Source organism: Anolis carolinensis, chromosome 2 (genome assembly GCF_035594765.1).
Source record: "Anolis carolinensis isolate JA03-04 chromosome 2, rAnoCar3.1.pri, whole genome shotgun sequence".
Taxonomy (NCBI): Eukaryota; Metazoa; Chordata; class Lepidosauria; order Squamata; family Dactyloidae; genus Anolis; species Anolis carolinensis.
This window is the reverse complement of record NC_085842.1, coordinates 13345226-13489404: the sequence shown is the minus strand read 5'-3', so window position 1 is coordinate 13489404 and position 144179 is coordinate 13345226. Positions and strand designations below refer to the sequence as shown.

General features: G+C 42.3%; 5 protein-coding genes and 1 long non-coding RNA gene across 9 annotated transcripts; 5 read left to right on the top strand and 1 right to left on the bottom strand.

Moving 5' to 3' along the window:
* The first annotated feature begins 23662 nt into the window (after positions 1 to 23662).
* Positions 23663 to 61559, top strand: LOC100568206 (oocyte zinc finger protein XlCOF6-like). Of its 2 annotated transcripts, none has more exons than XM_062969476.1 (3): positions 23663 to 24313; positions 38490 to 38631; positions 56330 to 61559. In XM_062969476.1, exons 1-3 carry the CDS (start codon positions 24080 to 24082, stop codon positions 58582 to 58584), a joined length of 2631 nt encoding a protein of 876 aa, XP_062825546.1. In that variant the 5' UTR covers positions 23663 to 24079; the 3' UTR covers positions 58585 to 61559. The 2 variants fall into 2 exon arrangements, with proteins under 2 accessions (XP_062825546.1, XP_062825545.1); XM_062969475.1 differs by having other exon boundaries at positions 56327 to 61559.
* Positions 61560 to 64184: 2625 nt separating this feature from the next.
* LOC100551635 (gastrula zinc finger protein XlCGF57.1) lies at positions 64185 to 71215 on the top strand. 2 transcript variants are annotated; one of them, XM_008122248.2, is made up of 3 exons: positions 64185 to 64655; positions 67491 to 67615; positions 69066 to 71215. In XM_008122248.2, exons 2-3 carry the CDS (start codon positions 67587 to 67589, stop codon positions 70987 to 70989), a joined length of 1953 nt encoding a protein of 650 aa, XP_008120455.1. In that variant the 5' UTR covers positions 64185 to 64655; positions 67491 to 67586; the 3' UTR covers positions 70990 to 71215. The 2 variants fall into 2 exon arrangements, with proteins under 2 accessions (XP_008120455.1, XP_003228586.1); XM_003228538.4 differs by lacking the exon at positions 64185 to 64655 and adding an exon at positions 64677 to 64774.
* A 7634-nt stretch (positions 71216 to 78849) lies between these two features.
* Positions 78850 to 93349, top strand: LOC100551836 (zinc finger protein 883). 2 transcript variants are annotated; one of them, XM_062969477.1, is made up of 3 exons: positions 78850 to 80332; positions 89277 to 89401; positions 90967 to 93349. In XM_062969477.1, exons 2-3 carry the CDS (start codon positions 89373 to 89375, stop codon positions 93095 to 93097), a joined length of 2160 nt encoding a protein of 719 aa, XP_062825547.1. In that variant the 5' UTR covers positions 78850 to 80332; positions 89277 to 89372; the 3' UTR covers positions 93098 to 93349. The 2 variants fall into 2 exon arrangements, with proteins under 2 accessions (XP_062825547.1, XP_016853542.1); XM_016998053.2 differs by lacking the exon at positions 78850 to 80332 and having other exon boundaries at positions 89280 to 89401; positions 90967 to 92874; positions 92959 to 93349.
* A 5093-nt stretch (positions 93350 to 98442) lies between these two features.
* Positions 98443 to 102681, bottom strand: LOC134295942 (uncharacterized). Its single transcript, XR_010002466.1, has 2 exons — positions 102535 to 102681; positions 98443 to 98605 (listed from the first exon to the last, which is right to left on the bottom strand). It is a non-coding gene; the product is annotated as an uncharacterized LOC134295942 (long non-coding RNA).
* A 9838-nt stretch (positions 102682 to 112519) lies between these two features.
* On the top strand, positions 112520 to 121886 carry LOC100552032 (zinc finger protein 709). The gene has a single exon (XM_062969473.1). It carries the CDS (start codon positions 112530 to 112532, stop codon positions 114117 to 114119), a length of 1590 nt encoding a protein of 529 aa, XP_062825543.1. The 5' UTR covers positions 112520 to 112529; the 3' UTR covers positions 114120 to 121886.
* Positions 121887 to 126492: 4606 nt separating this feature from the next.
* Positions 126493 to 135624, top strand: LOC103281186 (zinc finger protein 883). Its single transcript, XM_062969472.1, is given in 4 exon segments — positions 126493 to 126700; positions 133384 to 133508; positions 133823 to 135440; positions 135443 to 135624. Coding segments are annotated over 4 exon segments (1938 nt in total). The 5' UTR covers positions 126493 to 126559; the 3' UTR covers positions 135497 to 135624.
* Positions 135625 to 144179: the final 8555 nt, after the last annotated feature.

Here is a 144179-nt window from a genome sequence, read left to right as displayed (position 1 = left end):
CCCTGATCTTGGGCCAAGGCAGCTGGGGCTTCTGGGTGTTGAAGTCCAAGAAATCCAGAGGAATAGGGTTTGGGAATCCCTGCTCCAGAGAGTGGAGGGAATAATAATAATAATACAGTAGAGTCTCACTTATCCAACACTCGCTTATCCAACGTTCTGGATTATCCAACGCATTTTTGTAGTCAGTGTTTTCAATATACAGTAGAGTCTCATCCAACATAAACGGGCCGGCAGAATGTTGGATAAGCGAAAAATAATAATAATAATAATAATAATAAAACTTTATTTATACCCCGCCACCATCTCCCCAAAGGGACTCGGGGCGGCTTACATGGGGCCGTGCCCAGGACAATACAATGTAAAACAACATAAAAACAACATATCATAATACAATTAACCAACACAATTGATAAAATATACAGTATAACACAAAATCAAGAAGCAATCTAACAGGGGCGAGCCGCATGAACACTAAGTTAAAAACTCGGGGTGAGAGAGGAATCAAAATAAAAACCTCAGGGGACAGGGACAGGGAATATGTTGGATAATAAGGAGAGATTAAGAAGAAGCCTATTAAACATCAAATTAGGTTATGATTTTACAAATTAAGCACCAGAACATCATGTTGTACAACAAATATGGCAGAAAAAGTAGTTCAATACACAGTAATGTTATGTTGTAATTACTGTATTTACAAAGTTAGCACCAAAATATCACGTTATATTGAAAACATTGACTACAAAAATGTGTTGGATAATCCAGAACGTTGGATAAGTGAGACTCTACTGTATCATGATATTTTGGTGCTAAATTCGTAAATACGGTAATTACTACATAGCATTACTGCATATTAAACTACTTTTTCTGTCAAATGTGTTGTATAACATGATGTCTTGGTGCTTAATTTGTAAAATTAAGTAAAATTTGTAAAATCAGAAAAAGGTGAAGACCTGGCTTTGCGAACAAGCGTTTAATGAATGAATTATTATGGCTTTAACTCGGTCCGGACTAAGGTTTACGTGCAAGGTTTATGTGGACGAATGGAGTAAGTATTTTATTATACTGTTTTAAATGTATTTATTGGATTGTTTTAAATTGATTGTTTTAATTGCTATGTATATTTTTGTACTGTATACCGGCATCGAATTTGCCAAATTCTGAGCCGCCCTGAGTCCCTTCGGGTGAGAAGGGCGGCATATAAATGATGGAAATAAATAAATAAATAAATAATAAAATCATGACCTAATTTGATGTTTAGTAGGCTTTTCCTTAATGCCTCCTTATTATCCAACATATTCGCTTCTCCAACATTCTGCCGGCCCGTTTATGTTGGATAAGTGAGACTCTACTGTAATTATTGTTATTATTATTTTATTACTAACCCACCCTCTCTCCCCAAAGGGAATGGCTCTCTTGGACTACAACTCCCATAAACCCCACAAAAAGTCCCAGCATAAGGGGGGGTGGAGGACCATGGGAGTTGTATTCCAAGACAAATATGTTTCCCAAGTCCTTGGAAAGGAGGAGGAGGTGGCCATGGCCTAGTACTGAGACATGAGGAATCCCCGAAACCAGAGAGTTGGGAGAGGCCCCAAGGGCCACCCAGTCACAGCCCCTTCTGTCAGGCAGGGAAACACAATCCAAGCCTTCCCAATAGATGGACATCCAGCTTCTGACTCCACCAGAGTCTGATGCAGAGAGTTCCCCTGCCAAACAGCTTTTCTTCTTACCTTCAGGAAGTCCTTCCTCGTGTTTAGGAGGAATCCCTTTTCCTGCCCTTTGACTTCCTGGCTCCATTGTCCCTTAATCTCCAGAGCAGCAGAAAGGAAGCCTTTCCCCCTCCTCTTTCTCCTCAATGGGACATCTTTTCGGATTTTGAAACATGCCTGCAGTAAAATCTGAATGGCTGACAGAGCTTGGAGGACTCTCCTCAAAAATAAAACTTGGCCTAATTATTTATTTATTTGCAGCATTTCTACCCCGCCTTTCTCACCCGAGGGGACTCAAGGCGGCTTACAATAATGGGCAAAAATTCAATGCCTGACACAATGCTTTAAAACAACAGTTCATATAAAAACAATAACATAACGTAATAAAACACATAATATAAAATTTAAAAACAGATCCAAGTTAAAATCCATTCATCCAAAATCCTCATACGTAAATCTTAGTCCAGACATAGTCACATAGTGTAAATGTACACAGAATAAAACACTTAAAACAACTCAGACTTTATAAAGTGGTAAGATGGTGTCTTACCGCTTAAGGTAAGATTAACAGGCTGAGATCAATTCCAGTATCTAGACAGGATTTAATATATCTAGACGATGATATATTTTGAGACGTATTAGTCTTCCTCCGCTTTGTACGCCAGAGTGCATAGATGTGTTTTTAGCAACTTTTTGAAAGCGAGGAGTGAGGGGGCAGTTTTTAGTTCTTTTGGGAGGGAGATCCAGAGGCGAGCAGCACCTCTGTTTACAAACCAGCTCAAGCACTGCAATCTTAAGCTCAACAAGCTCTATGAGATACGACAGGAGCCAGATGAAAGCCCAGCTGTGTTTTTTTTCTTACTGTGTCGGAAGCAAGTCGCTTCTGGTGTGAAAGAATTGGTTGTCTACAAAGATGTTGCCCGGGGGACGCCGAGCACTTGATGAACCATCCTGGACACAGCATTTTATTTGAGAACACAGAAATGTTGGATCACTCTGACAACCACCATGTCAACAGAAAGGAGGAATGTATGAAAATGAATAAATCTGGTACAATAGAGTCTCACTTATCCAAGCTAAACGGGCCGGCAGAAGCTTGGATAAGTGAATATCTTGGATAATAAGGAGGGATTAAGGAAAAGCCTATTAAACATCAAATTAGGTTATGATTTTACAAATTAAGCACCAAAACATCATGTTATACAACAAATTTGACAGAAAAAATAGTTCAATACGCAGTAATGTTATGTTGTAATTACTGTATTTACTAATTTAGCACCAAAATATCACAATATATTGAAAACATTGACTACAAAAATGGCTTGGATTATCCAGAGGCTTTTTCTGTCAATTTTTTTGTACAACATGATGTTTTGGTGGTTAATTTGTAAAATCATAACCTAATTTGATGTTTAATAGGCTTTTCCTTAATCCCTCCTTATTATCCAAGATATTCGCTTATCCAAGGTTCTTCTGGCCCGTTACAGTATATTGAAAACATTGACTAGAAAAATGGCTTGGATAATCCAGAACCTTGGATAAGCGAGTCTTGGATAAGTGAGACTCTACTGTATATATAAACCCCACTTACCTAGTTTCCAGCAGACCTCACAACCTGCTATATCTGTGGGCAAAATGTCAGGAGAGAATGCTTCTCGAACATGACCAGACAGCCCGGAAAACTCACAGCAACAAAGTTATCAGACGTCCATTATGAAAACTGGTACCTTATGGGAGATTGGAATGGAGTGATTTCGCCAAAGAAAGACACATTCTTGGGGGGAGGGGGATGCTGAAGAATATACTGTATATACTCGAGTACATGTCTAGTTTTTCAGCCTTTTTTTAGGCTGAAAAAGCCCCTCTCGGCTTATATTCGGGTGAGGGTCCTGCCAGCAAGGTATTGGGCTAAAACAAGGGGCTTCTTTGAGCCCCACACTTTCCTGCCAGGACCTTCACCTCTCCGCACAGCAACCCAGCTCTCCTGCTCTCACCCCGTCTTATACTCGAGTCAATAGTTTTTCCCAGTTTTTTGTGGTAAAATTCGGTGCGTCGGCTTTTACTCGAGTATATATGGTACACATTTTTCAGAAAGACAGAAGACTTTCTCTAGAATTGATATGATAATGGATATCTGCCAAACTCACAACCTAAGTTCAAAAGACAGAAATCCTACCCAAAACTATCTCAGCTCATAATCCTGTGACTCTAGTAATTACACTTAGATGGCAACTGAATGAATCACTACTGCAAAAGGAGGACGCAAGTGAGAATTGTAAAGAAAAACTGAAAGAATATTTGGAACTTAATTTAAATCAAGGTACAGATATTCAAACAGTATGGGATGCCAGTACAGCTTATATTAGAGGATACTTTATAAAATGCAAAATGAAATGAGAAAGAATAGACAGAAAAATTTTCAGATGAAATTAAAAGTAAAGAAGAGGAGTTAAAGAAAAATCCTTTAAATTCAAACATTCTAATTCAGATAAAACTCCTACAAAAGCAGGTATCAATGTTACTAGTTAATGAATTGAAAACTAAAATGAAGAATGCAAAACAAAAATACTTTGAATTAGCTAACAAACCAGGGAAATGGTTAGCATATACATTGAGGAAAGAAGGGCCAAAGAATGTAATGTAAATTAATATTATTGTGTATATTGACTTTTATGACTGTTTTTAATCATGTTGAAGTTTTACTGCTCGGTTTAATGTTTTATCTGACTTGTGCTGTCGTGTCTGGGCATGGCCCCATGTAAGCCGCCCCGAGTCCCTCCGGGGAGATGGGGCGGGATATAAGAATAAAATTATTATTATTGTTATTGTTATTTATTTATTTATTTACGCCATTTCTACCCTGCCTTTCTCTACCCCGAAGGGGACTCATTGTTAAGATACAACATGAGGATAAAATATTAATGGATGATATCAGTATTCAACAAGCTTTTAAACAGTATTACAGTAATTTATATAAGACTGACCACATATATCTAGAAGACATTGAGAATTATTTAATTCAGCGAAAGATGCCAAAAATAAATGAAACACGAAAACAAATGTTCACAGTTCACAGCCTATTATACCTGCAGCTTTGCTGCATTGTTGGGTTTTAATTGGTAGGGTTGAATTTTATTTTATGCAGATAATCTTTGGGCACCATCCCCTTTGTATCTGAGGAGGGGTTGTTTGTTGTTTGGCAAGTGTTAAAGTATTTGTTACAAGGCAGTGGGCACCTTCCCTTTTCCCTTTGGTTTGCCACAGCACAAGACGTGTTCTTCATGTTTCTTGAGATCTTTCTCTGCCCAACTCCTGAAGAGATTTCCCTCTCATTTGTCTGGCAGGTACGTTCTGAACAAGTTCTGCAAAGAATACCTTGTGAGAGCTTTGCACGAGGAGTACTGTAAGTCTAAAGTGACTTCAAGATACACAGCAATGATAAGAAGAAGTAAGTAGTAGAAAAGTATATTTCAAGCTACATGCTTGTACAATTAAGAGGAAGAAATAAGATTGTGCTGAAAAAAAGACAGGCTTGGGAAAGCGAGCAGAAGGCTACAGCAATACAAAGACTGTGCTGTTCAGGAGGTTATATCTGTGAACACCTGGCATAATATTTGAATTATAAATGTAAAAGAATGGCAAGTCCTCTACCTGCCTATCCTAGATCACACACAGGGGAGAAGTTACATCGGTGCATGGAATGTGGGAAACAATTTGATATGAAAAGTTCTCTTACTGTACATGAACGAACCCACACAGGAGAGAAGCCATATAAATGCATGGAATGTGGAGAAAGCTTCAGTCAGAGTGGACATCTACGTTCCCATCAAAAGATCCACACAGGGAAGAAGCCACATAAATGCATAGAATGTGGAGAAAGCTTTAGTCGGAGTGACAATCTACGTTCCCATCAAAGGATCCACACAGGGGAGAAGCCATATAAATGCATGGAATGTGGAGAAAGCTTCAGTTGGAATGACAGCCTACGTTCCCATCAAAGGAAGCACACAGGGGAGAAGCCCTATGAATGCATAGAATGTGGAAAGAGCTTCAGTCGCAATAAAACTCTGCATGCCCATCAAAAGATCCACACAGGGGAGAAGCCACATAAATGCATAGAATGTGGAAAGAGCTTCAGTCACAGTAAAACTCTGCATACCCATCAAAAGATCCACACAGGGGAGAAGCCACATAAATGCATAGAATGTGGAGAAAGCTTTAGTCGGAGTGACAATCTACGTTCCCATCAAAGGACCCACACAGGGGAGAAGCTATAAAAATTCATAGAATATGGAGAAATTTTCAGTCAGAGTAACAGTCTTTGTTCCTGTCAAAGGACCCACATAAGGAAGAAGACATAAAAATGTATGGAATGGGGAAAGAGCTTCAGTCAGAGTGGAAATCTGCATTCCCATCAAAGGACCCACACGGGAGGAGCCACATAAATGCACAGAATATGGAAAGAGTTTTAGAGAAAGTTCATCATACATTAGACATCACAGAACTCATGCGGTGTTAGAGGAGACGTGACTTTGAGTTTCCAAGCTCTCTTTGAAAAAACATTGGAAAGCCAGCACCTTGCTCTCTCTCTCTCTCTCTCTCTCTCTCTCTCTCTCTCTCTCTCTCTCTCTCTCTCTCTCTCTCTCTACCATGAACTACAGTTTGTGTGGCCTTGGTCAACGGCTACTGGGAGCAGGTCTCACTCAGAGGGGCTCTTCTCTCAGGATTGCAGCAAGCTTCAATCTCCTCCACAAGGAAACCCATCACAGGCTTCTAGGATGATCTGTGAAGGTTTGCTAAAATGAGCAGCAGCTGAGATCTCTGGATAATAGGGTTCTGAAAAAGGATATCTCTTTGATCGCAGATAACGTCAAATCTTGATACAGTAGAGTTCTGGTTATCCAACATAAACGGGCGGGCCGAATCTTGAATAACCGGAACTGTCAGTTAATGATGCTGCTCAATCGCATAGTCATTTCCAACTCTTCGTGACCCCATGGACCAGTCCACACCAGAGCTCCCTGTCGGCCGTCACCGCCCCCAGCTCCCTCAAGGTCAAGCCAGTCACTTCAAGGATACCATCCATCCATCTTGCCTTTGGTCTGCCTCTCTTCCTTTTTCCTTCCATTTTCCCCAGCATATCTCTCTTCTCCAAGCTTTCCTGTCTCCTCATGATGTAGCCAAAATACTCCAACTTTGCCTCTAATATCCTTCCCTCCAGTGAGCAGCCATTGGGCATTATTTCCTGGAGGATGGACTGGGTGGATCTTCTTGCGATCCGAGGCACTCTCAGGATTTTCCTCCAGCACCAAAGTTCAAAAGTATCTTCCTTCGTTCAGCCTTCCTTATGGTCCAGCTCTCACAACCAAAGGTTACTATGGGGAAGACCATTGCTTTTACTATGTGGACCTTCGTTGCCAGTGTGATGTCTCTGCTCTTCACTATTTTGGCCATTGCTCTCCTCCCAAGAAGTAGACGTCTTCTGACTTCCTGGCTACAGTCTGCATGTGCAGTGATCTTCACACCTAGAAATATGAAGTCTGTCATTGCCTCCATGTTTTCTCCCTCTATTTGCCAGTTGTCAATAGGTGTAGTTGCCATGATCTTGGTTTTCTTGATGTTTACCTGCACCCAGCTTTTGCACTTTCTTCTTTCACCTTGGTGATAAGGCTCCTCAGCTATTCCTCACTTTTGGCCATTAGAGCGCCCTATTATCCCTCTGGGTGCTTGGTGAAGGGAAGAGACTTGTTCCTCCAGCAAGCACCCGGTTTAGAGAAGCCCATTGCATGTTGCTGCCTAGCAACATACACCAGGCTTCTCCAAAGTGCTGGGTGCTTGCTGCAGGGACTAGACTTTTCCCTCAGGGCAAGCACCCGGCATTTGGAGAAGCCCGCTTCGTGTTGCTGCCTAGCAATGCACAGTGGGCCTCTCCCAAGCGCTGGGTGCTTGCTGGGAGAGGAAGTCTGCGCCAGCTACGTCTTGTCCCTCCAGCAAGCATCCTGGATCACATGATCAGATAGTCAGAAGTTGGATAACTGGAACTCTACTGTACTCTTGTCTCATGTCTTTGCTCTACTGCATTCAACGGTATTGAATGTTTGCTGTGTATATGTCCTGTTGTACTGTTATCCACCATGAGTCCACATGGGGAGATAGGGCGGAATATAAATAAAGTGTTATTATTACTGCCCCTCTGTTAAAATGTTGGGCTCCAGCCATGTACCTTTAACACTTTTTTGGACTTTGTTGTATCCTGAATCATTGACTCTAAATTCTGGACTGACGTCCTGGTTTCATTTATGGACTTGGGCTTTGTTGTATCCCTGCCTTTCTGGCTTGATTTTGGGACTCTGAATTTGGTCTGTACTCTTGATTTCTTAGTTATTTTATCAACTCTACTGAATGGCATGTGACTATTAGACTGTAAACTTGGCTTTTGTTTATTTTTGCTCCTGACGTGGATCTGTAGTACTAGACTTGCCTGCTTTAATTGGACTCTTGACCTGCACTTGTGTTCATTGTTCCTTTGACTGTGTTGTCACAATTGTATTATGTTATCCCAGTGGTTCCCAACCTTTTTTTGACCAGGGACCACTCTCCAAAATTAGTACCATTAGTACCTGTTTTTGCTCAACTTCAAATTCGGTTTGGTTATTTGGGGTGATGATTCAGAAAATTGCATTGGATAGACCCCCATCATCTCTAGTTCCCGATATAGAACATATGCCACCCAGGAGTCACCATCTGCTTGCCGACAGAAAACTATATTTGATAAGCCTTCGGACTATAAGGGTTTCGCGAGACCAGTTGCTCTCATTGCAATGGTGTAGTAACGATGAGGCTGTGGACCCTATTTTAGTTCTTGTGGACCACTGGTGGTCCACAGACCACAGGTTGGGAACCACTGTTTTAGCCGGACTGAAGACTTTAGTTTTCCTATAGGTTAATATGGTCTTGGCATATCTTGTGTTTGTTTAATAAACGTCAGACTTTATACCAGGAGAGCCCTGGAACTCAAGACCATCACTCTTGCTTTGTGTATACTTATCCCGGTGTAGACTGAAACCTTTTCTGGATATGAGACTATTTAATCACCTCCTTTGGCAAAGGGTCCATTAGGACACACAGCATATCTCCCCAACTACAGAAAATGGAAGACAAAGAACAATGACAACGACGGATGAAGATTCACAAATCAGTTAAGATGGACACATTAACTAAATTGATCAAGTATATAGAACAGCATTGAAAGGAAATACCGTGTTTCCCCGAAAATAAGACAGGGTCTTATATTAATTTTTGCTCCCAAAGATGCTCTAGGTCTTATTTTCAGGGGATGTCTTATTTTTCCATGAAGAAGAATTCACATTTATTGTTGAACAAAAAATGAACATTTATTATATACTGTACAGTAGTTGTCATCACAAACCAGCATAACCAGTCAAACTGTGAATCCTATCAAGAATTTCTTGTTACTACCATTATTTCCATGTACAACAATCTATGCTACGTACATTTACCGATCCTGCATGCTCTGGTGTTCTGGTCGGGGGGCATGCTTCCAAACAAAAACTTTGCTAGGTCTTACATTCAGGGGAGGCCTTATATTTAGCAATTCAGCAAAATCTCTACTAGATCTTATTTTCTGGGGATGTCTTATTTTAGGGGAAACAGGGTAGAGTAAATAGAGATACAAATCATATACCCTGTTTCCCCGAAAATAAGACATCCCTGAAAAATAAGACCTAGTAGAAGTTTTGCTGAATTGCTAAATATAAGGCCTCCCCCGAAAGTAAGACCTAGCAAAGTTTTTGTTTGGAAGCATGCCCAGCACCTGCCAAACAGAACACCAGAGCTTGCAGGATTGGTAAATGTACATACCAGTTATATATGGAAATATTGGTAGTAACAAGAAATTCTTGATAGGATTCACAGTTTGTCTGGTTATGTTGGTTTGTGATGACAACTACTGTACAGTATATAATAAATGTTCATTTTTTTGTTCAACAATAAATGTAAATTCTTCTTCATGGAAAAATAAGACATCCCCTGAAAATAAGACCTAGTGCATCTTTGGGAGCAAAAATTAATATAAGACACTGTCTTATTTTCGGGGAAACACGGTAGTGAGAGTTTTGTAGACTAGTGTTTGTTGTCAGTTAGTTTTGTTCTTATTGTGCAGATGTGTGTCCTTGTTCCCTTTATATTTGTTAAGTAGTCCTTTTTAAAGAAAAAATGTACCAAAATTATTACTTGTGTAAAAATATTGTTTTTAAATACCATAAATGTTATTTGTGTAAACGTGCTTGGGGTTTTTTCTTTTTATTTTCTTTGAATAAATATTGCTTTTAAAAAGCCAGTGTGATTCTAGGCTGTACCAACGAGAGCATGATGTCTACATCCGGGTACGTTTTAGTCGACTCTTCTTCGCTTTGATCAGACTTCCCCTGGAATAACTTTATCCTTTACAATTTTATCTTGTAAATCGCCTAGAGCATCTTGGATGGAGGGCGATTAATAAGTAATTAAATGATGATGATGATGATGATTTTGTGTCCAGTTCCAGGCAGCACAATTCAAGTAAGAGTTTGAGATGCTAGAAAGTCTCCAGAGAAGGGCTCTAGGGAATGGCCGAGGGATCTGGGTGTGGCTGGGAATGGCTCTCTTGGACTACAACTCCTATAAACGCTACAAAAAGCCCTGGAATGAGGATGGGAGGACCCTGGGAGTTGTAGTCCAAGACAAACATGTCTCCCAAGTCCTTGCAATTAAAGGCTTTCTTCCTCGTGGGGTCTCGTGTTTGTGTTCATCCATGTAGACAAGGATTTAGAAAGAAATCAGGAAATGTGCCTTGATTATCTGCCACTGCTTTAACGTTTACTTGGCAGCGGTTGATCAGGTATATATTAACCCAATGTCCAAAATGTAATAAAGTTTCCTGTGTTATTACATTAGTCCAGCTTATTTCTTAATGATATTGTGCTGTGCTAATGATATAATACATTGTATATACACATAATATTGATAATATTATAATGTAATACAATATAATTATATGTTATATATTGCATGTAATACTACTACTAATATTGTAGTCTAGTGATATAGTACAGTAATATATAATATGAATATTGTGTTGGGCTAATAATGTAATACATTGTAAATATATATATAATGTAAAACAATATAATACAATATGATAATATAACTATATATTACATGTAATATTACTAATAAATATTACTAATATTACTAGCGCTATAGTACAGTATAGTCATGTATACAGTATATACTTGAAAATAAGCTGAGTTTTTCAGCCCTTATTTATGAGCTGAAAAAGCCTCCCCGGCTTATAATTGGGTCAAGGCCAGCGACAGAGCCTGCAAGCTATTGCTTGCGATATCTGATCTACTTCTCTCTTCTCAGTGTGTTTTCTTATGCAAAGCCTCCCTCGCTCTTAATCAAGGGAATGTTTTGAAAAGAGAAAGACAGCCTTGCAAGTCAGGAAGAAGAAAATATATATTCATTAATCTTATGAAAGCATTTTCCCCTGATATATTTTTTAAACTCTCCTACAGATATATAGGCATTAACCCCTGGCAAGCTTCTGCCATCTCTATGTACCTTTATATGTGTATCTATATACATTAATTTTATATATGAATTTACCCTCATATGTTTGCAAGTCTCTGCAAATAGCTATATAAGAGAGATGTCTGGATAGATATGACTATATTCTTACCTACCTATATATATAGGGCTTGCAAATATTACAGGGGGGAAATGAACAAATATATATAGACACTAGCTGTGCCCGGCCACACGTTGCTGTGGCGTATGGGAATTCTTTGTTAGGTAGGTGGAATAACAATGAATAGCTTTGTAGCCTGAAAGCCTAGCCATTTTGTTATGTGAATCCTTGTTTGGTGAGGTTGAATAGAAAGGAATTGGCTTGCTGCTTGGAAGGTTAGGTAGTTGCCTTGTAGGGGAATGTTTTTTTTTGGGGTGGTAGAATTGTAATGAAAAGCCTGGGTGCTTGCGACCTAGGGGGAATCTTTGGTTGGTCAGCTTCAGAGTAGTATCACTGTTTCAAAGCCTGGTCGCCTTTTACGAAGGTTAATCTTTTATTGGTGTGGTTGAATTGCACTGAATATCCTTGCAGCTCCAATGTCTGGCTGTATTTATTATTTTGTATTTTATATATAGCTTACAATATATAGAAAGCATGGCAATAAGAATAAGAATAGTAGAAGTTCCCTTCCATGGTAGCCCCCTCCCGAAGAAAGCCCCTCCTGTAATTCCTTGTCCTGTTTTTCGTTGTTTCCCAACCTTGTGTTCTATTGTCGGGTCTTTCCTTGCCTTTGTTTATATTTTGTTTGGAGGGGGGGAGGGAGTGTGACCCCCCTTCCCTTCCCTCCTCCCGCTCAGGAAGCCCATTCCCCTTCCCTTTTCCTCCCCTTAGTCCTCCTTTTCCTCTTCTTCCTTCACCCCTATGGGGCGGCCGAAGGGGGAGCGGTAATTCTTCCAAAGGAAGAGAGAGCAGGAGGAGGAGGAGGGAGACCCTTGCTTACCTTTTTCTTTTCCTTTTCTGGCCCTGGAAGGGAAGGCCGGAAAGCCCATGGACGCCGGTATGGCCCTGGGAGTTGGAAAGCCATGGAGGGGGCAGGGCCAGGAGGTCCGGCGATGGAGGAACGATAGGGAGGCCCATGGGTACAGGAAGGTGTGGGCCCCGAGGTCCTGGAGGAGACCGGGTACAGCCTGAATGGCCAGAAGGAAGGGGCCGGGGCCTGCCGGGAAAAGGCCAGGAGGCATCTGGTAAGGGTTCGCAGAGAAGGAGGGGGGACCTTAGAGAGGGAGCGAGCTGATCCTGGACAGCCATGCTGTCCCGAAAAATACTTTGAGTTCCGCGCGCATGCGTACATTGCCTGTTGTGGGTTTTGGCCTTTTTTTGGTGTTGTGATTGTGTTTTTTGTGTGATTGTGTTGTATCTTACTGGAGGCAGGGATGATGGATTGTGTTGCCAATTTTAGAGTTTGGGGGGTGTTGGGTTTTGTTGTTTTGTGAGTCGCCGTGATGCCAAAAGCCTTTTATATATATAGATGTCTAGATAGATGTGTGTGTGTGTGTGTGTGTGTGTGTGTGTGTGTGTATATATATATATATATATATATATATATATATGGCTTGCAAATATTGTTGGGGAGATACACACACACACAGAGAGGGGGGATTTGCAAATGTTTCAGGGGGAAATGCATATGTGAAATTAGTATCTATAATTATAGATCTATATCTAGCTCTGCATTGTTTATATAAGCCTTTTGTTATGTTGGAAGCTGGCTTGAGTTCCCATTGGGAGATAGGGTGGGATCCAAATGAAGTTGTTGTTGTTGTTGTTGTTGTTATTATTAGGTTATTGTTGATACCATATTGTTTTTGTTTTCCACTTATAGAGCTAGTTTATTGTTTTTCTTTGAAATACGGCTTATATTCAGGTCGGCTTATACTGTATTGTGCTATGCTAATAATATAATGTATGTACATATAATATTGATAATATTATAATCTAATACAATCTAATAATAATACAATATGATAATACAATAATTATCTATTATATATTACATGTGATATTACTCATAATATTGCAGTCTAGTGGTATAGTACAGTATAGTCAAATATAATACTAATATTGTGCTATGCTAATAATATAATATATTGTATGTACATATAACTTGTAAGCTCCCATAATCTTTCCCCACAGGAAGGCCTAAGGCAGGGGTCCCCAAACTAAGGCCGGGGGGCCACATGCGGCCCTCCAAGGTCATTTCCCTGGCCCCTGTCCTAAACTTTAGATGTAGGGTTGACCTAAGTCTACCTGGTCTTTGGAGGTCTCTTTGCTTACCTATGGTCTTATGAGACCATCTAGATGGCTTTGGGATGTCACTTTCCTTACCTATGGTCCTATGAGACCGTCTAGATGGCCTTTGAGAGTCCCTTTCCTTATATATGGTTTTATGAGATTGTCTAGATGGCCTTTGGGGGCCCCTTTACTTACCTATGGTCTTATGAAAGCATCTAGACGGTCTTTGAGGATCCCTTTCCTTATCTATGGTCCTCTGATGGCCTGATGAGATCATCTAGATGGCCTTTGAGGGTCCGTTTCCTTACCGATGGTCTTATGATACCATCTAGATGGTCTTTGGAGGTCTCTTTGCTTACCTATGGTCTTATGAGATTGTCTAGATGGTCTTTGAAGGTCTCTTTCCTTAGCTACGGCCTTATGAGACCATCTAGATGGCTCATAAGGACCATAGGTAAGGAAAGCGGTCCCCTAAGACCATCTAGATGGTTTCATACGACCATAGGTAAGGGTCCCTTTCGTATGAAACCATCTAGATGGTCTTTGGGGACCGCTTTCCTTACCTATGGTCTTATGAGACCATCTAGATGGTCTTTGGAGGTCTCTTTGCTTACCTATGGCCTTAGGAGATGATCTAGATCAGGGGTCCCCAAACTAAGGCCCATGGGCTGGATGCATCCCTCCAAGGCCATTTCTCTGGCCTCTGTCCTAAACTTTAGACTTAGGTTGACTTGAAGGCACACAACAATGATCTTAATTTTGGACTATTTCATCATAGTCCGGCCCCCTAACAGTCTGAGGGACTGTGAATCGGCCCTCCACTTAAAAAGTTTGACGACCCCTGGCCTAATTAGTCTTGGAGGGAGGCCAGATAAAGAGAGACCCTGGTTGTTTATAGATTTGGGGGCTTTGGGTTGTTTTGGGTCTTTGGTCTCCTGAGGAGGGAGAGAGGGCCCCAGATGCCCTTCTCCTGGGATTCCCAGCCGCCTCCTTTTGTGGTGATTTTAGTTTGAAGTCCATTGCTTGTATCTTCTTACGTCTTCTCACCATGTCTCCTGGTCTTCATATTCTTTTCCAGTTCTTCAATGAAGAAGATTGTTTCACATTAATTATTTTAAAAAAATATTTATCATTAATATTTACCAAGAAAGTTCTACAATTTTCATTTAGATTGTTAGTAGGTAAGCATTTATATCATTTATTTATGACATTTATATTCCGCCCGTCTCACCCCGAAGGGGACTCAGAGCGGCTTACAAGTTATATGTACATACAATATATTATATTATTAGCAGCGCACAATATCAATATTATATATTACTATACCATACTATACCACTAGAATGCAATATTATTAGTAATATTACATGTAATATCTAATATATATTTATTCTATTATTATATTGTATTACATTACAATATTGTCAATATTATATGTATATACAATACATTATTAGAATCGCACAATATCAGTATTATATATTACTATACTATACCACTAGAATGCAATATTATTAGTAATTTTACATGTAATATCTAATATATAATTATTATATTATCATATTGTATCATATTGTATTATATTGTATTACATTACAATAGTGTCAATATTATATGTACAGTAGAGTCTCACTTATCCAACACTCGCTTATCCAACGTTCTGGATTATCCAACGCATTTCTGTAGTCAATGTTTTCAATATATCATGATATTTTGGTGCTAAATTCGTAAATACAGTAATTACTACATAGTATTATTGTGTATTGAACTACTTTTTCTGTCAACTTTGTTGTATAACATGATGTTTTGGTGCTTAATTTGTAAAATCATAACCTAATTTAATGTTTAATAGGCTTTTCCTTAATCTCTCCTTACTATCCAACATATTCGCTTATCCAACGTTCTGCTGGCCCGTTTACGTTGGATAAGCGAGACTCTACTGTATTATTATATTGTATTACATTACAATATTGTCAATATTATATGTATATACAATACATTATATTATTAGAATCGCGCAATATCAGTATTACATATTACTATACTATACCACTAGAATGCAATATTATTAGTAATATTACACGTAATATCTAACATATTATTATTATATTATCATAGTGTATTATTATATTGTATTACATTACAATAATGTCAATATTATATGCATAAACAATACATTATATTATTAGAATCGCACAATATCAGTATTATATATTACTATACTGTACTATACCACTAGAATGCAATATTATTAGTAATATTACATGTAATATCTAATATATAATTATTATATCATCATATTGTATTATTATATTGTATTACATTACAATATTGTCAATATTATATGTATATACAATATATTATATTATTAGCACAGCACAATATTAGTATTATATATTACTACTAGCTGTGCCCGGCCATGTGTTGCTGTGGCGAAGTCTGGTGGTATGGGAAATAAAGTATTGAGGAATTGTTGATAGTTAAGGTAAAGGGTAAAGGTTTTCCCCTGACGTTAAGTCCAGTCGTGTCTGACTCTGGGGGTTGGTGCTCATTTCCATTTCTAAGCCGAAGAGCTGGCGTTGTCCACAGACTCCTCCAAGGTCATGTAGCTTGACTGCATGGAGTGCCGTTACCTTCCCGCCGGAGCAGTACCTATTGATATACTCACATTTGCATGTTTTCGAACTTCTGGGTTTGCAGAAGGTGGGGCTAACAGTGGGGGTTCACTCTGCTCCCCCAATTCAAACCTGCGGCCTTTCGGTCCAGAAGTTCAGCAGCTCAGCGCTTTAACATGCTGCGCCATCAGGGGATATTATTTCCTAAAGGTTGTGAATATACAATATTTCTGATTGTTCTTTTTTTTTTTTTGTCTGTTGGAGGGAAGTATGAATGCTGCAATTAGGAAAAATGATTAGCATGTAATGGCCTTGCAGCTTTAAAGCCTGGACACTTCCTCCCTGAGGGATTTTTTTGTTGGGAGGTGTTAGCTGGCCCTGATTGTTTCCTGTCTGGAATTCCCTTGTTTTCAGAGTGGTGTTCTTTGCGATATTTTATGTGCTTCTACTGTCTGTGAAGATGAAGAAGTACCCATATGCAGTGCTTGGGCGCACACAGTCCCCCCAAAAAAGTATGTGGCCCTCAGAAAACAGACTTGCCAGACTTTGGTGATGGGAATACTTTGTTGGGAGGTGTTAGCTGGCCCTGATTATTTCCTGTGTGGAATTCTCCTGTTTTCAGAGTGCTGTTCTTTATTTAGTGTTCTGATTTTAGAGACTATTGTTCTGTTTTATTATAGCACAGTAATTTTAATATATTCTGATTTTAATGTTTTTGAATACTTGGAGCCAGATTGTGTTCATTTTCACGGTTTACAGCAACACAATAATAATAATGATAGCAATAATAATGACCTTGGTAATACACACTGCTTCACTCCCTTCTCAGCTTCCTTTCTGGAAGAATCCTTTCTTGGGAGGTGTTAGCTGGCCCTGATTGTTTCCTTTGTGGAATTCCCACTTTCCCAGCTTTCAGAGTGTTGCTCTTTATTTATTGTCCTGGTTTTAGAGATTATATTGTTCTGTATTATTCTGCCACAGTAATTATTTCATATTACAGTAGAATCTCGCTTATCCAACATTCGCTTATCCAATGTTCTGGATTATCCAACAGAGTCTGCCTTTTAGTAGTCAGTGTTTTTGTAGTCAATGTTTTAAATTCATTTCCCTGAATCCCTTCTTATTATCCAACATATTCACTTATCCATCGTTCTGCCGGCCTGTTTATGTTGGATAAGTGAGACTCTACTGTATATTTATAATCTTATATTATCTGCTTAGAACTGGATTATATGAGGCCCCTTCTACACAGCTGTATAAAATGCACACTGAAGTGGATTATATGGCAGTGTGGACTCAAGATAATCCAGTTCAAAACAGATAATATAAGATTATAAATGGGTTATATAGTTGTGTGGAAGGGGCGTGAGTCTACACTGCCATATAATCCAGTTCAAATCAGAAAATCTGTATTTTATAGGCAGTGGGGAAGAAGCCGGGTTGAAGAGGGCCTGGGCTGAGTGAGTTGCTAGTAGACCAAGTGGGCGGAGCTTAGCCTTCTAACTGGCAGAAATTGGATAAAAACAGTTATTCCTCTCCTTCTAATTAGGACTTTATTTTTCTTTTCTTTTTGTTGTCGGGACCTAGGGGCAAGGCCGTTGAGTTCTGTTGCCAAGTTTCGTGGTTCTGGGGCGTTTAGTTTTGTTGTTTAGTCCTAGGCCGTGATTCCATTACCTTTTTATATATATGTATAGATATTGTATATTGTACTAGACTGCAATAAGATGTGCTAGGACTTATTTTCAGGGGAGGTCATATTTTTCCATGAAGAAGAATTCACATTTATTGTTGAACAACAAAAAAGAACATTTATTATATACTCTACAGTAGTTGTCATCACAAACCAACATAACCAGACAAGCTGTGAATCCTATCAAGAATTTCTTGTTACTACCATTATTTTCATGTACAACTGGTATGTACATTTACCAATCCTGTATGCTCTGGTGTTCTGTTTGGCAAGTGCCGGGCATGCTTCCACACAAAAACTTTGCTAGGTCTTATATTTAGCAATTCAGCAAAACCTCTACTAGGTCTTATTTTCAGGGGATGTCTTATTTTCAGGGAAACAGGGGATATTATGTATTGACTATTTATTTATTTATTTAGGTAAAGGTTTCCCCTGACGTTAAGTCCAGTCGTGAACGACTCTGGGGGTTGGTGCTCATCTCCATTTCTAAGCCGAAGAGCCGGCGTTGTCCATAGACACCTCCAAGGTCATGTGGCCACTGGCATGACTGCATGGAGTGCCGTTACTTTCCCGCTGGAGCCATACCGATTGATCTACTTACATTTGCATGTTTTCGAGCTGCTAGGTTGGCAGAAGCTGTGGCTGACAGTGGGAGCTTACTCTGCTCCCCGGTTTTGAACTGCCGGCCTTTCAGTCAGCAAGTTCAGCAGCTCAGCAGTTTAACACGGTCATGTGGCCAGCATGACTGCATGGAGCGCCATTACCTTCCTGCCAGAAAGGTACCTATTGATCTACTCACAATTGCATGTTTTTGAACTGCTAGGTTGGCAGGAGCTGGGGCTAAGAGTGGGTGCTCATTCCGCTCCCGGGATTTGAACGTGGGACCTTTTGGTCCGCAAGTTCAGCAGCTCAGCGCTTTGGCACACTGTGCCACCACAGTGTCCTAGTCATATGCAAATAAACAGTTGGGCCACACAGTTGACAGAAAACCTACACACACTGATAGATACCTGCATAAAAACCCCAACTATCAACCAAGTCAAAAAAGAAGCACAATCAAAGCCCTGGCAGACCATGCAAAAAAGAATCTGCAGATCCGACCTCAAAGGTGAACTAAACCCCCTCAACTGGGCTCTCCAGGCCAAAGGAGACTCCACCACAGACATCAGAAGAGCTGCAAGACCAAGAACAAGCCATGAGAGGAAAGACAAAGATCCACCCAGAGGAAAAGGGTTCTTACCAGACATCAAGGGAACCAGTGACCGCACAGGGAAGCAAAGGAAGAAACACAACCTACACACTATCTACAGACCCACAAAGAAAATCCAACAAATTCAGCAAAGGAGAAGTGGGATCCTTTAATCTCTGCAGGAGTCTACCATAAACTGTGCAGCTGTGGACAAGTCTACATAGGGACCACCAAACACAGCATTGACCAAGGAACATGAAAGGCACTGCAGACTAATCCAACCAGAGATGTCACTCACAGCAGAGCACTGGATGAACCAACCTGGACACAGAATATTCTTGGAGAACACAAAAATGCTGCACCAGTCTCACAACTATCATGTCAGACTACCGGTATGTAGAGAAGCCATTGAAATCCACAAGCATGTAGACAACTTCAACAGAAAGGAGGAAACCATGAAAAAGAACAAAATCTGGCTGCCAGAATTATGAAAAAAAAAAACCTCTAAAATCAGTACAGTAAGAAAAGAATAACACTCTGAAAACAGGGGAATTCCAGACAGGAAACTATCAGGGCCAGCTAACACCTCCCAACAAAGGATTCCCCCAGGCTACCAGCAAGGCTTTTAACCTGATGGCTATTCAACACTAATCAAGCCGGCCAATTGCAATATCCACACCTGCCTCAAACAGACAAGAGTTCTTTCTTCCCACTTGGACCTTCCACAGATATATAAACTTCCCTTCCTTAGTTTTCCAACAGACCTCACAACCTCTGAGGATGCCTGCCATAGATGGGGGCGAACGTCAGGAGAGAATGCTTCTGGAACATGACCAGGCAGCCCCCCCCCCCCCGAAAAAAAAAAACTCACAGCAACCCAATAAATTATATAATATATAATATAATACATAATAATATTAATAATACATAATAAATACAATATGATATAATATGATACAATGTGTTTTGCTATTTAGAGGAGGCTTACCTCTTCTCCTGGCTTGTTTTGATTTTCTCTTCCGGCTTCCTGCCTCCCCTGCCCGTCTAGGAAGAACGGCTCTCTGTTGCCCCGGAAGACAGGGAAAACCCGGAAAAAGGAATTCCGCTCCTTCCCTCCCTCTCGCTGCCCCTGAAGCTTCCACCAATGTAAGGAGAGCGGAACAGGAACCAGAGAGCAGCACTTCCCAGAGAGGAAGCGCCAGGGGAAACGAGAGGGAGGGAAGGAGCGCCCCTTCTTGGCTCGCCAAGGGAACCGACTTCCTCCTCTCCAGTCCTCCAGGCTTCTTAGGACTTCAGCTCCCAGAATCCTCAGCTGCCTGCGCCAATGGCCAGTGATTCTGGGAGTTGAAGTCCAAAACACCAAGACGCTTTGAGACAGAAGAAAGAATTCTAGGGGTGGAAGGGGAACCTTAAGGCCATCCAGTCCAACCCCATATTGCCAAGAAGCAGGAAAATCACATGCAAAGCACCCCCGACAGATGGCCATCCAGCCTCTGCTTCAAAGCCTCCAAAGAAGGAGCCTCCATCACACTGCGGCAGAGAGTTCCACTACTGAACAGCTCTCTCTCATAGTCAGGAAGTTCTTCCTGATGTTCAGGTGGAATCTCCTTTCCTGTAATTTGAAGCCATTGTTCCATTGCATCCTAGTCTCCAGGGCAGCAGAAAACGAGCTCCCTCCCTCCTCCCTATGACTTCTTTTTTATTAATTTATTAATCAAAATGTATACATTAACATTGTTTCCTCATTTTACAATATCTTAAACATATCATATTGTATACAATCCGACAGTAAAGAAAAATCATCTTTAAGCATATTTCTTACCAGTTTTTAACTTTTCAATTACAACTTTACTACATATCTCTACGACCACCTGTAATCTACTTATACATATTGTTGTTATTATTATTATTAATAATTTGTCAATCAAAATGTATAAGTATACATTCTTTCCCTGGACTTCCCACAGATATATATAAACTTGCTGTTGACCTATACAGCCCCGAAAGACAGTTGCATCTGTCAAGTAGGGAAAATTTAGGTACGCTTTATGCGGGAGGCTAATTTAACTAATTTACAACACCATAAAACTGCTCACGAGGAAAAGAATGAGGAAGAACAGCCACCAGTGGACGGTGAAGCAACAGCTCCCCCTGTGGCCGGAATCGTGAAGCTGGAAAGATGTTAAAATGCCTCTGTGTCTGTCTAAAACTGAATGTTGTTTGTCTGTTGGCATTGAATGTTTGCGATATATGTGTTCATTGTGATCCGCCCTGAGTCCCCTTCGGGGTGAGAAAGAAGGGCGGAATATAAATGCTGTAAATAAATAAATAAATACCTCACAGCCTCTGAGGATGCCTGCCACAGATGTGGGTGAAACGTCAGGAGAGAATGCTTCTGGAACATGGCCACACAGCCCGAAAGACATACAACAACCCATGAAAGCCTTCGACAACACATTCTTTCTTCGTTTTACAGTATCTTAGACATATTATATACAATCTCCCTTCTCTGGACACCTTCCAGCTTAGAGTCAACTTCTCCCTTCAATTGTGGTTCCCTGAATGGGACACAGGTAAAGTGATTCCAGGTAACGTGGTCTGAGCAAGGGTGAATAGAAGAGAGCATGGGGAGCAGGACTTCCCTGGATCTACCCTGTTTCCCCCAAAATAAGACGTAATCTGAAAATAAGACCTATCGTGATTTTCCAGCGCTTCTGAGGATGCTCGAAATACAAGCCCTATTTGAAAAATAAGCCCTAGATATAGTTCATTTGAAAGGTCAATTTGCCCCTGAAAACAAGCTCTAATGCATCTTTTGGAGCAAAAAAATTAACATAAGACCCTGTCTTGTTTTTGGGGAAACAGGGTACACACTAGACTCCTCTTGATGCAGGCCAAAAGCATATTGGCTTTTTATGCTGCTGCATGACATTCCTGGCTCCTGTTTACTTATTTATTTATTTTATTTACAGTATTTATATTCCACCCTTCTCACCCCGAAGGGGACTCAGGGCGGATCACATTACACATATAAGGCAAACATTCAGTGCCTTTTAACATAGGACAAAGACAAGACAAACCCGGGGCTCCGAGCTGGCCTCGAACTCATGAGTGATTTGTTGCAGCTGGCTGCTCACCTGCCTGTGCCACAGCCCGGGCCTGTTCACCTTGTTGTCCACGAGGACTACCAAGATCTTTTTCCCACGGCCTGCTGCTGTCGAGCCAGGCATCGTCCCCCATTCTGTCTCTTTGCATTTCATCAGCAGTTGGTCAATTTTAGATAAGCCAAGATATTTATTCTTTGTTAAACTGCTACATGCTTTGCAGCAGCCATTTGCATGGTACAGACCTTTGCGTGTGTGTGTTTTGCCTTCTCATCGCTGTGATGAAAATAAACTTTGCTTTTTGCACTCTGGGTTTTCTGCCTGATTTTCTCCTGAGACAGGAACCTTTGAAGGTTACACCATCCTGGGCCCGGTTCTGTAAACCACTGACTCAGTGGTTAATGTGTTGTCGAAGGCTTTCATGGCTGGAATCACTGGGTAGCTGTGAGTCTTTCAGGCTGTCTGGCCATGTTCCAGAAGCATTCTCTCCTGACGTTTCACAGTGGTTCTCAACCTTTGGGTCCCCAGATGTTTTGGCCTACACCTTCCAGAAATCCAGATATTAAAATTTCTGGGAGTTGAAGGTCAAAACACCTGGAGACCCAAAGGTTGAGAACCACTGGTCTAAGTCATTAATGAAGATCGTGAGCAGAACGGGGGCTGATGGCGCTCCACTCATCACTTCTTTCCAGCATGAAGAGGAAGCATTGGAGAGAATCATCAGTTGGGTTTGTTCACCTGGTCAATTAGGAGCCCCCAGTGGCACAGCGTGTTAAACTGCTGAACTTGCTGACCGAAAGGTTGGCAGTTCAAAACAGGGGAGCAGAGTAAGCTCCCACTGTCAGCCCCAGCTTCTGCCAACCTAGCAGCTCAAAAACATGCAAATGTAAGTAGATCAATAGGTATGGCTCCAGCGGGAAAGTAATGGTGCTCCATGCAGTCATGCCAGTGGCCACATGACTTTGGAGGTGTCTACGGACAATGCCGGCTGTTCGGCTTAGAAATGGAGATGAGCACCAACCCCCAGAGTGTGAGTAGATCAATAGGTACTGCTCTGGTGGGAAGGTAACGGCGCTCCATGCAGTCATGCCAGTGGCCACATGACTTTGGGGGTGTCTACGGACAATGCCGGCTGTTCGGCTTAGAAATGGAGATGAGCACCAACCCCCAGAGTGTGAGTAGATCAATAGGTACTGCTCTGGTGGGAAGGTAACGGCGCTCCATGCAGTCATGCCAGTGGCCACATGACTTTGGAGGTGTCTACGGACAATGCCGGCTGTTCGGCTTAGAAATGGAGATGAGCACCAACCCCCAGAGTGTGAGTAGATCAATAGGTACTGCTCTGGTGGGAAGGTAACGGCGCTCCATGCAGTCATGCCAGTGGCCACATGACTTTGGAGGTGTCTACGGACAATGCCGGCTCATTCCATTTCCGAGCACAGATGGGAAATATGTGGCCTGCAGGCCAGATGTAAGGCAAGGGCTGAACTACTTTTTCTGTCAAATTTGTTGTATAACATGACGTTTTGGTGCTTAATTTGTAAAATCAGAACCTAATTTGATGTTTAATAGGCTTTTCCTTAATCCCTCCTTATTATCCAAGATATTCGCTTATCCAAGCTTCTGCCGGCCTGTTTAGCTTGGATAAGTGAGACTCTACTGTATTTCCAAACTTGCAATCCACTAGCAGAAATATGAGCCAAAACAGCGGCTCCCTGATACACTACATTTATTACAACATGCTACATTAAATGCTAATTATAAGGTGGCCAATTGCTATATTAACACTTGCCTCCAACAGACAAAGAGTTCTTTCTTTTTCCCACCCTGGACATCATTCCACAGATATATAAACCCCACTTGCCTAGTTTCCAACAGACCTCACAACCTCTGAGGGTGCCTGCCATAGATGCGGGCGAAACGTCAGGAGAGAATGCTTCTGGGACATTGGCCACACAGCCTGGACAACTCACAGCAGCTCAATTCTCCCTCCCTCCTCCTCTCCCTTTCTCTCCACCCTTTTCTCCACCCTCTTCTTCTTCTTCCCACCCACTTTCCCACGCTTCCCTTTCCGGAAACGGGAAAGCAAGCCAGCCACTTTGTATTTATCTCCTTTCCACGGTCGGGATATTGCACGAATAAGGTAAGGTAATTATTCTAGAATCCTAGATTAATACTAATGCTAATAATAATAATAATACTAATAATCCAACCCCCCTGACATGCAGGGAAAGCGTGATCGATCAATCAATCAATCAATCAATCACTGGGCTGTTGTGCCCTTTCCGGGCTGGCATGGCCATATCCCAGGAGCATTCTCTCCTAACGTTTCTCCCACATCTATGGCAGGTATCCTCAGAGGTTGTGTAAAAAGCAGCCAGGCTTTTAAGCTGCAAGGCTATTCGGTGCAATTCAAGCTGGCCAAACAAAGGAAGTAGCCAGGCTTCAAAACAGCTCTTTGATTGAGGTTTCTACTCCAGCTCGCCAAGCAAGGGATCCCCTAGGTATAACACAGCCAGGCACTGAAGCTGCAAGGCTATTCAGTGCAATTCAAGCTGGCCAAACAAGGATTCTCCTACAAAGGAAGTAGCCTCTTTGATTGAGGTTGCTACTCCAGCTCGCCAAGCAAGGATTCCCCTTGGTATAACACAGCCAGGCACTGAAGCTGCAAGGCTATTCAGTGCAATTCAAGCTGGCCAAACAAAGGAAGTAGCCAGACTTCAAAGCAGCTCTTTGATTGAGGTTGCTACTCCAGCTCGCCAAGCAAGGAATCCCCTAGGTATAACACAGCCAGGCACTGAAGCTGCAAGGCTATTCAGTGCAATTCAAGCTGGCCAAACAAAGGAAGCAGCCAGGCTTCAAAGCAGCTCTTTGATTGAGGTTGCTACTCCAGCTCGCCAAGCAAGGATTCCCCTAGCTATAACACAGCCAGGCACTGAAGCTGCAAGGCTATTCAGTGCAATTCAAGCTGGCCAAACAAAGGAAGCAGCCAGACTTCAAAACAGCTCTTTGATTGAGGTTGCTACTCCAGCTCGCCAAGCAAGGATTCCCCTTGGTATAACACAGCCAGGCACTGAAGCTGCAAGGCTATTCAGTGCAATTCAAGCTGGCCAAACAAAGGAAGTAGCCAGACTTCAAAGCAGCTCTTTGATTGAGGTTGCTACTCCAGCTCGCCAAGCAAGGATTCCCCTTGGTATAACACAGCCAGGCACTGAAGCTGCAAGGCTATTCAGTGCAATTCAAGCTGGCCAAACAAAGGAAGTAGCCAGACTTCAAAACAGCTCTTTGATTGAGGTTGCTACTCCCAGCTCGCCAAGCAAGGATTCCCCTTGGTATAACACAGCCAGGCACTGAAGCTGCAAGGCTATTCAGTGCAATTCAAGCTGGCCAAACAAAGGAAGTAGCCAGACTTCAAAACAGCTCTTTGATTGAGGTTGCTACTCCCAGCTCGCCAAGCAAGGATTCCCCTTGGTATAACACAGCCAGGCACTGAAGCTGCAAGGCTATTCAGTGCAATTCAAGCTGGCCAAACAAGGATTCTCCTACAAAGGAAGTAGCCTCTTTGATTGAGGTTGCTACTCCAGCTCGCCAAGCAAGGATTCCCCTAGCTATAACACAGCCAGGCACTGAAGCTGCAAGGCTATTCAGTGCAATTCAAGCTGGCCAAACAAAGGAAGTAGCCAGACTTCAAAACAGCTCTTTGATTGAGGTTGCTACTCCAGCTCGCCAAGCAAGGATTCCCCTTGGTATAACACAGCCAGGCACTGAAGCTGCAAGGCTATTCAGTGCAATTCAAGCTGGCCAAACAAAGGAAGTAGCCAGACTTCAAAACAGCTCTTTGATTGAGGTTGCTACCCCAGCTCGCCAAGCAAGGATTCCCCTTGGTATAACACAGCCAGGCACTGAAGCTGCAAGGCTATTCAGTGCAATTCAAGCTGGCCAAACAAAGGAAGTAGCCAGACTTCAAAACAGCTCTTTGATTGAGGTTGCTACTCCCAGCTCGCCAAGCAAGGATTCCCCTTGGTATAACACAGCCAGGCACTGAAGCTGCAAGGCTATTCAGTGCAATTCAAGCTGGCCAAACAAAGGAAGTAGCCAGACTTCAAAACAGCTCTTTGATTGAGGTTGCTACTCCCAGCTCGCCAAGCAAGGATTCCCCTTGGTATAACACAGCCAGGCACTGAAGCTGCAAGGCTATTCAGTGCAATTCAAGCTGGCCAAACAAAGGAAGTAGCCAGACTTCAAAACAGCTCTTTGATTGAGGTTGCTACTCCAGCTCGCCAAGCAAGGATTCCCCTTGGTATAACACAGCCAGGCACTGAAGCTGCAAGGCTATTCAGTGCAATTCAAGCTGGCCAAACAAAGGAAGTAGCCAGACTTCAAAACAGCTCTTTGATTGAGGTTGCTACCCCAGCTCGCCAAGCAAGGATTCCCCTTGGTATAACACAGCCAGGCACTGAAGCTGCAAGGCTATTCAGTGCAATTCAAGCTGGCCAAACAAAGGAAGTAGCCAGACTTCAAAACAGCTCTTTGATTGAGGTTGCTACTCCCAGCTCGCCAAGCAAGGATTCCCCTTGGTATAACACAGCCAGGCACTGAAGCTGCAAGGCTATTCAGTGCAATTCAAGCTGGCCAAACAAAGGAAGTAGCCAGACTTCAAAACAGCTCTTTGATTGAGGTTGCTACTCCAGCTCGCCAAGCAAGGATTCCCCTTGGTATAACACAGCCAGGCACTGAAGCTGCAAGGCTATTCAGTGCAATTCAAGCTGGCCAAACAAAGGAAGTAGCCAGACTTCAAAACAGCTCTTTGATTGAGGTTGCTACTCCAGCTCGCCAAGCAAGGATTCCCCTTGGTATAACACAGCCAGGCACTGAAGCTGCAAGGCTATTCAGTGCAATTCAAGCTGGCCAAACAAAGGAAGTAGCCAGACTTCAAAACAGCTCTTTGATTGAGGTTGCTACCCCAGCTCGCCAAGCAAGGATTCCCCTTGGTATAACACAGCCAGGCACTGAAGCTGCAAGGCTATTCAGTGCAATTCAAGCTGGCCAAACAAAGGAAGTAGCCAGACTTCAAAACAGCTCTTTGATTGAGGTTGCTACCCCAGCTCGCCAAGCAAGGATTCCCCTTGGTATAACACAGCCAGGCACTGAAGCTGCAAGGCTATTCAGTGCAATTCAAGCTGGCCAAACAAAGGAAGTAGCCAGACTTCAAAACAGCTCTTTGATTGAGGTTGCTACTCCAGCTCGCCAAGCAAGGATTCCCCTTGGTATAACACAGCCAGGCACTGAAGCTGCAAGGCTATTCAGTGCAATTCAAGCTGGCCAAACAAAGGAAGTAGCCAGACTTCAAAACAGCTCTTTGATTGAGGTTGCTACCCCAGCTCGCCAAGCAAGGATTCCCCTTGGTATAACACAGCCAGGCACTGAAGCTGCAAGGCTATTCAGTGCAATTCAAGCTGGCCAAACAAAGGAAGTAGCCAGACTTCAAAACAGCTCTTTGATTGAGGTTGCTACTCCCAGCTCGCCAAGCAAGGATTCCCCTTGGTATAACACAGCCAGGCACTGAAGCTGCAAGGCTATTCAGTGCAATTCAAGCTGGCCAAACAAAGGAAGTAGCCAGACTTCAAAACAGCTCTTTGATTGAGGTTGCTACTCCAGCTCGCCAAGCAAGGATTCCCCTTGGTATAACACAGCCAGGCACTGAAGCTGCAAGGCTATTCAGTGCAATTCAAGCTGGCCAAACAAAGGAAGTAGCCAGACTTCAAAACAGCTCTTTGATTGAGGTTGCTACTCCAGCTCGCCAAGCAAGGATTCCCCTTGGTATAACACAGCCAGGCACTGAAGCTGCAAGGCTATTCAGTGCAATTCAAGCTGGCCAAACAAAGGAAGTAGCCAGACTTCAAAACAGCTCTTTGATTGAGGTTGCTACTCCCAGCTCGCCAAGCAAGGATTCCCCTTGGTATAACACAGCCAGGCACTGAAGCTGCAAGGCTATTCAGTGCAATTCAAGCTGGCCAAACAAAGGAAGTAGCCAGACTTCAAAACAGCTCTTTGATTGAGGTTGCTACCCCAGCTCGCCAAGCAAGGATTCCCCTTGGTATAACACAGCCAGGCACTGAAGCTGCAAGGCTATTCAGTGCAATTCAAGCTGGCCAAACAAAGGAAGTAGCCAGACTTCAAAACAGCTCTTTGATTGAGGTTGCTACTCCAGCTCGCCAAGCAAGGATTCCCCTTGGTATAACACAGCCAGGCACTGAAGCTGCAAGGCTATTCAGTGCAATTCAAGCTGGCCAAACAAAGGAAGTAGCCAGACTTCAAAACAGCTCTTTGATTGAGGTTGCTACTCCCAGCTCGCCAAGCAAGGATTCCCCTTGGTATAACACAGCCAGGCACTGAAGCTGCAAGGCTATTCAGTGCAATTCAAGCTGGCCAAACAAAGGAAGTAGCCAGACTTCAAAACAGCTCTTTGATTGAGGTTGCTACCCCAGCTCGCCAAGCAAGGATTCCCCTTGGTATAACACAGCCAGGCACTGAAGCTGCAAGGCTATTCAGTGCAATTCAAGCTGGCCAAACAAAGGAAGTAGCCAGACTTCAAAACAGCTCTTTGATTGAGGTTGCTACCCCAGCTCGCCAAGCAAGGATTCCCCTTGGTATAACACAGCCAGGCACTGAAGCTGCAAGGCTATTCAGTGCAATTCAAGCTGGCCAAACAAAGGAAGTAGCCAGACTTCAAAACAGCTCTTTGATTGAGGTTGCTACTCCCAGCTCGCCAAGCAAGGATTCCCCTTGGTATAACACAGCCAGGCACTGAAGCTGCAAGGCTATTCAGTGCAATTCAAGCTGGCCAAACAAAGGAAGTAGCCAGACTTCAAAACAGCTCTTTGATTGAGGTTGCTACTCCCAGCTCGCCAAGCAAGGATTCCCCTTGGTATAACACAGCCAGGCACTGAAGCTGCAAGGCTATTCAGTGCAATTCAAGCTGGCCAAACAAAGGAAGTAGCCAGACTTCAAAACAGCTCTTTGATTGAGGTTGCTACTCCCAGCTCGCCAAGCAAGGATTCCCCTTGGTATAACACAGCCAGGCACTGAAGCTGCAAGGCTATTCAGTGCAATTCAAGCTGGCCAAACAAAGGAAGTAGCCAGACTTCAAAACAGCTCTTTGATTGAGGTTGCTACTCCAGCTCGCCAAGCAAGGATTCCCCTTGGTATAACACAGCCAGGCACTGAAGCTGCAAGGCTATTCAGTGCAATTCAAGCTGGCCAAACAAAGGAAGTAGCCAGACTTCAAAACAGCTCTTTGATTGAGGTTGCTACCCCAGCTCGCCAAGCAAGGATTCCCCTTGGTATAACACAGCCAGGCACTGAAGCTGCAAGGCTATTCAGTGCAATTCAAGCTGGCCAAACAAAGGAAGTAGCCAGACTTCAAAACAGCTCTTTGATTGAGGTTGCTACTCCCAGCTCGCCAAGCAAGGATTCCCCTTGGTATAACACAGCCAGGCACTGAAGCTGCAAGGCTATTCAGTGCAATTCAAGCTGGCCAAACAAAGGAAGTAGCCAGACTTCAAAACAGCTCTTTGATTGAGGTTGCTACTCCCAGCTCGCCAAGCAAGGATTCCCCTTGGTATAACACAGCCAGGCACTGAAGCTGCAAGGCTATTCAGTGCAATTCAAGCTGGCCAAACAAAGGAAGTAGCCAGACTTCAAAACAGCTCTTTGATTGAGGTTGCTACTCCCAGCTCGCCAAGCAAGGATTCCCCTTGGTATAACACAGCCAGGCACTGAAGCTGCAAGGCTATTCAGTGCAATTCAAGCTGGCCAAACAAAGGAAGTAGCCAGACTTCAAAACAGCTCTTTGATTGAGGTTGCTACTCCCAGCTCGCCAAGCAAGGATTCCCCTTGGTATAACACAGCCAGGCACTGAAGCTGCAAGGCTATTCAGTGCAATTCAAGCTGGCCAAACAAAGGAAGTAGCCAGACTTCAAAACAGCTCTTTGATTGAGGTTGCTACTCCCAGCTCGCCAAGCAAGGATTCCCCTTGGTATAACACAGCCAGGCACTGAAGCTGCAAGGCTATTCAGTGCAATTCAAGCTGGCCAAACAAAGGAAGTAGCCAGACTTCAAAACAGCTCTTTGATTGAGGTTGCTACTCCCAGCTCGCCAAGCAAGGATTCCCCTTGGTATAACACAGCCAGGCACTGAAGCTGCAAGGCTATTCAGTGCAATTCAAGCTGGCCAAACAAAGGAAGTAGCCAGACTTCAAAACAGCTCTTTGATTGAGGTTGCTACTCCCAGCTCGCCAAGCAAGGATTCCCCTTGGTATAACACAGCCAGGCACTGAAGCTGCAAGGCTATTCAGTGCAATTCAAGCTGGCCAAACAAAGGAAGTAGCCAGACTTCAAAACAGCTCTTTGATTGAGGTTGCTACTCCAGCTCGCCAAGCAAGGATTCCCCTTGGTATAACACAGCCAGGCACTGAAGCTGCAAGGCTATTCAGTGCAATTCAAGCTGGCCAAACAAAGGAAGTAGCCAGACTTCAAAACAGCTCTTTGATTGAGGTTGCTACTCCAGCTCGCCAAGCAAGGATTCCCCTTGGTATAACACAGCCAGGCACTGAAGCTGCAAGGCTATTCAGTGCAATTCAAGCTGGCCAAACAAAGGAAGTAGCCAGACTTCAAAACAGCTCTTTGATTGAGGTTGCTACCCCAGCTCGCCAAGCAAGGATTCCCCTTGGTATAACACAGCCAGGCACTGAAGCTGCAAGGCTATTCAGTGCAATTCAAGCTGGCCAAACAAAGGAAGTAGCCAGACTTCAAAACAGCTCTTTGATTGAGGTTGCTACTCCCAGCTCGCCAAGCAAGGATTCCCCTTGGTATAACACAGCCAGGCACTGAAGCTGCAAGGCTATTCAGTGCAATTCAAGCTGGCCAAACAAAGGAAGTAGCCAGACTTCAAAACAGCTCTTTGATTGAGGTTGCTACTCCAGCTCGCCAAGCAAGGATTCCCCTTGGTATAACACAGCCAGGCACTGAAGCTGCAAGGCTATTCAGTGCAATTCAAGCTGGCCAAACAAAGGAAGTAGCCAGACTTCAAAACAGCTCTTTGATTGAGGTTGCTACTCCCAGCTCGCCAAGCAAGGATTCCCCTTGGTATAACACAGCCAGGCACTGAAGCTGCAAGGCTATTCAGTGCAATTCAAGCTGGCCAAACAAAGGAAGTAGCCAGACTTCAAAACAGCTCTTTGATTGAGGTTGCTACTCCAGCTCGCCAAGCAAGGATTCCCCTTGGTATAACACAGCCAGGCACTGAAGCTGCAAGGCTATTCAGTGCAATTCAAGCTGGCCAAACAAAGGAAGTAGCCAGACTTCAAAACAGCTCTTTGATTGAGGTTGCTACTCCAGCTCGCCAAGCAAGGATTCCCCTTGGTATAACACAGCCAGGCACTGAAGCTGCAAGGCTATTCAGTGCAATTCAAGCTGGCCAAACAAAGGAAGTAGCCAGACTTCAAAACAGCTCTTTGATTGAGGTTGCTACTCCCAGCTCGCCAAGCAAGGATTCCCCTTGGTATAACACAGCCAGGCACTGAAGCTGCAAGGCTATTCAGTGCAATTCAAGCTGGCCAAACAAAGGAAGTAGCCAGACTTCAAAACAGCTCTTTGATTGAGGTTGCTACTCCCAGCTCGCCAAGCAAGGATTCCCCTTGGTATAACACAGCCAGGCACTGAAGCTGCAAGGCTATTCAGTGCAATTCAAGCTGGCCAAACAAAGGAAGTAGCCAGACTTCAAAACAGCTCTTTGATTGAGGTTGCTACTCCCAGCTCGCCAAGCAAGGATTCCCCTTGGTATAACACAGCCAGGCACTGAAGCTGCAAGGCTATTCAGTGCAATTCAAGCTGGCCAAACAAAGGAAGTAGCCAGACTTCAAAACAGCTCTTTGATTGAGGTTGCTACTCCAGCTCGCCAAGCAAGGATTCCCCTTGGTATAACACAGCCAGGCACTGAAGCTGCAAGGCTATTCAGTGCAATTCAAGCTGGCCAAACAAAGGAAGTAGCCAGACTTCAAAACAGCTCTTTGATTGAGGTTGCTACTCCCAGCTCGCCAAGCAAGGATTCCCCTTGGTATAACACAGCCAGGCACTGAAGCTGCAAGGCTATTCAGTGCAATTCAAGCTGGCCAAACAAAGGAAGTAGCCAGACTTCAAAACAGCTCTTTGATTGAGGTTGCTACTCCCAGCTCGCCAAGCAAGGATTCCCCTTGGTATAACACAGCCAGGCACTGAAGCTGCAAGGCTATTCAGTGCAATTCAAGCTGGCCAAACAAAGGAAGTAGCCAGACTTCAAAACAGCTCTTTGATTGAGGTTGCTACTCCAGCTCGCCAAGCAAGGCTTCCCCTTGGTATAACACAGCCAGGCACTGAAGCTGCAAGGCTATTCAGTGCAATTCAAGCTGGCCAAACAAAGGAAGTAGCCAGACTTCAAAACAGCTCTTTGATTGAGGTTGCTACTCCAGCTCGCCAAGCAAGGATTCCCCTTGGTATAACACAGCCAGGCACTGAAGCTGCAAGGCTATTCAGTGCAATTCAAGCTGGCCAAACAAAGGAAGTAGCCAGACTTCAAAACAGCTCTTTGATTGAGGTTGCTACTCCAGCTCGCCAAGCAAGGATTCCCCTAGCTATAACACAGCCAGGCACTGAAGCTGCAAGGCTATTCAGTGCAATTCAAGCTGGCCAAACAAAGGAAGTAGCCAGACTTCAAAACAGCTCTTTGATTGAGGTTGCTACTCCCAGCTCGCCAAGCAAGGATTCCCCTTGGTATAACACAGCCAGGCACTGAAGCTGCAAGGCTATTCAGTGCAATTCAAGCTGGCCAAACAAGGATTCTCCTACAAAGGAAGTAGCCTCTTTGATTGAGGTTGCTACTCCAGCTCGCCAAGCAAGGATTCCCCTAGCTATAACACAGCCAGGCACTGAAGCTGCAAGGCTATTCAGTGCAATTCAAGCTGGCCAAACAAAGGAAGTAGCCAGACTTCAAAACAGCTCTTTGATTGAGGTTGCTACTCCAGCTCGCCAAGCAAGGATTCCCCTTGGTATAACACAGCCAGGCACTGAAGCTGCAAGGCTATTCAGTGCAATTCAAGCTGGCCAAACAAAGGAAGTAGCCAGACTTCAAAACAGCTCTTTGATTGAGGTTGCTACCCCAGCTCGCCAAGCAAGGATTCCCCTTGGTATAACACAGCCAGGCACTGAAGCTGCAAGGCTATTCAGTGCAATTCAAGCTGGCCAAACAAGGATTCTCCTACAAAGGAAGTAGCCTCTTTGATTGAGGTTGCTACTCCAGCTCGCCAAGCAAGGATTCCCCTAGCTATAACACAGCCAGGCACTGAAGCTGCAAGGCTATTCAGTGCAATTCAAGCTGGCCAAACAAAGGAAGTAGCCAGACTTCAAAACAGCTCTTTGATTGAGGTTGCTACTCCAGCTCGCCAAGCAAGGATTCCCCTTGGTATAACACAGCCAGGCACTGAAGCTGCAAGGCTATTCAGTGCAATTCAAGCTGGCCAAACAAAGGAAGTAGCCAGACTTCAAAACAGCTCTTTGATTGAGGTTGCTACTCCAGCTCGCCAAGCAAGGATTCCCCTTGGTATAACACAGCCAGGCACTGAAGCTGCAAGGCTATTCAGTGCAATTCAAGCTGGCCAAACAAAGGAAGTAGCCAGACTTCAAAACAGCTCTTTGATTGAGGTTGCTACCCCAGCTCGCCAAGCAAGGATTCCCCTTGGTATAACACAGCCAGGCACTGAAGCTGCAAGGCTATTCAGTGCAATTCAAGCTGGCCAAACAAAGGAAGTAGCCAGACTTCAAAACAGCTCTTTGATTGAGGTTGCTACTCCAGCTCGCCAAGCAAGGATTCCCCTTGGTATAACACAGCCAGGCACTGAAGCTGCAAGGCTATTCAGTGCAATTCAAGCTGGCCAAACAAAGGAAGTAGCCAGACTTCAAAACAGCTCTTTGATTGAGGTTGCTACTCCAGCTCGCCAAGCAAGGATTCCCCTTGGTATAACACAGCCAGGCACTGAAGCTGCAAGGCTATTCAGTGCAATTCAAGCTGGCCAAACAAAGGAAGTAGCCAGACTTCAAAACAGCTCTTTGATTGAGGTTGCTACTCCAGCTCGCCAAGCAAGGATTCCCCTTGGTATAACACAGCCAGGCACTGAAGCTGCAAGGCTATTCAGTGCAATTCAAGCTGGCCAAACAAAGGAAGTAGCCAGACTTCAAAACAGCTCTTTGATTGAGGTTGCTACTCCAGCTCGCCAAGCAAGGATTCCCCTTGGTATAACACAGCCAGGCACTGAAGCTGCAAGGCTATTCAGTGCAATTCAAGCTGGCCAAACAAAGGAAGTAGCCAGACTTCAAAACAGCTCTTTGATTGAGGTTGCTACCCCAGCTCGCCAAGCAAGGATTCCCCTTGGTATAACACAGCCAGGCACTGAAGCTGCAAGGCTATTCAGTGCAATTCAAGCTGGCCAAACAAAGGAAGTAGCCAGACTTCAAAACAGCTCTTTGATTGAGGTTGCTACTCCAGCTCGCCAAGCAAGGATTCCCCTTGGTATAACACAGCCAGGCACTGAAGCTGCAAGGCTATTCAGTGCAATTCAAGCTGGCCAAACAAAGGAAGTAGCCAGACTTCAAAACAGCTCTTTGATTGAGGTTGCTACTCCAGCTCGCCAAGCAAGGATTCCCCTTGGTATAACACAGCCAGGCACTGAAGCTGCAAGGCTATTCAGTGCAATTCAAGCTGGCCAAACAAAGGAAGTAGCCAGACTTCAAAACAGCTCTTTGATTGAGGTTGCTACCCCAGCTCGCCAAGCAAGGATTCCCCTTGGTATAACACAGCCAGGCACTGAAGCTGCAAGGCTATTCAGTGCAATTCAAGCTGGCCAAACAAAGGAAGTAGCCAGACTTCAAAACAGCTCTTTGATTGAGGTTGCTACCCCAGCTCGCCAAGCAAGGATTCCCCTTGGTATAACACAGCCAGGCACTGAAGCTGCAAGGCTATTCAGTGCAATTCAAGCTGGCCAAACAAAGGAAGTAGCCAGACTTCAAAACAGCTCTTTGATTGAGGTTGCTACCCCAGCTCGCCAAGCAAGGATTCCCCTTGGTATAACACAGCCAGGCACTGAAGCTGCAAGGCTATTCAGTGCAATTCAAGCTGGCCAAACAAAGGAAGTAGCCAGACTTCAAAACAGCTCTTTGATTGAGGTTGCTACCCCAGCTCGCCAAGCAAGGATTCCCCTTGGTATAACACAGCCAGGCACTGAAGCTGCAAGGCTATTCAGTGCAATTCAAGCTGGCCAAACAAAGGAAGTAGCCAGACTTCAAAACAGCTCTTTGATTGAGGTTGCTACCCCAGCTCGCCAAGCAAGGATTCCCCTTGGTATAACACAGCCAGGCACTGAAGCTGCAAGGCTATTCAGTGCAATTCAAGCTGGCCAAACAAAGGAAGTAGCCAGACTTCAAAACAGCTCTTTGATTGAGGTTGCTACTCCAGCTCGCCAAGCAAGGATTCCCCTTGGTATAACACAGCCAGGCACTGAAGCTGCAAGGCTATTCAGTGCAATTCAAGCTGGCCAAACAAAGGAAGTAGCCAGACTTCAAAACAGCTCTTTGATTGAGGTTGCTACTCCAGCTCGCCAAGCAAGGATTCCCCTTGGTATAACACAGCCAGGCACTGAAGCTGCAAGGCTATTCAGTGCAATTCAAGCTGGCCAAACAAAGGAAGTAGCCAGACTTCAAAACAGCTCTTTGATTGAGGTTGCTACTCCAGCTCGCCAAGCAAGGATTCCCCTTGGTATAACACAGCCAGGCACTGAAGCTGCAAGGCTATTCAGTGCAATTCAAGCTGGCCAAACAAAGGAAGTAGCCAGACTTCAAAACAGCTCTTTGATTGAGGTTGCTACTCCCAGCTCGCCAAGCAAGGATTCCCCTAGGTATAACACAGCCAGGCACTGAAGCTGCAAGGCTATTCAGTGCAATTCAAGCTGGCCAAACAAGGATTCTCCTACAAAGGAAGTAGCCTCTTTGATTGAGGTTGCTACTCCAGCTCGCCAAGCAAGGATTCCCCTTGGTATAACACAGCCAGGCACTGAAGCTGCAAGGCTATTCAGTGCAATTCAAGCTGGCCAAACAAAGGAAGTAGCCAGACTTCAAAACAGCTCTTTGATTGAGGTTGCTACTCCAGCTCGCCAAGCAAGGATTCCCCTAGCTATAACACAGCCAGGCACTGAAGCTGCAAGGCTATTCAGTGCAATTCAAGCTGGCCAAACAAAGGAAGTAGCCAGACTTCAAAACAGCTCTTTGATTGAGGTTGCTACTCCCAGCTCGCCAAGCAAGGATTCCCCTTGGTATAACACAGCCAGGCACTGAAGCTGCAAGGCTATTCAGTGCAATTCAAGCTGGCCAAACAAGGATTCTCCTACAAAGGAAGTAGCCTCTTTGATTGAGGTTGCTACTCCAGCTCGCCAAGCAAGGATTCCCCTAGCTATAACACAGCCAGGCACTGAAGCTGCAAGGCTATTCAGTGCAATTCAAGCTGGCCAAACAAAGGAAGTAGCCAGACTTCAAAACAGCTCTTTGATTGAGGTTGCTACTCCAACTCGCCAAGCAAGGATTCCCCTTGGTATAACACAGCCAGGCACTGAAGCTGCAAGGCTATTCAGTGCAATTCAAGCTGGCCAAACAAGGATTCTCCTACAAAGGAAGTAGCCTCTTTGATTGAGGTTGCTACTCCAGCTCGCCAAGCAAGGATTCCCCTAGCTATAACACAGCCAGGCACTGAAGCTGCAAGGCTATTCAGTGCAATTCAACCAGACCAACAAAGGATTAACCTTGGTAGAAGGCGGCCAGGCTTTGAAGCAGTGAAACTACTCTGTACTATTGAAGCTGGCCAACCCAAGATTCCCCTAAGGCAATGATGGGCAACCTTTTGCACTTGGTGTGTCAAAATTCACCAGAAAACCTAGCATGACTTGGGTGGTGGGTCACCATAATTTCACAATATGTATAGTTTAAATAACAAACGTATATAATTGTAACATATAACTGTATTTAACAAATCAAAAACTATTTACTACCATTATTTCCATGTACAACAATCTATGATACCTCTTGCAGTTTCCACGCTGATTTCTCTCTATTGTAGTTTCAATGTAGTCATGAATAATGAATAATATAATAATAATATACAGTAGAGTCTCACTTATCCAACACTAACTTATCCAACGTTCTGGATTATCCAACGCATTTTTGTAGTCAATGTTTTCAATGCATTGTGATATTTTGGTGCTAAATTCGTAAATACAGTAATTACCACATAGCATTAATGTGTAATGAAGTACTTTTTCTGTTAAATTTGTTGTCTAACATGATGTTTTGGTGCTTCATTTGTAAAATCATAACCTATTTTGATGTTTAATAGGCTTTTTCTTAATCTCTCCTTATTATCCAAGATATTTGCTTATCCAACATTCTGCTGGCCCGTTTAGCTTGGATAAGTGAGACCCTACTGTATATAATTGTAATATATAATCAAAAACTATTTACTACCATTATTTCCATGTACAACAATCTATGGAACCTCTTGCAGTTTTCACGCTGATTTCTCTCTATTGTAGTTTCAATGTAGTCATGAATAATGGATAATATAATAATAATATAATAGTAATAATATAATAATATACTACAATAATAATAGAATAATAACAGAATGATATATATGTGTGTGTGTGTGTGTGTGTGTGTGTGTGTGTGTGTGTGTGTGTATAAATGCAATGTGCATAATTCCCATGGAGTAAACAACAAAACCACTGGACCAAATCACACCAAATTTGGCCACAAAAGACATCAGTCATCCAATCAATCTGCATCCGGCAGCGTGTCAGCAAAAATGGCTAGGCATGTCAGTGCTGACACGCGTGTCATAGGTTAGCCATCACTGCCCTAGGTAGCAAGCAGCCAGGCTTTGAAGTAGTGAGGCTATTCAGTGCAATTCTAGCAGCCCAAAGAACCATTCCCCTAGAACGCAAGTACCCAGCCTTCCAAGCAGCAAGCCTATTCCATTTTATTCCAGCTCACCAAACAAGGATTCCCATAAGAGGAAAACAGCCAGGCTTTGAGGCTGCAAGGCTATTCACTGCTATTCCACCTGGCCAACAAAGGATTCCCATAAGCCACAGCAACACGTGGCCGGGCACATCTAGTTATATATAAAGATGTTATTTCTGTATTGTCGTTATGTTATTTGTGTGTTATTTCTTCCCTTTCTTTCAGCCCCTGGTCTTCTTGGTGGAGAGGAATTACATCTCGGAGAGGAATTTCATCCCTCCAGAGAGAAGGAGGAGGCGGATTCTTGGATCCAGACCAGAGAACTTCGACAAAGAAGTCGAGATGGAGGGCGATGGGGACTCTCTGGGTAAGGCCTCCCTTTTGCCATCTTTTCTTCTCCTTCTCTTGTGGTGGAATGTTATTTCCTGCCATTCGAATCCGTGGCTCTGTTGTGTCTCATTCTCCAGAGCAGCAGGAAACAAGCTTCCTTTCTCCCCAAACGTGACCTCCTTTCCTATAGGGAAGCAGCGCTCTCGTGTCTCCTTCTCCCAGCCTTCAAAAACATGCCAATGTGAGTAGATCAATAGGTACTGTTCTGGCAGGAAGGTAACGGTGCTCCATGCAGTCATGCCAGTGGCCACATGACCTTGGAGGTGTCTATGGACAACGCTGGCTCTTCGGCTTAGAAATGGAGATGAGCACCAACCCCCAGAGTCGGACACGACTGGATTTAACATCAGGGGAAAACCTTTACCTTCACCTTTACAGTCCAGAAGCTTAATGAGGAATCCAAGGTTGGGTTGTTGTGAGTTTTCTCGTTTTATTGACCTCTTTCCTGTTGAAAACGAGCAGATCGCCTGAGTCTTTCACAGACTTCCCTATCTTTCTTGTAAAGCTGCCTTCCATTCAAGGTTAAGTTCTCGCTAACACCTAAATCAACAGTATCTGCGTTGGTTGTTGTGTGTTTTCCGGGCTGTCTGGCCATGTTCCAGAAGCATTCTCTCCTGACGTTTCGCCCACATCTATGGCAGACATCCTCAGAGGTTGTGAGGTCTGCTGGAAACTAGGCAAGTGGGGTTTATATATCTGCGGAATGATGTCCAGGTTGGGAGAAAGTGTGAATGTTGCAATTTATCACCTTGATTACCATTCAGTGGCCTTGCAGCTTCAAAGCCTGGCTGCTTCCTGCTGGTGGGAATCCTTTGTTGGGAAGTTTCTTGTCTGGAATTTCTTTGTTTTCAGAGTGTTGTTCTTTATTTACTGATTTAAAAAAAAAATACTAGCAGCCAGATTGTGTTCATTTTCATGGTTTCCTCCTTTCCGTTGAAATTGTCCACATGCTTCTTGTGGGTTTCTGTCTGTTCTGTTTGAGGCAAGTGTGTTAATGTAGCAATTGGCCACCTTGATTAGCATTGACTAACCCCGACTGGGACCGCCTTCCACCTGGAAACCGATGTCCTCACTGCGGGAGAATATGCGGGTCAAGAATCGGTCTCTTCAGCCACCTAAGAACCCACCCCCAAGACACCAGGGATGGAAGACAATCGTCCTCGAGCTACGAGGGATCGCCTAAGTAATTAGCATTGAATGGCTTCACAGATTCAAGGACTGGCTGCTTCCTGCCTGGGGGAATCCTTTGTTAGGAGGTGTTAGCTGGACCTGGTTATTTTCTGTCTGGAATTCTCTTGTTTTCTGAGTGGTCCAGCATTTCTGTGTTCTCAAATAATATTCTGAGCCCAAGTTGATTTATCAAGTGCTCTGCTCTGGCTGACTTCTCTGGTTGAATCAGTCTGTATTGCCTTTCATGTTCCTTGATTCATGCCTGGGCAATGCTGCTACATTTGGTGGTCCCAATGTAGACTTATCCACAGCTGCATGGTCTACGGCAGACTCTTACAGAGGGGAGAGGATCCTCAATATTTGCTGAACATAGCATTTGTTGCATTTTCTGAGTGGGTCTAAAGATAGTTTGCAGGTTGTGTTTCTTCGTCAGCTTCCCTCTGCGGTCAGTGCTTCTCTTGATGTTTGGCAAGAACAGGAGTCTACAGTATGCTGTGCAACTTCTGGAACATGGCCATACAGCCTGGAAAACTCACAGCAACCCAGTGATTCTGGCCATGAAAGCCTTCGACATTATATTGAACCCAAAGTTCTTTGCAAAGGTTGAGCATCAGTTTCATACAGGACAGAGGCACACCAAGATGCTACAGTGCTCTTATTGCAATGCTATTACGACAACATACCGTGGAATCCCGGGCTATTTGGAAAGCCCAGCCTTCTGCCGTAGTGTCTTTCCACACTGCAAGTCCTAGGATTCCCTTGGGTTGCTGTGAGTTTTCCGGGCTGTCTAGCCATGTTCCAGAAGCATTCTCTCCTGACATTTCTCCCACATCTGTGGCAGGCATCCTCGGAGGTTGTGAGGTCTGCTGGAAACTAGGCAAGTCGCCCTTTTGTTGGGAGGTGTCAGGGCCAGCAGTCACCTCCCAACAAAGAATTCCACCCAGGCAGGAAGCAGCCAGGCTTTTGAAGCTGCAAGGCCATTCCTTGCTAATCGGGGTGGCCAACTGGATGCAACTGAAACAGTTGTAGAAGTTTGAGAGCCCCTTCACCCCATCCCATGGTAACACTGTAATAATAATAATAATAATAATAATAATAATAATAATAATAATAGACTCAGAGCAGGTTACAGTATATATATAAACAGACACAGGCAAACATTCAATGCCTTGTTACAATACATACACAGACAAAGGCAAAGGCTTCTCCTTTCATTTCCGGTTCCGGAGGCGGTGCTCATCTCTGGCTCCAGGGGAAGTGCTCTTCTCCATTTCCAAGCCAAGGAGCCTGCGTTGTCCGTAGACACCTCCTGGTCGTGTGGCTGGCATGATTGCTTAGAGCGCCTTATGCCTTTCCTGCCAAAGCAGTACCTATTTATCTACTCACATTTGCATGTTTTCGAACTGCTAGTTTGACAGGAGCTAGGACTAACAGTGGGAGCTCACCCCGTCCCACGGATTCGAACTGTCAACCTTCAGGAACACAAGTGTTTAGCCCATTGACTGCTTTCCCTGCATGGCAGAAGGGAGTTGGACTGGATGGCTCCCGTGGTTGCCCCTGTTGTTGTTGTTGTTGTTGTTGTTGTTACTACTATTTCGAAGGCTGGGTGGCCATTTGTTGCGGGTGCTTTGACTGTGCTTTTCCTGCATGGCAGAAGGGAGTTGGACTGGATGGCCCCTGGAATTGCTGTTGTTGTTGTTGTTGTTATTGACACAATGACAGAGTATGACATAGCGAACAAGATATATATGCTGGATGATGATGATGATGATGATGATGATGATGATGATTATTATTATTATTATTATTATTATTATTATTATTATTATTATTATTATTAGATACACAACAAGATGAGTCCACAGCAAACAAGATCACTCTGCTGGCTGTTGTATTGGATCACATGTCGGATATTTCCTAAGTGCCTAGGGTGGCCTTTTGCAGCTGACAGGTGGTAATTTTGTCAGTGCCAATTGTTTTCAAGTGCTGGCCAAGTTCTTTAGGCAATGTACCCAGTCTGCCGATCACCACTGGGACCGCCTTGACTGGCTTGTGGCAGAGTCTTTGTCAGTTTTCCCATTATTATTATTATTATTATTATTATTATTATTTTATTGTATGACACAGCAAACAAGATAGACATGTTGGATTTCATATCACAAAATCATAAGTCGAACACTTCCCAAGTGTTTAGGACTGTGTGTTGTATTTTTGGATTATTATTACTACTACTACTACTACTACTACTACGGCTGGGTGGTCATCTGTTGGGGGATGCTTTGATTGAGCTTGTCCTGCATGGCATAATAAAGGGGGTTGGACTGAATGGCCCTGGGGGGTCTTCCACTGAAATGCTGTTAGGTTTATGTTGGTTAAAATTGTTCTTCATTTGAATTATTGTATTGTTCTTTCTTTTCTTTTTCTTTTTGCACTGTGTGAATTAATTCACACAAACATTCTCCACCCATTTACCACTGGTCTGGCCCATGCCTAGTATATATACATCTAATATAATATAATATAATATAATATAATATAATATAATATAATATAATATATGTTGCTGTGAATTTTTCCAGTTGTATAGCCACGTTCCAGAAGCATTCTCTCCTGACGTTTCACCCCACATCTATGGCAGGCATCCTGTGAGTGAAACACCATAGATGCAGGTGAAACATCAGGAGAAAATGCTTCTGGAACATGGCCATACAGTCCAGAAAACTCGCAGCAACCCAGTGATTCCAGCCATAAAAGCATTCCACGACATGTATAATATAATCTATATATAAAAAAACGTAATGTATGTTTTTCCCATGGAGTAAACAACAAAACCACTGAACCAAATCACACCAAATTTGGCCACAAGAGACATAGTCTAAAAGCCTTCCACGACATGTATAATATAATCTATCTATCTATATAAAAGGGTAATGAAATTTCGTCCTAGGACAAAACAACAAAACAACACATCCCAGAAACACTAAATTTGGCAGCTCATCCATGCCTCTACATTCATACAACAAAAAGAAAAGAAAAATTAAGTCCTAATTAGAGGGAGAGGAATAATTGTTTTATCCAATTGCTGCCAGTTAGAAGGCTAAGCTCCTCCCACTTGGTCTCCTAGCAACCCACTCAGCCCAGGGCACAGGCAGAGTTAGGCCTCACTTAGGCCTCTTCCACACTGCCTATAAAATACAAATTATCTGATTTTAACTGGATTATATGGCAGTGCAGATTCAAGGCCCTTCCACACAGCTATATAACCCATTTATAATCTTATATTATCTGCTTTGCACTGGATTATCTTGAGTCCACACTGCCATATAATCCACTTCAGTGTGCATCTTATACAGCTGTGTAGAAGTGGCCTCATATAATCCAGTTCTAAGCAGAGAATGTAAGATACTTTATTTCCCATACGACTATACTTTGCCACAGCAATGCGTGGCCGGGCACAGCTAGTCTATATATATAAAAGAGTGATGGCATCAGGGCAGCGGACAAAACAACAAAACTACAGGCCCCCCAACCTCGAAATTTGACAACACAACCCATCATCCACGCCTCTAGGTTGATACAACAAAAAGAAAAGAAAAATAAAGTCCTAATTAGAGGGAGAGCAATAATTGTTTTTATCCAATTGCTGCCAGTTTAGAGGGCTAATCTCTGCCCACTTGGTTGCCTAGCAACCAAGGGACAGCCAGGTTTCAGTTAGGGGACAGGCAGATTTAGGCCTCACTTAGGCTTCTTCCACAGATTATCTAATTTGCACTGGATTATATGGCAGTGTAGACTCAAGGCCCTTCCACACAGCTATATAACCCATTTATAATCTTATATTATCTGCTTTGCACTGGATTATCTTGACTCCACACTGCCATATAATCCACTTCAGTGTGCATTTTATACAGCTGTGAAGAAGGGGCCTCATATAATCCAGTTCTAAGCAGATAATATAAGATTAGAAATATACAGTAGACTCTCACTTATCCAACATAAACAGGCCGGCAGGATAAGTAAATATATTGGATAATAAGAAGGGATTCAGGAAAAGCTGATTAAACATCAAATTAGGTAATCGTTATACAAATTAAGCATCAAAACATCATATTATACAACAAATTTGACAGAAAAGGTAGTTCCATGCGCAGTAATGCTATGTAGTAATTACAGTAGAGTCTCACTTATCCAACACTCGCTTATCCAACGTTCTGGATTATCCAACGCATTTTTGTAGTCAATGTTTTCAATATATCATGATATATTGCTAAATTCGTAAATACAGTAATTATAGCATTACTGCGTATTGAACTACTTTTTCTGCCAAATTTGTTGTCTAACATGATGTTTTGGTGTTTCATTTGTAAAATCATAACCTAATTTGATATTTAATAGGCTTTTCCTTAATGCCTCCTTATTATCCAACATATTCGGTTATCCAACATTTTGCCAGCCCACTTATGTTGGATAAGTGAGACTCTACTGTACTGTATTTACAAATTTACCAGTAAAATATCACAATGAATTTGAAACACTGACTACAAAAACATTGATTATGAAAAGGCAGACTGCGTTGGATAATCCAGAACATTGTATAAGCGAATGTTGGATAAGTGAGATTCTACTTTGATATGAAATAATTTCTAGGATAGAATAATGCAGAAGAATATAATCTCTAAAACCAGGACAGTAATAAAGAAATAAAGAAATAAAGAAAGTAAATAAAGCAAGGAAATTGGAAATTCCACAAAGGAAACAATCAGGGCCAGCTAACACCTCCCAAGAAAGGATTCTTCCAGAAAGGAAGCTGAGAAGGCAGTGAAGCACTATGTATTACCAAAGTCATTATTATTACTATCATTACTATCCTTACTATTCTTATTATTATTATTATTATTATTATTGTGTTGCGGTCAACCGTGAAAATGAATACAATCTGGCTCCAAGTATTCAAAAACACTAAAATCAGAATATATAAAAATTAATGTGGTATAATAAAACAGAACAATACAATCTCTAAAATCAGAACACTAAATAAAGAACAACACTCTGAAAATAGGGGAATTCCACACAGAAAACAATCAGGGCCAGCTAACACCTCCCAACAAAGGATTCCCATCATCAAAGTCTGGCCAATCCTCTGTTTTCTCAGGGCCACAGACAGTAGAAGCATATAAAATATCGCAAACAACACCACTCTGAAAACAAGGTAATTCCAGACAGGAAACAATCAGGGCCAGCTAACACCTCCCAACAAACAAATCACTCAGGGAGGAAACAGCTAGGCTTTAAATCTGCAAGGCCATTACATCCTAATCATTTTTCCTAATTGCAGCATTCATACTTGCCTCCAACAGACGAAAAAAAACAACAATCAGAAATATTGTATATTCACAACCTTTAGGAAATAATGTCCCCTGATGGCACAGAATGTTAAAGCGCTGAGCTGCTGAACTTCTGGACCGAAAGGCCGCAGGTTTGAATTGGGGGAACTGACAGAGCCCCTACTGTTAGCCCCAGCTTCTGCCAACCCAGAAGTTCAAAAACATGTAAATGTGAGTGCATCAATAGGTACTGCTTCGGTGGGAAAGTAACGCTGCTCCATGCAGTCATCCCACATGACCTTGGAGGAGTCTACAGACAACGCCGGCTCTTCGGCTTAGAAATGGAGATGAGCACCAACCCCCAGAATCAGACATGACTGGACTTAACGTCAGGGGAAAACGTTTACCCTTTACCTTAACTACCACCAATTCCTCAATACTTTATTTCCCATACTTTGCCACAGCAACGCATGGCCCGGCACAGCTAGTACTATATATAAATGTAGTGTACGTTTTTCCCATGGAGTAAACAACAAAACCACTGAACCAAATCACACCAAAATTGGCCACAAGAGACATAGTCATCCAATCTATGTCTTTCAATAAAAAAACCCGTAGAAAAAAAAAAACTCCAAATTACAGAGGACAAGGAAGACCCGTTCTCCCCCTGGCTGCCAGTCAGAAGGGTAGCCCCCTCTTTACCCCCCCCCCTTATTTTATTTGAACTGGATTATATGGTAGTGTAGACGCAAGGAGCTTCCACACAGCTATATAACCTAGAACGCCAATGTATATTCACAAGCTTTAGGAAATAACATATACTAATTACCACCAATTCCTCAATACTTTATTTCCCATACCACCACACTTCCCCACAGCAACGTGTGGCCGGGCACAGCTAGTAACATATAAAGATTTCTTGGGGCTCCACGAGAAACTTTTGCTTCATAAAGGTCTCCGCAAAGCCAAAATTCCCATTTGCGATGGCATCTCTGCAGACACTTTCCCCCTCTTTGTTTGTCGGGCACAAAAGTCTGGCCTCCTTCCACCCGCACCCCATCCTGGAATGTCAGCTCCCCTTTGTGTTCTTGCAGCCAGGCGTCAGATTCATTTTTCCGCTCCCTGCGCTTCGCCTCGGGCTCCCCCACATCAACATAATCCCCTTTTTGTTTGGCTTTGCTCCTCGAAACTAGTCCCAGTCCCCATTGTTATGGGATTAATACTGTGTCGATTTGTTCTATTTTCTGTACACTGTGTTGAGGCAGTCTCTATAAACTTTCTGCTAGGAATTTGTTTCCTGCCTGGGAGATAGTTTAACTCAAAATTGAATTTAGAGTAAACGTTGCACAACTCAGCTGTTTTGGACTCATTCAAATTGCAATGGTCAGTGTATTATGTTAATGTGGGATTTGTGTATTGGTAGTGTTTAAATGCAATTTGTGTCTTGCATGTATTGCATACTGATTGCATTATCCAGAGTGTACTATAGTCTGTAAAGAGTTAATTGCTGAGAAGTTGTGTTGAACTTGATGTGTGGCTGGAACTGGGGAGTGTCCAGACACAAGTGTGTATGCATTACTGATTGCATCAGTTCAGTTCAGTTCAGTTCTGAGTGAGTGTCAAGTCCTGCGTCTATTGTCTGCAAGTCTGTTTGTCTTGATTATTACTGAAGTCAGTAAAATTTTGTATATAGTTTTACCATCGTCTCCACTGACTCCATCCAACTACTGCTGCACTGCGTAAATTACTCTGACTTATTAGAGATGTGCATTCGTATAGAATTGCTGTTCGTTTTGTGCAATTTCATTCGTGTCGTCTCATTTTCGTATTCGTGTCTGACTAACAAAAATGGGCCCCTATATGACGCAAATTTTTGTTTGGCTTACAATAAAAACAATTTTTTTGGACCATTGGCTACGATAGGAGGGCTTCCAAGGCTCTCTCCCAGACCCAGACTCAACTTAGGGTGCCAGAATAACTGCTGTTCTTAATATTAATATAAATAGGATCATCAAGACCCACTGATCCACATCAGATATACAGTAGAGTCTCACTTATCCAACACTCGCTTATCCAACGTTCTGGATTATCCAACACATTTTTGTAGTCAATGTTCTCAATACATTGTGATATTTTGCTGCTAAATTCGTAGATACAGTAATTACTACATAGCATTGCTGCGTATTGAACTACTTTTTCTGTCCAATTTGTTGTATAACATGATGTTTTGGTGCTTAATTTGTAAAATCATAACCTAATTTGATGTTTAATCGGCTTTTCCTTAATGCCTCCTTATTATCCAACATATTCGCTTATCCAACGTTCTGCCGGCCCATTTATGTTGGATAAGTGAGACTCTACTGTAATTGGGAGGCACTGCTCTCCCTGACCCAAACTCAGTTTAAGGTGGCGGAATAACTTTTATATACATTAATCTATGTATATAAAAATGTAATGTGAATAATTCCCATGGAGTAAACAACAAAACCACTGGATCAAATCACACCAAATTTGGCCACAAAAGACATAGTCATCCAATATATGTCTTTCCATCCAAAAACCCTATAAAATTAGGTCCAAATTAGAGAAAACCTCCCAAAACCAAAAATTACTAACCATGCATGTGCAGAGGCCCCCAGCAAACTTGGCAACGTTAGCCAAGTGGGCGGGGTTTCAATTGCCACCACGTGCCTACAGCAAGTCATTATTATTACTATTATTATTTTATTATGACACAGCAAACAAGATAGATATGCTGGATTTCGTATCACAAAATCACAAGTCGAACACTTCCCAAGTGTCTAGGACTGTGTGATGTATTTTCGGATGAGGCGCGCAGATCTCAGTAGGGTGGCCTTTTGCAATTGGCAGATCGTAATTTTGTCAATGTCTATTATTATTATTATTATTATTATTATTATTATTATTATTATTATTATTCACTCTGAAAATAAGAGTATTCCAGACAGGAAACAACCAGAGCCAGCTAATACCACTCAACAAAGGATTCCCCCAGGGAGGAAACAACCACGCTTTGAAGCTGCAAGCCCATTCAGTGTTAATCAAGGTGACTAATTACAACATTCATACTTGCCTCCACAGACAAAACCCCACTTAGGACGATACCACAGCAACGTGTGGCCGGGTACAGCTAGTATTATTATAAATATGATCATCAAAGCCTATTTTTCCACATCGATAGCACGAAGGAAACAAAGGAATTTTTTTCGTACACACCTCTACAGTGTATACGGTTGTAACGAAGTGTGATTTTTTATTTACAGATGCCATGTTTAACTGTGTTTTAAAAAGGGTTAATATTTCAGTTACTCAGCACTCAGAGCTGGTTGCCATGGAAAAGGAGGCGGAGCCAACTGGGTTAGCTGAAGAGAGAGCAGAATTTGGAGGGAAACTCAGGCAGTCAGTCAGAGTCTGTGGTCAGAGAACTACAGGGAAGGTTGATTTTAGTGTGGGCTCTGTTGAAGATCAGGGAAGGCTGATCCTAAGTTAGGGGATCAGGGATAAAATAAGTTTGGTGACTTATTTTAAGGTAGTCTGTAATTGGAGGAATTGCAGTTGGAGGATCAGGGTGGCTCAAAGGTTGGATTTTGAGTCAAGTCTAAAATAAGTTTGGTGACTTATTTTAAGGTAGTCTGTCTCCTGACTAGGAACAGATATTCTGTGATTGAAGTGGAATTTTAAAGTTTGAAACACCTCAATATAACTTTGCAACTGTTAAGCAACGTGCCTCAAACAAGAAGAAAAGTTATTGTAACCATCAAGCTTGTGCCTAAATAAATGTGTTATTATTCCTTCAAACATCTCAGTCTCTGTCATACATACACACATCAAGAATAAACAAGAAGAAAGAAGAAAAATAAAAGTCTCCTCTCTAAGTAGCTAGTGGCTACGTATTCCTACAGTGGTGGCAAGAATTGATTATCCCCTTTGTAGTTTGGTGGCAGCATTATAAAACCTCTATAATTTGGTGGCAGCTTTTAAATAAAAACATCTTTAATAACTGGTGGCAGCGGATATAGTTATATATATACTATAATTAATTAATAAAAACAACCTCCACCTCCACATCTCCACAAATTGGTGTCAGCGGTCATTTGTAAATCGGATGTACAGAGACTGCCTGTACTTCGAATTTGTGGGGTGTGCATTATAATAAAGGCCAGCAAGCTTCTAAAGCAAACTAAGGCTGGCTCTACGCTGCCCTATATCCCAGGACCTGATCCCAGATTATCTGCTTATCCCAATTATCTTGCAGTGTATGCTCATGCAATCCAGTTCAAAGCAGATAATTTCGGATTAGTCTTGGAATATAGGACCATGCAGATCCAGCCTAACAGCAGCTGGCTATTTTTTTATGAATCAGTCAATTTGCTTCTGCCTCATTGAATCTCTTGGACAGGAAAGCAGAGGGACACAAGATTCCCTCGGTCGTGATTCCTGCAAACTTTATGTTTTCTGCTTCAAGTTAATCCTAGAGTTTTGATATTTAAACCATTCTAACTCCAATGCAAATGGACAGCAGGAGGCAGGATCCATTATAAACTGGATTATTATTGTGTTGTCGAAGACTTTCATGGCCGGAATCACTGGGTTACTGTGAGTTTTCTGGGCTGTCTGTCCGTGTTCCCCAAGCATTCTCACCTGAAGTTTCACCCACATCTATGACAGGCATCCTCAGAGGTTGTGAGGTCTGCTGGAAACAAGGCAAGTGGGGTTTATCAATCTGGGGAATAATGTCCAGGGTGGGAGAAAGAACTCTTGTCTGCTTGAGGCAAATGTGTTGTAATTAATCACTTTGATTAGCATCAATAGCCTTGTAGTTTCAAGGCCTGGCTGGTGGCTGCCTGGAGGAATCCTTTGTTGGGCGGTGTTAGCTGACCCTGATTGATTCGTGTCTGGAATTCCTCTGTTTTCAGAGTGTTGTTCTGTATTTACTGTTCTAATTTTAGAGTTTTTTAAAGACGGGTAGCCAGATTTTGTTCATTTTCGTGGTTTCCTCCTTTCTGTTGAAATTGTCCACATGCCTGTGAATTTCAATGGCTACCAGTATCAAAAATCTATACAGTGATTGTTCCTAACTATATCATTGCGTCCTCCCACCCAACCCATAGTAGTGGCTTCCTGTCCTTTGGGGTGAAGGCAGTCATGTATAGTTATGTCTTTCTGTGATGTCTCAGGCACCTTTGGCCCCTGACCCTGCAGCCATTGCTGACCAAATTGAAGAGGACTTGGGTTTATTCCCAAGTGAGCAAGATTCAATTCCTTTCCAGATGCCTCTTGTTGACATTTCCGTGCCAGAGCCAATTAGGGACGCCCTTGAGAAGGTGCCGGCTTTTCCTGGCTCTCCAGAGGGGTTACTGTTTGATAGAAGGGCTTTCTTGAAAACAGACCGCTCTCAAAGGCAAAGTTTATGAAGAAGTGTCAGATTAGCAGAGCGAGGCGATTGTGGCTGAACCCAGTTCTCTTGGGAAGAATTAGGGAGGCAGGCACCTGGCATGATGTTTGGGAGGCTCAGTTCTCTTGGGAAGTTTTGGGGAGTTTAACACCTGTTTTGGGGGAGCTATGAACTTCATTAAAAGTTGTGCGCTGAGAATCTTCTGTGGGGTGTCAACTTAACTTTTGACGAAGAAGCATCGTGGTCTCTTGTTACTGATTTTCCAAGCGGCCTGACGATGCACTTACTCTGTAGTAGACCGGGTTTACCTTCTTGCCATGTTGGGACTGTGTTTCAGCTCCTGAACTTCCAGTTTGCCTTGCCTTGAATCCCTGTTTGGAACATTTCTCTAAAGGACTCTTCTTGCTCCTTGCTCTTTTCCCCACTCAAAATTCAGACGGAGTTTGAGTGTGTTTCAGATTTGGATTTTTGAACTCTAATACCGGACATAAGACTTTATATTATTGGACTAAAATTGATCTTTCCTGGAAGGTCAATTGCTACTTCTACCTTACTGCTTATTTTCATTTGGAACTTTAATTGCTTTAATAATTTAATAATTTTAATAATTTAATTGTTATTGGCTTTTGTGTTGGTTCCCAGTGTTTGCGCCGCTTAGGAGTGTTACACTTTCCTTCCTAGTAAAATATTTTACCATTCTTCCTTCCTTGTAGCATTATTTAAAAATACATTGTGAAGCCGTATATAGAAATGTTTCCCGCTTTGTTACTTTTTCACAAAATGTAGAAATGGTAAAGGTTGTTGTGTGTTTTTTCTTTGTCCGCCATCCCCAATTGATCCATTTACACTGTCCTAAAAACTTCTGCAATCCATTCTTCTATTGTCAGAAGTTGTATATATAGGACCCACACTGCAACTCTCATGTAGAGTAGTACTTTGAAGTTTAGTCATTTTGTTTGTTTGTTTGTTTGGCATTCCCAATAAAAATAATTCAGCTTCTCATTTTATGTTTGCTTTAAACATCTCTTGCCATGTGGGCTCTGGTGTGGTTCCCGGGCTGTGTGGCCAATGTGTTCTGGCAACATTTTCTCCCAATGTTTTGTCTGCATCTGTGGCTGGCATTTTCAGAGGATCTAATGGTGGTAAAGCAAGTAGAATATATATGGCTTGTTGTGCGTTTTCCAGGCTGTCTGGCCATGTTCCGGAAGCATTCTCTCCTGACCTTTTGACCACATCTATGGCAGGGATCCTCAGAGGTTGTGGGGGTTACTGGAAAAACTAAGCAAGGGAGGTTTATATATCCGTGGAATAAGGTCCTTGGTGCGGGAAAGAACTCTTGTCTGTTGGAGGCCAGTGTGAATGTTGTAATTAATCACCTTGATTAGTATTAAATAGCCTTCCCAGCCTCACATCCTGGCCTGGGGGAATCCTTTGTTCAGAGTCGTTAGCTGCCCCTGATTGATTCCTGTCTGGAATTCTTCTGTGTTCAGACTGCTGCTCCTTATTTACTGTTCTGATTTTGGAGTTTTTTAATACTGGTAGCCAGATTGTGTTTATTTTCTTGGTTTCCTCCTTTCTGTTGAAATTCCCCACATGCTTGTGGATTTCGATAGCTTCTCTGTGTTGTCTGACATGGTGGTTGTAAGAGTGGTCCAGCATTTCTGTGTTCTCCAATAATCTGCTGCGTCCAGGTTGGTTCATTAAGTGGTCTGTGTTGGGGATTGTGGATGATGGATGGAAGCTCTTACGTGTGCCTGTGAGCCCAAAGACACTCTGCAGAATGATGCACCACTCAGCTTTGCAGACCAAATAAGACAGGAAATTTTACCGAAGCCAAAAGATCAACAGAACAATGGTATTTACAATAGTCCTTCTGTTTGCTTACAGAAACAGCAGTTAATAGGCAATCCTTTTTTAGTCTATGAATCTGCTTCGGTGAAGGCCTCAGAAATAGTCAGGCCTCTCTGAATACAGAGCCATCTTCTTTCCAGCCAGTACTCAGAAGACTCACACACTGTTAGGGATTCCTCTTCTGAAGAAGAGGAAGGGGAGCAGGAAAGTGTTCATGAATCTGAGGGTGAGTTGGAATCTGAGGAGGAGATTTTGCAAGTACCCACAATGCAGGAGAGGCGAAAGGGATCAGACCAGAGACGTTGTTCAGCTAGAATAGCTGCCAGAAATGCAGCTGAGGAATTAGGAATCACCCTAGCAGCTGTGAGGGGACTCAGGGCTATAAAGCAGAAACAGGTGCAGCCAGCTCTTGCTGGTTAACAAACTGATTCTTATGCCTAAGCCTTCACTCCCTGTCATAGACAGAACGCCACCAAATAGAGTACAACACAGTTTATTAAAGTAACAGAACACAAAAATGCCTGTAGAAAACAAAGGACTAGGCAAACACTTGTCTTCAGTGTGAAAAGTAACAGAAACAGCTCCGTTTGAACTAAAACGGTTCGAAGGAATAAACCGGATTAAACAGGAGTTTAATCCGGATTAACTCAAAAGTGCTTACTTCAGCCTGGCAGTTTAAACAAACAAAAGTTGGTAAACAAAGGTCAAAATGAACATCAAAAGCTGGCAGCAGATTCCTCTCTGCTACCAAAAAGCTACAGATGAGTAACTCAGGCTGTTACTCCTCCGTGCAACGAGCGAAATCCGGGTCCAGGCACATCAATCAGGATCACGGCGGTCAGCAGGGTCCCAGTCCGGTCCGAGGTCGAAAGCCAAGTGCGGGCGTCTAAAGTTCCACGAGTTCCACCGATAGCCACAGAAGGGATAGTCCAAGGTCGTAGTCAGTCAGTCAGTCCAGCGTCAATCCAGAGTAGGTAATTAATGTCCGTCAAAAAGACGACGGAGGTCCAAGCTATCAAGATTAAACACAAGTTGCACAGAAAAACCCCACACAGTTCCTCCCGCCGTCTATGCCCAGTGTCCTTGGTAACTTACGTATCCAGCAACGAATCACACCCGTCTTCAGGAAGTTCCCCAACAAGAGCCCAAGCGTTCGTCCAGATTACCTTGCCCAACGCAATTAGCCATTGATCCTAAACCCCATTTTATCCCAGTTCATAACTCCTCATCGCTGTCAGCTGCTATCCTAATTCCAGGTGCCTCATCATCATCATCCTCATCAGAGCTAAAACACCTTTGACTACGCCCCACAGCATCCCCAGCTGCGGATCCCGCTCCATCCCTCCAGCCCGTCCATGGGTCTGATCCTGCAACCCGCCAATCGCCTCCCATGCTATCAGTGCCGGTGACACCCAAATCCTCCCTCACACGAGTCCACTCCATGTCATCCTCCTCTGAGCTAACCATCTCTTCCTCCATGCCCTCGGTAAAACCCTCAAATGAGTCTTCATCTGTTGGTTCTGCAAATAAGTCCCGGAGCCATTTCCTTTCACGCTCCTCAAAAGAGTCTGACTCTCGAGGAGTCTTACGACCCCGTCTCCCAGTACCGGAGCCAGAAGGCTCAACCATAACACTCCCCTTGTGCCTGCTTTGAGTCTGCCTCTGGGAAACTGCTCCTAAGGGTTTATTGCTGTTTCTTTGTCTGAAGTAAGACTGCTATTTGATTTGGGAATTTATCAGAGACTAAGAACTGTGCTTGCCCTAAGATTTCCTTGCTTCCTTTGGCATGGAGTGTGCTGTGCTTTATGTTTTGCTGAAGTAAAGCAGTTTTCATTTACTTACCACTGTGTTTTAAGGCTGTACTTGAAAGACAAAACAGGTTGCACACACAGAGAGAAAAACCTGTTCAAACTGGTTCTCCAGCAGCAGGATAGCAACAGTTACAAAACCAATTCCCAGGTCCTTGGAAACTCAGCCAATCAGCTCCATGCATTTGATTTTCCAGTTAACACACATATAGTATCCTTGCAAACCATGCTATGGCTGACTTTTCTGGTTGAGTTAGTCTGCAGTGCCTTTCATGTTCCTTGATTCGTGTTTGAATATATATAGCCGTGGAATGTCCAGGGTGGGAGAAAGAACCAAGTGTGAAAGGTGCAATTAGCAAGCCAGATTTGCAAGTGTTTGAGTGGGATCCATTAGATGTGAGTCACTGGGACTTGATTTTTTTAAATTTATTTCCAATATTTCTATCCCGCCCTTCTCACCCGAAGGGACTCAGGGCGGCGTACAATTGGCAACAATTCGATGCCGACACATCATTAAAAACAACAACATATAAAAATGTATTACAACCAATTAAATACAGTATAAAATATAAAACATTATACATATGTTTAAAATCCGTTCGTCCAATATCCTCCTACTTTATTCACCTGATGACATTGTCTCTCGGCTTTTCTCTTTCTGATCATACACCGGGCTCTGTTTCCTTGATGTCAATTGTAGACAAGACAGAGCAAGACTCTACCTAGAGACGGGTGACCAAAATGATCAAAGTTTTGGAAACCAAGCCCAAGAGTTAGAGCTATTAACAGTTGACTATACTGCCTCGGCGAGGCCACTGTAAGGGTCGTGGTGCCACAACGTGTTAAACTGTTGAGCTGCTGAACTTGCTGACTGGAAGGCTGCAGTCCTTATATCAGGGTTTCTCAAACTGGGGGTCAGGACCCCTGGGTAGGGGTTGTGAGGGGCTGTCAGAGCAGTCAGACCAGTATTTTCTGTTGACCATGGGGGTTCTGTGTGGGAAGTTTGGCTCAGTTCTGACGTTTTTGGGGTTCAAGGGGCTTTATTTTCCCCAAACTCCACCAGTGTTCAAATTTGGGCATATTGAATATTCATGTCAAGTTTGGTCCAGATCCATCATTGCTTGGAGTCCACAATGTTCTCTTGATGTACGTGAGCTACAACTCCAAAACTCAAGGTCAATGCCCACCAAACCTTTCCAGTATTTTCTGTTGGTCATGGGAGTTCTGTGTGCCAAGTTTGGTTCAATTCCATCGTTGGTGGAGTCCAGAATGCCCTTTGATTGTAGGTGAACTATAAATCCCAGCAACTACAACTCCCAAATGACAAAATCAATCCTCCCCCCATTCCCAACAATATTCAGATTTGGGCGTATCGGGTATTATTGCGCCAAATTGCTATGTGTGTGTGTGTGTGTGTAAAGAAATCCTTGCAAAGTTGCTTGCAAAAGATCTCTGCAAAAAGGGAGCTGAGCTTCTGCAGAGGCAAGCCACGCCTCAAACAATGTATCGGTTTGCTGTCAGATGGCTGGGTTTGTCAGTTGGGAATCTGAGCTTGCAGGGAGAGCACTGAAATGGAGAAGCTCTCTAACTACGGTCAAGTAGCAGTTTAAATATGATATGCTGGGTATATTGAATGCTGATCGATTAGTTATTGATCCTATGCAACTACAAGGACATTGTACGATTGCTGAACTGTTTATTTGACTTCAACTCAACAAGTAAAGTTCCTTTGTTCTTTCAATTCCTCTGCCTGGTCTGAGTCTTTTGCACATGGTGTTAACTGGATGCTGCTGGTTCCGCTATACACACTCGCTAACAGGTATTTGTGCCAAATTTGGTCCAGTGAATGAAAATACATCCTGCATATCATATATTTACACTATGATTCATAACAGGAGCAAAATGACAGTGATGAAGTAGCAACAAAAATAATGTTATGGTTGGGGGTCACCACAACATCAGGAACTGTACTGAGGGGTCACTGCATTAGGAAGGTTGAGAACCACTGCCTTATATCAACTAAACTTCCAATTTCTGAATGCCGTGCCATGAAACTTCCCTTTTATAATTCCTAACAGGATTTTCTTTTCCTTTTACCCTAAGCAGGTAACGAGCAAAACAGACCGGATGATTTGGAGGCAGCTCTGCCGTCAACAGAACTGAGCAAACAAAAAGCGGGAAAAGAGACTTTGGGGTGTCAAAAGAGAGGGACAAGTAACAAAAGAGACCAAACAAAGAAAAGAACGAAGAAATCTTTTTCTTCTGAGGAGTCCAACACCCGTGAACTCCTGAATGTCCAGGAACTTCTGAAAGATGAAGGAGTAGAAAAGTGTCATATCTCTGGGGAAAGTTTCCAAGATAAATGTAAAGTAAATACACGTTACGAAATCCACACAAGGGGAAAACAACACAAATGCATGGAATGTGGAAGGAGCTTCACTCGGCATGCCTTACTCCATTTGCATCAAAGAGCTCACACAGCAGAGAAATTATATAAATGCACAGAAGGTGGAAAAAACGATAGTGGACATTTGGATTTACATCAAAGAACCCTTATAAGACAAAAAACATATTCCTGTGTTGAATGTGGAAAGGGTTTCACTGCCAGCGGAAGCCTAAAATCACACCAACGGATCCACACAGGGGAGAAACCATATTCATGCATTGAATGTGGAAAGGGTTTCAACACCAGCGGAAGTCTGAAATCACATCAGAGGACTCACACAGGGGAGAAACCATATTCATGCCCGGAATGTGGAAAGAGCTTCACTCAGAAGGCGGTTCTGAATTCGCACCAAAGAATCCACACCGGGGAGAAACCCTATCAATGCCCCGAATGTGAGAAGAACTTCACTTATAAGACAAGTCTGATTTTACACCAAAGGACCCACACAGGAGAAAAGCCACACACGTGCACGGAATGTGGAAAGAGCTTCAGCCAGAAATCTGGACTGAATTCACATCAAAGGACACACACAAGAGAAAAGCCACACACGTGCATGGAATGTGGAAAGAGCTTCAATCGGAGAGAACAATTGCAATTGCACCACAGAATCCACACCGGGGAGAAGCCACATGTATGTATCGAATGTGGGAAAAGCTTCAGACAGAGAGGACATTTACAGTTACATCAAAGAATCCACACCGGAGAGAAGCCATATGCGTGCAGGGAGTGTGGAAAATGCTTCACTGACAACGGACGCCGTCGCTTGCACGAAAGAACCCACACAGGAGAGAAACCATATACATGCGTGGAATGTGGAAGGAACTTCATCAATAGTGGGCATTTGGATTTGCATCAAAGAACTCACACAGGAGAAAAGCCATACACGTGCACCGAATGTGGGAAGGGCTTCGGCACCAGCGCGAGCCTCAAATCACACCAAAGGATCCACACAGGGGAGAAACCCCATCAATGCCTGGAATGCGGGAAGGGCTTCACTCACAAGGCCGGTCTCAATTCACATCAGAGAACCCACGCCAGAGAAAACGCATACACATGCATGGAATGCGGAAAGACCTTTAACCACAAGACGAGCCTCTATTCGCACCTAAGGACCCACACAAAAGAAAAGCCATACACGTGCATGGAATGTGGAAAGAGTTTCAGCCGCGGCGATAATTTACAAATACATCATAGGATCCACACGGGAGAGAAGCCATACAAATGCATGGAGTGTGGGAAGAGCTTCAGACAGAAGGTGCAGCTACAGATACATCAAAGAATCCACACAGGGGAAAAGCCATACGCGTGCAGGGAATGCGGGAAACGTTTCCGGCAGAGTGGGTATCTTCGTTTACATGAAAGGATCCACACAGGAGAGAAACCATACACATGCATGGAGTGTGGGAAGAGTTTCAGTAACAGTGGGCATTGCCGTTTGCACGAAAGAGCACACACGGGAGAGAAACCGTATAAGTGCATGGAGTGTGGGAAGAGCTTCGGTCTGAGCAGAACTCTTAAGTCACATCAAAGAACTCACACAAAGGAGAAACCGTATCAATGTATGGAATGTGGAAAGAGCTTCGGTAGCAATGCCAATCTGTATTCACATAAAAGAACCCACACAGGGAAGAAACCCCATAAATGCATGGAGTGTGGAAAGAGCTTCTCTTTTAGTGTGAATTTACGTGTGCACCAAAGAACGCATACAGGGGAAAAACCATATAAATGTATGGAATGTGGAAAGAGCTTCCATCGCTGTGGAGTTCTGCAAGCGCATCAAAGAATTCACACAGGAGAAAAACCATACATGTGCATGGAATGTGGAAAGAGTTTCAGTCGGAATGAACACCTGCGATTGCATCAGAGATCCCACACGGGAGAGAAACAATCGTCATCATCATTGACAAAATTATGATCTGTCATCTGCAAAAGGCCACCTTACTGGGATCTGCGCGCATCATCCGAAAATACATCGCACAGTCCTAAACACTTGGAAAATGTTTGACTTGTGATTTTGTGATACAAAATCCAGCTTATATATCTTGTTTGCTGTGCCATACTATGTCTTTGTGTCAATAATAATAATAATAATAATAATAATAATAATAATAATAATAACAATAATACTTTATTTATATTCCACCCTATCTCCCCCAAGGGAACTCAGGGCAAATCACAGTACACATACATGGTAAACATTCAATGCCATTTGGACAGACAGGACAGAACAGAACAGACAGGAGATACGTGTTGTTGAAGGCTTTCATGGCCGGGATCACAGGGTTGTATGTTTTCCGGGCTGTACGGCCATGTTCCAGAAATATTCTCTCCTGACGTTTTGCCCACATCTATGGCATACCTCACAACTCTGAGAATGCCTGCCATAGATGTAGGCGAAATGTCAGGAGAGAATACTTCTGGAACATGGCCGTACAGCCCGGAAAACATACAACCACCCAGTCAGGAGATATTCTGTCTCAAAGTTCAGTTTTGATGCCTTGGAGGTTGAGTTCAGATTCAGTCACAGTATGGTGCTGTTGCTCCATTTTCTATGACGAAGAGTAATCAGGACTTCCTCCTTCCACCTTCCTTTTGGTCACCACATTTCTGGTCTTGTTCTTTATGGTATTGTAATATACTTCCCCCACTAATTAGTGGTACCTAATTTCTCTACTTACAGCTCTAAGCTGTTTTTGAACTGCTTAGGTAAACGGTGAGTTGGGCTTGATGGTCGAGTGCTCACCCTGACCGGGCTTCGAACTGGCCACCTTTTGGTTGGAAGATCTTATTACTGCTGGTGATTTATCAGCTGTGCTAAAGTCCACATAGGGGAGCAGTCATCTGCATGCATGGAATGCAGAAAGAGCCTCAATCGTAATTATCACCTGTGTTTACATCAAAGAACCCACACAGAAGCCTTATAAATACATGGAATGTGTTAGCGAGTATAGTGGAATCCAGCAGCATCCAGTTAACACCATGTGCAAAAGACTCACACCAGGCGGAGGAATTGAAAGAACAAAAGAACTTTACTCTTGCTTGTTGAGTTGAAATATAAAACAGTTCTGCAATCGTACAATGTCCATGTAGTTGCATAAGATCAATAGCATCAGCATTCTATTTACAGCATAGCATATTCAAACTGCTACTTGACCGTAGCTAGAGAGCTTCTCCATTTCTGTGCTCTCCCTGCAAGCTCAGATTACCAACTGACAAACCCAGCCAACTGCCATCAAACCGATACATTGTTTTAGGCGTGGCTTGTCTCTCTGCAAAAAGTCAGCTCCCTTTTTGCAGAGATCTTTTGCAAGCAACTTTGCAAGGATTTCTTTACACACACACACACATAGCAATTTGGCACAATAGAATGTAGAAATATCATGGCAGAAAGAGAGAACAGAACATAGTAAGACACAGGGAGGTGTTAAAAATTACTAAAGTACAATTTATACATTTGATAACACTGAGAACATCTACAACAAATACATTAAAAAGGAAATTCTTAGTTGTTTGACTGATGTAATCTAGCAAAACAATTTATTCTATTTTCAGTTTAAAAGAAGGGACCGTGGTAGCGCAGTGGGTTAAACTGCTAGCTGAAGGAAATCTGCTGACCAGAGAGTCGGCAGTTTGAAACCGCGAGTCAGGGTGAGCTCCCGCTTTTAGCCCTAGTAGCTTCGGCCAACCTAGCAGTTCGAAAGCATGTAATGCAAATAAATCAATAGGTACAGCCTCGGCAAGATGGTAAAAGGGCACCCCATGCAGACATGCCAGCAACACGATCAGAGATATCTATGGACAACAGGCTCCTTGGCATAGAAAAATCTGTTGCAGCCTTCTTGCGCCTTCACAGTTGTTGTAACATGTACCATGTTATCTTCTGCCTGATCGTCTGTTGACATCTTCGGATTGTGCTCATTCTGGAACCTCCTGCGGAGTGCATGACTCTGGTGGCTACACTCGCAGGTCCATTGGAACACACAAGCCCCCTCACCACGACAAGGTGACGGACAATCCATTGAGGAGGGTCTACTAAGACTTCTAGATCAAGCCAAGTGTCACTCATCCTGATCTTGCCCTCTAGGGTGTTAGCTACCCCTCGCAATTTGGTGTCATCTTCGAATTTAACCAACATGCCTTCTGTTCCGTCATCCAGGTCACTGATAAAGATGTTGAATAGCCCTGGGTCCAGCACAGAACATCAAGAGAACTTGCACTCCAAACAGGCAAATAATGATATAGGCAAACCTGTGCAGTATTGATCCAAAAATGAATCGGATATCTGGAATTTGATTATACTTAGCCAGTTCCAGAAAGTGTCCAACAGCGTACATATTTGCAAATAGAACGTTACTTTATGGTTTGTTTTGGCTTATGTGTTAGATCAGTGGTTCTCAACTTGTGGGTCTGCAGTTGTTTTGGCCTACCAGTTTACCAGCTGGGAGTTGAAGGCCAAAACGTCGGGGGACCCACAGGTTGAGAACCACTGTGTTAGATGTTTGATATAGGATTGTGATTTTATTGCCATTCACTTGTATCAATCAGACAACCTTTGTGTCTTAAGCTTGGGCTTGTTATGGTAGGAGAGATGGAGGTTGTAACTAGAAATCTTATAATTTTTTAGTGTTTGTTCCTTTAGAAAATGTTGTGTACTCCATTCTGACGTAGTTCCGGTAGTCATTGTTTAATGTGTTGTCGAAGGCTTTCATAGCCGGGATCACAGGGTTGTTGTATGTTTTCTGGGCCGTATGGCCATGTTCCAGAAGTATTCTCTCCTGAGGTTTCATCGGTTTAATCAGTGTCTTTTATTCTTTTAGAAGCATTTATTGTTTTGCCTCATTTTGTCTATTCTTTCAATAAATTTTAAATAAATTTGCTTTCCTTTTCAAATGTGCTACTAGCTTGTCCAGTTTCCTATCATCCCAATTACCATTCATTGAAGAGTCACTTTGTTTTCAGAGAATCTCCCTCCACCCATGATATGCCCACAATAATATTAATAATAAAACTTTATTTCTAGACCACCCTCTCTCCCCATAGGGACTCAGGGCAGTTAACATACATAGAAACGGCAAACATTCAATGCCACAATTTTTTCATTAATATCAAAAGTATAAAATGACGATAACATACACATTATAATAAAAATTCCACATTAGAAAAACTATAAATTTAAACATGAGAATTCCTTTAAACAAATGATTCCTTTTGTAATCATTGTTAGATAGAAATGGCACAGCATTTCTAATCAAAGGAAAACACTGTTTGATGGACCTGTGGTATATTGATAGCACCTGGGTAGTGACTGTAAATATCCTGATGCAATACCTAAGCGGGGCTGTAATGGCTGAGTCATAACCATGTGAGGGTTATTACAAAGGGATTGCATCAGTCATTATTTCTGACTGACAACATATCAACAGATGGCTATATAAGGAAGATGAAAGAATCCATCTTCCTCTCTCCTGTGTGACTCAGTCTGAGTATCTGCCTATTTTTGCATGTGACGATATGACGACTCTGATTGTTTACAAATACAAAGAAGGTGGATCTGCGAATCCTGATTGTACATTTGTATATATTGCAACTGTGAAGATTAAAGCCTCTATATCAGTGATGGCAAACCTATGACACGTGTGTCAGCACTGACACGCCTAGCCATTTTTGCTGACACGCTACCGCATGCAGATTGATTGGATAATTAATGTCTTTTGTGGCCAAATTTGGTGTGATTTGGTCCAGTGGTTTTGTAGTTTACTCCATGGGAATTATGCACATTACATACACACACACACACATCATTGTATTATTCTATTATTATTGTAGTATATTATCATATTATTACTATTATATTATTATATTATTCATTATTCATGACTACATTGAAACTACAATAGAGAGAAATCAGCGTGGAAACTGCAAGAGGTATCATAGATTGTTGTACATGGAAATAATGGTAGTAAATAGTTTTTGATTTATTAAATACAGTTATATATTACAATTATATATTTTTGTTATTTAAACTATATATATTGTGAAATTATGTTTTTTCTCTCGAAGTGACATACCACTCAAGTCATGCTAGGTTTTTTGGTGAATTTTGACACACCAAGTGCAAAAGGTTGCCCATCATTGCTCTAGCTATTTTGGATATAACCTGAATTCGTGATTTTACTAAACAGTGTGTAACTAAAGTCAGCTGGATTATGCCGATAGATTGACTGAAGCATGTTTTTGCTGTGAAAGGGCTCTGCTGTATTTTTCCTCGCTTCTGGGACACTTGCTACCCAGCTTGCAGCAGTTTGGGCAGGTCCTGATTTGGAAACTATAAACCACTTCACATGCCAGCATCCCGCAACAGTCATGACATGATTCAAAGGTCATTCTCCTTCTTCAGCAGAGCCATAGGGCGGGAGAGATATAGAAAAAAGGCCCATATTTTCATATTATGACTCCCAAAATAAGGTTCAAAAATGGGCTTGATATTTGCTACATATTTTTGGTTTAAACCAGTGGTTCCGAACCTTCCTAATTCCGCGACCCCTTAATACAGTTCCTCATGTTGTGCTGATCTCCAACCATAACATTATTTTCGTTGCTACTTCATAACTAATTTTGCTACTGTTATGAATCGTAATGTAAATATCTGATATGCAGGATATGTTTTCATTCACTGGACCAAATTTGGCACAAATACCCAATATGCCCAAATTTGAATACTAGTGAGGTTGAGCGGGATTGGTTTTGTCATTTGGGAGTTGTAGTTGCTGGAATTTATAGTTTGCCTACAATCAAAGAGCATTCGGAACCCTACCTGCAATGGAATTGAATCAAACTTGGTGCACAGAACTCCCATGACCAACAGAAAATACTGGAAGGGTTTGGTAGGCATTGACCTTGGGTTTGGGAGTTGTAGTTCACCTACATATAGAGAGTACTGTGAACTCCAAACAATGATGGATCTGGACCAAACTTGGTACAAATACTCAATATGCCCAAATATTAACACTAGTGGAGTTTGGGGGTAATAGACCTTGACATTTGGGAGTTGTAGTTACTGGGATGTATAGTTCACCTACAATCAAAGAGCATTCAGGACTCCACCAATGATGGAATTGAATCAAACTTGGCACACAGAACTCCCATGACCTACAGAAAATACTGGTCTTTGGCAACCCCTCTGACAGCTCTCTCGCGACCCCCTACCCAGGGGTCCCAACCCCCAGGTTGAGAAAGAATGCTCCATCTGCTCTCCCTTACCAGAGAGGAAGGGAGGGAGAGAAGGAAGGAAGGAAGGAAGGAAGGAAGGAAGGAAGGAAGGAAGGAAGGAAGGAAGGAAGGAAGGAAGGAGAAGAGGAGCCCCTTCCCCACTGGCTTCATTTCTGGAAGGGAGGGGTGGGACGCCACAAGGGCCTTGTGGAGGGAGGGAGGGAGGGAAGGAAGGAAGGAGGAAGGAAGGAAGGAAGGAAGGAAGGAAGGAAGGAAGGAAGGAAGGAAGGAAGGAAGGAAGGAAGGAAGGAAGGTAAGGGACTCATGGAAGGATCTTATGGGGTGCCAATGTTCGAGACTAACCCGGAGGGGAAGTAAAGGAGAGAATTCCAAGAGAGCAATAAAACAAGCCTTTTATTATCACCACAGCTGATGATAAGGCAAAACTGCAGTAGGGACCCACTTCAGTGGGTACAGTACCATGCAAATGGCCTTTGCAACATATGCGTAGCAAACAAAGAATTTATATCTTGGCTTATCTAAAATTGACCAATGGCTGAGGGTCTTCCTCACCTTCCACACCCATTTTGGCATAAGTGATACCTCTGACCTCACTTGTTGATTTTAAGCTAACTTTTGGTCTTGGAACATTCTGGAGAAAGGCACCAGCTCACAGGAAGGGAGGGGCATAGGCACAGGCAAAGCTACATAGGCAATCGTTTACTATTTTTCTGGCTTATGGTCCCTACACCAAGAGGCAGAGAAAACGAATCACAGGTGAGCAGGAAAGGAAAGGGCTGAAAGAGCCAGGTTGTGTGTGAGATTCCTCATGCCCTCCCCCTTGGAAACCACACCTTCGGCAAGTTTCAGGTGCCTGCAAGGAGTGCAGAGTAAAGGTGTGTGAGAGTGTTTTTGGGTTGGGAGGGGGCTCTTCTTGCCAAGGGAGGGAGTCCTTATGGGAGGACATGGGGGGAGGAAGGCATGGACCCCATTTGAGCCCCCGCCCCAAAAAGGCAGAGGGATCCTCAGGCTGCATTCCCTCCCCTTCCTCTCTCTCCTGGTGGGGGGGGGGGTCTCCATGGGACCCAGAGACTAAGAGGAAAGGCCATGGTAGGGAAACCTTGGCATTTGGGGAGGAACCGAGAATTTTATTCTCATGGCCCACTGCTGTGCTGCAGCCCACAGGTTGAGAACCACTCTCTTAGAATCTGTGGCATCAGAACTCTGGGAGAATAGGATGGGAAGTCACACAGTAGAGTCTCACTTATCCAAGATAAACAGGCCGGCAGAATGTTGGATAAGCAAATATGTTGGGTAATAAGGAGAGATTAAGGAGAAGCCTATTAAACATCAAATTAGATTATGATTTTACAAATTAAGCACCAAAACATCATGTTATACAACAAATTTGGCAGAAAAAGTAGTTCAATACACAGTAATGCTATGTAGTAATTACTATATTTACGAATTTAGCACCAAAATATCACGATGTATTGAAAACATTGACTACAAAAATGCGTTGGATAATCCAGAACGTTGGATAAGCGAGTGTTGGATAAGTGAGGCTCTATTGTATTTGCTGTTTCAGGTAACAGCAGTCTGGTCAGGAGCCTATTGTTGTTATTGTTGCTGTTGTTGTTGTTATTATTATTATTATATCCCACTTTGATGTCCTTACTGAGACAGAAAAACGACTCACAACATTTTTAAAAAACTCAATAAAATGTAATATACACAGCAACGTTTTAATGGCACATCCCTGGTTCTGAATTTTGAATTTTCAACCCTTTCGCCATAAATGAATTGGGCCCACAATTCAATCTTGTTGTAATGTCTTATATCTCTCGCCCGATAACAAGGCCAAAATCTAAGCAAACAGACCCAGGATGTGCCAAAGAAAAATTTACTTAGACAAGGAACTAAAACATAAAAGTCCTTCTAAGGTATAATAATAATAATAATAATAATAATAATTGTAAGAAAATTGCACAGACAGACTACAAACAGAGGCACAACTATGTGGCCCAAATGATTCATTGGAACTTATGCCTCAAGTACCACCTCCCAGCAGCAAAGAACTGGTGGGATCACAAACCTGCAAAAGTATTGGAAAATGAGCACGCAAAGATACTGTGGGACTTCCGAATCCAGACTGACAAAGTTCTGGAACACAACACACCAGACATCACAGTTGTGGAAAAGAAAAGGGTTTGGATCATTGATGTCACCATCCCAGGTGATAGTCACATTGATGAAAAACAACAGGAAAAACTCAGCCGCTATCAGGACCTCAAGATTGAACTGCAAAGACTCTGGCAGAAACCAGTGCAGGTGGTCCCGGTGGTGATGGGCACATTGGGTGCCGTGCCGAAAGATCTCAGCCGGCATTTGGAAACAATAGACATTGACAAAATCACGATCTGCCAACTGCAAAAAGCCACCCTGCTGGGATCTACGTGCATCATCCGAAAATACATCACATAGTCCTAGACACTTGGGAAGTGTTCGACTTGTGATTTTGTGATACGAAATTCAGCATATCTATCTTGTTTGCTGTGTCATAATAAAATAATAATAATAATAATAATAATAATAATAATAATAATAATACATCACACAGTCCTAGACACTTGGGAAGTGTTCGACTTGTGATTTTGTGATACGAAATTCAGCATATCTATCTTGTTTGCTGTGTCATAATAAAATAATAATAATAATAATAATAATAATAATAATAATAATAATAATAATACATCACACAGTCCTAGACACTTGGGAAGTGTTCGACTTGTGATTTTGTGATACGAAATCCAGCATATCTATCTTGTTTGCTGTGTCATAATAAAATAATAATAATAATAATAATAATAATAATAATAATAATAATAATAATAATAATACATCACACAGTCCTAGACACTTGGGAAGGGTTCGACTTGTGATTTTGTGAAACGAAACCCAGCATATCTATCTTGTTTGCTGTGTCATACAATGTCATTGTGTCAATAATAATAATAATAATAATAATAATAATAATAATAATAATAATAATAAAAAGGAAATAAAAAGCAAAGTCTCAAGTTCCAAAGGTACAAACTGGAATTCAAGTCCACAAGTCAAGCCAGGAAGTCAGTCCAGAATTCAGATTCAAGGTTTCCAAGTATAATGAGATGTCAAGCAGGTTTCCAGGATACAGCAGAGTCCGAGACAGGATCTCGAGGACAAGTTCTGGGCCTAGAGATCTAACCCAGGGGTAACAGCCAAGATCCAAGGCATTGCTCCCATAGTTTGACATTGGTGCTACCAAAGAGGAATTCCTTTCACCCCTCTTTTTATGCAGAAATCCTCATCTGCTGCTCGTTTCAGGAGGCCTTCACCAATAATCCCCAAAGCCTATAAACCATTCCTCAGGAAGCGAAGGCCAGCGTGACCCCTTCCAAGGAGGAGTCATATAACCCCCTTCCAAGCCCTCAGCACCAGCAGAGACAGACCCACCAAACTGCTGGCTGTGACACTTGTCCTTTAAGCTTCTCTTAACAACCACCACTGTCACCCCATGACGAGGCCAGTATTGCATTTTGGTGATGTTCTCCATCTCTGTTCTACTTTCAGGCTCTGGCATCATTTGAGGACTTGGTCCTGTGTTTCTCTGAGAAGGAGTTGTGCATCCTAGATCCGGTCTAGTGGGCTTCATGTGCAGACGACGCAATGGAGACCTGTGAGAACATGCTCTCTGGGTAAGAATGTCTCATGTCCACTGCTCCTCACCGTCCAGCATTGGGCCCCCCAGGGCTGGAGCTTCCGTGTCCCTCTCCCTTTCCCCGCCATTGTCTTTTGGAGTGAACAGAGAAAACAACCTGGAGTGCCTGATAGTTTAGAGTGAGGGGGAAGTTCATCCATGTTATCCTTGGACCAATTCTCCAAACCAACCGAGAATTCATACATGGGGCAAGATTCCACCAATGGAAAAGTGGTTTCCTAAGGCCAGACCCCTGGGGCTCGAGGTGGAGGATGGCGTAAAAAAGATGGGCACAGCTCTTCCTGAAGTCCATGACTGAGGAACAGGGGCCAATCCAATAGGTTCAAGAGCTCCATCTCTGATGTTGTAAGAATGCAGCAATGTCAGGAAGGGCTTTCTTAGAAAGATTACATCATTAGTTCATTGCAGTGTAAGACACTCAATAGAAATACGTTGGGTGTCATCCTGGACTCCACAAGTCTCCAGTCCTCAGTGAGTAGATAGACTAAGAAAACAGGATTTGAATGCGGGATTCCTTTCTCTATTTAGTGCATGCCTTCCTAGAAGGGCCTTTCTGTCTCTACTCCTCTCTTCCTGTTTGCAACTATCTCCTCCCCCATTTGATTGATGTAGCAATGTGACCTCTTTGAGGAATGAGGTAACTTCCTCCCTATTGCCATCTTGTTTTGGGCCTCGGATTCGACCGCATGGTCGGCCTCCATTTTCTCTCTCTTCTGCCTTTTGTCTCCTCCTGTGAGGACACATCTTGCCATTCTCCAGGCAGCTACATCTTGTTGATATCTTTACCTTTTACCTTCCTTAGAATATGAGATCTAGAAAGCCAGTTAGCTCCAAGAACTTTCCGATCCAGAATGTATTTCTTTTACTTCGATAAATACTTTTAAACTTATAATTTTGGCTCTGCAGTCCTGTGCCAAGCAACAGAGGCTTACCCCAGCTCACCACACATAAGTCTCTGCTGGTTACGAAGTGTGCGTTTAGCACTCTGATATATTTTTGGTTGAATCGCCCCAAGAGAGGGTTATGTTGAGTCTAACAGCTCAACAGATTCCCAACAAAATGGATAGTGGTGTTTGTATTTGAGCAGGGTCTCCTTTCTGACTAGGATTCCCGTCCAGCAAGACTTTCTTCCCAGCTGGGCCAGTCTTCTGCTCATGGTTCAGCCTTGCTACAGCTCTGGGCTATCCTCCACTTCTCAAATGGAGAGGTAAAGCCCAATATATCACCAGAGGAAAGAGGGAACGTATCTGTTCCTGTTAGAATTGAACAAGAAATTGTATTGATATTCCTGGCATATAGAAAAGGGATGACATGTTAAGTAGATGAAGGAGAATCTTGGGGCTAAACAAGGAGTTGAGATCTGCTCCTAATTCAATCCTTGGTTTCTGTGATTTCGTGTAATGCAATTTTCTTTTCACTCCAAATAGATATCAGCAGGAGAACAAGGACCATGGGGAGCCCGCTGTGACAAAGCCTGACGTGGATAGCGCAACCCAAGTGAAACATCTGAAGATCTTTTCCTCCTTCCATCAGGCTGATCATACTGAACCTCCAACCTCAGAATCAAATCAAGCAGAATGTTCTGACTGTGGGAGAATTTGCAAATGCCGTTCACAGTTAGACACAGATGCCAGACTCAGCAAAGGAGACAAATGCATGGAATGTGGAAACAATATTAATCCGTGTTATCATCTACATTCACATCAAAAAACACACACAGAAGAGAAACCATTTCAATGTATGGACTGTGGAAAGTCCTTCGGTTTTAGTAGCAATCTGCGTCGACATCAAATGATCCACACGGGAGAGAAGCCACATAAATGCCTGGAGTGTGGAAAGTGCTTCAGGGAGAGCGGAAGGCTTCGTTGCCATCAAAGGACCCACACAGGAGAGAAGCCGTTCAAATGCATGGAGTGCGGAAAGAGCTTTAGTGACAATCGAACATATATCAATCATCTAAAGATTCACACAGGGGAGAAACCATTCAAATGCATGGATTGTGGAAAGAGCTTCATTCAGAGGGCACATCTGCGTTCCCATCAGAGGACCCACACAGGGGAGAAGCCATACAAATGCACGGAATGCGGAAAGGGCTTCAGTGATAATCGGACATGTATTAACCATCTAGCGACTCACTCAGGAGAGAAACGCATTGATACTGGGAAGAGGCCACATAAATGCATGGATTGTGGAAAGAATTTCCGTCGGAGTGCGCATCTGCGTAGGCATCAACGAATACACACAGGAGAGAAGCCATATCAATGCATGGAGTGTGGAAAGAGCTTCCGTGATACTTCAACATACCATAGACATCTAAGGATGCACACAGGAGAAAAACCATATAAATGTATAGAATGTGGAAAGAGCTTCGCTGACGGAGCACAACTTGGTTTGCATCAAAGAATGCACACAGGGGAGAAGCCATATAAATGCATGGAATGTGGAAGGAGTTTCGGTCGGAGTAATGCTCTGAGTTGCCATCAACGAATACACACAGGAGAGAAGCCATACAAATGCATGGAATGTGGAAAGAGCTTCCGTGTTAGTGGAACATACAATAAACATCTGAAGACCCACACAGGGGAGAAGCCATACAAATGCATGGAATGTGGACAAAGCTTCAGTGATAGTGGATCATATAATAATCATCTAATGACCCACACAGGGGAGACGCCATATCAAGCCATGGAGTGTGGAAAGAGCTTCAGTGATAGTGGAACATATAATAATCATGTAAGTACCTACACAGGGGAGAAGCCATATCAATGCATGGAATGTGGAAAGTGTTTCCGTCGGAGTGCACATGTGGATTCCCATCTAAGAACCCATACAGGAGAAAAGCCATATACATGCAGTGAGTGTGGAAAGAGTTTTAGGTGGAGTATACAACTGCGTTGCCACCAAGTATCTCATACGGGGGAGACGCCATTTAAATGCATGGAATGTGGAAAAGGTTTCAGTGATCGTGGATCATATAATAATCATGTAAGGACCCACACAGGGGAGAAGCCATATCAATGCATGGAATGTGGGAAGAGTTTCCGTCGGAAGGGACATGTGCGTTCCCATCAAAGGACCCACACAGGAGAGAAACCATATATGTGCTTGGAATGTGGAAAGAGTTTCAGGTGGAGTAGGCAGCTGCATTTCCATAAAATATCCCACACGGGGGAAATGCCATATAAATGCATGGAATGTGGAAAGAGTTTCGGTGATCCTGGATCATATAATAATCATCTAATGGCTCATACAGGAGAGAAACCATATATGTGTATTGAATGTGGGAGGGCCTTCAGCAGTATTACCTTATGTTGTAAACATCTATTGACTCACATAGGTGAAACCACGTGAAAACATGGAAGGTGGAATTAAATTCAGAGGAAATATTCATGTAGTTCCTGGTTCCTTAGAATTTACCACCTTTGAAATTCCTCGAAATGACTTACTAATAGCAAACCTATTTTTTCTATTCCATGTGTTAGACACCTGTTCCCCTTAATAAGTCTTGATATTTTTCCCAAGTATATATTTTTATAATGACACTGAATGGTATCTACAATAAAGTTGGTTTTTACAAGTTCTGAATGAATCATGAGTTTGCCAAGATGATGCAATCAGCCATTATATCCTCCCAAGGCCAAGATTCAGCTCCCTGCTAAACGAACAGGCTGAGAGTCCAATGCCCGGCACGTTCCGCTACCTTGAAGATCAGATCAACACACAAACAGGGTTTGAAGGTAACAGGAACAGAGGTTTATTGCTTTCAAGCCTGAAAGGATGTCTGATGCAGAGTCTGCACTCCAAAGTGATTGGTCATAAAGCATGCAATACGGTAAAAGGCATTGGATCCTCTCTTATAGCCATAAAACACCCATGCCCTCTTCTGATTGACCAGAAGTCAGCCCTGTTTTAATGTGGGATCCTGTTGGCTGGGGAATCCTGATGTCTGAGGTAGAGGGCATTTCCTCTGTGTCAGGAAAAATGAATAGCTGTCATTCGTTGTCCATCCTCCCCCAATCCTCACTAGGATGTAAAATGGGTCAAGGGATGTCTGCGTGCCAAGTGTCCTAGTCTGTCAGGACCCAGGCTGCAGAGCACCAATAACCATGCGCAGAGGCCAGAATCTATCTAATATCTTTATTAAAGGAATATATAAAGTCAGTAAAAACAAGTGTAGAATATAGTTCAGGAGTAGACCTTTCAGGAAAAGTCAAATATAGTCCAGAAAAACAATGTCCAATATGTGATATTAAAGTCCAAAGTTATAATACACTTCACCGAAACACACACTATTTGGCAAGCAATAGTGTGGGGAACTGTCCATAGTCTTTGAGGCTTAAGGTAAATCCAAAGGAAACTGGGAAACAAGGCTTGAATCTGAGAAGCAAGGTCCGTGGTTTAAAACACAAGGCAAGGCAAGAATTGAGACTTGGCAAGAACAAACTTGAAGCAAGGCAAACATGAATCAAGAACTGAGTCCATAGAAGTCCATGGTACAAGGCTGGGCTGGAAACTTGATCCGGGATCTGGAACTGGAGTACGAAGTCTACACACGATCTCACTCCTCAAGCCGACGAATTGACTCCGCAAGGATTCCTTTGCGGCCAAACACCTATATAGGATCTTGTTTTCCCGCCAAAGAACACTTTCTCTGGGGAACAAGAAACGAAACCTATTCTGTGTCCAGATGCATGACTCCTTAAACTTTCCCAAGGGAAACAGACTTAATCATCTAATTGTCTGGCAGCTATCCTGGCGCTCCGGCGAGTCGCTTCTATCTTGATTATAATAAAGACGGCGAGAAAATGGGGGAGATTTCTGCTCAAGGCTTGTTTGGCTGACTTCTTGTGGGCAAACATCTTGCAGCTGCAAGGGCTCCAATTCTGGCTGAAATGGTGGGAAACCCAAGTTTTCCTCTTCATCTGTCACAACAGTACTAGGAACGGGACTACATGGCCCATGAGTCATCACATAGTCTGTCATTCATGGGGGTTGCAGTGGTTTGTGTGAGCCGAATCAGGTGAATGCACTAAAAATCCCATCATCCATGGTCCATCCTTCCCCAATACACACCATGATGTAAAGTGAGTAATTGGGGGGGGGGGGGAGGGGGTCTTTGAACCAAGTTTGGTCCAGGTCCATCATTAGTTGCCGTCACAGTGGTCTCTGGAAGTGAGTGAAGTGAAGATGGTATACTGCAAATACCATCATCTGTGGTCCATTCACCCCCAAACTTCAACAAGATGTATAGTAGGTCACAGGTAGGTCTGTGTGCCAAGTTTGGTCTTGGTCCGTCATTCGTGGGGGTCGCAGTGGTCTCTGGAAGTGAGTGAAGGTACTGCAAATCCTATCATCCATGGCAAGTTTGGTCCAGATCAATCGTTGGTTGGGTTCACAGTGCTCTCTGGATGTAAGTGAACTACAACTCCTATAAATCAAGGTCAATTCCTCCAAAACTGGTCATGGGGGTTCTGTGTGCCAAATGTGGTCCTTGGCCATTGTCGGTGGGGGTCACGGTGCTGTGTCTTGTTGCAGAGTGAACTACAACTTCCATCCTGTTGAATCAGTCCCCAACCCCCTCCAGTCTGTTCAGCTGCTGGTCAATTCCTCTGTTTGCTGTGTGCCATAGGAAAGGGTAGGAAAGAGTTAAAGGAGAGGCAGTGGGCGGGGTCATGCAAATTCTACACCAATGGAGAGAGAAAGGAACACTGGGATGTGGGGCTCACTGTAACCTGCAATGTCTTTGGAAGGAGGACCATTGGTGTCTCCTGCATATTGGGAACTATAGCCTGTTTGTGGAGGTGGGAGTCTGTCTGGGTAAGTGGACAACCCTGCCACATACACAAATACACATTTTCACTTTTACGAGGGTTATCCAGAAAGTAGATTACCTTTTGGAATTAAAAATGAAGAAAGTATAGGAGAAAACATTTATCATATGCAGTTGAAAGACACACCCAAATACCACTTCTCAACATAGTCACCATTCAAATGTAGGCACTTATCATAGTGATGAATGAGCTTGGCAACTCTATCCCACAAAACTCTACCGCTTGATACCCAACACTATTAGTCCACAGCAAACAATATCACTCTGTTCTATTGAATCCCACGTTGGACACTTCCCAAGTGCCTAGGACTGTGTTATGTATTGGCAAATAATGCATGTGGATCCAAGTTGGATGGCCTTTTGCAGTTAATGGGTGGTAATTTTGTCAACGCCGATGGTTTTCAAGTGCTGGCCAAGGTCTTTAGGCACTGCACCCAGTGTGCCTATTATTATTATTATTATCAACACAACGACGTTGTATGGCACAGCAAACAAGATAGATATGCTGGATTTCGTTTCGCAAAACCACAAGTCGAACACTTCCCAAGTGTCTAGGACTGTGTGATGTATTTTCTGATGATGTGTGCAGATCCCAGTAGGGTGGCCTTTTGCAGTTGGCAGATGGTAATTTTGTCAATGTCTATTGTTTCCAAATGCCGGCTGAGATCTTTTGGCACAGCACCCAATGTGCCCATCACCACCGGGACCACCTGTACTGGTTTCTGCCAGAGTCTTTGAAGTTCAATCTTGAGGTCCTGATAGCGGCTGAGTTTTTCCAGTTGTTTTTCATCTATGCGACTGTCACCTGGGATGGCAACATCAATGATCCAAACCTTGTTCTTTTCCACAACTGTGATGTCTGGTGTGTTGTGTTCCAGAACTTTGTCAGTCTGGATTCGGAAGTCCCACAGTGTAACTACCGGCAGGTCCAACCAAGCCAGAGAGGCCTCAGCTGAGGAGCACAACCAAGAGCACCTAACCTATTAGCATTATGGAGAATCAAACCCAAACGAAGTCTATACTGGCTCGGTCGTCGCCCAGGATAAAAAGGACCGCGGTGGATGCTGCTGATTCTGGACATCCATCAACAAGTGGGCTACGGAATCATCAAAACCCAAATGAACAGTCACAGAAGCGGCAAAAATATACAATGCCAGAAAACCGCATTATTATTATTATTATTATTATTATTATTATTATTATTATTATTATTGACAGAACGACATCGTATGACACAGCAAACAAGATAGATATGCTGGATTTCGTATCACAAAATCACAAGTCGAACTCTTCCCAAGTGTCTAGGACTTTGTGATGTATTTTCGGATGATGCGTGCAGATCCCAGCAGGGTGGCCTTTTGCAGTTGGCAGATGGTAATTTTGTCAATGTCTATTGTTTCCAAATGCCAGCTGAGATCTTTTGGCACGGCACCCAGTGTGCCCATCACCACCGGGACCACCTGCACTGGTTTCTGCCAGAGTCTTTGAAGTTCAATCTTGAGGTCCTGATAGCGGCTGAGTTTTTCCTGTTGATTTTTGTCAATTTGACTGTCACCTGGTATGGTGACATCAATAATCCAAATTATTATTATTATTATTATTATTATTATTATTATTATTATTATTATTATTCAGGGTGTGAGAAATAAATACAGACCATTAGAGCCTGTCTTGAGCACCCTTTTTGGGAGACTGGAAGAGGAGTCCTGACTTCCTAAGGAAAGAGAAAAGGGTCTTCATCTTTTCGAGAAATAACCCGCTTTTACTCCATAACAGGGAAGGGATTGCGGGGAGAGGGGAGAGGATGGAGGCTTCCCTTTGTCTTGTTTTGATAGATGGAGAAGAAGTCTTTTTCATAGAATCCTCGAGTTGGAAGAGAGCTTGTGGGCCATCCAGTCCAGCCCCATTCTGCCAAGAAGCAGGGAAATTGTATGCAAAGCACCCCCGACAGATGGCCATCCAGCCTCTGCTTCAAAGCCTCCAAAGAAGGAGCCTCCACCACAGTCTGGGGCAAAGAGTTCCACTGCTGAACAGCTCTCTCTCACAGTCAGAAAGAGCTTCCTCGTGTTCAGGTGGAATCTCCTTTCTTTCCTGTAGTTTTAAGCCAATGTTCCATAGCGTCCTAGTCTGCAGGGCAGCAGAAAACAAGCTCCCTCCCTCCTCCCTTTGACTTCCCTTCACGTATTTGTACATGGCTATCATGTCTCCTCTCAGCCTTCTCTTCTGCAGGCTAAACATGCCCAGCTCTTTAAGCCGCTCCTCATAGGGCTTGTTCTCCAGACCCTTAATCATTTTAGTCGCCCTCCTCTGGACGCTTTCCAGCTTGTCAACATCTCCCTTCAACTGCGGTGCCCAGAATTGGACACAGTATTCCAGGTGTGGTCTGACCAAGGCAGAATAGAGGGGGAGCAGGACTTCCCTGGATCTAGACGCTATTCCCCTATTGATGCAGGCCAGAATCCCGTTGGCTTTTTTAGCTGCCGCATCACATTGCTGGCTCATGTTTAACTTGTTGTCCACGAGGACTCCAAGATCTTTTTCACATGTACTGCTGTCTAGCCAGGCATCGTCCCCCATTCTGTATCTTTGCATTCCATTTTTTTCTGCCGAAGTGAAGTATCTTGCATTTGTCCCTGTTGAACTTCATTTTGTGAGTTTTGGCCCATCTCTCTAGTCTGTCAAGATCGTTTTGGATTCTGCTCCTTTCTTCTGGAGTGTTGGCTCTCCCTCCCAGTTTGGTGTCGTCTGCAAACTTGATGTTCGTGCCTTCTAACCCTTCATCCAAGTCGTTAATAAAGATGTTAAAGAGAACCGGGCCCAGGACGGAACCCTGCGGCACTCTACTCGTGACTTCTTTCCAAGATGAAGAAGATGCATTGGTGAGCACCCTTTGATGCTCTTCATAGGGCTTGTTCTCCAGACCCTTGATCCTTTGAGTCACCCTCCTCTGGACACCTTCCAGCTTAGAATCAACATCTCCCTTCAGTTGTGGTGTCCAGAATTGGACACAGGGTGATTCCAGGTGACCAAAAGGTCAGTGGTTCGAATCCAGGGGCAAGCTCCTGCTGTTAGCCCCAGCTTCTGCCAACCAACAAAAAAACATGTAAGTGTGAGTAAATCAATAGATACCACTCCAGAGGGAAGGTTATGGTGTCCCGTGAAGTCATGCCAGTGGCCACATGACCTTGGAGGTGTCTACGGACAACGCCGGCTCTTCGGCTTAGATATGATGAGCACTATGATGAGCACAGTCGGACATGACTGGACTAAACGTCAGGGGAAACCTTTACCGTTAGTTTACTATTCCAGGTAAAGTGGTCTGACCAAGGCAGAACAGAGGGGTTAGTATGACTTGGAATCATAGAATTGTAGAGTTGGAAGAGACCTGGTGGGCCATCCAGTCCAACCCCATTCTGCCAAGAAGCAGGAAAATCACATTCAAAGCATCCCCGACAGATGGTCATCCAGCCTCTGCTTCAAAGCCTTCTTTGGATCTAGACCAGGGGTCCCCAAACTATGACCCGCGGGCCACATCCGGCCCCCCACAGCTTTCCCCCCTTTCCCGCGTTGTCCCGCTCCCTGCATAAGCCTTGGAGACTTGCCTTTCCACCTTCCCCGCCACTTTTCTGCTGTATGAGCTTTTGAGCCTCTCCTGACTCCCCACTCTCCCTGCATAAGCCGTGGAGGAGCCTTGCCTTCCCTCTTTTACTGCTGATCAAAAGGTATTTTAATTATTATTTATTTAATTATTAAGGGGTGTTTGCTCCAGGTTTAGCAATACGTTGATTAGCAATATACTCCAGATTTCTCCCTGGGCTGGAGGCCTTAGTGGGGCCTCTCCATTATTATTATTATTATTATTATTATTATTATTATTATTATTATTATTATTATTATTAACATTGAGGCTGGGTGGCCATCTGTCAGGGGTGCTTTGCTGTGCTTTTAGTGCACAAAGGCAGAAGAGGGTCGGACTGAATGGCCCAAGGGTCTCTTCCAACTCTCTCCATTATTTTATTATTACTTTTATTATTATTATTTTATTTTATTATTATTAACATTGAGGCTGGGTGGCCATCTGTCAGGGTTGCTTTGATGGGGTTTTGGTGCACAAAGGCAGAAGGGGGTTGGACTCAATGGCCCAAGGGTCTCTTCCAACTCTCTCCATTATTTTATTATTACTTTTATTATTATTATTAACATTGAGGCTGGGTGGCCATCTGTCAGGGGTGCTTTGCTTGTGCTTTTGGTGCACAAAGGCAGAAGAGGGTTGGACTGAATGGCCCAAGGGTCTCTTCCAACTCTCTCCATTATTTTATTATTACTTTTATTATTATTATTAACATTGAGGCTGGGTGGCCATCTGTCAGGGTTGCTTTGATGGGGTTTTGGTGCAGAAAGGCAGAAGGGCGTTGGACTAAATGGCCCAAGGGTTTCTTCCAACCCTCATTATTATTATTATTATTATTATTATTATTATTATTATTATTATTATTACAGTAGAGTCTCACTTATCCAAGCCTCGCTTATCCAAGCCATTTTTGTAGTCAATGTTTTCAATATATTGTGATATTTTGGTGCTAAATTCGTAAATACAGTAATTACAACATAACATTACTGCGTATTGAACTACCTTTTCGGTCAAATTTGTTGTATAACATGATATTTTGGTGCTTAATTTGTAAAATCATAACCTAATTTGATGTTTAATAGGCTTTTCCTTAATCACTCCTTATTATCCAAGAAATTCGCTTATCCAAGCTTCTGCCGGCCTGTTTAGCTTGGATAAGTGAGACTCTACTGTATTATTAACATTGAGGCTGGGTGGCCATCTGTCAGGGTTGCTTTGCTTGTGCTTTTGGTGCACAAAGGCAGAAGGGGGTTGGACTCAATGGCCCAAGGGTTTCTTCCAACCCTCTTTATTATTATTATTATTATTATTATTATTATTATTATTATTATTATTATTATTAACATTGAGGCTGGGTGTCCATCTGTCAGGGTTGCTTTGCTTGTGCTTTTGGTGCACAAAGGCAGAAGGGGGTTGGACTCAATGGCCCAAGGGTTTCTTCCAACCCTCTTTATTATTATTATTATTATTATTATTAACATTGAGGCTGGGTGTCCATCTGTCAGGGTTGCTTTGCTTGTGCTTTTGGTGCACAAAGGCAGAAGGGGGTTGGACTCAATGGCCCAAGGGTTTCTTCCAACCCTCTTTATTATTATTATTATTATTATTATTATTATTATTATTATTATTATTATTAACATTGAGGCTGGGTGGCTATCTGTCAGGGTTGCTTTGCTTGTGCTTTTGGTGCACAAAGGCAGAAGGGGGTTGGACTCAATGGCCCAAGGGTTTCTTCCAACCCTCTTTATTATTATTATTATTAATAATAATAAAAATTGAGGCTGGGTGGCTATCTGTCAGGGTTGCTTTGCTTGTGCTTTTGGTGCACAAAGGCAGAAGGGGGTTGGACTCAATGGCCCAAGGGTTTCTTCCAACCCTCTTTATTATTATTATTATTAATAATAATAAAAATTGAGGCTGGGTGGCTATCTGTCAGGGTTGCTTTGCTTGTGCTTTTGGTGCACAAAGGCAGAAGGGGGTTGGACTCAATGGCCCAAGGGTTTCTTCCAACCCTCTTTATTATTATTATTATTATTATTATTATTATTATTATTATTATTATTATTATTATTAACATTGAGGCTGGGTGTCCATCTGTCAGGGGTGCTTTGCTTGTGCTTTTGGTGCACAAAGGCAGAAGGGGGTTGGACTCAATGGCCCAAGGGTTTCTTCCAACCCTCTTTATTATTATTATTATTATTATTATTATTATTATTATTATTATTATTATTAACATTGAGGCTGGGTGTCCATCTGTCAGGGGTGCTTTGCTTGTGCTTTTGGTGCACAAAGGCAGAAGGGGGTTGGACTCAATGGCCCAAGGGTTTCTTCCAACCCTCTTTATTATTATTATTGTTATTATTATTATTATTATTATTATTAACATTGAGACTGTACTTGTTCCTTTTTTTATTTCAAAATAAAACATGTGCCATGTGCATAGGCATTTGTTCATATATATATATATTTTTTAAAAAAACTATAGTCCGGCCCTCCAACGGTCTGAGGGACTGTTAAGTGGCCCCCCGTTTAAAAAGTTTGGGAACCCCTGATCTATTTATTTTTTATTTATTTATTTACAGTATTTATATTCTGCCCTTCTTACCCCGAAGGGGACTCAGGGCGGATCACATTATAACACACATAGGGCAAACATTCAATGCCCATAAACACATCAAACAGAGACCGAGACAGACAGACGCAGAGGCAATTTAACCTTCTTCTGAGGGGATGTTCGATTCTGGCCACAGGGGGGAGCAGCTGCTTCATCATCCACTCTGACGGCACTTCCTCATTCCAGGTCGTAAATTAGTTAATCTTGCCTCCCCACTTTATAAGTGGTACCTTATCTCCTACTTGATAGATGCAACTATCTTTCGGGTTGCTAGGTCAGCAACGAGCAGGGGCTATTTTTTATTTTTAATTGACGGGTGCTCACCCCGCCACGGGCTGGCCTCGAACTCATGACCTCATGGTCAGAGTGATTTAAGGCAGCTGCTCAACAGCTGCGCCACAGCCCGGCCCCTAGACACTAGACTGGTATTTATACTTCCTTGCCTTCCATCCACTCCACACCTTTCAAGGACTGGATGCTGCAGACCAGTGGAGCATCATTTCCTTTTGCTCCATAACAGGGAAGGGATTGGGGGGAGAGGGGTGGGGCACCACGTGGACTTTGGGGCCTTGCCTTTCTTGGGAGGAGAAGGAAGGAAGGAAGGAAGCAGGAGAGGAAGGTAAGAGTGGGGCTGGGAAGGGGGGATGTGATGGGATTCCCATGTGTCCCCCAAAAGAGGCTTCCTTGTGTAGCGGAAGCCAGACTTCCCCTTTTCTCAGCTTGTCGTGTGTCTTGTGCGGACGCAGTGGAAGTAGGAGACAGACAACTGGAGGTTTTTTCTTTTTCTTCCAAAGAAAGCAGTTTACTAGAGTTCCTGCAGCTGCAGAGGTTCATCCCACGCACAACTAGATGCTGAAAAGGGAGAACCCCGCAGACAGGGTCGAGTGTCTATTTATACAATTCAGTGGGTTCGGTTTACGACCGCCCACATATCAAACCATTGGTGCATATTTGTGGTGCAGTATTACATTTCATTACTTTCGTTTCTCTCAAAACACATGATTTCAGGGAAACCATGTGATAACCCATCGGCTGTGTTCCTGGCCTGCTCGTACCTCCTTATATGGCCATTTCCTCCTACCCCTTCATTCCTGCCTTACTTGGGCTCAGCCTCTCTCTCTGGGGCTGGGGGCAGAAGGAGGGAAGGGGCAGGGAAGCCTTGGGTGGGTTAGGGTGGGGGTCTCCTTGCAGCAAGCCCTCATGCCCCCCACCCCACAGAGAGACCAGTCCTCCCCCTTGGAAGCCCCATCTTCCCCAGGATGTTCTCCCTCCCATTCATTCGGGAGCCTGCAAAAGGGATGCAAAAGGGGGGGGGGCAAATAGGGGGGGCATGGAGGGGGTCATGAACCCCATTTGACCCCCACCACCCCCACCCAAAGAGTCAGGGGTCTCCTCAGGGCTGCCTCCCTCCCCCTTCTCTCTCTTCCTGGGGTTTCCATGGAAAGGGGGGTGGGGGGGCTATGATGGCAAAGCTGTTTTTTATCTGCATGAGAAAGAAGCCAGGCATGGAACCAAAAGAAGGAAGTACAGTAGAGTCTCACTTATCCAACACAAATATAACAAATATATCAGGGGAAAATGCTTTCATAAGATTAATGAATTTTTTTTTCTTCTTCCTGACTTGCAAGGGTGTCTTTCTCTTTTCAAAACATTCCCTTGATTAAGAGCGAGGGAGGCTTTGCATAAGAAAACACACTGATAAGGGAGGAGAAGAGAAAAGTAGATCACATATCGCAAGCAATAGCTTGCAGGCTCTGTCGCTGGCCTTGACCCGATTATAAGCCGGCGGGGGAGGCTTTTTCAGCTCATAAATAAGGGCTGAAAAACTCGGCTTATTTCGGAGTATATATGACTATACTGTACTATACCGCTAGTAATATTAGTAATATTTATTAGTAATATTACATGTAATATATAATATATAGTTATATTATCATATTGTATTACAGTAGAGTCTCACTTATCCAACACTCGCTTACCCAACATTCTGGATTTTCCAACGCATTTTTGTAGTCAATTTTTTCAATGCATTGTGATATTTTGGTGCTAAATCCGTAAATACAGTAATTACTACATAGCATTACTGTGTTATGAACTACTTTTTCTGTAAAAATTTGTTGTCTAACATGATGTTTTGCTGCTTAATTTGTAAAATCATGACCTAATTTGATGTTTAATAGGCATTTTCTTAATCTCTCCTTATTATCCAACATATTCGCTTATCCATCGTTCTGCCGGCCCTTTTATGTTGGATAAGTGAGACTCTATTGCAGGGGTCCTCAAACTTTTAAAGCAGAGGGCCGGTCCACAATCCTTCAGACTGTTGAGGGGCCGAATTATCATTTGAAAAAAAACAAAAATGAACAAATTCCTATGCACACTGCACATATCTTATTTGTAGTGCAAAACAACAACAATAACAATGAAAGACTAATACAGTATTTAAAAATGAAAATAAATTTAACCAACATAAACCTGTCAGGATTTCAATAGGAAGTGTGGGCCTGCTTCTGGCCAATGAGATAGTCAGGTTAATTGGGATTGTTGTTATTCTGTGTCTTCAAGTCATTTCAGACTTTGGGCGAGCCTAAATCCAAAATTATTTATTTATTAATTTACTACATTTATTTACTACATTTATATCCCACCCTTCTCACCTCAAAAGGAACTCAGAGCAGCTGTATGTACATAAAATAAATTATATCATTAGCATAGCACAATATTAGCATTATATATTACTATATTGAACTATACCACTATACTGTAATATTATATGTAATATATAACATATCATTAATATTATTATATGGTATTATTATTATTATATTGTATAAAATGATAATATTATTATCAATATCATATGTATATAGTAAAAGGTAAAGGTTTTCCCCTGACGTTAAGTCCAGTCATGTCTGACTCTGGGGGCTGGTGCTCATCTCCATTTCTAAGCCAAAGAGCCGGTGTTGTCCAGAGACACCTCCAAGGTCATGTGGCCAGCCTGACTGCATGGAGCACCGTTACCATCCCTCCAGAGCGGTACCTATTGATCTACTCACATTTGCATGTTTTCGAACTGCTAGGTTGGCAGGAGCTGGGGCTAACAGCAAGTTCAGCAGCTCAGTGCTTTAACACACTTCGCCACAGGGGCTCCCCATATGTATATACAATATATTATATTTTTAAAACTGATATAAAAATAGAGGGCGGGGGCCAGGTAAATGACCTTGAAGGGCCGCATCTGGCCCCCGGGCCTTAGTTTGAGGACCCCTGCTCTATTGTATAAAGAATTTTATTTGTGTTATGGAAACCCTTGTTTTTTTGTAAATAGCATGAGCATGAGTAGCAGCAAAAATGAGATACGAATATACTGTGTTTTCCCAAAAATAAGACAGTGTCTTATATTAATTTTTGCTCCCAAAGATGCTCTTGGTCTTATTTTCAGGGGATGTCTTATTTGTCCATGAAGAAGAACTCACATTTATTGTTGAACAAAAAAATGAACATTTATTGCATTGAATTGCATTGGTGGTTGGTTGATATTATTACAGTTGTATAAACCCTTGTTTTAACTTCTGTTTTATCATCTTCTTGTGTTTTAAACTGTGTATATTGTTAACGTATTTGCGCTGTTACTTTTGTAACATTGTGAGCCACTACGAATCCCCATGGGGAGATGGTGGCAGGGTATAAATAAAGTTTTTTTCTTCTTCTTCTTCTTCTTCTTCTTATTATTATTATTATTATTATTATATACTGTACAGTAGTTGTCATCATAAACCAGCATAACCAGACAAACTGAATCCTATCAAGCATTTCTTGTTACTACCAATATTTCCATGTACAACACTTTATGGTATGTACATTTATTGATCCTGTATGCTCTGATGTTCTGTTCGGCGGGCATGCTTCCAAACAAAAACTTTGCTAGGTCTTACTTTCGGGGAAGGCCTTATATTTAGTAATTTAGTAAAACCTCTACTAGGTCTTATTTTCTGGCGATGTCTTATTTTAGGGGAAACAGGGTATGAATATACCGTGTTTTCCCCAAAATAAGACAGTGTCTTATATTAATTTTTGCTCCCAAAGATGCTCTAGGTCTTATTTTCAGGGGATGTCTTATTTGTCCATGAAGAAGAATTCACATTTATTGTTGAACAAAAAATGAACATTTATTATATACTGTACAGTAGTTGTCATCATAAACCAGAATAACCAGACAAACTGTGAATCCTATCAAGAATTTCTTGTTACTATCAATATTTCCATGTACAACACTTTATGGTACGTACATTTACCGATCCATTCGGCGGGCATGCTTTCAAACAAACTTGGCTAGGTCTTACTTTCAGGGGAGGCCTTATATTTAGCAATTCAGCAAAACCTCTACTAGGTCTTATTTTCTGGGGATGTCTTATTTTAGGGGAAACAGCGTATGACCTACTGGCAGACCCCACCTGGACATGAAAAGCACCTTAAATGTATATTGTATAATTATGCATATTTTAATGTATATTCTTAATTTTATTGTAATTTTTAATCTCGATGGATTTTTAAATTTGATGAAAACTGTTTTTTGATGTGTATGTTTTGATATTGTAAGCCGCCCTGAGTCTCCTGATGGGCGAGAAGGGGGGGGGGGGTAGAAGTGATGTAATAAATAAATAAATAGTGCAACCATATTATTTTTGCTACAAAGAAAAGCCTCCAAAGGAAGAACAAAGGGGAGAGGAGGGGGAGTAGCTTTATATGTCAAAAACAGTTACGTTGCAGAAGAAATACAAGACTGTAATCCGGGAAACCAGCTTGAAAGCATCTGGATAAGAATCAAGGGAACCGGGACTCAAAAAGATCTTGTCGTGGGTGTCTACTACAGACCTCCGAGTCAGGATGAAGGACTTGATGAAGCCTTCTGTCAACAGCTGACCAAACAGGCACAAAGAAGAGATATAGTAGTCATGGGCGATTTCAATTATCCCGATATCTGCTGGAAAACAAACTCAACCAAGAGTACAAAGTCCAACAAATTCCTCACTTGCCTTGCAGATAATTTTATGGTCCAGAAGGTAGAAGAGGCAACAAGGGGATCAGCAACTCTTGATCTAATCTTAACAAATGTGGAAGACCTGATCAATACAGTTGAAGTGGTTGGATCCTTAGGGGCAAGTGACCATGTGCTCCTGCAGTTTGCAATACAAAGGAATGCTGAAACTAAGACAAGTCAAACACGCATTCTGGACTTGAAGAGAGCTGACTTCCAAAAAATGAAGGAATTACTGAGCGGCATTCCATGGACGCCGATATTAAAAAACAAGGGAGTTAAGGATGGATGGGAGTTTTTCAAAAGTGAAATACTCAAGGCGCAAATGCAAACAGTGCCAACAAAGAAGAAAAATAAGACAAGTGCAAAGAAGCCAGAATGGATGTCCAAAGAACTTCTAACTGAGCTAAAGCTCAAAAGTGACATGCACAAGAAGTGGAAAAGAGGAGAAATCACCAAAGAAGAATTCAAACGTATAGCCAACACCTGTAGGGAAAAGGTTCGCAAGGCTAAAGCGCAAAATGAGCTCAGGCTTGCCAGGGACATAAAAAACAACAAAAAAGGCTTTTTTGCTTACGTTGGTAGAAAAAGGCAGAAAAAGGAGGCGATAGGGCCATTGCAAGGAGAAGATGGGGTGATGGCGACAGGGGACAAGGAAAAGGCAGAACTACTTAATGCCTTCTTTGCCTCGGTCTTCTCAGAAAAAGAAAGCCATCTTCAACCTCAGCAACACGGAATGGACGAAGGATTGGGGGAAATCCAACCCCAAATAGGGAAACAAGTTGTCCAGGAACACTTGGCCTCTCTAAACGAATTCAAGTCCCCAGGGCCAGATCAGCTACACCCAAGAGTACTGAAGGAACTAGCGGAAGTTATTTCAGAACCACTGGCAATTATCTTCGAAAGTTCTTGGAGAACGGGAGAAGTCCCAGCAGATTGGAGGAGGGCAAATGTGGTCCCTATCTTCAAGAAGGGAAAAAAGAACGACCCAAACAATTACCGTCCGGTCAGCCTCACATCAATACCAGGCAAAATTCTGGAAAAGATCATTAAGGAAGTGGTCTGCGAACACTTAGAAACAAATGCGGTCATTGCTAATAGTCAACACGGATTTACCAAAAACAAGTCATGCCAGACTAATCTGATCTCTTTTTTCGATAGAGTTACGAGTTGGGTCGATACAGGGAATGCTGTGGATGTAGCGTACCTGGATTTCAGTAAGGCCTTCGACAAAGTCCCCCACGACCTTCTGGCAAACAAACTAGTAAAATGTGGGCTAGACAAAACTACGGTTAGGTGGATCTGTAATTGGCTAAGCGAACGAACCCAAAGGGTGCTCACCAATGCGTCGTCTTCATCATGGAAAGAAGTGACAAGTGGAGTGCCGCAGGGCTCCGTCCTGGGCCCGGTTCTGTTCAACATCTTTATTAACGACTTAGACGAAGGGTTAGAAGGCACGATCATCAAGTTTGCAGATGACACAAAACTGGGAGGGATAGCTAACACTCCAGAAGACAGGAGCAGAATTCAAAACGATCTTGACAGACTAGAGAGATGGGCCAAAACTAACAAAATGAAGTTCAACAGGGACAAATGCAAGATACTTCACTTCGGCAGAAAAAATGGAAATCAAAGATACAGAATGGGGGACGCCTGGCTTGACAGCAGTGTGTGCGAAAAAGACCTTGGAGTCCTCGTGGACAACAAGTTAAACATGAGCCAACAATGTGATGCGGCTGCTAAAAAAGCCAATGGGATTCTGGCCTGCATCAATAGGGGAATAGCGTCTAGATCCAGGGAAGTTATGCTCCCCCTCTATTCTGCCTTGGTCAGACCACACCTGGAATACTGTGTCCAATTTTGGGCACCACAGTTGAAGGGAGATGTTGACAAGCTGGAAAGCGTCCAGAGGAGGGCGACTAAAATGATTAAGGGTCTGGAGAACAAGCCCTATGAGGAGCGGCTTAAAGTGCTGGGCATGTTTAGCCTGCAGAAGAGAAGGCTGAGAGGAGACATGTTAGCCATGTACAAATATGTGAAGGGAAGTCATAGGGAAGAGGGAGCAAGCTTGTTTTCTGCTGCCCTGCAGACTAGGACACGGAACAATGGCTTCAAACTTCAGGAAAGGAGATTCCACCTGAACATCAGGAAGAACTTCCTCACTGTGAGAGCTGTTCGACAGTGGAACTCTCTCCCCGGGGCCGTGGTGGAGGCTCCTTCCTTGGAGGCTTTTAAGCAGAGGCTGGATGGCCATCTGTCGGGGGTGCTTTGAATGCGATTTCCTGCTTCTTAGCAGGGGGTTGGACTAGATGGCCCATGTGGTCTCTTCCAACTCTACTATTCTATGATTCTATGATTCTATGATTCTATGAAGAGATAACATTGGTCTGTGTGTTTTTGTTCTTTTTATCGCTTTTGGCTACTGGCACTGGGTCACGTTGCTGCTAATAAGTTGCTCTGCTGTACATTTATGGGGAAGGTCTTTTGTTAATATGCCCATTTGCATAACAAATGTTTCACCCCAAACTGACCCCAGTCCCTTGTGAAAAGAAGCCCCCCCTCCGTGTCCCTTCCCTTCCTTGAGCTGATGAACTTTCATTGTTCAATATGTGTATTAGCATAGTGTTTCATGGCTTTTCACGTATGCATATTTTATATGTATACATTGTTCCCTCACTTATTGCTGGGGTTAGGTTCCAGGACCACTCGCAATAAGTGAAAATCAACAAAGTAGGGACACTATATTTATTTTAATATTTATACATTATTTTAGTAGTTATACACTATTTTAAGTCTTTATCAACCAATCATGTGTTGATAAATCCCCTCCTTCTCCTCCTGTGGCGCAGCTGGCTACTAATCACTACTGACCGAGAGGTCATGAGTTCAAAGCCCGGGTCGGGTTAAGCCCCCGACCATTAAATAGCCCGGCTTGCTGTTGACCTATGCAGCCCCGAAAGACAGTTGCAGCTGTCAATTAGGGAAATTTAGGTACGCTTTATACGGGAGGCTAATCTAACTAATTTACAACATCATAAAACTGCCAGCAAAACATGAGGAAAGGAATGAGGAAGTATAGCCACTAGTGGACAGTGAAGCAACAGCTCCCCCTGTGGCCAGAATCGTGAAGCTGGAAAAAAAATGTTAAATGCCTCTGTGTCTGTCTATACTGTATATTGTTTGTCTGTTGGCATTGAATGTTTGCCATATATGTGTTCATTGTAATCCGCCCCGAGTCCCCTTTCGGGGTGAACCAGTGCCTGGCCGCTGTGGCGGACTGGATGAGGAGGAACACACTGAGGATCAATCCTGACAAGACAGAGGCTCTCCTGGTCAGTCGCGCGTCGGATCAGGGTATTGGGTGGCAACCTGTGCTGGACGGGGTTGCACTCCCCCTGAAATCACAGGTCCGCAGTTTGGGGGTCCTCCTGGATTCAGCGTTGACGCTTGAGGCGCAGGTGTCGGCGGTGGCCGGGAGGGCTTTCGCACAACTCAAACTTGTGCACCTACTGCGACCATACCTCGTGAAGTCTGACTTGACCACGGTGGTGCATGCCTTAGTTACCTCTAGACTGGACTACTGTAATGCGCTCTACGTGGGGCTTCCCTTGAAGACGGCTCGGAAATTACAACGCTCGGCGGCCAGATTAATAACGGGGGCGAGTTACAGGGAGAGATCTACTCCCCTGTTTAAGGAGCTCCACTGGCTGCCGTTCACTTTCCGATCCCAATTCAAGGTGCAGACCATCATTTATAAAGCCCTAAACGGTTTGGGACCCACCTACCTTCGTGACCGTATCTCCTACCATAAACCTGCCCGATCTCTTCGATCATCAGGGGAGGCCCTCCTGTCGCCACTGCCTGTATCCCAGACCCGCCTTGTGGGAACAAGGGAAAGGGCCTTTTCTGCTGTGGCCCCCCGTTTGTGGAACTCAATGCCCATCGAAATCTGGCAAGCCCCCACTCTTTTAGCCTTCAGGAAAGATGTAAAAACCTGGCTTTTCCGATGTGCTTTCGGAGAGTAACTATTACACACTTCTTTTGTTACTCCCCCCAACATCTATCCTCTAGATTGTTTTTCTATCTTATGTCCCTGTTCCCTGTGGTTGTATTCTTATCCTTTTCTCACCCCAAGTTTTAACTAAGTGTCTCATGCGGCCCACCCTGTTATATTGTTTTTTATTATTATTATTTTTATTTTATTTTGTGTTGCACTGTACATGATTATTTATTGTATTGTTTAATGGTATTATGATACGTTGTTTTTATATTTTGCTATATTGTACTGTTTTGGGCATGGCCCCATGTAAGCCGCCCCGAGTCCCCGTTGGGGAGATGGTGGCGGGGTATGAATAAATTATTATTATTATTATTATTATTATTATTATTATTATTATTAAACTAAACTCCCAAGGAAAGCATTCAAAGATTCAGGAGGGCCCCATGAAGGAGAGGACCACTGTCACCCCATAACCAGGCCAGTATTGCATTTTGGTGATGTTCTCCATCTCTGTTCTACTTTCAGGCTCTGGCATCATTTGAGGAAGTGGCCCTGTGTTTCTCTGAGACGGCGTTGTGTGTCCTGAATCAGGTCTAGTGGGCTTCATGTGCGGACAATACAATGGAGACCTGTGAGAACATGCCCTCTGGGTAAGGTTCTTTTGGCTTTTGTGAAAAAACTGAATGTCTCATGTCCGCTGCTCCTCACCGTCCAGCATTGGGCCACCCAGAGCTGGAACTTTGTGTCCCCACTCCCTTTCCCTTCCATTGTCTTTTGGAGTGAGCAGAGATTATGCCTGAAAAGCATGAATAACACTTGATTCCTTGGTTCAGCTTTCAAAGCAACTCTTAACTTTATTGCAAACTATACAATATGTACAAAATAGAGTGGAGAATCATCAATCATGTCCTTTCACCTCAAAGCACTCTGCAAGAAGCACATTACAATCTTATCCAAATTTCTTATCCGGCTCGCACACAGGAAGCTCCTAGTTACAGTCTATCAATACATCACAACTCTATGAATTAACTCATGCATTACTTAACACACAGTTTAAACTATAAGCAGTGTAAACCATATACTGACAATCCCCTCCTGAAATATTGTATTAGATTAAAGATACTATACTTCACATGACAACCTCATCAACATCTTAACATATTTGGTATCATTCTTGCTCATTATACTATCACACTATTAACTTTGTCTCTTGGAGTTCCATAGACTACCATTACATATTACATTTTCAACAACTTCTTGTGTTTACATTGTTACAGTCATAACTGAGTAACCTCCTTCCCTTGATGACATGATTTATTTGCAATTTTAGCACTTTGGCCTAGATTCTTTGAACCTAATCCATGATTTTAACATTTTATCTTGTATGTGGTTTTTATGACTTGCTTTTATTGTCTGATTCTTGGTTTTATTGTTTTGTTTTTATTGTTCTGTTCGGGCTTGGCCCCATGTAAGCCGCCCCGAGTCCCTTCGGGGAAATGGGGCGGGGTATAAGAATAAAATTATTATTATTATTATTATTATTATTACAGTCATCAACTTTCAATGTGTCTTTATTGTTACAATTATTTTTGCATGTCTTCACTTTAAACACATTACATCAATAGCTTTGAAATTTTGCTTTTTGTTAACTCAATCTTTTGTATCAAATTTTTCCTTCCCAAACATGTGTGCCTGTTGTATATTTTCTCAACTGATTAAGGTAAAATATCCATTTCACTTTCACATTTAACACTTCCTTTGATTCACTGCATGTCTAAATTCAACCACTGACCACGCATATACTCCAAATCACAATTCATGAATTAACTCATAGATTACTTAACACACAGTTTAAACTATAAGCAATGTTTCAGCTCATATAAAACCATATACTGACCAAAACAACCTGGAGTGCCTGATAGATTAGAGTGAGGGGAAACTCATCCTTTTTACCCTTGGAATACTTCTCCAAACCAGGTCTTATTTCTCAACTAAAGGATGATGATGATAATGATAATAATGTATCTGTTCTTGCTAGAGTTGCACAAGAAATGGTACTGATGTTCCTGGCTGATAGCCACATCTAGAAAAGGGATGCCATGTTAAGTAGATCAAGGAGAGTCTTAGGGCTAAAGAAGCAGTTCAGATCAGCTCCTTCTTCAATCCTTGGTTTCTGTGTTTTCTTCTAATGGAATTTTCTTTCCCCTCAAAATAGAAACCCGGGGAAGAATGAGAACCACGGGGAGCCAGCTGTAACAAAGCCTGTCATGGAAACGCAGGAGCTTGGAAAGGAAAACAGAATGAAAACAGAATTCCCAACTCAAGTGAAAAATCCAAAGACCTTCTCTTCCTTCCAGCAGGCTGATCATTCTGAACCTCCAACTTCAGAATCAAATCCAATGGAGTGTTCTGAATGTGGGAGAATTTGCATATGCCATTCACAATTAGACATAGATGCCAGGCTCAGCAAAGGAGACAAATGCATAGAATGTGGAAATAGTGTCAGTCCATGTGATCATCTACATTCACCTCAAAAAACTCACACAGAAGAGAAACCATATCAATGTACGGAATGTGGAAAGATCTTCAGTTGCAGTAACACTCTGCGTATCCATCAGAGGACCCACACGGGGGAGAAGCCTTATAAATGCATGGAATGTGGGAAGAGTTTCAGTCAAAATGGATCATATATTAATCATCTAAAGATTCACACAGGGGAGAAACCATACAAATGCATAGAGTGTGGAAAGTGCTTCAGGGAGAGTGGAACCCTTCGTGGCCATCAAAGGACCCACACAGGGGAGAAGCCATATAAATGCAAGGAATGTGGAAAGAGCTTCAGGGAGAGTGGGACGCTTCGTCTCCATCAAAGGACCCACACAGGGGAGAAGCCATACAAATGCATGGAATGTGGAAAGAGCTTCGTTCGGAAGGCACATCTGCGTTCCCATCAGAGGACTCACACCGGGGAGAAAAGTATCGATACTGGAAAGAGACCTTATGAATGCATGGATTGTGGAAAGAATTTCCGTCGGAGTGCGCATCTGCGTAGCCATCAAAGAATACACACAGGAGAGAAGCCATATCAATGCATCGAATGTGGAAAGAGCTTCCGTGATATTTCAACATATCATAAACATCTAAGGACACACACAGGAGAAAAACCATATAAATGTATAGATTGTGGAAAGAGCTACACTGACGGTGCACAACTTCGCATGCATAAAACAACACACACAGGAGAGAAGCCATATAAATGCTTAGAATGTGGAAAGAGCTTCAGGTGGAGTGGGCAGCTGCGTTGCCATAAAAGAATACACACAGGGGAGAAGCCATACAAATGCATGGAATGTGGAGAAAGCTTCATTAATAGTGGAGCATATAATAGTCATCTAAGGACCCACACAGGGGTGAAACCATATCAATGCATGGAATGTGGAAAGAGCTTCACTCGAAATCACTATTTGTATTCCCATCAAAGATTGCACACAGGAGAGAAGTCATATGCATGCATGGAATGTGGAAAGAGTTTCAGGTGGAGTCAATCTCTGCATCGCCATCAAATATCCCATACAGGGGAGAAGTCATATCAATGCATGGAATGTGGAAAATGTTTCAGTAATAACGGATCATATAATAATCATGTAATGACCCACACAAGGGAGAAGACGTATCAATGCAAGGAATACGGAAAGAGGTTCAGTGATAGTGGATCGTGTAATAATCATCTAAGGACCCATACAGGGGAGAAGCCATATCAATGCATGGAATGTGGAAAAAGTTTCGGTCGGAGTGAACAACTGCGTTCTCATCAAAGGACCCACACAGGGGAGAAGCCATATCAATGCATGGAATGTGGAAAGAGTTTCAGGTGGAGCCAATCTCTGCGTTGCCATCAAATATCCCACACAGGGGAAAAGCCATATAAATGTATGGAATGTGGAAAAAGTTTCAGTGATAATGGAGCATATAATAAGCATGTAAGCATCCATACAGGGGAGAAGCCATATCAATGCATGGAGTGTGGAAAGAGTTTCCGTCGGAAGGCACATGTGCAGTCCCACCAAATGACCCACACAGGAGAGAAGCCATATATGTGCATGGAATGTGGAAAGAGTTTCAGGTGGAGTAAGCAGCTGCATTGCCATCAAATATCCCACACAGGGGGAAAGCCATATAAATGTATGGAATGTGGAAAGAGGTTCAGTGATCCTGGATCATATAATAATCATCTAATGGCTCATACAGGAGAGAAACCATATATGTGCACAGAATGTGGGAAGGCCTTCAGCAGGATTACCTCGTGTTGTAAACATCTATTGACTCACATAGATGAAACGGTGTGAAGCATGAAAGGTGGAATGAAATTCAGATGAAATAATTCATGTAGTTCCTCTAGTTCCTTAGAATTTACCACCTTTTTCCAGCAGCTAGAGTTTGAGGTCTTTGTTGAAATTCCTCAAAATGACTTTCTAATGGCAAACTCATCTCTTCTATTTCATGTATTAAACACTTGTTTAATACATGTTTTTTCCCATGTATATATTTTTATAATGACACTGAATGGCACCTACAATAAACTTGGTTTTTACAAGTTCTGAATGAGTCATAGTTTCTGTTTGCCAAGATGGTTTATAAAATCAGCCATTTAGGGCCTGCCTGCCTCCTTCTGAGGCCAAGATTCAGCTCTCTGCTGAAGGAGCAAGCTGAGAGTCCAATGCCCGGCACAGTCCGCTACCTTGAAGACCAGATCAACACACAAACCGGGTTTGAAGGTAACAAGAACCGAGGTTTATTGCGTTCAAGCCTGAAAGGATGTCTGATACAGAGTCTGCACTCAAAAGTGATTGGTCATAAAACATGCAGTACGGTAAAAGGCATTGGATCCTCTTTTACAGCCAAAAACCATCTATGCCCTCTCCTGATGGGTCAGAAGTCAGCCCTGTTTCAGTCTGGGCTCCTGTTGACTGGGGAATCCTGACCCCAGACGTGGAGAGAGTTTCTTCTGTGGCAGGAAAAATGAACAGTTGTCATTCGTTGGTTTAGAAGTCAGTCATTTATAAGGTCCGTCCCGTGGAAAGGGTCAGACAGGCGAAATGTATTGAGAAAAAAATGTGAAACAGCCCATTATGAGTTTATTTTCAGTTTGCACAAAAGGTGAGTCTCAGAGAATACCACGGGTTGTTATGTAAATATGTACAGCTCAATGTAAAACATACAGATTTATACACTGCTGATGTCTAGATTCCCCCAGGAGATTGAAAACTGGACTTGATGGATTTAATCACCCAGGTTGACATTGTCTCTTGATGGACCCACTTCACAGTAGGTGGGGAGCCCGAAAAGCCCCACAGGGATACACACACAAGCATGTTATATTACGTCTCCCAAGAAGTAAGCACTGAGCTGCATTTGCACAGATATGAATGAATGAATATATATATATATATATATATATATATATATATATATATATATATATATATATATATAAAAATATATATATATACTAGCTTGGGGACCCAGCAATGTGCGGGTTATACAGAAAATGCATAAGGATGTGGGTGAACTACAATTCCCAAAAAATCTTGGGTCAACCCTCCCCAAACTCCCCCGGTATTCACAATTGGCCATGTTGGGTCTGTGTGTTACGTTAGTTCCAGGTCCATCTTTGGTGGGATCCAGAGTGCTCTTAGATTGCAGGTGAACTACACATCCCAGTCCCTACAACTCCTATAACTCATGGTGAATTCTCCCCAAACTCTCTCCAGTATGTTGAGTTGCTGATCAATTCCTCTGTTTGCTGTGTGCCATAGGAAAGAATAGGAAAAGGTTAAGAGAGAGGCAGTAGGCGGGGTCATGCAAATGGGAGAGAAAGGAACCTTGGGATGTGCTCGCTGTAACTTGCAATGTCCTGGGAGGAAGTGACTTGGTGGCTCCTCAGCACTGGGAACTATAGCCCGTTTGTGGAGGCCGGAGGCTGTCTGTGAGCAGACTCCTGTGCCACATACACTTTTATTATGTGTATAGAAGATGGAAGATGTGGAAGTCCCAAAGGATTATAGCCATATATGTGTGGTAAATTATTTTTTCAGAAGACAGACATACAGTTCCAAAACCTTGAATGAAACTCTTTTTGTTAGGGGATCTGTAGATATGCCGATTGTCTGGGATTAGTAGGCACACATTTCCTCTTTAGTTCCCCTTGGTCTAATCCCATGTCTGTCTCTCTCCCTATATATATGAATTATTTTGGAATACAAGAGCTTGGGAATGGCAGAGTGGGTGGATAGACGCATGCTCTGTGGTGCCTACCAATAGCACGCTCTCCCTTCAATAGAGGAGGAGGGGAGGCTCCCTGGAGATACGCAGCCCTTGCTCATAAGCTCACTCACATCCAAGCAAGTACACCAGGGGCATGTAGGATGATCCAGAAGCTTCCTCTTTTGGACACCATCTTGACTATGTGCTTTCCAATGGAACCAGATGTTGAGAAACAAAGAGTCCTTAGATATATCTTCCACTGGGAAAACCCTTCTCAAGAAATGTAGTAAGCACGAGAATGGGAAAGAGATGGATGCTCATACCTCACAGGAATATGGGCATGTCAGAAGCCTCTTCTCAGAGGAAAACAATGTGGACCGTGGCTTCACCCCTCCTTCAAGACCAAGACATAATGGCATTGAATAGAACTGCCTAGAGTCCAGGAGGACCATTTCATAACTGCTGCTCTGTCTGCATGAAATGATCTTTCCATCCAGCTTTAGGTAAGTGGTTACTGCTGCCCTGTAAATATCACCTAACAGGTCAGAGCCTGGTACTACCAGGAAACTATATAACACGTCTCAGAAGGTTCTGGAAAAGCTTCACGTCCCCTTAGTGGCCGCTCCAATATCTGGGATTGTATCCTTTCATGCAGTGGTTCTCAACCTGGGGTCCCTAGATTTTTTTTGGCCTTCAACTCCCAGAAATCGTAACAGCTGGTGAACTGGCTGGGATTTCTGGGACTTGTAGTCCAAAAACATCTGGAGGCCCCAGGTTGCGAACCACTACTCTAATGATTTTTGCAAGCATGACCAGATCGGTTTGAAACAGTGGTTCCCAACCTTTGGTCCTCCAGGTCATCCTTCAGCTCTTTGGACCTCCAACTCCCAGAATTCCTAGCAAGCTTGTTCTATGGTCAGGAATTCTGGGAGTTGGAAGTCCAAAACACCTGGAGAACCAAAGGTTGAGAACCACTGGTTCAAGGATAGAAAGGCAGAAGCAGCCCCCAAGATAGCCCTTGGGGGCAAATCCCATGGCCATTAAGAGGATCGGCTGCTGCTTCCACGGTGGTCAGGGCATCCATGTAATGGCCAGGGACTTCCAGGATGAAACAAAGTAGGGCCTTAACAAGCCACACAAGGCTTTGGCCCACATGGCTGATAGTATGGAGGATATGGTTCAATTCTATGCCAGGGTTCTGGCAGTTGCCACAGAAGTGAGGTGCCAACTTTGGCTCATGCCAGAATGCAGCTTCTAATTTAAGTCAAAACAAAAGTTGGCATTCACCTTCTTCCTGAGAGCCAAATTGGGGCATCCCTGGAGCTAGAGCTAATGGAAAATAAGAACAAAGGTCTGCAATATTAATTATAATAAATTCGTAAACCGGTTTGAGGTGGGGTACGACATAGTTAAAATAGACAGATTTATTTATTTATTTGCAGCATTTCTATCCTACCCTTCTCACCCCGAAAGGGACTCAGGGCGGATCACATATATGGCAAACATTCAATGTCATTATACAGAGACAGGACAGACAACAGATAGAGGTATATAAGCATTTCCTATCTTCAGCATCTTGGAGATAAAATATTATAATATCAAAATGCATATAATAAAATACACAGAACATCAGGACAGAAGAGAGAGGAAAGGAGACAATTCAGGTAAGAATGCTCTTCCTTCCATACCTCCAGGTCTCACTTCTCTTCCTTCTCGAGCCCTTCCTTTTAGGACAGAGACTCTTGAACCAGGTGGCCAACAATGTGGAAAGTGATGGTTCCAGAGCAACCAGGTGCTATAAGTAGGCCTCACTGCAATGGTAGTAGTAGCAGCCTTGGACAATCGGGCCGTTAGTAGCCAGCTGCAATAAATCACTACTGACCGAGAGGGCATGAGTTCGAAGCCAGCCCGGGTCGGGGTGAGCTCCCGGCCATTAATAGTTTAGCTCACTGTTCACCAATTCAGCTCGAAAGACAATTGCTTCTGTTGAATAGAAAATTTAGGTACTGTACCGCTTTATGCGGAGAGGCTAATTTAACTAATTTACCATAAAAACTTCCAGCAGTGAGCGGAAGAATGAGTAAGTACTCCATCAAGGACTCAGTGTCACAAGTGGACGGTGAAGCGGCAACTCCCGCTGTGGCCGGAATTGAGCATACCCTCATGAAGCCGGAAGCTGGGAAATATTTTTAAAATATATTAAATTGTCTCTGTATCTGTCTGTCTGTGTCATATGTCTAATGGCGTTGAATGTTTGCCATGTATATGGGCATTGTGATCCACCCTGAGTCCCCTTCAGGGTGAGAAGGGCAGAATATAAATACTGTAAATAAATAAATAATTTGGTGAAGAATGAAAGAGCAAGATCAGAGTGATGTGGAACTAATCCAGAAGTCCCCAGAGAGCCACAAATTCCTAGTCAGCCTCGGGAAGCATTCCCTGAAACTATTTCAGCAAATGCAACACAACACAGGGTCAGTCTCCCTTCTGGAGGACTGGGTCATCCAGACAGTCTACAACAGGGGTCCCCAAACTAAGGCCCGGGGGCCGGATGCGGCCCCCCGAGGTCATTTACCTGGCCCCCGCCCTCAGTTTTATAATATAATATATTGTATATAGATATGATATTGATAATAATATTATAATGTAATACAATATAACACTAATAATAATACCATATAATAATATTAATTATATATTCTATATTACATATAATATTACTAATAATATTACAGTATAGTGGTATAGTTCAATATAGTAATATATAATGCTAATATTGTGCTATGCTAATAATATAATATATTGTATGTACATATAATTTGTAAGCCACTCTGAGTCCCCTTTGGGGTGAGAAGGGTGTGATATAAATGTAGTAAATAAATGCAGTAAATAATAAATAATAAATAAATTTTAGACTTAGGCTCACCCAAAGTCTGAAATGACTTGAAGGCACACAACAACAACAACAACAACAACAACAACAACAACCCTAATTAACTTGACTATCTCATTGGCCAGAAGCAGGACTACACTTCCCATTGAAATCCTGATAAATGTATGTTGGTTAAAATTGTTTTTATTTTTAAATATTGTATTATTCTTTCATTGTTCTTGTTGTTGTTGTTGTTTTTGCACTACAAATAAGACATGTGCAGTGTGCATCGGAATTTGTTTGTATTTTTTTTTCAAATGATAATCCGGCCCCTCAACAGTCTGAAGGATTATGGACCGGCCCTCGGCTTAAAAAGTTTGAGGACCCCTGGTCTACAACGATGGTACCACTAGCTCATGTCCAAGGCCTGTTGTTAGCATCAATAAAACGCCTATCCTGGACAGGACACGCTTTCATGCTCAATCATTGCAGTGGCTCCTTCTACCATACAAGGATGCCATAGTAGAAGAAACCAAAAGACAGTGGAGATACCACCACAGGTTATACATGGTTTTAATTATAGGTGTCAGCAGCCATCAGGAAAGGCAGAGACTTCTGGACTCCGATGATGATCCATATAGTCTCCAACTGCCTGGAGCTCAGAATATCCAGATTGGCACTCCTGGTGTTTGCAGAAACGATTCAGGAATGTGCAGTCCTGAGAAGGAGAGGCAATATAACTGCCAACTGGGAGAATGGAACAAAGTCACGTTCCTTGATGAAGCCCAGAAGTTACTGGGCTGGGCAGAAACAAACCTGATAGCTTTGGAAGGTGAACATTTACAGGGGACATTCATTGTAGGGGCAGACTGACTAAACTGGACCACCACAAATCTAATCCTTGAGCATCACAATATCACTGCATGGGCTTACCAAGCAATCTTCTTGATCCAATGTTTAAATTTGTCTTGTAAATCTCCCATCCTTCTCCTGTCGCATACAGGGGCCGGGCTGTGGTGCAGGCTGGTTAGCAGCCAGCTGCAATAAATCACTGTGACCAAGAGGTCATGAGTTCGAGGCCAGCTCGTGTCGGGGTGAGCACCCAACAATTAAAAATAAAATATAGCCCCTGTTTGTTGCTGACCTATGCAATCCGAAATATAGTTGCATCTATCAAGTAGGAAATTTAGGTACCACTTATATGTGGGGAGGCTAATTTATGACACCATAAAAATCATCCAGCCGCCGTTGGAATGAGGAAGTGCCATCACAGTGGATGACCTGTGGCCGGAATCAAGCATACCCTCAGGAAGATGGAAAAGGTTTAAATTGCCTCGGCGTCTGTCTCTGTTCTATGTTATATGGCATTTAATGTTTGCCTTACATGTGTACAATGTGATCCGCCCTGAGTCCCCTTCGGGGTGAGAAGGGCATAATATAAATACTGCAAATAAATAAATAAATAAATAAATATCCCTAAATCAGTGGTGATCAATACTTGACAAAATTTGGTCTGCCTTTTGATCTTTCACCCAAATACTAACCAAGTACTGGCTTGGACCTGATGCCTTTAATAATCCTCACAAAAATTAAGAATCAAGTGAAAACTAACATTACAGGTGATGATATGAATGTGGGATATGTTCCAAATCCAAGTTTCAGGATTCGAACAGAAATCAAAGCCAAATGATTTGCAATCAATGGGTGAGGAAGCATCTTTGATGGCCTCCCTGGAGAGAGGGAAATTGGCAGGAATCCTGGCTCAGTAACTGCTCATAAATTATGAAAGCCTTGTCATTTCTCAATGTGGTTAACATAGTAGAATTTCCAGTCAAGACTGGGGATCCCTTGTAGGATTACCCTTCTAAAGACATACATGCCAACTGCTCCTGGGTCATAAATCATAGTACTCTTGTTCTTCAGTGGAGTCCCATTCCACGTCCCAATTGCATTTTATAGAAAATCTGCTTAAAAACAGGAGCTTTTTGTTGAGTTCCAGGGCCAGATAAGCAGATGGCAAAAATAGAAGAACGGCCTCACTCAGAGGAGCGTGCTTGCTCCATGAGTGTTTAACATTTACACAAATGATTAGCCAGAAGGAACAGAAAGTTTCATCTATGCTGACGATCATGCCATCACCGCCCAAGCAGGGAGCTTTGAAATGGTTGAACAGAAATTCTCCGAAGCTTTAGGTGCTCTTACTGCCTATGACAGGGAAGACCAGCTGATCCCTAATCCATCTATTATTATTATTATTTATTATTATTAAACTTTATTTGTACCCCGCTAGCATCTCCCGAAGGACTCGATGCGGCTTACAAAGGCCAAGGCCTCAACACACAATATAACAATACAAAACAAAAGGCAAATTAAAAACAATTAAAACAGTATAAACAACAAGCAATAAACAATACGCTAAAACACAATAAAACTTGGCCAGGCCAGAGTAATGGGTACAAGATTAAAAGTGCTGATGTGACAGGTGATATATAAGGCTTCTAGGGCAAGTGCAGAGTGCGATATACGATCTTAGTTCTAATAAAGTGCTTATGGGACTTGGTGTTGGAGAGACCCAGATGTGTGCTTTTCACCTTAAGAACTAACAGCATCTCGAGCTCTGAGGATGACCTGGGAAGGAATCCCACTGGAGCATTGCAGCACACCAAAATATTTGGGAGTTACTCTGGACCATGCTTTGACCTACAAGAATCACTGCTTGAATATCAAGCAAAAAGTGGGTGCTAGGAACAATATCATACGGAAGCATAACCTGGGGATCACAACCAGACACAGTGAATAACAATAATAATAACAACAACAACACTTTATTTATATTCTGTCCTATCTCCCCAAGGGAATTCAGGGCGGATCACAGTACACATACATGCCGTTTGGACAGACAGGACAGAACAGAACAGCATTCAATGCCATTATCAGACACATCACATATATAGACAGACAGTAAAGGCTATTAACATTTTCCAGCTTCCAGCTTCATTAGAGTATACTTGATTCCGGCCACAGGGGGAGCTGTCGCTTCATCATCCACTGTGACACTGAGTCCTTTTTGATGGTAGTACTTCCTCATGTTCTTCACATGCTGCTGGCAGTTTTATGGTATCATAAATTAAGTTAAATTAGCCTCCCTGCTAAGCGGTACCTAGAATTCTTTACTCACAGACACAGCTGTTTTCAAGCTGCTCAGGTGCGCAGCAAGCTAGACGTGTTTTTTGAAGCATTTAGTATATTTTGAATCTTTATAATCCTTGGTTGTACATTGAATGTTCTATGACAATAGCATATATAGAAATTACTGTTTTATAGTTTATATCAGGGGTCCCCAAACTAAGGCCCGGGGGCCGGATGCGGCCCCCCGAGGTCATTTACCTGGCCCCCGCCCTCAGTTTTATAATATAATATATTGTATATAGATATGATATTGATAATAATATTATAATGTAATACAATATAACACTAATAATAATACCATATAATAATATTAATTATATATTCTATATTACATATAATATTACTAATAATATTACAGTATAGTGGTATAGTTCAATATAGTAATATATAATGCTAATATTGTGCTATGCTAATAATATAATATATTGTATGTACATATAATTTGTAAGCCACTCTGAGTCCCCTTTGGGGTGAGAAGGGTGTGATATAAATGTAGTAAATAAATGCAGTAAATAATAAATAATAAATAAATTTTAGACTTAGGCTCACCCAAAGTCTGAAATGACTTGAAGGCACACAACAACAACAACAACAACAACAACAACAACAACCCTAATTAACTTGACTATCTCATTGGCCAGAAGCAGGACTACACTTCCCATTGAAATCCTGATAAATGTATGTTGGTTAAAATTGTTTTTATTTTTAAATATTGTATTATTCTTTCATTGTTCTTGTTGTTGTTGTTGTTTTTGCACTACAAATAAGACATGTGCAGTGTGCATCGGAATTTGTTTGTATTTTTTTTTCAAATGATAATCCGGCCCCTCAACAGTCTGAAGGATTATGGACCGGCCCTCGGCTTAAAAAGTTTGAGGACCCCTGGTTTATATTATTGGATTACATTTCTAGTTATAGTGGCCTCTTGCCTTTACTGTGGGACATGCCACATCATCACAGGATGTCTACGCCCCACACCACTGGAGAAATTATACTATTTAGCTAGTATTGCACTCTCTGACATCCACCTGGAAGTAGAAACCAATAATGAAAGGACCAAGGCAGTGACATCTCCGGCCCATTCCCTGTTCGGGTATCAGACAGCATGCCAACGCCTTGAATCAAGAAATAGTTTTCTATGATCTACAGAGATGCTTGCAGGAACACCTCAGCAAGCAAGAGTCCAAAAGTGGCAGGCTAAAACCCGGAATCTCAATCAGTGGCTGATATTGGATGAGAGACACCTTCTTGAGCACCCAGAAGACTGGGAGACTTGGAAGGCCATGAACTCTGGAAGAAATGGGGCCTCAAAGTGGAGTTCACGACATGCGAGTGAAGAGAAGAGCAAACCACAGAGTATTGACTCCAATGCAGGCTGAGCCCTGCCCCATGCACCATGGAGGACCTTCTCACAGCAACACCAGAGGCACTCCAAGGAGATCCAATACAGTATCATACCTTTTTGCCCTCCTCTTTCGCCCCCTTCTTTCTCCCTCCTTCCTTTCCTTCTAGCATGGCGTCCCTTCCGAGGCTTCCACTAGGCCCCGCTTCTCCTTCCCCGCTGAGGTAAACGCCAAAGGACTCCAACTCCCAGGAGCCTCGGCTGCTTTGGCGGAGGGACAGGCATCCTGGGAAATGGAGTCCGGCGCTCCTCCTTAGGCCCGCCCCAAGCCCTCCTTAGCCAATCAGGCGCCGCCACGCCCTCTGGCGTCATTTTCTGCGAGATGGCGCCAAGAAGCGTTTGTTGTGAGGGAAGGAAGGCAAGAAGGAAGGCCGGTGAGTGACTGAGGAGGCGCCATTGTTGCCTCTCGCGGCCTGATTTGGGCCTTTGCTTTTGTTTGAGTTGCCTTCAGGGCCAAGGGTTTCTTCAAGAACCTGCTGCTGTGAGACGGGCAGGCTGGGAACATCCCCACCAGGCCTGGGCCAGCTTGGGCCCTCCCTCCAGGGGTTTTGGACTACAACTCCCACAATTCCTAAGGGCCGGTAGGCTGTTAGGAATCCTGGGAGTTGTAGTCCAAAACCCCTGGAGGGAGGGCCCAAGCTGGCCCAGGCCTGGTTTGGCTTCTGGGCGTCTTCCAAAACAGCCTCTGGGTTGCTGTGAGTTTTGCGGGCTGTTTGGCCATGTTCCAGAAGCATTCTCTCCTGGCGTTTCGCCCACATCTACGGCAGGCATCCTCAGAGGTTGTGAGGTCTGTTGGAAGCTAGGCAAGTGGGGTTTATATATGTGTGGAATGATGTCCAGGATGGGAGAAAGAACTCTTGTCTGTTGGAGGCCAGTGTGAATGTTTTAATTAGTCACCTTGATTAGCATTAATGGCCTTGCCAGGTTCATGTCCTGGCTTCTTCCTGTTCAGAGGTGTTAGCTGGCCCTGATTGTTTCCTGTCTGGAATTCCTCTGTTTTCAGAGTGTTTCTCTTTATTTACTGTTCTGATTTTAGAATTTTTTTAAATGCTGAGAGCCAGGTTTTGTTCAATTCCATGGTTTCCTCCTTTCTGTTGAAATGTGTGTTGATTTCACTGGCTTCTCTGCGTAGCCTGACATGATGGTTGTGAGAGTGTCAGGCATTTCTGTGTTCTCAAATAATATGCTGTGTCCAGGTATGGAACATGGCCATACAGCCCTGAAAACACACAACCCTATCTCTGGAATGATGTTCCCAGTGGGAGAAAGAACTCTTGTCTGTTGGAGGCAAGTGTGAATGTTGCAGTTGGCCACCTTGATTAGCATTGAATGGCCTTGCAGCTTCAAAGCTTAGTTGCTTCCTACCTGGGGGGATTCTTTGTTGGGAGGTGTTAGCAGGCCTTGATTGTTTCCTGTCTGGAATTCCCTTGTTTTCAGAGTGTTTCTCTTTATTCACTGTCCTGATTTTAGAGTATTTTAAAAACTGGTCGCAAGATTTTGTTCATTTTCATGGTTTCCTCCTTTCTGTTGAAATTGTCCACATGCTTCTGGATTTTAGTGGCCAACAACAACAACAATTATTATTTTTATACCCCGCCTCCATCTCCCCGAAGGGACTCGGGGTGGCTTACATGGGGCCAGGGCCAGGTGAATATATAAAAAACCCAACAAGATAAAGTCATTAGATTAAAATACCCCGATGAAAGGAAACTAATAGCATTCAGAATAGAATTACAGTAGAGTCTCACTTATCCAAGCTAAAAGGGCCGGTAGAAGCTTGGATAAGCAAATATCTTGGATAATAAGGAGGGATTAAGGAAAGGCCTATTAAACGTCAAATTAGGTTATGATTTTACAAATTAAGCACCAAAACATTATGTTTTACAACAAATTTGACAGAAAAAGCAGTTCAATACGCAGTAATGTTATGTTGTAATTACTGTATTTACAAATTTAGCACCAAAATATCACGATATATTGAAAACATTGACTACAAAAATGGCTTGGATAATCATGAAACTTGGATAAGCGAGGCTTGGATAAGTGAGATTCTATTGTATGAGGCTGGTCATCCAGTGGCTGTCTCTCCAAAGGCCAGCCCAAACATCCAGGTTTTCGATTGTTTCTTTTTTTAAATGTATTTTTATTGAGATCTTTTAATACAATGCTTAAAAAAACTGGGGGAAAATCACATTTTGGGGAAGGGGTGGTGTACTGGTAAGGGGAGGGAGGTTAGGGAGGGGGTACTTCATGCAAGAGGGGGGAGAGGAGAGGGTAGAGAGGGTGTGAGGTGGAATGATTTAAGAGTGTGTATTCTTCATTTGTTTAACTCTGCAGATTTCATCATCAGATGACCATTCCTCTTATGACGAGTGTCCCGATCACTTTTGGGTGTTTCCTTTTTCCTCTTCCAAGAGCTCTAATCTCTATTTCTTTTCCTCTGAATCTAGCATTCTTTGTCTTATGTATTCCTCGAAATTTGACCAATCCGTTTCTTTTATTGGGTTTCCTTGTTGTTTCTTCATTAGGAATGTCAGCTTGTCCATATTCTTTATATCACTTATCTTTACCAGCCACTGGTCTGTTGTAGGTACTTGGTTTGATCTCCAGATTCTTGCAAAAACAATTCTGGCCCCCGTGACTAAATAATTTAAGATCTTTTCTTCATTTTTTCCTAAGTTCGTGTTAGTCACCCCTAACAGATATAGTTCTGGTCTAAATGGTAAGTCTTTTTTCAATATTTTCTGGGATTCTTTGTGTATTTCTGTCCAATATTTCTTCGTTTTAGCACATGCCCACCACATGTGGAAAAAATTTCCCTCTTTCTCCTGGCATTTCCAGCATTTCGTTCGTTTATCTTTCTTGTAGTGACCTAATTTTTCGGAGTTATGTACCACCTATATATAATTTTGAACTGGTTTTCTCTTAAGATCCGAGGCGTAATTAAATTTCATATTTTTTCCCCATAGCTTTTCCCATTCTTCGTATAGGATTGGTCTTCCTATATCCCTTGCCCACTGGGTCATACATGTCTTTACATGTTCAGTTTCAGTGTCCCATTCCAGTAATTTTTTGTATATTTTTGTGATCAACTTATTTTCCGAGTTCAGAATTTTTCCCCAGTCCGAATCCAAATTCATGAAACCTTTCTGTTTATCTTTGTTGAATTGCTCCTTTATTTGTCTGTAGTGTAGCCATGTTATTTGCGGGGATAATTTCTGTACTTCTTCTTGTGATCTTAAAAGGTAATCATTATCCTGTCTTATAACCATGTCCTTATATGTTGGCCAGTTCAGTTTTCCTCGTTGTTCCTTCAATATTATTCCTAGAGGAGCTAACCACAGTGGGGTTTTGGGGAACATCCTGTTTCTATATTTTGTCCATATCTTGTTCAATGAGTCTCTTATTGTATGGTTTTTGAATGTTCTCGCTTCTTTTTTGTCTGGGGTGCCCCATGTAAATATATGCCAGCTAGATTTGAGGTTAAAGCCCTCTAGGTTTAGAGTTTTCTTACTTTTTAGGAGCAACCAGTCTCTTACCCATGTTATTGCACAGGATTCATAGTATAGTTGTAGGTCTGGAAGATTCATTCCTCCTCTGGATCTGTCATCTGTAAGATTTTTGAATTTTATCCTCGGCTTTCTTCCTTGCCATACGAATTTCGATATATCTTTTTGCCATTCATGGAAGGGTTTTTGCGTCCTAATGATTGGTAGGTTTTGGAATAGAAATAGCATCTTTGGGAGTATATACGTCTTGATCGCTGCTATCCTTCCTAGTAATGATAAATCTTGACTATTCCAGCTGTTTAGATCTTTCTTAATTTCTTTCCACTTGCAGTCATAGTTGTTTTTTATAAGATGATTATTGTTTGCTGATATATTTATTCCCAGGTATTTCATCTTGGTTATGATTTTTAAACCTGTTTTCTCCGATAGTCTTCTTTGTCTATCTTCTGTCATATTTTTCGTCATTGCTTGGGTTTTCCCTAAATTTATCTTAAGGCCTGCTATTTCGCCGTAGTTCTTCACCTTTTCTATCCAGTTTTCTGTGGTGTTTATCGGGTTTTCAATGATGCACATCATATCGTCCGCAAAGGCCCTGCATTTATATTTTTGTCCTTGAATTTCTGCCCCCTTTAAATTTTCGTCTTCCCTGATATGGTTTAATAATATTTCCATGACCGATATAAAAATAAGAGGTGACAGCGGGCATCCTTGTCTTGTCCCTCTCTGAATCTCTATTTTCTCCGACTCCAATCCGTTTATTATTATTTTGGCCTCCTGAGAGTTGTAAATTGTTTCTATTGCGTTTTGCATATGTGTTCCAATATCCAATCTTCTTAGTAATTTTTTGAAAAAGAGCCAATTTACACTATCGAATGCTTTTTCTATATCCAATGACAAGAATAGTATTTCTTTCTGTTTTTCCTCTTCATAATATTCGATTAGATCTAAAATAGTTCTGATGTTATCACTTATTTTTCGTTGTGGTAGAAATCCTGATTGTTCCTCTTTTATCCAGGTTTTCAAAAAAAACTTTTAATCTGTTTGTTAATATGCTTGCAAATAGTTTGTAGTCCACATTCAACAATGAGATAGGTCTATAGCTTTTCATATCAGTTTCTGGCGAATTCTCTTTATGGATCATTGTTATCATTGCTTGCTTCCAGGTCTGTGGGATTTTGCATTCTGACATTGCTTGGTTCATGATAATTTTTAAATGTGGAGTAAGAATTTCCTCAAATGTTTTATAATATGCGGCAGTCAGTCCGTCTGGACCTGGCGCCTTCTGCGAGTTCAAATTTTTAATTGCGTTTTTAATTTCTCTATCCGTAATTTCTTTATTAAGATCTCTTTTCTGTTCTTCTGTGGTCCTGGTTAGATTTTGTTGTTCTAGAAATTTTATTATTTTATCCTCTTCTATGTTTTCTTGTTTGTAGAGGTTACTGAAGAAATTTCTGAATTGCTTCAATATGTCATCCTCTCTTGTGAACGTTGCTTCCTTGGTTTTTATTATATTTATATATGGCTTTTCTTTTCTTTTCCTCAGTTTCCTCGTTAGCCACTTGCCTGGCTTATTAGCATTGCAGAAGTGATATTGTTTTATATATTTTAGTTGTTTAGCTCTTTCTTCTTGTTCCCAGAGGTTCCTCTGCATTTGCAACATTTCTAGACGGTTTCTAAGTCTTTTGTTTTCCGGGTCTTTCTTCCCATTCTGTTCTGCTTCGCTTATTTTTCCCTCTATCTCTTTTTCTTTTGCTTTCTTCAACTTGTTTTTTCGTGCTGACTGTTGCAGAAAATAACCACGCATTACTACTTTCCCCGCGTCCCAGAGTGTTTGCTCTGTGATATCAGGTGTAGAGTTTAGTTCAAAGTATTCTGTTAGTAACTTTCTAAATTTTGTAATGTCCTCTGTCTTTTTGATTAAGTTTTCATCTAATCTCCATCTTTGGGTTTTCTTCCTGTGATTTAATATCAACTCAATTGGGCAGTGATCTGAGGATGATCTGGGGAGAATTTTTATCGAATTTACTTTAGATGTTAGTGACTTTGACGTCCATGCCATATCTATTCTCGACCAGCATTTTTGTCTGGCCGAATAAAAAGTGTAATCTTTTACTCCTTCGTGGTGGACTCGCCATGTGTCTTGAAGGTCAAATTCCGTCTGAATGCTTTTTAACGACTGAGGTAGATTTCCAACTTTGCTTTCTTTATTCGATTTTGAGGTTTGGGTTCTGTCCTGCGCTCTGTCTGCAACAGCATTGAAATCCCCTAATATCATTAAATTGTCGAATTCTTGTTTCATCAGATGTCCTTTAAGTTCCCTCGCAAATTTTGATTTTGAATTATTTGGTGCGTATATACAGCATATTAATAATTTTTTATCTTGAATGTCTATTTGAACCCCTACCATTCTGCCCTCTTTGTCTTTAAATGCTAATTTTGAGTAGAGCCCTTCTTTGATGTAAATTGCTACTCCTCTCTTTTTCTCTTTTGCTGACGAGTAGTATTCTTTCCCAATCTCTGGTCTAATCAGGTAATTCCCGTGCTTTTGTGCAATATGAGATTCTTGTATGGCCACCACATCATAATTTGGTGACTGTTCAAGGTTGGGAATTTTATCAGATTTGTCTATTTCTACCCGCCATCTTGTCTTCCTCCCCTGGGTTTTAACTTCTGCCTATTCTTCCCTTCAGCAAGAGAGGGTTTCTTTCCTTTCCGCTCCCTGGAGAACAGATTTGATCATAGGAGGTGTCTTAGTAAGAGTCCTTGTATTAAGCTATTAAGGTATTAGTACTGATAATGCCACATGGTTGACTTTCTGAGAGAAGCTTGCTTTGTTTTGTTTAGTTTCTATACTTTATTTTATTTTATTTTATTGGTATAATCACTGGCGTATCTTTGAATTACACTTTCCAGACTGCTTGGAATCTTTGTCTTTGTCTTGAGTCTTCTAGCAGAACGACTCCTGTTGCTAGGTACTCAGTTGCTAGGCACGCTGTTGCTGGACACTCAGTTGCTAAGCACTCAGTAGCTTGGCAATCAGTTGCTAGGCACTCGGTTGCTAGGTAATTGGAAAACTCCCCTGGGTCCTCGCCTTGGTTTTAATCTGTCTTATCTGCCTTAACGGCTGGGTCAGTGTTTTCAAGGTCAGAGGGGTTTTCTTTTCCCCTTGTTTCTTTTCTTTTAGACTTAAAGGAACGCCATTTATGCCTCTGTCAGGCTACCCAATTAATCTCTTTAACTTTCTTTGACTCACTTTTCTGTTAAATTCCAATCTCTGGTTTGCTAGCTCTCTGCTTGGTTTAATTGCCCTACAGCACCGGGGGTTGAAGGCTCAGGAAGTAGGAGACACTCTTTTGTCCCTGTCTTCTCTCAATTAGTTTAGTTTAACAGCCCGGAGACTGTTTATTGCTAAATTAGCTGATAGCTGATAGTAGAGGAGCAAATGCCCTTACCGCTTTGCCAGATCCTCTGTCGATCCTCCTCCTCCTTGCCCCCGGAGTTCCTCCTGTGTTTAAAAAGGTGTTGGGCTGGAGTTAGCCGAGCGTGCTCGGCTCGCCTTTCCACGATCCGCCTTACCCTTGCGGCGCCTTGTTCCCGGGCCTTTTTGGGTGCCCCCCCCTTGATGGGGGAACCCCCGTATAGGCCGTCGGGTGGCGCCTTGGGTTACGCTGTCTCCCCTCTACTATTTTAGAAGGGAGAGGGAGCTGGAGCTCTACCCAATCGCTTGGAAGGCTGGTTCGCTGCCGGAGCTCTAGCGAACCGGTCTCTCCGCCATCAATCACACCCGGAAGCCCTCCCGATTGTTTCTTAAAGGATGGTAGGGAGGGCGCCATCCTTTCACATAGATTCTTTTCAAGCTAGGTGTCACCCATCCTATATCTGTGTATTTCATTTTTATTGCTAAGTGTACATTTGGTTATCTTTGGGCCCAGCTCTCCGATTTGTCAAAGTCATTTTGGATCCTGATCCCATCCTCTGGAGTTTTAGTTCTCTCCCCCAATTTGGTGTCTTTTGCAGATTTCACAAGCATGCCTTTTGTTCTGTTAGCCAAGTCACTGATTTTTATTAGTTGCTTCATGGGAATGTCATGGGCCTTGCTAGAATCAAGATACGCTACATTCACAGCATTCCTTGCATCTACTAAGCTTGTAATTCCATCAGAAAGGGAGACAACTAATCTGGCATGACTTGTTTTTGAGAAACCCATATTGACTATTTGTGAGTGGCATTCATATCGAAGTGCTTCCAGATTGTCTGTTTAATGAACTGCTCTAGAATTTTCCCTGGTATTGATAACCCTTGGGAAAGAGGCCCCAAACAATTACCACTGACTGGGCAATAATTGGGTCCTCTTTCCTCCCCCCTTTTGAATTAAGCATACAAATTTAATTGATGAGAGAAAAAGAGGTGGTTTCGGATTACCTGACTTGAGATCATACAATGAGACATGCGGTCTGGTATGGATTAAAGATTGGACTACACTATAAAAGGCAAAAAATATTGATGATAGAGGGATTTGACCTGAGAAGAGGATGGCATGCGTATATTTGGTATGGAAAAATGAAAAATAGGGAAAAAAGTACAGATCAGTATATAAGAGCCTCCCTGATAAAAATCTGGGAAAGACACAAAGAAAAATTATATAGAAAAACACGCATAAGGACATCTCTGCTTGAGGCAAACCAAGAAAGAGAACTAGCATGGCAAATCTGGCCTACTTACAAAGACATGATAATAAAGGACAAAGGAAACTATGAACTGAGAAAAGAAGAAATCAAACAACATTTCAGAAACGTTACATGGTTCCAGAACAGACAGACAATATAACGTTTTGCCAAAGGCAAATAAATAGGCTTTGAGGAAAAAGACACATTTTACACTATATAATTAGGCTGTTCTTTACATTTTCCACTTTGAATTTGCTAAAGTTCATGTTTTCAGATCATATCTGTTACACTGTAAATTTGGTGTCACTCTGTATTCCTCTGAGAATTTGCTAAAGCTTATCCTTCACATATGGGTAACATTTTCATGTATTATTTGGTGACATTTCATTAAAATTTCTAGTTTTTTACTCAAGCATGTAGTGTGTCATGATTCCCATCACCTCGCATGATAGCTTGCTAGTCACCACTTTGTGTGATTCACAGACACTAAGAAGTCGTGTCTGCGCTACTGTTAGGTGGATCTGTAATTAGCTAAGAAGAAGTGTGGTGGAGGCTCCTTCTTTGGAGGCTTTTAAGCAGAGGTTGGATGGCCATCCGTCAGGCTTGCTTTGAATTCATAGATGACCTGCTTCTTGGCAGGGGGTTGGACTGGATGGCCCACAAGGTCTCTTCCAACTCTATGATTCTATGACAAGTTGCTTACCTGGAATTATATTTCTTTGAGTGGTCAACTGAGAATTCACACAACCATACCCATTCTCCCCACTAGTGTCATGCCACCCTTGGTCGTATTGGGTGCAGCTGGTGACCGCCTCCTTTTGTGCCCTTGGGAGACTAGGCTGGGTTGGTGCTACAATTCTTTGCCTAAGGATTCTAGAGGTTCCAAAGAGTCTCTGTGCAGATGCAGAATACCCAGTTGTGTGAATTCACAGATGTAGACGTTCAGACGACCGACAGGGAGCTCTGGCGTGGGCTGGTCCATGACGTCAAGAAGAGTCGGAAACGACTGAACAAATAAACAACAACAAACCTATTCTTGTCTGTTCATTCACCACAAATGTCTTGGGCTTTCGTTCCACCTTTGCTTGCTCTCAATCACTAGTGAGGTCATCAGGTTTTTAATTCCAGCGTTGTTTTCCATCTCGTCTTTGTCCTTTTAGCCTCTGCTAGCCTTTGAGGAGGCTGTTGTGTCTTTCTCTGAGAAGGAGCGGGATGTCCTGGATCAGGTCTGCTGGGCTTCACGTGTAGAAGATACAGTGGAGACTTCTGAGAGCATGGCACCTAGGTGAGGTTTTTCTAGCTATCATTTATCTTTGCTACAGCTCAGGGTTATCCTTCCCTTCTTAAATACAAATGGAAAGCACTGATATATAACCAGAAGAGAGAAGAACATGTATCTGTTCCTCTAAGAATTGAACAGGCAGTGCTATAGATGTTACTGGCTGAGAGTAGTATATAGATCATAGATTTCAGTATGGCATGTTGAACATATTAACAAGACTCTGGGGGATAAAGAAGCAGTTGAGATAAGTGTCTTCTTTGGTCTTTGATTCCTGTCATTTTGTCTAAAGAATTTTTTTTCTTTTTCCTCAAAAAAGAAATCAGAAGAAGAATGCGAAACGCAAGGAGGCAGATGTAACAAAGCCTGGCACAGAAAAACAGGTGTTTGGAAAGCAAAAGGGAATGAAAACAAGACACAGAACCCAAGACAAAAAAGAGAACAGCTCCTCTTCTTTCCAGCAGGCTGATCATTCTGAACCGTTGACGTCAGAATCAAAGGAAACGGAGTGTCCAGACTGTGGGGAAATGTGCAGATGTCATGCACCGTTAAACATAGATGCCGGTCCTCACAAAGGAGGTAAACCACATAAATGCATGGATTGTGGAAAGGGCTTCAGTAAGAAAGCATATCTGCATAGACATAAAAGAATACACACAGGAGAGAAGCCATACAAATGCATGGAATGTGGAAAGGGCTTCAGTCAGAAAGCAACTCTACTGGTGCATCAAAGAATACACACAGGAGAGAAGCCATACAAATGCATGGAATGCGGAAAGAGCTTCACTGACACTGGATCGTATAACAAACATCTAAGGGCTCACACAGGAGAAAAACCATATAAATGTCTAGAATGTGGAAAGAGCTTTCGTAACGGTACATCCCTTTGTACACATCAAAGAACACACACAGGGGAGAAACCATTCAAATGCATGGAATGTGGAAAGGGCTTCAGTCAGAGTGCAGGTCTATATATGCATCAAAGAACACACACAGGAGAGAAGCCATACACATGCATGGAATGTGGAAGGAGCTTCAGTTGCAATGGAAGTCTACTTACCCATCAAAGAACCCACACAGGAGAGAAACCATATGAATGCATGGAATGTGGAAAGAGCTTCAGTCAGAATTCAGCTCTCCGTGAACATCAAAAAATACACTCGGGTGAAAAACCGTACAAATGCATGGAATGTGAGAAGAGCTTCAAACAAAGAGAACAACTACGTGTACATCAATACACCCATACAGGGGAGAAGCCATATGAATGCATGCAATGTGGAAAGAGCTTCAGTAATAGGACAGCATGTAATAAACATCAAAGGACTCACTCAGGTGAGAAGCCGTACAAATGCATGGAATGCGAGAAAACCTTCAGTCACAGTTCATATCTACAGTCACATCAAAAAACTCACAGAGGAGAGAAACCATACAAATGCATGGTATGTAAAAAGAGTTTCAGTCGGACCGATCATCTGCGTATACATGAAAGAACGCATTCAGGAGAGAAACCTTTTCAATGCATGGAATGTGGAAAGAGCTTCCGTCAGAAGGCAAATCTACGTGTACATGAAAGGATACACACAGGGGAGAGACCATACAAATGCACTGTATGTGGAATGGGTTTCTGTGATAGTGGGACATGTAATAAACATCTAAGGACCCACACAGGAGAGAAACCGTATGAATGCGTGGAATGTGGAAAGAGTTTCAGTTGCAGTTCAAATCTACGTATACATCAAAGAACCCACACAGGGGAGAAACCTCATGAATGCAAGGAATGCGGAATGAGTTTCTCTAGTAGTAGCAGTTTGCACTCACATCAAAGAACCCACACAGGGGAGAAACCTTATGAATGCATGGAATGTGGAAAGAGCTTCTCTCATTGTCATGCTTTACGAACACATCAAAGGACCCACACAGGGGAAAAACCATATCAATGCATGGAATGTGGAAAGAGCTTCAGGGACAGAGGAGATTTGCGTTCCCATCATAGGACCCACACAGGAGAAAAACCATATAAATGCATCGAATGTAAAAAGAGCTTCAGGACCAGTAGAGACTTGCATGCCCATCATAGCATCCACACAGGGGAAAAACCATATAAATGCATCGAATGTGGAAAGGCCTTCAGCAGACGTAAAAGTTTGTATTCCCATCGTAGAACCCACACGGGGAAAAACATATAAATGCATGGAATGTGGAAAGGCCTTCAGAAAAAGTTGCCCATATAATAAACATCTAAGGAGTCGCATAGGTGAAACCATGTGAATGCACAGACTGTGGAATGAAATTCAGTGGAAATATTTAGTTCATTATGATTTGCCACTTTTTCCAACACCCAGAATTTGAGGTCTGTGGCAGAGCGTTGCAATTCTACAAATTTCCTTACTATATTGGCAAACCAATTTCTTCTATTCCTTATATTAGGAAATGTTCCTCCAATCAGTCTCTTCAGAGTTCTTGATACTTTTCCCTATGTATATATTTTTGGATTTAGCTTGAACGGCACCTTTAGCAAATCTGGTCAAGCGAGACAGAACTTACATATCTCTGCTTGCTTGGCTGGTTTATAAATTCAGTCATTTTAGAGGTGTATTTCCTTCCTTCCATCCTTCTTGCAAAACTCTTAATTTTCACGCTGAAATAGGAATCGTGTTTCCCAAATTTTGGCCTTCCAAATGTGTGGAAAACACTCCCAGTGCACATACCTTGAATTCTCTCTCTCCTGGTCAGATATCTTCCCGGGGACAAAAAAAAGTTAAGACCCAGCTAAAACTTCTTATGTGTGTGAAGAGAACTTGAATAAAGGGTCTGACATTAAGACGATGTGGGATGGCAGCAAAGTCTTTAGGAGAGGATTTTTAAAACAGCAAAATGCTGATATAAAGTGAAAGAGGCATGACATTCTGAAGAATTAAAGTAAGATGTAAGAGAAGGATTTTCAGAAGAATCCAACAAACAAGGACTTGACCTATGAGATCAAACAGCCAGAAAAAGTCTTTGGTGAGAAGTTGAGGTCTGTAAAACAGAAGCTGTTTGAAATCAACAAACAAACCAGGAAGATGGCTATCATACAAACTTAGTAAAGAAAGATAGAGAAAGGAAAAAGTCATCAATCAGAATAAGATCAAGTCAGTCTTCTATAACTGTACCTCTCTTAGCATCATGTTTCACAAAAGATGCTTTGGAAAAATATGTAGAACAAAACTTTCTGCTGCTCAACAAAGCTTTAACAAAGACCAGATGAACCAATAACAATGGTGGAACTTGATAAGGCTTTTTCAGAGATGAAAACAGGAACAGCACTGGGTCCAGAAGGATTCCCAGTGATAATTTTTGACTTTATAAGATCACCTATGCATACCTTTACTCCAAATGATGAATAGTGCGCTAAGGAATAGAGTTACTCCTGGAAACAGGCAAACAGAACTTTAATTCCTCAAGAAGGCCGAGTTAAGAAAGAATTGTATACCTCCATTTTTACAGAATAATAACGATTCATCATGGAAAAAGAAAATGAAGGAAAACTACTGTTTTTAGCTGTCCTAGTCATCTGCAAACCCATTCAACAATTGGGCCACACAGTTGACAGAAAACCGACACACACGGATAGATACCTACATAAAAACTCCAACCATCACCCAAGTCAAAAAAGAAGCACAATTAAATTCCTGGCAGACCATCTACGAACGCCACCTCCTCTAAGGTGAACTGAATCACCTAAACTGGGCTCTCCAAGCCAATGTAGACTCCACCACAGACATCAGAAGAGCTGCAAGACCAAGAACAAGCCTTGAGAGGAAAGACAAAGATCCAGCCAGAGGAAGAGTGTTCTTACCAGACATCAAAGCAACCATTGACTGCAGAGGGAAACTCATGAAGAAACACAACTTCTGAACGATTTACAGACACACCAAGAAAATCTAACAAATGCTACATTCAGTGAAGGACAAGAGGGATCCTCTCACCTCTGCAGGAGTCTACCATATACCGTGCAGCTGTGGACAAGTCTACAGAGGGACCACCAAATGGAAGTGCCCAAACACGAATCAAGGAACATGAAAGGCACTGCCGACTAATCCAACCAGAGAAGTCAGCCATAGCAGAGCACTTGGTAATCCAGCGTGGACACAGAATATTCTTAGAGAACACAGAAATGTTGGGCCACTCTGACCACCACCATGCCAGACTACAAAGAGAAGCCATTGAAATCCACAAGCATGGGAACAATTTCAACAGAAAGGAGGAAACCATGAAAATGAACAAAATCTGGCTATCAGTATTTTAAAAAAAAACCTCTAGAATCAGGACAGTAAATAAAAAACAGAACTCAAATACCAGGGAAATTCCAGACAGGAAACAATCAGGGCAAGCTAACACCTCCCAACAAAGGATTCCCCCAGGCAGGAAGCAGCCAGGCTTTGAAGATACAAGGCTACTCAAATGTTAATCAATCTGGCCAACTGCAATGTTCACACTTGCTTCAAACAGAAAAGAGTTCTTTCCCCCTACCTGGACATTATTCCACAGATATATAAACCCCACTGCCTCATTTCCAACAGACCTCACAACCTCTGAGGATGCCTACCATAGATGTGGATCAGGAGGGAATGCTTCTAGAACATGGCCATACTGCCCAGAAAACTCACAGCAACCCAATGATTCTGGCCATGAAAGCCTTTGACAACACAATGAGATGGGTCTTCAATTGCATCTTAAATTCTGACACAGTTGAGATGGCTGTCGAGTCTCTTCTGGCAGGTCATTTCACAGTCTTGAGGCAGCTGATGAAAACTGGGTGACAGCTGCCAGTTCGCAGGCTGGATGGAATAAACGCCTCTCAAAGGACCTCGGTGTGAACTCGGGGTGGATTGTACAAGAGAAGGCGATCCTGTGGGGAACCTGGACCCACACCATGTGTGGATTCAAAGGTCAAGACCAAAACTATACTTTGCTGGAAACTAATTAGAATGAAGACTACCAAGATATTTGCTTCTTTTTAGCAAAGAGTCTGACAAATGTCCTTAATACATGAGGATCAAGCAGGATTTTTATCAAAGAGACGCTTAAGCAACAGCACTAGTTGTGTATTGGACCTTCTAGAATATTATGGGGCTTACTTACAATGCAAAAGAGGCCGCTTTGGAATTTTGAAATGCTGTGAAAAGGCATTTGACAATGTATTGTGACCGTTTATGAGAAGCTATCTTGGAGAACACGAATTTTGGGTCTAACTGCTCTTGATTAATGGAGAATGAGAAATGCATGTAGAATACAGAAAGGAACTTGGCAAGGAATGGTGAAAGAGTTTTTGAATAGAGTAATGATCAAAGATCAAAGTTAGAAGCCAAACACTTTTGCAAATGATGTAGTGATACGAAGGTTGAATGAAAAGTAATGCCTCCACCTTCGTAACTCCTCAACTGATGGCAGTTCTGGTCTGCGGCAGGTCCTGGCTTGTTCAGTAGACTCTCCTCTACAGTTCCATTTGGCGGGAAGCCTTAGCATTTATTTATTTATTTGCGACATTTATATACCACCCGAAGGGGACTCAGGGCGGTTTACAAGTATATATACATACAATATATTATATTATACAACTATATCGCAATATTATTAGTAATATTGCATGTAATATAAATATACAATTATAATAGTGAATTATAATAATTATTACATTGTATTACATCATAATATTATTATTAATATTACATGTATATACAATGTATTATAATATTAGTATAGTATAATATTATTATAAATCATTGAACGGTTGTGTTGTTAAAGTGCGAAGTATGGAACCCTGCGCAGACGGTCGGTCAATGCGACTCGAGCAACATGCAGTCATTGAATTCTTGACAGCAGAAGGTGTCACCCCAAAGGAGGTTCATCAGAGAATGCAAGCTGTTTATGGGGATTGTGTGGATGTGAGTGCTGTGCGTTGTTGGCCGAGTCAGTTGAAAGATGTTGAGGTTGGAATATCTGACTTGCGTTACAAACAAAGAGTTGGACGTCCTGTGACAGCAACCACTGGGTTTCACAAGCAAAAGGTTGACAGATTGATTCAGGATGATCACCATATCACTCAGATCTGCAGGGACATCATTATGCTTCTGATGAAGGTGTTGAGAGAACTGTGAGACGCTGGTTGCAGAAACAGTGTCGACTTCTTCTGTGACGGCTTCAGAAAACTTGTTCATCGTTGGCAGAAATCTATCCAGTTGTCTGGTGAATTATGTGTCAAAGTGAATAGTGGTAGTTAAAAAGCACATTCTAAGGATTATTTCTATGTTTGATTTATTAAAATATTCCCATCCAGACCCAAGTAACGAAGGTGGAGGCATAACTTTTCATTCAACCCTCGTATGTTTACAAAATCCTTTGTATACAGGTGGGGTTTGAAATTAATTCTAAAGGAATATGAGAAGATGTCAAGATTTAAAATCTTGGTATTGGTGGAAGGGTTTCCTCTTGTCAGTAATGGGTAGAATCTCAGCTGTCAAGATGTATGTATTATCTAAGGTGCTGTTTTTGTTTCAAACTTTACCATTTGTAATGAATGACATCCCATTTAAAGAGTGGCAAATGAAATGGCCAGTGTCCATTTGGCAAGGAAAGAGAGCAAGGTTAGAGTTAAAGTATTACAAGATGATAAGAAAAAATGGGCTAATTTGAAAATATACGATCATGATTGTTGTTTGACATGGTTGAAGGACTGATAAACTGTGAGAAACAAAAGATTATTTCAGTTTGGAGGAGAAGGTATGAAATTTGGGATACATGCCTATCTTTGGCATGATAAAATCAAAGCAGATTCAGACTTTAACCATCACTTCACAAGTAGATCACCGTTAATGAGTGTAAAATCTATATATATAAAAGAGTGATGGCATCACGGCGACTCACAAAACAACAAAAGTACAGGCCCCCCAACCTCAAAATTTGACAACACAACCCATCACCCACGCCTCAAGGTTGATACAACAAAAAGAAAAGAAAAATGAAGTCCTAATTAGAGGGAGAGCAATAATTTTTTTTATCCAATTGCTGCCAGTTTAGAGGGCTAATCTCTGCCCACTTGGTTGCCTAGCAACCAAGGGACAGCCAGGGTTCAGTTAGGGGACAGGCAGATATAGGCCTCACTTAGACTTCTTCCACAGATTATCTAATTTGCACTGGATTATATGGCAGTGTAGACTCAAGGCCCTTCCACACAGCTATATAACCCATTTATAATCTTATATTATCTGCTTTGCACTGGATTATCTTGACTCCACACTGCCATATAATCCACTTCAGTGGGCATTTTATACAGCTGTGAAGAAGGAGCCTCATATAATCCAGTTCTAAGCAGATAATTTAAGATTATCAATATACAGTAGAGTCTCACTTATCCAACGTAAACAGGCCGGCAGGATAAGGGAATATGTTGGATAATAAGGGATTCAGGAAAAGCCAATTAAACATCCAATTAGGTAATCGTTATACAAATTAAGCACCAAAACATCATATTATACAACAAATTTGACAGAAAAAGTAGTTCCATGCGCAGTAATGCTATGTAGTATTTACAGTAGAGTCTCACTTATCCAACACTCGCTTATCCAACACATTTTTGTAGTCAATGCTTTCAATATATCGTGATATTTTGGTGCTAAATTCATAAATACAGTAATTACTATATAGCATTACTGTGTACTGAACTACTTTTTCTGACAAATTTGTTGTCTAACATGATGTTTTGGTGCTTAATTTGTAAAATCATAACTTAATTTGATGTTTAATAGGGTTATCCTTAATTCCTCATTATCCAACATATTCGCTTATCCAACGTTCTGCCGGCCCGTTTATGTTGGATACGTGAGACTCTACTGTACTGTATTTCCAAATTTACCACTAAAATATCACAATGAATTTAAAACACTGACTACAAAAACATTGATTATGAAAAGGCAGACTGCGTTGGATAATCCAGAACATTGTATAAACGAATGTTGGATAAGTGAGATTCTTCTTTAATATGAAATAATTACTGGGATAGAATAATGCAGAACAATATAATCTCTAAAACCAGGACAGTAAATAAACAGGGGAATTCCACACAGGAAACAATCGGGGCCAGCTAACACCTCCCAACAAAGTATTCCCATCATCAAAGTCTGGCAAATCCTGTTTTCTCAGGGCCACAGACAGTAGAAGCACATAAAATATTGCAAACAACACCACTCTGAAAACAAGGTAATTCCAGACAGGAAACAATCAGGGCCAGCTAACACCTCCCAACAAAAAATTCACTCAGGGAGGAAACAGCCAGGCTTTAAAGCTGCAAGGCCATTACATCCTAATCATTTTTCCTAATTGCAGCATTCATACTTGCCTCCAACAAACAAAAAAAACCAATCAGAAATATTGTATATTCACAACCTTTAGGAAATAATATCCCCTGATGGCGCAGCGTGTTAAAGCGCTGAGCTGCTGAACTTCTGGACCGAAAGGCCACAGGTTTGAATTGGGGGAGCGGAGAGAGCCCCCACTGTTAGCCCCAGCTTCTGCCAACCCAGAAGTTCGAAAACATGCAAATGTGAGTGCATCAATAGGTACTGCTCCGGCGGGAAGGTAACGCCGCTCCATGTAGTCATCCCACATGACCTTGGAGGAGTCTATGGACAACGCCGGCTCTTCGGCTTAGAAATGGAGATGAGCACCAACCTCCAGAGTAAGACACGACTGGACTTAATGTCTGGGGAAAACCTTTACCCTTGACCTTAACTACCACCAATTCCTCAATACTTTATTTCCCATACCACCAGACTTCGCCACAGCAACGCGTGGCCGGGCACAGCTAGTACATATTATAAAAATAGATTTTTCCCCAAAGATGTCATTATGGCATTATGTTCTCCGCATGAAGCTTTATGAAGAGAACATTATTTTGAAAGTAAATGGTTTACTTAAAGCAATTTGTTCCTACTGCGTATTAAGCAATATAGGTGAAAGACAAGAGAGGAATTGGTGATAGAGGGTTTTACAATAGAATGGTTTGCTGTTTAAGTTGGATCAAAATGTATTTAGATTTCTAATAAACCAGAATTTGAAACCAGATTATGTTCTGAGGATGACCACCTGATTGCTAAAATATATGAAATGGAGGAAGAACAGGTGAAACACTGCATGGTTAAGTGGGTGACAGAAAATATTTGTTGGCCAAGACAACTGAAACAATGTGAAAAGATTTGGACAAAAAATTTGAAATGTTCTCTGAATAATGATTTGAAAGGAAAAATAAATTACATGATAATTTATAAAAGTATCTGATACCAGAGAAGTTTTCTAAGATGTACAAAGCTAGTTCTAGAAAATGTTGGAAATTCGAGGAAAATGTTGGGATCTTTTATCAGATGTGTTTGTAAAAAGGCCCAGAAGTACTTGGACTTAAGGACGTATGATATTCCAAAAAAATGTTAAGGTCAAAATGATGATGAAACTAGAGTTTTCCATGCTGGGATGCTGGATGATAGATATATTAGAGATAAAATATAGAAGACTATTATTCTACATAATGTCTGCAGTGAGGATCATCTGTGCCCAGAGATGGCTAGAACCAGTGATCCTGATGCAAGAGGACTGGCTGACAAAGATGTCCACATTAGCTGAGATGGACAAACTAACCACGTTGATGCAGGAGAAATCCTTGACTAGTATTAAGAAACACTGGGACTCATCATCAAGATGGGAACAAATTTCAGCTGTAGAATTTCTGATATAGTTGTATAGGGTTGCATAGGTTAGGATGATTGTTTTAGATAGAGTTCCGTTAGTGGTTGCACAGTTTTTTGTTTTGTGTTTGTGGGGAGATACTATTCTTGCGCAATGTAACTTTTTTCTATGTCGGTTTCTGCTTGCATGCTTTTATTTCAGTTCCTTTGAATAAAAATTACTAATACATCTTACAATCATCTATGCAGACTTAGAGATAGTGTCGCACCCCAGGCCTGAAACCACGTATGACTATAGTATCACACAAGAGTCCAGAGTAGGGACAAACAGTTTATTGCAAAAACACACAAAAGATATATAATAAAAAGCAGGGATAAGGAAATAAGATTCAAAATCAATTGTGTCTGGTAAATCCAAAAGCAAGTCAGTCCAAAAATAGTCCCAAAATACAAAGGCAGCTTAAATCCATACGCAAAACTTGAACAATAAAATAAGAACATGAAGAACTTCCAGAGTGCTAGAATCTCAAAACCAAGACTTGGAACAGGAACTAGAGAACCCAGGCCTAGCTGTACTTGAAAGCCACGTTGCCTGAACTGAGTATCCGTTAGCTTATAATAAACAGACATGAAAGCATTACATCTGCCTTAAAATTTCTGCTTCCCACGAAGCCATGTTGATCTACAAAGCTGGCTATCTGCTCTAATCTGTAAACGTGCCTCCTTGCGGAGGTCAGTATCACCAAGTGCTTTCCCATGAAAGTTTTTCATCAATTCGTCTTCGCTAAACTCCTTGTTGAGAGAGGGTGATTCCAACTCCTGTGCCTGGCCTTGAGGTTCAGAAGCAATTCCATTCTCAGGCCCTGCATCTGTGCCTGCATCTCTAACGTTTCACTTTCTTGGCCTGCATCAGAATGAATCCCAGGAAAGTCCACAATCCAGTCTTAAGTCATCAGGGAACCCATCAGCCTCTGGCTGTTGTGACTGCTGCTGAGCTCCATCATATAATCTGTCAAGGAGTGGAAGAGTTCAAAAGTCTTCACTGTCTCTGAGATTCCCTCTTGAAGGTCAGTCACTGAGAAGTCATTTCCCATCCAACTGCTGGACAGACCAACCCCAGTCAAGTTAGTAAATGGACAGGTAACACTAGGTTCATTTCAGGTTGAATATGAATTGGGCAGATCCTGAGTCAATCCCCTCCCACCCCCCAAAAACCCTGTCAGTATTCAAATTTGTCCATGTGGGCCTGCCATAGATGTGGGCAAAATGTCAGGAGAGAATACTTCTGGAACATACAACAACCCTGTGATCCCAGCCATGAAAGCCTTCAACAACACGTTGAACATCTCTATGGAGAGAAATTATTTCAAGACATACGGAGATTGGAAACACTAAGGACCAGGAAGCACATCTGCTGTGCTCCCTGACCTTATAAACCTTTCTTGCTTAGTTTCTCCATCCCTCACAACCTCTGAGGATGCCTGCCATAGATGTGGGCGATACGTCAGGAGAGAATACTTCTGGAACATAGCCACACAGCCCGGAAAACATACAACAACCCTGTGATCCCGGCCATGAAAGCCTTCGACAACACATTGAACATCTCTACGGGGAGAAATTATTCCAAGACACATGGAGATTGAAAAAACTAAGGACTAGGAAGCACATCTGCTGTGCTCCCTGACCTTATAAACCTTCCTTGCTGAGTTTCTCCATCCCTCACAACCTCTAAGGATGCCTGCCATAGATGTGGGCGATATGTCAGGAGAGAATACTTCTGGAACATGGCCAAACAGCCCCGAAAACATACAACAATCCCATGTTGGGTATGTTTGCCAAGTTTGGTCCAGATCCACCGCCAGCTGAGTTTGACCTAAACTTGGCACACACACCCAACATGACCAACTTTGAATAATACTTACAAAGTTTGGGGTGGGTGGGGAATGACCCACAATTTTGGGCATTGTAGTTCACCCAAAATGAAAAAAACACTGCATCCAAATGACAATGGATCTGAACCAAGCTTGGCACACATATCCAACATGACCAAACAAAAAGTAATGGCGGAATTGGGGGTGGTGGTTGACCCATGATGTTGGAAATTGTAGTTCCCCCAAAATCAAAGAAGACTGAACACTCCTTTGCCGGATCATTTTGTCTCTTAGTAGCACCCCCATTGCTTCCGCCTGTTCCTTATTTGGGTCTGGGGTGGGTCTCTTCTCCGAGGGCCAAGGGTGGTCTTTTCCCCTCCGTGGGACGGAGCAGCTCACTGGGATACATTTCCAATTTCTCGTGGTCCCCAGTTTCTGATTGCGGTGCTTTTTCCTGGGAGGCATTCGCCTATTGTTTGACCTGTTGCTGCTCGTTAGTGGCATACATTTCACATCCGGACATCAACGCTTGAGGGTTGGGTGTCCATGCTGGCCATGGTTTGCCTCCTCCTCATCTAGCCTTATTGATGACATCCCTCCATACACACACACCATTTAAAAAATAAATATATGGTTAATTGGTGAGTTAATTGTGTCACACTTGCTCAGCCTCAGGTCACGCTCACTAGGGCACAGAGGAAGGTACAAATAATTATTTATAAAATGCCGTGAGTCTTATCTCCATGGTGAGTTATAGTCTTTCGGAGGAAGATTAAGAAGATCCCCCCTTTCAATAACCACTTAATAAATTGTCTTAAGCAAGTCACACTCTCTTGGCTTGAGTCATACTCCCGCAACACACAGGATGATGTGGAAAATCCCCCTTTAAATAGTCTTCATAAATAGATGCAGGGAACGCTGTGGATGTAGTGTATCTGGATTTTAGTACACCTTCCTTCGACAAGGTCCCCCATGACCTTCTGGCAAACACTAAAGTACACAGAAATCTTTAAGAAGTATAAAGATACAGTAGTCCTATTACACAGAATAAAACAATGCTAACAGACAAATTATAATCCTTACAGGCGCATGAGTAATACACAAATACAAACTGTTTATAGCATTACATCAAACATTATATTCATGTTTGTATGTTTTTTCAGTAACAATTAAGTCTGTTCAATAACTGAGTACAACACTTTAAATTCCAGTATTGTCCCACGTAGATAAACGTCTTAGAAATGCTTGGTCAATGGAGTAAACAACCATGTATTGTGGTTCACACTTTAGATAACTTAATCATAGTCCCATGTAAATTAATGTTTTGGAGATGCGCAAAAGGAATATAAACCATAAAGGAATGTAGAACAAAAGAATGGAGAAACAACAAGGATTCCCGGGTATTTTTTAACCCTTGTTGCTGGATCAAAATCCCTTCTTCAGGTAGCTTCTGAAGGTTCTTTCAAGCGTTTGTTGTAGACTTTTCTGCAGCTTTCATAAACTATATTTTAAAAAGACAACATAATAGATTTGCTGTTGCCAGCACCCAGTAACATTAAACAATTTCTCATTGGTTTAACACTCATTTAAACAAAGAAAAACAATTACTTCCACTAAGGAGTTTGTGGCTCTGCTGTAGCACTTCAACTGTGGATAATGATCCTACTGCCTTCCATTTGTGAGCAATTAGCTCATGGAGGTAGCTCCCTTTTTAAGGAATGCTAGCTACTTGGAGCACTCATTAAGGGTAATTACAAAAAACAAGAGAGATCTAGTTTATCATTTAAGCCATGTGAATGGACTGTATGTAATTTAAATATCCAAAAGGCTTCCCTCTATAGTAAAATCCTTTTTATGTCCCCATGGGGTTTTATGGTGATCCTTTCTAGAGCACATAATCTAAAGCTTGTATGGGAGTGCGATTTCTCTAAAAAATGTGAATACAGAATGGAATCTGATGCTTTATTCTTGATACGTGAGCGATGTTCTAATATTCTAGTTTTTAGAGATCTAGAAGTCATGCCCACATATAGGAGCTTACAAGAACACTCTATAGCAGGGGTCCCCAAACTTTTTAAACAGGGGGCCAGTTCATGAGTCTTCGGACCGTTGGAGGGCCGGACTATAGTGGGCCGAGCAATACTAATAATAATGAATAATAATAATAACAATAATAACAACAACAATAAAAAGAGGGTTGGAAGAGACCCATTGGGCCATTGAGTCCAATCCCCTTCTGCCTTTGTGCACCGAAAGCACAAGCAAAGCACCCCTGACAGATGGCCACCCAACCTCAATGTTAATAATAATAATAATAATAATGAGGGTTGTAAAAGAAGAAGAGACCCCTTAGGTCATTTAGCCCAACCCCCTTCTGCCCTTGTGCCGTGGGGGCCGGATAAATGGCTTCGATGGGCCGCATCCGGCCCCCGGGCCTTAGTTTGGGGACCCCTGCTCTATAGCATATTAGGTGGATCTGTAATTGGCGAAGCGAACGAACCCAAGGGGTGATTCTCCCCAATGCCTCCTCCTCTTCATCCTGGGAAGAAGGGACGAATGAAGGGCCACAAGGTTCTGCCCTGGGCCCAGTTCTGTTCAGGATCTTTATTAATGACTTAGAATGAAAGCATAGAAGGCATGATCTTCAAGTTCCTGGGCACACAGAAGACTGGGAGACTTGGAAGGCCATGAACTCTGGAAGAAATGGGGCCTCAAAGTGGAGTTCACGACATGCGAGTGAAGAGAAGAGCAAACCACAGAGTATTGACTCCAATGCAGGCTGAGCCCTGCCCCATGCACCATGGAGGACCTTCTCACAGCAACACCAGAGGCACTCCAAGGAGATCCAATACAGTATCATACCTTTTTGCCCTCCTCTTTCGCCCCCTTCTTTCTCCCTCCTTCCTTTCCTTCTAGCATGGCGTCCCTTCCAAGGCTTCCACTAGGCCTCGCTTCTCCTTCCCCGCTGAGGTAAACGCCAAAGGACTCCAACTCCCAGGAGCCTCGGCTGCTTTGGCGGAGGGACAGGCATCCTGGGAAATGGAGTCCGGAGTCCTCCTTAGGCCCGCCCCCAAGCCCTGCTTAGCCAATCAGGCGTCGCCATTCCCTCTGGCGTCATTTTCTGCGAGATGGCGCCAAGAAGCGTTTGTTGTGAGGGAAGGAAGGCAAGAAGGAAGGCCGGTGAGTGACTGAGGAGGCGCCATTGTTGCCTCTCGCGGCCTGATTTGGGCCTTTGCTTTTGTTTGAGTTGCCTTCAGGGCCAAGGGTTTCTTCAAGAACCTGCTGCTGTGAGACGGGCAGGCTGGGAACATCCCCACCAGGCCTGGGCCAGCTTGGGCCCTCCCTCCAGGGGTTTTGGACTACAACTCCCACAATTCCTAAGGGCCGGTAGGCTGTTAGGAATCCTGGGAGTTGTAGTCCAAAACCCCTGGAGGGAGGGCCCAAGTTGGCCCAGGCCTGGTTTGGCTTCTGGGCGTCTTCCAAAACAGCCTCTGGGTTGCTGTGAGTTTTGCGGGCTGTATGTCCATGTTCCAGAAGCATTCTCTCCTGGCGTTTCGCCCACATCTACGGCAGGCATCCTCAGAGGTTGTGAGGTCTGTTGGAAGCTAGGCAAGTGGGGTTTATATATGTGTGGAATGATGTCCAGGATGGGAGAAAGAACTCTTGTCTGTTGGAGGCCAGTGTGAATGTTTTAATTAGTCACCTTGATTAGCATTAATGGCCTTGCCAGGTTCATGTCCTGGCTTCTTCCTGTTTTGAGGTGTTAGCTGGCCCTGATTGTTTCCTGTCTGGAATTCCTCTGTTTTCAGAGTGTTGTTCCTTATTTACTGTTCTGATTTTAGAATTTTTTTTAATGCTGAGGGCCAGATTTTGTTCAATTCCATGGTTTCCTGTGTGTTGATTTCACAGGCTTCTCTGCGTAGCCTGACATGATGGTTGGGAGAGTGTCAGGCATTTCTGTTTTGTCAAATAATATGCTGTGTCCAGGTATGGAACATGGCCATACAGCCCTGAAAACACACAACCCTATCTCTGGAATGATGTTCCCGGTGGGAGAAAGAACTCTTGTCTGTTGGAGGCAAGTGTGAATGTTGGCCACCTTGATTAGCATTGAATGGCCTTGCAGCTTCAAAGCTTAGCTGCTTCCTACCTGGGGGATCCTTTGTTGGGAGGTGTTAGCAGGCCTTGATTGTTTCCTGCCCGGGCTGTGGCGCAAGCTGGTGAGCAGCCAGCTGCAGCAAGCTGAGATCAATCACTCTGACCAAGAGGTCATGAGTTCGAGGCCAGCTCGGAGCCTGCATTTGTCTTGTCTTTGTTCTATGTCAAGGTATTGAATGTTTGCCTTATATGTGTAATGTGATCCACCCTGAGTCCCCTTCGGGGTGAGAAGGGCTGAATATAAATACTGTAAATAAATAAATAATTCCCTTGTTTTCAGAGTGTTTCTCTTTATTCACTGTCCTCATTTTAGAGTATTTTAAAAACTGGTTGCCAGGTTTTGTTCATTTTCATGGTTTCCTCCTTTCTTTTGAAATTGTCCACATGCTTGTGGATTTTATTGGTTAACAACAACAACAATAACAACTTTATTTTATACCCCGCCTCCATCTCCCCGAAGGGACTCAGGGCAGCTTACATAAAAAACCCAACAATATAAAAACAAATCAAAAAAAATATTAAAGTCATATTTACAGTAAAACATACTTGGCCTCTCTGTGTAGTCTGACATGATAGTTGTGAGAGTGGTCCAGCATTTCTTTGTTCTCAAATAATATTCTGTGTCCAGTTGGTTCAAGTGCTCTGCAATGACTTTTCCGGACTATGGCCATGTTCCAGAAGCATTCTCTCTTGACGTTTCCCCCACATTTATGGCAGGCATCCTCAGAGGTTTTGAGGTACAGTAGAGTCTTGCCACTCCAGTATTTGCTTATCCAATTTTCTGTATTATCCAACGCAGCCTGCCTCCCGCCTGGATCCACAGTTGTTTCTCAGGCAGCAACGCGCAGCAGGCCAGCATGCCCAACAACAACGCAAATGCAGCCATGCTCCCAAACAAGTGACAGACTTGTTGCAAAACATGATGTTTTGGTGCTTAATTTGTAAAATCATAACATAATTTCACATTTAATAGGCGGGGTGATCTCCCACTGTTAGCCCCAGATTCTGCCAACCTAGCAGTTCAAAAACATGCAAATGTGAGTAGAGCGATAGGTACCGCTCCGGCTGGAAGATAACAGCACTCCATGCAGTCATGCTGGCCACAAGACCTAGGAGGCATTTACAGACAACGCTGGCTCTTCGGCTTAGAAACGGAGATGAGCAGCAGCCCCAAGAGTTGGACTTGACTAGTCTTAATGTCAAGGGGAAACCTTTACCTTACATTTTTATATTTAATTATATCCCACTTTCCTCCCCTAAAGCAGGACTCTAATGGGTCCAGAAAGAGAGATAGGAGGAAGAGAAGAAGGGATTATTTGCCTTGACTTAAACATGGTGTTTTTCCTCTCTTTCAGCTCCAGGTGTACTTTGAGGAGGAGGCAGTGTAGTTTCGCCCCAGGCCTCAGGGATCTCCCCAAGGAAATCGTGAAGGAGGCCTCTCTGGGTAAGAGGCCTTTTGTCTTGGTTGTATACATGCGGAAGGAATGGATTCATATTCTTGTCCGTTTCTCATTGCACTGTACAGGAGCCATGCTGTGAGAGACCTCTGTTCATCCAAAACTGATTTTCAAATGTAAAACTTCATTTTTTGTTGAATAATAGACTCATAAGAGCCCCGGTGGCTCTGAGCTGCAGACAAAAGGTCCCAGGTTCAAACCCCGGGAGCGGCGTGAGCGACCGCTGTTAGCTCCAGCTTCTGCCAACCTAGCAGTTCGAAAACATGCCAATGTGAGTAGATCAATAGGTACCGCTCCGGCGGGCAGGTAACGGCGCTCCATGCAGTCATGCCAGTGGCCCCATGACCTTGGAGGCGTCTACGGACAATGCCTGCTCTTCGGCTTAGAAATGGAGATGAGCACCAACCCCCAGAGTCAGACATGACTGGACTTAACGTCAGGGGAAATCTTTACCTTTACCTAAGAGTAAAGGGGCAGAACAGGAACCTCTGGCTGATCTAAATCACAGAACCATTAGTATTTGTCTTTATTTATACCTCTTTTTGTCTCTCGAAACGAGATTTAAAGCGGCTTACAATACAACCAATTAAATGCAATTTAATACCCAAATACATGCAAACATTAAAGTAGAACTAAATATTAATGTTATGAAGAATCAAGAGTTGAAATTCTTAAAACTGATTCAAAGCTAGAACCACAGCATCCCCTGACTTGGTCTTAAAAACATTCCTATTTAAAAGCTTGTCTGAATGAAAAGGTTTTAGCCTGTCGCCAGAAGGACAGCAGGGAGGGGGCCATTCTGGCTTCCCTGGGGAGAAGAAGGGAGTTGCAGAGTTGAGGGGCATTTGCCACCAAGAAGGAAGGAAGGAAGGAAGTCTCTCGTTCCCACCAAGAACCAAGCTTGTGATGCAGGTGGGACCGAAAGAGGATCTCAAGATCTGGGCGGGTTTCTATGGGGAGATGCAATAAGCCAGATACCCTGGACCTGAGTCATACAGGGCTCATAGAATCCTAGAGATGGAAGAGACCCCAATAGCTGTTCAGTCCAGCCCCCTGTTATGTAGGAACATAGAATCAAAGCACCCTAGACAGTTGGCTTCTGCTTTAAAATGTCCAGAGCGGGAGGCTGCATCCAGACTCCCAGGCAACAACATATTCAATTGTTGAACAAGATCTGTCAGGAGGTTTTTCTTAATGTTGAGGTAGAATCTCTTTTCCTAAAAATTTCTATCCATGACCCCACTATGTCTGTGTCGTTGTCACCTCCTCCTCCTCCTTTATTTATACCCTGCTTTTTCTTTCCACAAAGGAGACTCAAAGCGGCCGTGTCTCCATATCAACAGAAAAGGAGCTTGCCCATTCCCCCTCCACTCGACATCCTTTCCAGTGCTTAAACCTGGCTATCATGCCCCTTCTTAGCCTTTTTTTCCTCCAAGCTAAACAAACAAGCTGCTCCTCATAGGAGGGTCTCTGGATATCTTTCAGCTTGAATTGTGTGACCCAGAACTGAGCACAAGGTTACTCCAGGTGAGGACTGACCAAAGCAGAATAGAGTGCGACTATGACTTCCCTCGTTCTAGATCAGGCGTCCTCAAGCTGCGGCCCTCCAGCAGTTTTGGCCTCCACCTCCCAGAAGCCCTAGCCAGCTTGTTCAGTGGGCAAGTGAGTGAGTTGGAGGCCAAAACAGCTGAAGGGCCACTGCTTGAGGATGCCCGATCTTGACACTACTATTATAGTTGCAGCCTAGAATCGCATTGGCTTTTCAGCTGTAGCATCACACTCTTGTGTTTTGTTCAGCTTGTGATCTCCTAGGTAATAATAATAATAATAATAATAATAATAATAATCCTTTATTTATACCCCGTCACCATCTCCCCGTGAGGACTTGGGGCGCCTCACAATGTTAGAAAAGTAACAGCGCAAATACACCAACAATATACACAGTTTAAAACACAAAAAGATAATAAAACAGAAGTTAAAACAAAGGTTTATACAACAGTAATGATATCAAACAAACACCAATGCCATTCAGTCAACTTCAAAGGTGGGGGGGGGACTATAGCAGCAATATAAGATAAAATCATTAGATTAAAATACCCCGATGAAAGGAACCTAATAGCATTCAGAATAGAATTATGAGGCTGGTCATCCAATGGCTGTCTCTCCAAAGGCCAGCCCAAACATCCAGGTTTTCAGTTGTTTCTTAAAGGATGGTAGGGAGGGCGCCATCCTTTCACATGGATTCTTTTCAAGCTAGGTGTCACCCATCCTATATCTGTGTATTTCATTTTTATTGCTAAGTGTACATTTGGTTATCTTTGGGCCCAGCTCTCCGATTTGTCAAAGTCATTTTGGATCCTGATCCCGTCCTTTGGAGTTTTAGTTCTCCCTCCCAATTTGGTGTCTTTTGCAGATTTCACAAGCATGCCTTTTGTTCTGTTAGCCAAGTCACTGATTTTTATTAGCTGCTTCATGGGAATGCCATGGGCCTTGCTAGAATCAAGATACGCTACATTCACAGCATTCCTTGCATCTACTAAGCTTGTAATTCCATCAGAAAGGGAGACAATTAGTCTGGCATGACTTGTTTTTGAGTAACCCATATTGACTATTTGTGAGTATGGCATTCATATCAAAGTGCTTCCAGATTGTCTGTTTAATGAACTGCTCTAGAATCTTCCCCGGTATTGATGACCCTTGGGAAAGAGGCCCCAAACAATTACCACTGACTGGGCAATAATTGGGTCCTCTTTCCTCCGCCTTTTGAAGATGGGGCCACAAAATATATATGGCAAGGCAAAAAGACAAAAACAAAAAAACAAAACCAAGAATTAAGCATACAAATTTAATTGATGAGAGAAAAAGAAGTGGTTTCGGATTACCTGACTTGAGATCATACTATGAGACATGTGATCTGATCTGGATTAAAGATTGGACTACACTATAAAAGGGGGATTTGACCTGAGAAGAGGATGGCATGCGTATTTTTGGTATGGAAAAAGAAAAATAGGGAAAAAAGTACAGATCAGTATATAAGAGCCTCCCTGATAAAAATCTGGGAAAGACACAAAGAAAAATTATATAGAAAAACACGCACATGGACATCTCTGCTTGAGGCAAACCAACGAAGAGAACTAGCATGGCAAATCTGGCCTACTTACAAAGACATGATAATAAAGGACAAAGGAAACTATGAACTGAGAAAAGAAGAAATCAAACAACATTTCAGAAACGTTACATGGTTCCAGTACAGACAGACAAAGGCAAATAAATAGGCTTTGAGGAAAAAGACACATTTTACACTATATAATTAGGCTGTTCTTTACATTTTCCACTTTGAATTTGCTAAAGTTCATGTTTTCAGATCATATCTGTTACACTGTAAATTTGGTGTCACTCTGTATTCCTCTGAGAATTTGCTAAAGTTTATGCTTCACATATGGATAACATTTTCATGTGTTATTTGGTGACATTTCATTAAAATTTCTAGTTTTTTACTCAAGCGTGTAGTGTCAAGATTCCCATCACCTCGCATGATAGCTTGCTAGTCACCACTTTGTGTGATTCACAGACACTAAGAAGAAGTGTCTGTGCTACTGTTAGGTGGATCTGTAATTAGCTAAGAAGCAGTGTGGTGGAGGCTCCTTCTTTGGAGGCTTTTAAGCAGAGGTTGGATGGCCATCCGTCAGGCGTGCTTTGAATTCATAGATGACCTGCTTCTTGGCAGGGGGTTGGACTGGATGGCCCACAAGGTCTCTTCCAACTCTATGATTCTATGACAAGTTGCTTACCTGGAATTATATTTCTTTGAGTGGTCAACTGAGAATTCACACAACCATACCCATTCTCCCCACTAGTGTCATGCCACCCTTGGTCGTATTGGGTGCAGCTGATGACCGCCTCCTTTTGTGCCCTTGGGAGAGTAGGCTGGGTTGGTGCTACAATTCTTTGCCTAAGGATTCTAGAGGTTCCAAAGAGTCTCTGTGCAGATGCAGAATACCCAGTTGTGTGAATTCACAGATGTAGACGTTCAGACGACCGACAGGGAGCTCTGGCGTGGGCTGGTCCATGACGTCAAGAAGAGTCGGGAATGACTGAACGAATAAACAACAACAAACCTATTCTTGTCTGTTCATTCACCACAAATGTCTTGGGCTTTCGTTCCACCTTTGCTTGCTCTCAATCACTAGTGAAGTCATCAGGTTTTTAATTCCAGCGTTGTTTTCCATCTCGTCTTTGTCCTTTTAGCCTCTGCTAGCCTTTGAGGAGGCTGTTGTGTCTTTCTCTGAGAAGGAGCGGGATGTCCTGGATCAGGTCTGCTGGGCTTCACGTGTAGAAGATACAGTGGAGACTTCTGAGAGCATGGCACCTAGGTGAGGTTTTTCTAGCTATCATTTATCTTTGCTACAGCTCAGGTTTATCCTTCCCTTCTTAAATACAAATGGAAAGCACTGATATATAACCAGAAGAGAGAAGGACATGTATCTGTTCCTCTAAGAATTGAACAGGCAGTGCTATAGATGTTACTGGCTGAGAGTAGTATATAGATCATAGATTTCAGTATGGCATGTTGAACATATTAACAAGACTCTGGGGGATAAAGAAGCAGTTGAGATAAGTGTCTTCTTTGGTCTTTGATTTCTGTCATTTTGTCTAAAGATTTTTTTTTTCTTTTTCCTCAAAAAAGAAATCAGAAGAAGAATGCGAAACGCAAGGAGGCAGATGTAACAAAGCCTGGCACAGAAAAACAGGTGTTTGGAAAGCAAAAGGGAATGAAAACAAGACACAGAACCCAAGACAAAAAAGAGAACAGCTCCTCTTCTTTCCAGCAGGCTGATCATTCTGAACCGTTGACGTCAGAATCAAAGGAAACGGAGTGTCCAGACTGTGGGGAAATGTGCAGATGTCATGCACAGTTAAACATCGATGCCGGTCCTCACAAAGGAGGTAAACCATACAAATGCATGGAGTGTGGAATGAATTTTAATCGGTCTGATTGTCTGCAGTCACATCAAAAAACACACACAGGGGAGAAACCATATAAATGTATGGAATGTGGAAAGGGCTTCAGTAAAAAAGCATATCTGCATATACATCAAAGGATACACACAGGAGAGAAGCCATACAAATGCATGGAATGTGGAAAGAGCTTCACTGACGCTGGATCATATAACAAACATCTAAGTGCTCACACAGGAGAAAAACCATATAAATGTCTAGAATGTGGAAAGAGCTTTCGTGATGGTACACAACTTTCTACACATCAAAGAACACACACAGGGGAGAAACCATACAAATGCATGGAATGTGGAAAGGGCTTCTGTCAGAGTGCAGGTCTATATATGCATCAAAGAACACACACAGGAGAGAAGCCATACACATGCATGGAATGTGGAAGGAGCTTCAGTTGCAATGGAAGTCTACGTACCCATCAAAGAATCCACACAGGAGAGAAACCATATGAATGCATGGAATGTGGAAAGAGCTTCAGTCAGAATTCAGCTCTCCATGTACATCAAAAAATACACTCGGGTGAAAAACCGTACAAATGCATGGAATGTGAGAAGAGCTTCAAACAAAGAGAACAACTACGTGTACATCAATACACCCACACAGGGGAGAAGCCATATGAATGCATGCAATGTGGAAAGAGCTTCAGTAATAGGAGAGCATGTAATCTACATCAAATGACTCACTCAGGTGAGAAGCCGTACAAATGCATGGAATGCGAGAAAACCTTCAGTCACAGTTCATATCTACAGTCACATCAAAAAACTCACAGAGGAGAGAAACCATACAAATGCATGGTATGTAAAAAGAGTTTCAGTCGGACCTCTCATCTGCGTATACATGAAAGAACGCATTCAGGAGAGAAACCTTTTCAATGCTTGAAATGTGGAAAGAGCTTCCGTCAGAAGGCAAATCTACGTGTACATGAAAGGATACACACAGGGGAGAGACCATACAAATGCACTGTATGTGGAATGGGTTTCTGTGATAGTGGGACATGTAATAAACATCTAAGGACCCACACAGGAGAGAAACCGTATGAATGCGTGGAATGTGGAAAGAGTTTCAGTTGCAGTTCAAATCTACACACACATCAAAGAACCCACACAGGGGAGAAACCTCATGAATGCAAGGAATGCGGAATGAGTTTCTCTAGTAGTAGCAGTTTGCACTCACATCAAAGAACCCACACAGGGGAGAAACCTTATGAATGCATGGAATGTGGAAAGAGCTTCTCTCATTGTCATGCTTTACGAACACATCAAAGGACCCACACAGGGGAAAAACCATATCAATGCATGGAATGTGGAAAGAGCTTCAGGGACAGAGGAGATTTGCGTTCCCATCATAGGACCCACACAGGAGAAAAACCATATAAATGCATAGAATGTAAAAAGAGCTTCAGGACCAGTAGAAACTTGCATGCCCATCATAGGATCCACACAGGGGAAAAACCATATAAATGCATCGAATGTGGAAAGGCCTTCAGCAGACGTGAAAGTTTGTATTCCCATCGTAGAACCCACACGGGGAAAAACATATAAATGCATGGAATGTGGAAAGGCCTTCAGAAAAAGTTGCCCATATAATAAACATCTAAGGAGTCGCATAGGTGAAACCATGTGAATGCACAGACTGTGGAATGAAATTCAGTGGAAATATTTAGTTCATTATGATTTGCCACTTTTTCCAACGCCCAGAATTTGAGGTCTGTGGCAGAGCGTTGCAATTCTACAAATTTCCTTACTATATTGGCAAACAAATTTCTTCTATTCCTTATATTAGGAAATGTTCCTCCAATCAGTCTCTTCAGAGTTCTTGATACTTTTCCCTATGTATATATTTTTGGATTTAGCTTGAACGGCACCTTTAGCAAATCTGGTCAAGCGAGACAGAACTTACATATCTCTGCTTGCTTGGCTGGTTTATAAATTCAGTCATTTTAGAGGTATATTTCCTTCCTTCCTTCCTTCCTTCCTTCCTTCCTTCCTTCCTTCCTTCCTTCCTTCCTTCCTTGCAAAACTCTTAATTTTCACACTGAAATAGGAATCGTGTTTCCCAACTTTTGGCCTTCCAAATGTGTGGAAAACACTCCCAGTGCACATACCTTGAATTCTCTCTCTCCTGGTCAGATATCTTCCCGGGGACAAAAAAAAGTTAAGATCCAGCTAAAACTTCTTATGTGTGTGAAGAGAACTTGAATAAAGGGTCTGACATTAAGACAATGTGGGATGGCAGAAAAGTCTTTAGGAGAGGATTTTTAAAACAGCAAAATGCTGATATAAAGTGAAAGAGGCATGACATTCTGAAGAATTAAAGTAAGATGTAAGAGAAGGATTTTCAGAAGAATCCAACAAACAAGGACTTGACCTATGAGATCAAACAGCCAGAAAAAGTCTGGTGAGAAGTTGAGGTCTGTAAAACAGAAGCTGTTTGAAATCAACAAACAAACCAGGAAGATGGCTATCATACAAACTTAGTAAAGAAAGATAGAGAAAGGAAAAAGTCATCAATCAGAATAAGATCAAGTCAGTCTTCTATAACTGTACCTCTCTTAGCATCATGTTTCACAAAAGATGCTTTGGAAAAATATGTAGAACAAAACTTTCTGCTGCTCAACAAAACTATAAGAATGAGGCTCGATGAACCAATAACAATGGTGGAACTCGATAAGGCTTTTTTGGAGATGAAAACAGGAATGGCACTGGCTCCGGAAGGATTGCCAGTGCTAATTTTTGACTTCACGAGATCAGCTATGTGAGTCTTTACTCCAAATGATGAATAATATGCTAATGAATACAATTACAGACTCTTGGATACAGGCAAACAGAACTTTCCTCAAGAAGGGCGAGTTAGAAAGAATTGTATACCAACATTTTTACTGAATAATAACAATTCATCATGGAAAAAGAAAATGAAGGAATACTACTGTTTTTAGCTGTCCTAGTCATCTGCAAACCCATTCAACAATTGGGCCACACAGTTGACAGAAAACCGACACACACAAGTAGATACCTTCATTAAAAACTCCAACCATCACCCAAGTCAAAAAAGAAGCACAATTAAGGTCCTGGCAGACCATCTGCGAACGGCACCTCCTCCAAGGCGAAAACGGAATCACCTAAACTGGGCTCTCCAGGCCAATGTAGACTCCACCACAGACATCAGAAGAGCTTCAAGGCCAAGAACAAGCCATGAGAGTCAAGACAAAGATCCAGCCAGAGGGAAAGTGTTCTTACCAGACATCAAGGGAACCACTGTCTGCAGAGGGAAACTCATGAAGAAACACAACCTCCAAACGATCTACAGACACACCAAGAAAACCCAACAAATGCTATGTTCAGTGAAGGACAAGGGGGATCCCCTCACTTCTGCAGGAGTCTACCGTATACCGTGCAGCTGTGGACAAGTCTACAGAGGGTCCACCAAACGGAAGTGAACAAACACGAATCAAGGAACATGAAAAGCATTGCAGACTAAGTCAGCCAGAGCAGAGCAACTGATGAACCAACCTGGACACAGAATATTATCTGAGAACACAGAAAGGCTGAACCACTCGGACAACCATCATATCAGACTACACAGAGAAGCTATTGAAATCCACAAGCATGGGGACAATTTCAACCGAAAGGAGGAAACCACTTTGGAATTTTGTAATGCTGAATGTATCAGACCGTTTATGAGAAGCTATCTTGGAGAATACGAATTTTCGGTCCAACTGCTCTTGATTAATGGAGAATGAGAAATGCATGTATTACAGAAAGGAACTTGGCAAGGAATGGTGAAAGGGTTTTTGAATAGAGCAGTAAAAGTGGGAAAAGACCTCAAAGGAGTAATTATCAAAGATCAAAGTTATAAGCCAAACACTTTTGCAAATGATGTAGTGGTACGAGGGTTGAATGAAAAATAATGCCTCCACCTTCATAACTCCTCAACAGATGGCAGTCCTGGTCTGCAGCAGGTCCTGGCTTGTTCAGTAGACTCTACTCTACAGTTCCATTTGGCGGGAAGCCTGAGCATTTAACAGTTGTGTTGTTAAAGTACGAACTATGGAGCCCTGCGCAGACAGTCGGTCAATGCGACTCAAGCAACATGCAGTCATTGAATTCTTGACAGCAGAAGGTGTCACCCCAAAGGAGATTCATCAGAGAATGCAAGCTCTTTATGGTGATTGTGTTGATGTGAGTGCTGCGCGTTGTTGGCCGAGTCAGTTTAAAGATGTTGAGGTTGGAATATCTGACTTGCGTTACAAACAAAGAGTTGGACGTCCTGTGACAGCAACCACTGGGTTTCACAAGCAAAAGGTTGACAGATTGATTCAGGATGATCGCTGTATCACTCAGATCTGCAGGGACATCATTATGCTTCTGATGAAGGTGTTGAGAGAACTGTGAGACGCTGGTTGCAGAAACAGAGTGTCGACTTCTTCCGTGACGGCTTCAGAAAACTTGTTCATCGTTGGCAGAAATCTATCCAATTGTCTGGTGATTATGTATCAAAGTGAATAGTGGCAGTTAAAAAGCACATTCTAAGGATTATTTCTACGTTTGATTTATTAAAATATTCCCATCCAGACCCAAGTAACGAAGGTGGAGGCATTACTTTTCATTCAACCCTCGTATGTGTACAAAATCCTTTGTATACAGGTGGGGTTTGAAATTAATTCTGAAGGAATATGAGAAGATGTCAAGATTTAAAATCTTGGCATTGATGGAAGGGTTTCCTCTTGTCAGTGATGGGTAGAATCTCAGCTGACAAGATGTATGTATTATCTAAAGTGCTGTTTTCATTTTGAACTTTACTATTTGTAATGAATGACATCCCATTTAAAGAGTGGCCAAAAGAATGGCCAGTATCCATTTGGCAAGGAAAGAAAGCAAGGTTAGAGTTAAAGTATTACAAGATGATAAGAAAAAAATGGGCTTTCTAATTTGAAATTATACAATCATGCTTGTTGTTTGACATGGTTGAAGGACTGATAAACTGTGAGAAACAAAAGATTATTTCAGTTTGGAGGAGAAGGTATGAAATTTGGGATACATGCCTATCTTTGGCATGATAAAATCAAAGCAGATTCAAACTTTAACCATCGCTTCATAAGTAGATCATTGTTATGAGTGTAAAATAAATAGAAGAATAGATTCCCCCCCCCCAAAGATGTCATTATGGCATTATGTTCTCCTCATGAAGCTTTATGAAGAGAACATTCTTTTGAAAGTAAATGGTTTATTTAAAGTGATTTGTTCCTACTGCGTATTAAGCAATATAGGTGAAAGGCAAGAGAGGAATTGGTGACAGAGGGTTTTTACCATAGAATGGCTTGCTCAAAGAGAAATTGCAGAACAGTTTAAGTTGGATCAAAATGTATTTAGATTTCTAATAGACCAGAATTTGAAACCAGAATATGTTCTAGGATGACCACCTGATTGCTAAAATATATGAAATGGAGGGAGAACAGGCGAAACACTTCATGGTTAAGTGGGTGACAGAAAATATTTGTTGGCCAAGACAACTGAAACAATGTGAAAAGATTTGGACAAAGAATTTGAAATGTTCTCTGAATAATGATTTGAAAGATTTGTTGTATAAAAGTGTCTGATGCCAGAGTGGTTTTCTAAGATGTACAAAGCCAGTTCTAGTAAATGTTGGAAATGTGAGAAAAATGTTGGGATCTTTTATCAGATGTGTTTGTAAAATGGCCCAGAAGTACTTGGACTTAAGGACGTATGATATTCCAAAAAAAATGTTAAGGTCAAAATGATGATGAAACTAGAGTTTTTCATGCTGGGATGCTGGATGATAGATATATTAGAGATAAAATATAGAAGACTATTATTCTACATAATGTCTGCAGTGAGGATCATCTGTGCCCAGAGATGGCTAGAACCAGCGATCCTGATGCAAGAGGACTGGCTGACAAAGATGTCCACATTAGCCGAGATGGACAAACGTTGATGCTGGAGAAATCCTTGACTAGTTTTAAGAAACACTGGGACTCATCATCAAGATGGGAACAAATTTCAGCTGTAGAATTTCTGATATAGTTGTATAGGGTTGCATAGGTTAGGATGATTGTTTTAGATAGAGTTCTGTGAGTAGTTGCACAGTTCTTTTTGTTTTGTGTTTGTGGGGAGATATTATTCTTGTGCAATGTAACTTTTTTCTATATCGGTTTCTGCTTGCATGCTTGTATTTCAGTTCCTTTGAATAAAAATTACTAATACATCTTACAATCATCTATGCAGACTTAGAGATAGTGTCGCGCCCCAGGCCTGAAACCACGTATGACTATAATATCACACAAGAGTCCAGAGTAGAGACAAACAGTTCATTGCAAAAACACACAAAAGATATATAGTAAAAAGCAGGGATAAGGAAATAAGATTCAAAATCAATTGTATCTGGTAAATCCAAAAGCAATAATAAGTAAATGGGTTCCTGGTTATGCACCAAAGTACTAGATACTCACAAATACAGTAATATGTTTTAGTAATGTTCAGTCAACAGGTATAAAGTAAAAACTCATATAGAATGAAATACAATATGTTCAGAATTCACAATTGTAATAAACATAATCTATACATCACAAATGACTGTTTAGCTCAACAATGTATGTTCTATATATAATTGTTCAGTTATTCAATCAGTTAGTTGAGCTGAAGAGCAAGTAGGTCACAGTAGATCACCAAGTAGCTCACAGTAGATCACGACCGGTTTCGACTAGGTCTTCAAGTGAATTAATCTGGGAAAATTATAATGGATTAACAAAAGCATATAACATATCCACATAAATATCATTATAAATTTGACATAGAGACTTACAATAGTATATTCATATGTATACCCTTTATGTTCCTCTTTTTAGTTGTGTTTTTATGTCTTCTTTTTTTCTAGGGTGGGTCTAAATAAAAGGAACAAACAGTGGCTATAACATAATTTAAGGTTTTTAGGTTTCAATTAAGAAAGTTATATCTTATTTATATACTCACAGTGTTCATGGATTTATATGTTCATGAGATACCAATTGTCTCTGGTAAATCCAAAAGCAAGACAGTCCAAAAATAGTCCCAAATACAAAGGCAGCTTAAATCCATAAGCAAAACCTGAACAGTAAAACAGGAACATGAAGAACTTCCAGAGTGCCGGAATCTCAAAACCAAGACTTGGAACAGGAACTAGAGAACCCAGGCCTAGCCGTACTTGAAAGCCACGTTGCCTGAACTGAGTATCCGTTAGCTTATAATAAACAGACATGAAAGCATTACATCTGCCTTAAAATTTCTGCTTCCCACGAAGCCATGTTGATCTACAAAGCTGGCTATCTGCTCTAATCTGTAAACGTGCCTCCTTGCGGAGGTCAGTATCACCAAGTGCTTTCCCATGAAAGTTTTTCATCAATTCATCTTCGCTAAACTCCTTGTTGAGAGAGGGTGATTCCAACTCCTGTGCCTGGCCTTGAGGTTCAGAAGCAATTCCATTCTCAGGCCCTGCATCTGTGCCTGCATCTCTATCTAACGTAGTTTCACTTTCTTGGCCTGCATCAGAATGAATCCCAGGAAAGCCCACAATCAAGTCTTAAGTCATCAGGGAACCCATCAGCGTCTAGCTGTTGTGACTGCTGCTGAGCTCCATCATCTAATTTCTCAAGGAGGGGAGGAGTTCAAAAGTCTTCACTGTCTCGTAAGATTCATTCTTGAAGGTCCGTCACTGAGAAGTCATTTCCCACCTAACTGCTGGACAGACCAGCCCCAGTTGGGTTAGTAAATGGACAGGTAACACTGGTTCTTTATCAGGTGGTTGCTGTTATTATTATTATTTATTCATTTATATCCCGCTTTTCAAAGCGCCGTACAACATATAAGATTCATACAAATACAGTAGAGTCTCACTTATCCAACACTCGCTTATCCAACGTTCTGGATTATCCAACGCATTTTTGTAGTCAATGTTTTCAATATATCATGATATTTTGGTGCTAAATTCGTAAATACAGAAATTACTACATAGCATTACTGCATATTGAATTACTTTTTCTGTCAAATTTGTTGTATAACATGATGTTTTGGTGCTTAATTTGTAAAATCATAAACTAATTTGATGTTTAATAGGCTTTTCCATAATGCCTCCTTATTATCCAACATATTCGCTTATCCAACATTCTGCCGGCCCATTTATGTTGGATAAGTGAGACTCTACTGTACATTGAACAGCAATACATAATCAGTTAAAACATATCCCGATTTAAACCCAATTAAGATATAAAATAAAACACTTTTAAAACTTACAACAAGCACCATATTAAAGATCCACTGGCCACTGAAGTTATTTGTCAAGTATTATATAAAAAAATATCAAACTGGCAGTGCCTATTTTCATTCATCTGGGAAGGTTGAATATGAACTGGGCAGACCGTGAGTCAAACCCCCCCCCCCCAAAAAAAACCCAACAAAAAAACAGGATGATGTGGAAAAGCCCCCTTTAAATAGTCTTCATAAATAGATGCAGGGACTGCTGTGGATGTAGTGTATCTGGATTTTCGTACAGCCTTCGTTCAACAAGGTCCCCCATGACCTTCTGGCAAGGAAACTAGTCCACTGTGGGCTTGGCAAAACTACGGTTAGGTGGATCTGTAATTGGTGAAGCGAATGAACTCAGAGGGTGATTCTCCCCAAGGCTTCCTCTTCATCCTGGGAAGAAGTGACGAGTGGAGTGCCATCAGCAGGGTCCCGTCCTGTGCCCGTTTCTGTTCAGGATCTTTATTAATGACTTAGATCAGGGGTCCTCAAACTTTTAAAGCAAAGGGCCAGTCTACAATCCTTCAGACTGTTGAGGAGCCGAATTATCATTTGAAAAAAAATACGAACAAATTCCTATGCACACTACACATGTCTTATTTGTAGTGCAAAACAACAACAACAATGAAAGAACAACACAATATTTAAAAATGAAAACAGTCTTAACCAACATAAACCTAGCAGGATTTCAATGGAAAGTATGGGCCTGCTACTGGCCAATAAGATAGTCAAGTTAATTAGGATTGTTGTTTTTTGTTGTTGTGTGCCTTCAAGTCATTTCAGAATTTGGGTGAGCCTAAGTCTAAAATTAATTATTTATTTACTTACTACATTTATTTACTACATTTATATCCCACCCTTCTTACCTCGAAGGGGACTCAGAGCAGCTGTATGTACATCCAAAATATTATTAGCATAGCACAATATTAGCATTATACATTACTATATTGAACTATACCACTATATTGTAATACTATATGTAATATATAACATATAATTAATATTATTATATGGTATTATTATTAGTATTATATTGTATAACATTATAATATTTTTATCAATATTATATGTATATACAATATATAATATTATTAAAACTGATATAAAAATGTATTATAAAACTGAGGGTGGGGGCCAGGTAAATGACCTTGGAGGGCTGCATTCGGCCCCCGGGCCTTAGTTTGGGGACCCCTGCCTTAGATGAAGGGTTAGAAGGCATGACCATCAAGTTTGCAGAGGACACCAAATTGGGAGGGAGGGACAATACTCCAGAAGACAGGAGCAGAATCCAAAACGACCTTAACTGACTAGAGAGATGGGCCGAAACTAACAAAATGAACTTCAACAGGGACAAATGCAAGATACTCCGCTTAGACAATGAAATGCATAGATACAGAATGGGGGATACCTCGCTGAAAAAAATCTTGGAGTCCTTGGGAATAAGTTAAATATAAGACAACAATGTCATGTAGCAGCTAAAAAAGCCTAAGGATTTTGGCCTGCATCAATAGGAGTCTAGTGTTTAGATCCAGGGAAGCCATGCTCCCCCTCTCTTCTATTCTGCCTTGGTCAGACCACACCTGGAATCACACTGTGTCCAATTCTGGGCACCACAGTTGAAGGGAGGTGTTGACAAGCTGGAAAGTATCCAGAGGAGGGAGAATAAAATGATCAAGGGTCTGGAGAATAAGCCCTATGAGGAGCGGCTTAAAGAGCTGGGCATGTTTAGCCTGCAGAAGA

Coding starts and splice junctions, on each gene's coding strand:
- LOC100568206 (XM_062969475.1), top strand. CDS start 24,080: ATGCGGGCGAAACGTCAGGAGAGAATGCTTCTGGGACATTGGCCACAC. Junction 24,314..38,489: donor CGGGATATTGCACGAATAAG/GTAAGGTAATTA, acceptor CCTTTCTTTCAG/CCCCTGGTCTTCTTGGTGGA. Junction 38,632..56,326: donor GGGCGATGGGGACTCTCTGG/GTAAGGCCTCCC, acceptor TTTTACCCTAAG/CAGGTAACGAGCAAAACAGA.
- LOC100551635 (XM_008122248.2), top strand. CDS start 67,587: ATGGAGACCTGTGAGAACATGCTCTCTGG. Junction 67,616..69,065: donor TGTGAGAACATGCTCTCTGG/GTAAGAATGTCT, acceptor CACTCCAAATAG/ATATCAGCAGGAGAACAAGG.
- LOC100551836 (XM_062969477.1), top strand. CDS start 89,373: ATGGAGACCTGTGAGAACATGCCCTCTGG. Junction 89,402..90,966: donor TGTGAGAACATGCCCTCTGG/GTAAGGTTCTTT, acceptor CCCTCAAAATAG/AAACCCGGGGAAGAATGAGA.
- LOC100552032 (XM_062969473.1), top strand. CDS start 112,530: ATGGATTGTGGAAAGGGCTTCAGTAAGAAAGCATATCTGCATAGACAT.